At 42.8% G+C, this 119230-nt stretch overlaps 2 protein-coding genes and 1 non-coding gene across 8 annotated transcripts; 1 reads left to right on the top strand and 2 right to left on the bottom strand.

Moving 5' to 3' along the window:
• The first annotated feature begins 36953 nt into the window (after positions 1-36953).
• Positions 36954-96800, top strand: GNE (glucosamine (UDP-N-acetyl)-2-epimerase/N-acetylmannosamine kinase). Of its 4 annotated transcripts, none has more exons than XM_019966196.2 (12): positions 36955-37101; positions 62779-62981; positions 70221-70672; positions 77840-77992; positions 78401-78613; positions 80876-80963; positions 81696-81906; positions 86049-86178; positions 86512-86733; positions 88593-88775; positions 91372-91488; positions 93063-96800. In XM_019966196.2, exons 1-12 carry the CDS (start codon positions 37051-37053, stop codon positions 93296-93298), a joined length of 2259 nt encoding a protein of 752 aa, XP_019821755.1. In that variant the 5' UTR covers positions 36955-37050; the 3' UTR covers positions 93299-96800. The 4 variants fall into 4 exon arrangements, 3 of the variants coding, with proteins under 3 accessions (XP_019821755.1, XP_019821757.1, XP_070650851.1); XM_019966198.2 differs by lacking the exon at positions 36955-37101 and adding an exon at positions 54269-54425; XR_011568100.1 differs by lacking the exons at positions 91372-91488; positions 93063-96800 and adding an exon at positions 88281-88437 and having other exon boundaries at positions 36954-37101; positions 88593-88730.
• Positions 40595-40726, bottom strand: LOC139184699 (small nucleolar RNA SNORA70). Its single transcript, XR_011568266.1, has one exon. It is a non-coding gene; the product is annotated as a small nucleolar RNA SNORA70 (small nucleolar RNA).
• Positions 96801-99226: 2426 nt separating the features above from the next.
• On the bottom strand, positions 99227-117032 carry CLTA (clathrin light chain A). Of its 3 annotated transcripts, XM_070794753.1 has the most exons (7): positions 116694-117032; positions 111763-111800; positions 109336-109453; positions 104871-104982; positions 101829-101882; positions 100632-100667; positions 99227-99681 (listed from the first exon to the last, which is right to left on the bottom strand). In XM_070794753.1, exons 1-7 carry the CDS (start codon positions 116893-116895, stop codon positions 99510-99512), a joined length of 732 nt encoding a protein of 243 aa, XP_070650854.1. In that variant the 5' UTR covers positions 116896-117032; the 3' UTR covers positions 99227-99509. The 3 variants fall into 3 exon arrangements, with proteins under 3 accessions (XP_070650854.1, XP_019821758.2, XP_019821759.2); XM_019966199.2 differs by lacking the exon at positions 101829-101882; XM_019966200.2 differs by lacking the exons at positions 100632-100667; positions 101829-101882 and having other exon boundaries at positions 116694-117029.
• Positions 117033-119230: the final 2198 nt, after the last annotated feature.

Raw genomic sequence — 119230 nt, 5'->3', positions numbered from 1 at the left:
AGTTGAATGTAATTTATTTCTATATCAATACATAAATATGTAAAAAGCAGACTTAGTTTCTGTGAATATCATATATAGCTTCCCTGGCTAACATTTAAGAACAGAATTTCCTGTTTGTCAGTTTAATTCCCAAATTAAACATTTGTTTATAGCACCTTCCAGATTTGTACCTATTTAAAAGATTAACTTTCCAGTCAGAGAATTGGGCATTCTAAAAGAGCAACAAACTTTGAACCCATACAGAGTGTGTGGGGTAGACTCCTACAAAGATTGCTCTAAAGTGCACATGCTCTTAACCTTTTTCATGTGGTTCTTCTGCCTCCCAAACTGGCAGGAACTATAGGAATGAGAAAGATTGAAGGGGAAAAAAAGAACATAGTGACAGCCAGGGATACTGAATGTCACCTTGCAGTTTGGAAATGGGCTGTAGGGTCAGTATAGATGTTTCCTCACTACAAAGATGAGGAGAATTAACTCGGGATGAAGGAACCCACGTTCCCTTCAAACCTCTATTTCTTGGTCTACACGTGGAAACAAAGTTTAGTGGCTGGTCAACAAAAGGACCTACAGCCTACACCCAGCACCCTGCATTGTATACACTCGACAATGTCACCAGCTGCCTCCCTTTCAGTGTTAGAATCCCCTTCCCACAACTCTTCTGTGATAGTAAACTTAAGAGATCCTAAGGCAGGCTCCCTCTTCCCACTACCCTAGCACCTTCAGGTTTAGATGAGAGTAAGTTTTATATTGGACTTCCCTGGTGGCTCAGACGATAAAGCGTCTGTTGTGCGGGAGACCTGGGTTTGATCCCTGGGTTGGGACGATCCCCTCGAGAAGAAAAGTTATCCATCCATTTTGGTAGTAATAATAGACATTTCTGTAGTCAGTGTAAGCAATGTGGTATCCACATGTTTTAGTTGGTTCTTTTTCTCCCCTTTTATATATGTTCATACTGAACTTCAGCTAAATTAGAAGACTATAACCTTAACTTCATTACCAAAACAAGGCCAGTCTTGCCAAGAGAAAATGGATCACTGTCTATGGCTATTCAGGCTTAGAATGTTTTAATTTCAGTAAGGAAGAGCATAGATTGCGTTTACTCTAATTCCAGAATATATAAAGGAAACTTGGATCCTCTGTCTAATCCAAGTTGCTAAATTTTAGTCAGGGAAGCAAATCAGAATGGAAAATTGAATTCAAGTTCAGTAAATTTGTTTCCCATGAAATAAGGAGAGATCCAAGTCCTTCCTAAGGAATGTTCACAGCACAAATGTGTAGGCCAGGGAGCCTTCAGAATCAGGAGTTCAAGTACTATATGTATTTGTTTCCTCTGAGTGCCTCAACAGATTACCACAAATTCAGTGATTGAGAGCAATTTTAATCTCTCAACTTCTGAAACAGAATTTCAAAATCATTGTTGCTTTTCGTTGGAGACTCTGGGTGAGAACCGTCCATGCCTCTGTCTCTTTGGAGTTCTTTGGCTCAGAGAAGGCAATGGCACCCCACTCCAGTACTCTTGCCTGGAAAATCCCATGGACAGAGGAGCCTGGTAGGCTGCAGTCCATGGGGTCACGAAGAGTCGGGACACGACTGATCGACTTCACTTTCACTTTTCACTTTCCTACATTGGAGAAGGAAATGGCAACCCACTCCAGTGTTCTTGCCTGGAGAATCCCAGGGACGGCGGAGCCTGGTGGGCTGCCGTCTATGGGGTCGCACAGAGCTGGACACGACTGAAGCGACTTAGCAGCAGCAGCAGACACAGAACTTCTACACATGAGTCTTCACATCTCCCTTGCATCTCTTATGTGTCTTCAACTGAACGGAAGTCCCCATTCCTCTGCATAAAAGCCAGCTATGGAGGTGCTTTAAGGAAAGCCAGGTTTGTCCAGTCTCAGTAAATTGTTTGAATGTTTAAATGAATGAACTCAAGATTCCAGAATTTCTTATCAAAATGACAAAAACAAGTAAACTGTGAAATGTACCATCAGGTAAGTGAGCAAATTAGCAATTGTTTTTTTAAGGGTAATAGGAACAAGCCTGGCAACCTGCATCCCAGGTGTGTGGTTTGATCCAAGATGGCTCCTTTGTTGAATCAAAATCTGATGAATCTTGAAAACCTGGTAAATGAAAGAAGCTGGATAAAAGGCCACATATCAAGATACTCCATGTCCAAGGTCAGGAGTGGTGGCCGTGAGGAGATAACCCATGTCCAAGGTCAGGAGTGGTGGCAGTGAGGAGATACCCCATGTCCGAGGTAAGGAGCAGCGGCTGTGCTTTGCTGGAGCAGCCGTGAAGAGATACCCCACATCCAAGGTAAGAGAAACCCAAGTAAGACAGTAGGCACTGAGAAGGCATCAGAGGGCAGACACTGAAACCACAATCACAGAAAACTAGCCAATCTAATCACCTGGACCACAGCCTTGACAGACTCAATGAAAGTGAGCCATACCGTCACCCCATTCCCGTACTCTTGCCTGGAAAATTCCATGGACGGAGGAGCCTGGTAGGCTGCAGTCCATGGGGTCACAAAGAGTAGGACACGACTGAGCAACTTCACTTTCACTTTTCACTTTCATGCATTGGAGAAGGAAATGGCAACCCACTCGTGTTCTTGTCTGGAGAATACCAGGGACAAGGGAGCCTGGTGGGCTGCCGTCTATGGAGTTGCACAGAGTCAGACACGACTGAACTGACTTAGCAGCAGCAGCAGCATAGTGTTTTTAAAAACCCACATATAAATCGACCCATGCAGTTCAAATCCGTATTGTTCAAAGGTCAACTGTATACTGTAATAAAATTTATGTGAATGTGGTCTCTCCTGCTCTCTCTAAAACTGTAAAAACCTAGTGCTTTTTCTAATTTTACTAAGCATTTATCACACACTATGACCACAACTTTTGCAGTTTGAGGTGTGACAGCAAAACTAGCGTGAATTTCTTTTTCCTTCTTACCAATTTCATGGTTAGAAGATTCATCCTAACTATAGATCTTAGCCACCTCAGTGTATCATTTTTTCTTTCCTTATTTTAAATTTACTTTTTAAAAAACTTTTTCTTCTGTATTAGAGTACAGCCAATTAACACTGTTGTGATAGTTTCAGGTGATAAAACAGTGAAGGGACTCAGCCATACATATACAAGTATCCATTCTCCTCCAAACTCCCCTTCCATCCAGGCTGTCACAGAACATTGAGCAGAGCTCCATGTGCTGTACAGTAGGTCCTTGTTGATTATCCATTTTAAATATAGAAGTGTATATATGCCCATCCCAAACTCTTAACTATCCCTCCTGCCTTTTAAAAATCAAGAACTTTCAACCATTTCTCTTAAAGGAAGCACTTTACTGCTTTTCAGTGGTATATATGAATTGCCAGACATATGCACACACACTACTTTTATATAAGAATAACTAATAAGAACCTACTGTATAGCACAGAGAACTCTATTTGGTGCTCTGTAATGACCTGACGTGAGTCTGAGTGAACTCTGGGAGTTGGTGATGGACAGGGAGGCCTGGCGTGCTGCGATTCATGGGGTCGCAAAGAGTTGGACACGACTGAGCGACTTCACTTTCACTTTCCACTTTCATGCATTGGAGAAGGAAATGGCAACCCACTCCATTGTTCTTGCCTGGAGAATCCCATGGACAGAGAAGCCTGGTGGGCTGCAGTCCATGGGGTCGCACAGAGTCCACAACTGAAGCAACTTAGCAGCAGCAGCAGCAAGATGGTCAGGTCATGGTAGAGAGGTCTGACACAATGTGGTCCACTGGAGAAGGGAATGGGAAACCACTTCAATATTCTTGCCTTGAGAATCCCATGGACAGTATGAAAAGGCAAAAAGGACACAAAGATGAACTCCCCGGCTCGGTACGTGCCCAATATGCTACTGGAGATCAGTGGAGAAATAACTCCAGAAAGAATGAAGGGATGGAGCCAAAGTGAAAACAAAACCCAGTTGTTGATGGGACTGGTGATAAAAGCAAGGTCCAATGCTGTAAAAAGCAATATTGCACAAGAATCTGGAATGTTAGGTCCATGAATCAAGGCAAATTGGAAGTGGTCGAAGAGGAGATGGCAAGAGTTAATGTCAACATTCTAGGAATCAGTGAGCTAAAATGGACTGGAGTGGGTGACTTTAAGTCAGATGACCATTATATCTACTACTGTGGGCAAGAATCCCTTAGAAGAAATGGAGTAGCCATCATAGTCAACAAAAGAGTCCGAAATGCAGTACTTGGATGCAATCTCAAAAACGACAGAATGATCTCTGTTTGTTTCCAAGGCAAACATTCAATATCACGGTAATCCAAGTCTATGCCCTGACCAGTAACGCTGAAGAAGTTGAAGTTGAATGGCTGTATGAAGACCTACAAGACCTTTTAGAACTTACACCCAAAAAAGATGTCCTTTTCATTATAGGGGACTGGAATGCAAAAGTAGGAAGTCAAGAGACACCTGGAGTAACAGGCAAATTTGGCCTTGGAATACGGAATGAAGCAGGGCAAAAAGGCTAATAAAGTTTTGCCAAGAGAACACACTGGTCATAGCAAACACCCTCTTCCAACAACACAAGAGAAAACCCTACACCAGATGGCTAACACTGAAATCAAATTGATTATATTCTTTGTAGCCAAAGATGGAGAAACGCTATACAGTCTGCAAAAACAGGACCGGGAGTTGACTGTGGCTCAGATCATGAACTCCTTATTGCCAGATTCAGACTTAAATTGAAGAAAGTGGGGAAGACCACTAGACTATTCAGGTATGACCTAAATCAAATCCCTTATGATTATACAGTGGAAGTGACAAATAGATTTAAAGGACTAGATCTGATAGAGTGCCTGATGAACTATGGATGGAGGTTTGTGACATTGTACAGGAGACAGGGATCAAGACCATCCCATGGAAAAGAAATGCAAAAAAGCAAAATGGCTGTCTGGGGAGGCCTTACAAATAGCTGTGAAAAGAAGAGAAGCAAAAAGCAAAGGAGAGAAGGAAAGATACATCCACTTGAATGCAGGGTTCCAAAGAATAAGAAGGAGAAGAAAGCCACTTTGAGTCATCAGTGCAAAGAAATAGAGGAAAATAATAGAATGGGAAAGACTAGACATCTCTTCAAGATAATTAGAGATACCAAGGGAACATTTCATGCAAAGATGGACTCAGTAAAGGACAGAAATGGTATGGACCTAACAGAAGCAGAAGATATTAAGAAGAGGTGGCAAGAATACACAGAACTATACAAAAAAGATCTTCATGACCCAGATAATCACGACGGTGTGATCACTCACCTAGAGCCAGACATCCTGGAATGTGCAAGTGGGCCTTAGGAAGCAGCACTACAAAGCTAGTGGAGGTGATGGAATTCCAGTTGAGCTATTTCACATCCTAAAAGATGATGCTGTGAAAATGCTGCATTCAATACGCCAGCAAATTTGGAAAACTCAGCAGTGGCCACAGGACTGGAAAAGGTCAGTTTTCATTCCAATCCCAAAGAAAGGCAATGCCAAAGAATGCTCAAACTACCACACAATTGCACTCATCTCACACGTTAGCAAAGTAATGCTCAAAATTCTCCAAGCCAGACTTCAGCAATACATGAACTTCCAGATGTTCAAGTTGGTTTTAGAAAAGGCAGAGGAACCAGAGATCAAATTGCCAACATCCGCTGGATCCTCAAAAAAGCAAGAGAGTTCCAGAAAGACATCTATTTCTGCCTATTGACTATGTCAAAGCCTTTGACTGTGTGGATCACCACAAACTGTGGAAAATTCTGAAAGAGATGGGAATACCAGACCACCTGACCTGCCTCTTGAGAAATCAGTATGCAGGTCTGGAAGCAACAGTGAGAACTGGATGTAAAACAACAGACTGATTCCAAATCGGAAAGGAGTATGTCGAGGCTGTATATTGTCACCCTGCTTATTTAACTTCTATGCAGTGTACATCATGAGAAATGCTGGGCTGGATGAAGCACAAGCTGGAAACAAAATTGCCAGGAGAAATATCAATAACCTCAGATATGCAGATGACACCACTCTTATGGCAGAAAGTGAAGAACTAAAGAGCCTCTTGATGAAAGTGAGAGAGGAGAGTGAAAAAGTTGGCTTAAAGCTCAACATTCAGAAAACGAAGATCATGGCATCCAGTCCCATCACTTCCTGGCAAATAGATGGGGAAACAGTGGCTAACTTTATTTTTTATTTTTTGGCTCCATAATCACTGAAGATGGTGACTGCAGCCATGAAATTAAAAGATGCATACTCCTTGGAAGCAAAGTTATGACCAACCTAGACAGCATATTCAAAAGCAGAGACATTACTTTGCCAACAAAGGTCTGTCTAGTCAAGGCTGTGGTTTTTCCAGGAGTCGTATGGATGTGAGAGTTGGACTATAAAGAAGCTGAGTGCTGAAGAATTGATGCTTTTGAACTGTGGTGTTGGAGAAGACTCTTGAGAGTCCCTTGGATGGCAAGGAGGTCCAACCAGTGCATCCTAAAGGAGATCAGTCCTGAGTGTTCATTGGAAAGACTGATGTTGAAGCTGAAACTCCAGTACTTTGGCCACCTGATGCTGGGAAAGGTTGAAGGCAGGAGGATGAGATAGTTGGATGGCATCATCCACTCGATGGACATGAGTTCGGGTAAACTACAGGAGTTTGTGATAGACAGGCATGGTCCATGGGGCTGCAAAGAGTCGGACACGACTGAGCAACTGAACTGAACTGAATTGATCGTATGATTCCATCTATGTGAAATGTGAAAGGCAAATCTGTAGATAAGAGAAGCAGATTAGTGGTTGACTACAGCTGACTTAGGGTTGGGAGTGACCACCAAGGAGTGTGGGTTTCTTTTAGGGGTAATAAAAGTATTCTGAAATTGTGATGGATGCTGTGTATGTATTGGAAGCCATTGAATTGTACAGTTTCCATGGGTGACTTCTATGGTATGTGAATTACATCTCAATAAAGCTGTTTTTTTAAAAACACAACATAATACCTGTCAGAATGTCTATCATTAAAAAGATTAACAATACCATGTGTTAGTGAGGACATGAAACAAACAATTCTCATATACTTGTTTGGTTTTTTTAATTTATTGATTTTAATTGGAGGCTAATTACTTCACAATATTATGGTAGTTTTTGCCATACATTGACATGAATCAGTCATGGGTGTACATGTGTCCCCCATCCCGAACCCCCCTCCCCATCCCATCCCTCTGGGTTGTCCCAGTGCACCGACTTTGAGTGCGCTATTTCATACATCGAACTTGGACTGATCATCTGTTTCACATATGATAATACACATGTTTCAGTGCTATTCTTTCAAATCGTCCCACCCTCACCTTCTCCCACAGAGTCCAAAAGTCTGTTCTTTATATCTGTGTCTCTTTTGCTGTCTCGTGTATAGGGTTGTTGTTATCATCTTTCTAAATTTCATAAATATATGTTAATATACTGTATTGGTGTTTTTCTTTTTTACTTACTTCACTGTGTATAATAGGCTGCAGTTTCATCCACCTCATTAAAACGGATTCAAATGCATTCTTTTTAATAGCTGAGTAATATTCCATTGTGTATATGTACCACAGCTTTCTTATCCATTTGTCTGCCAATGGACATCTAGGTTGCTTCCATGTCCTAGCTACTGTAAACAGTGCTATGATGAACACTGGGGTACACGTGTCTCTTTCAATTCTGGTTTCCTCAGTGTCTATGCCCAGCAGTGGGATTGCTGGGTTGTATGGCAGTTCTATTTCCAGTTTTTAAAGTAATCTCCACACTGTTCTCCATAGTGGCTGTACTAGTTTGCATTCCCACCAACAGTGTAAGAGGGTTCCCTTTTCTCCACACCCTCTCCAGCATTTATTATTTGTAGACTTTTGATTGCAGCCATTCTGACCAGCATGAGACAGTACCTCATTGTGGTTTTGATTTGCATTTCTCTGATAATGAGTGATGTTGAGCATCTTTTCATATGTTTGTTAGCCATTTGTATGTCTTCTTTAGAGAAATATCTGTTTAGTTCTTTGGCCCATTTTTTGATTGGGTCATTTATTTTTCTGGTATTGAGCTGCAGGAGCTGCTTGTATATTTTTGATATTAATTTTTGTCAGTTGTTTAATTTCCTATTATTTTCTCCCATTCTGAAGGCTGTCTTTTCACCTTGTTTATAGTTTCCTTCATTATGAAAAAGCTTCTAAGTTTAATTAGGTCCCATTTGTTTATTTTTGCTTTTATTTCCATTAGTCTAGGAGGTGGGTCATAGAAGATCTTGCTATGATTTATATCAGAGAGTGTTTTGCCTATGTTTTCCTCTAGGAGTTTTATAGTTTCTGGCCTTACATTTAGATCTTTAACTCATTTTGAGTTTATTTTTGTGTATGGTGTTAGAAAGTGTTCTAGTTTCATTCTTTTACAAGTGGTTGACCAGTTTTCCCAGCACCACTTGTTAAAGAGATTGTCTTTTCACCATTGTATATTTTTGCCTCCTTTGTCAAAGGTAAGGTGTCCATAGGTGTGTGGATTTATCTCTAGGCTTTCTATTTTGTTCCATTGATTTATATTTCTGCCTTTGTGCCCGTACCATACTGTCTTGATGACTGTAGCTTTGTAGTATAGCCTGAAGTCAGGCAGATTGATTCCTCCATTTCCGTTCTTCTTTCTCAAGATTGCTTTGGCTATTCGAGGATATAACAATTATAAATATATATGCACCCAACATAGGAGCACCTCAATACATAAGGCAAATGCTAACAAGTATGAAAGGGGAAATTAATGGTAACACAATAATAGTGGGATACTTTAATATACCCCACTCACATCTATGGATAGATCAATCAAACAGAAAATTAGCAAGGAAACACAAACTTTAAATGATACAATGGACCAATTAGACCTAATTGATATCTATAGGACATTTCACCCAAAAATAATTAATTTCACCTTTTTCTCAAGTGCACACCAAAAATTCTCCAGGATGGTTCACATCATGGGCCATAAATCTAGCCTTGGTAAATTAAAAAATAATAATAATTTCAAGCATCTTTTCTGATCACAAAGTGGTAAGATTAGATGTCAACTACAGGAAAAAAAAAACTATTAAAAATACAAATATATGGAGGCTAAACAACACAGTTTTGAATAACCAAATCCCAGAAGAAATCAAAATATACAAAGAAAAAAATGAAAATACGACAACCCCAAACCTATGGGATTCAGTAAAAGCAGTGCCAAGGGGAAGGTTCATAGCAGTACAAGCTTACCTCAAGAAACAAGAGAAAAATCAAATAAATAACCTAACTTTACACCAAAAGCAACTAGAAAAAGAAGAAGAACCCCAGGGTGAGTAGAAGGAAAGAAATCATTAAAATTAGAGCATCAATAAATGAAAAAGAAACAAAGGCGACTATAGCAAAAATCAACAAGACTAAAAGCTGGTTCTTTGAGAAGATAAGTAAAATAGACAAACCATTAGCCAGACTCATCAAAAAAAAAAAGGGAGAAGAATCAAATCAACAAAATTAGAAATGAATATGGAGAAATCACAACAGACAATACAGAAATACAAAGGATCATAAGATACTACTATCAGCAACTATATGCCAATAAAACGGACAACTTGGAAGAAATGGATGAATTCTTAGAAAAGTATAACCTTTCAAAACTGAACCAGGAAGAAATAGAAAATCTTAAGAGACCCATCACAAGCATGGAAATCGAAACTGTAATAAACAATCTCATACACTGTTGATGAGAATATAATTGGGACAACCAAGTTAGAAACTGATAGCTATCTACTAAAGCTAAGCATACCCTGTAACCCAGGAATTTCTCTCCCAAGTATATACGCAACAGAATATATATGTACAAGGGGTGTTCATAGCAGAGTCTTAATAGCTCAAAACCTAAAGAACCCAAATTTTTACCAGCTACTGAATTGATAAATTATGGTTGATTTTTACAATGGTATTTTAAACAGCAGAGAGAATAAACTGAAAATACACAGAGCAACATGACTGAATCTCAACAAATACAGTGAATAAGACAGAAGAGAATATTTCTGATTGTTCCAATGATTGAAAGTTCAAAAATAAAATGTGAGCTGTCATTTTCATGGTTATTCTTGGCAGCCTTGGTAGAAACCAGAAGGAGCAGAGAGTATGAGGGACATCTGGGCTGTGAGCAATTTTCTATTTGTTAATCTATGTGCTTCATTACACAGTGGTTCAATCTGATAAATTCATTGTAATCTACACTTAGGATTTTTTTTGTGTGTGTTTTGTTCTAGACTTTTGCCTTTTGAAATAGTTTTTTTAAATTTATTTTTAATTGAAGGACAGTTGCTTTACAGTATAGTGTTGGTTTCTGCGAAACATCAACATATTTTCAATTTTCAACACTTAACTCAATTTTCTGTATATATAATTTTATGAACTTTATTTTTAAAATAAATGTAAGTCCCATTCTCACCCTTTGAGAGCAGCACAGCTATCCAGTGCACATGGGCAAATGAATTCTTTATTGGGAGTATAATTGCTTTACAATGTTGTGCTTCTGCTGTACAACAAAGTGAATCAGCTGTATATACATATATATACGTATATACATAAATCCCCTCCCTCTGGAGCCTCCCTCCCACTGCTCCTACCCACCATCCACCCATCTTTGTCTTCAGAGCACAGAGCTGAGCTCCCTGTGCTATACAGCAGCTTCCCACTATGAATTTTTATCATTGGGTTTTGTTTTTTTTTTTTTTTTTTTTGGCCACGCAGCTTGTAAGATTTTAGTTCCCCATCCAGAGATTGAATCTGGGCCTAGCTAACACCTGGACTGCCAGGGAACTCCCAATTTTTATCATCTTAAATGAGCCATACTAGCTACATCAATACTCCCAATGTTGCATCACATAAAACAAGCTCTCCAGATTGAACACTTTCCCCATGTAAAACTTCTGTATTTTAAACTTGTTTTCAAGTTAAAGTGTGACAGCAGCAACGATATTTCCAGAATATTGCCTCCATGCTAATAATGGGAAAGTGTTGAAGCATAACATCCACACCAGAGGGCACTGTTGTACAAAACCAGGTTCCAAACAAAAGCCATGTCAACATTGCTGTGCGTACAAGCATCCAAATGTACTTTAATAGTTGCTTCTATTTACAGAGAGCATAATTTAAAAAAAAAAAAGCCTGTTTCCCAGAATAATACAGGATCAGTACATCCCAGATACTCCTCTCTTCCTAAGCAGTGTTGTGTTTATTCCATGCAAAAACAGAGCTGAAAGTTTAAATGGTTTTTTAATATTAAACTTAAAGCTGTTTTAGTTTTTGTTTCTTTTTTTTTAAGCTGTATTCTAAAATGTAGCTTTGTTTAGCTTTCAAGTTAAGTGCTCTTGATGTTGATCAAGACTGATTTCTGTGTGTGATTTCTGTGAACTTGACTCCTGTCCTGCTTCCACAACCACGCAGGTACAGTGAGATAGGGGCTATACTATCTGCCAGAGCTGCCCTTACCAGTCACAAGCTTACCAGTGTTTCCTAAACCTCCAGTCGAATGAATACTTTCCAGTCTCACTGGGCTTCCCTGTGGTTCCTGACACCACTTGTGTATCCTCGCTTCTTAAAGTGCTGTTGTCTATTACTGTCCTCTTCTGGCTCCATCCTCCTGTTTCTCTCTGAGTTTCCTCTCTCCCCTGTCTCTCTGTTTTTTTTGGCCTGCTGCTTTAATATTGGGGCTCCCTAGAATGCGTTCCTCACTCTCTGGTTTTCTCATTCTGCATCCTTTCTCTGGAGTGACCATATCCTCCTACTGATCCAACTGTTTGCTCAGTCCTCCTGATCCAGAGGCTCACATTTCAGATCCCAACTTCGCCCCAGAGCTTCTGCCCCTACGCTTGGTTCCGGCCTCAGTGCTTGACCCCCTTGCCTTGTAGCTTACCCCTAACAGCAATAAAATTGCTTACAGTTTTCCAGACACACCATTTTCCCAGCTGCCTGCTGGACACTTCCTCCTGAACTCCCCTGCCCCAAACAGTCCATTGGCACTCCAGTTCAGTACATCCAAATATGATCTCATCCAATTTCCCTCAAACTTGTGTCTCCTCCTGCATCCTCTTTATTTCCACTGCTGACCTCACCACCAACCCAAACGGCACAGCCAGAAACAGGGACATTGTCCCTGACTCATCTGTCTTCCGCCTCCATGACATCTCATCAATTTCCCTTTGTCTCCTCCCCTTCCTCCATAGACCCTAGTTCAGGTTCCATCACCAGCCTGTTTAAGATCTCATTTCCAACTTTGCACCCCACGCCACTCATATTCAGACCTCTCCACAGCCTCCAAAATGACTCATTCAAAATATCAGTCTAACACCCTTCACCCCCATCCCCACCCATGGCCTCAGACCCTTAAACAGCTATCATTGACTACAGGTCAAAGTCCAAGCTTACAGCATGAGTCCCTCTCCAAGAAAAGCCCTATTTGGTCTGCTGCCGACTGTGATTCCAGCCTCAATGCTCCAGATCTCTTTCCCTTGTATTTTACCCTCTAACAGCATCAGTCTGCCAAAGGTTTCCCAGACACACCGTGTGCTTCCTTTCTCTACATTTTCTCAGGCAGACTCCTCTGCCTGGAAGGCACTTCCTCCCCTGCTCTCTCCTCTCATGACTCAGATCAGGTATCATCAGGAGATCTTTCCTTATCCTGTGAGTCAGATCAGATGCTCTAATTGCTTCTGTAATAGCCTGTGATGAACCATTTCCCTCCCCCGGGGTGTGTCAGCACTTGTCCATGTGGGGTTTCCACTGGCCTGTCGTATCTGGAGTCTGCACTGAGGTGTGTCTTTACCTCTGGAACCTTGCTCAGAACATGGCACAGAGTAGAGGTTCAAGGAATGTTTCCTGGGTGAAAGAATGGAGACTGGCTCCTGGCTTGAACAGCTGGGCGGCTGGTGGGAACAGTCACCCAAGGGAAGAACCAGCAGAAGGAGCAGATTTTGGCCAAGTGAGGATGGAGAGCAGAGTGTGTGTGTGAAGGATAAGGTCCTGGCCTTTAGATTCCTGGTGAGGTGCACACACAGGGGGAAATGTCCAGTGGGCAATGCAATGACCAGGTCTGGAGCTCCCGGGAGAAGCCTGGGACATTGGGTGTTGGAAGTGTTTAATTGTGTCCCCTAAGAAGACGGGGCTGACTTCAGGAGGGAGTCTGTTCGGGGCTGGCTGGGGGGCCCCCACACTAACACTCCTTTACTGAAATGTGTCAGGGAAAGGCTGCTCCAGCTGCCCAAGACTCTCCTAGTTCAGAGTGAGCTACCCTTCCTGCATCTGTGTGTGGAGTGAAGTGGCTCAGGTCACCATTAACTCAGCAGGGGGAGCCACACCTTCGTACTCGCCTCACTCGCTTGAAGACTGTGATCAGGAGCGCGCCCTGTCCTGGCACCAGACACAGAGGCCACAGCTCTTTGACCATGCAGGGTCCAACAAGGCTGACTCTCCAGAGAGGGCCTGGCTTGTGCCCTGGGGGCTGGAGTGTTATGATCCTTCCCAGGAGCCCGCCTACATAAACCTGGAACCAGAGGCCATGCTGGAGGAAAGGTCTCAGAATTTCTTCACAAGGCAATGTGGCAGGAAACTCTGAGGTCCCAAGTGACTGCTCACAGTCTCTCGGTCCACTTTGTGAACTGCACAATGAACAGCCGCAGGGCTGCTTGGACCAAATGCCCTCAGAGAGAAAGGAGGGAACCAGCAGAAGCTGTGAGCTCCAAGCCCCTTTCTCAGCAACTCACTAGCCAAAAGTTATGCTCCTAGTCGCTGGTCTGCAGAGAAAATTCTGCTTCCAGGTTATCCACTGGCCTCACCATGACCTTGCTTAGCGGACATCCATCCAGAAGGAGGCCAGGGGAGCGGCCCTTTCTTATAACGTCACTCACTCCCTGTGTCAGGGGGTGTGCCTTCTCCAGGATTTACAGAGGAAGGAAAGGACAGTAACTTAATGGCCACCTCTCCTACCTCAAGGCCTGGAGAAGCAGAGGACGTGTCTTCCAGAGGAGAGGAGAATGAAGCAGAAACACAGAAATGAGCAGAGATGGGAGAAGAGATTCCTGATGGCTCTTCAGCCCCTGGTTATTGTCCCAGCTGTGTCTCAGCCCTCTCCTTGAGATGCCTGTGGATCTTTACAACAAACTTTCAGGGATTTGACTCTGCTAAGTCCACTCCAACTCACTGAGAATCCTAAATAGTCCTGGGAATGTGCCAAATGAGCTCTGTGCCCATGGGTAATTAGCTTAACCTCTTCGGGCATCATTTTCTCATCTTTCAACTGAGGATAATAAGATTCTTCACAGAATGAAAGGAGCTAAATTTAAAAATGTAGCTCAAGGGAAAGTGCTCATGACAGTACCACCCACATGGCAGGCTCGTTCGTGACTGATGATTTCCCATTGACTCCTTCTCTAAGAGACCACAGGCCCTGTAAAGTTCTGGAGAAAAGATTCCAGATCATGCACATACTGGTGATGGTTGGTTGGAACACAGAATTGGATAAAAAGATCAATCCTTTCTCCCCCTAAAGTAGGACCAGAGCACTGAGTGTCTTCTGAACTGAAAAGGCAGCATCTTCTCTGGCTGTGTTCTTACAGTGGCAGATCTAGATGCTTGTCTAACAGATATTTGTCATTTCCTACCATTCCCTCTTCTTCCCTAAAGTCCCCACCACCCTCCCCACTCACCACACATTCTCAGGAGGAAATGGACTTGAGTCCTGGCTCTGGGTGACCACTGGGTTGTTAAAGCCAGTGAGAACATATATTTCCCTGGGCAGTTAGGGCTTTGAGGGGCAAGTTATGATGAACTTCCAGCTTATTTGAAATGTTGGTTCAGAAATGCCCTCTGTCCCCTGGATGTAAACACGGATGTATGTGTCCCTCCTAGCTAGCCAGAGTCATCCTATAGGAATTAGCCGCAGGATGAAGCTGACCCCATGAAGGCAAAGGAGATTTGGAAAGAAATGGGCCCAAAGTTCACGTTGGTCTGACTTCTGGCCATATAAGCCAGCAAAGCGCCTATTCAATTTGGCTTTTCTGTAACTGGCAAAATAGGATACTAACTGAAAGAACCACGCAGACATCTGGGGTTCGTGATTTCAAAAAGATGCTATGAACAGAGTCAGTGTTTAAACAGAAGCAGCAACAGTATTTGAGATGAAAGATGGTTTATTCAAATTTCTCCCCAAACACTGGAATTCTCCACCAAGACAATTCCTCTAATCACACAGATTTGGCTGTTGCTCATGTGTCAAATATCGCTGGTGGCTCAACAGTAAAAGAATCTGCCTGCAATGCAGGAGACCCAGGTTTGATCCCTGAGTCAGGAAGATCCCCTGGAGAAGTAAATGGCAACCTACTCCAGTATTCTTGCCTGGGAAATCCTACAGATAGAAGAGTCTGGAAGGCTACAGTCCATCGAGTCACAAAAGACAAACAGGACTTAGCGACTAAAAAACAACAACATATGTCAATAATGAATAGATCTGCATCGCTCCTAAATCTCAGACTGGATATCCCTCAGGCAACTCTGAGGAAAAAAAGAGGTGCTCACGTGTTAATAGGCTGGAGAGTTGATACCTTTGAAAGGCCTGGGCTATTGATCAGGTCATCCTTCCAGAAGTTAACCCTTTCAGGTTGTAGTTGTTAGCAACAGGAATCCTGAATTTCTGACCTTATGTTGAAACCACATAGAAATATTTGGATATTATGGAGGCCCACAGCTGCCACATTTACTTAAGTATAAAGTAGGAGAGATCAAGAGAGACAACCTATAGTCAAGCTCTTTTATATATATATAAAAAAAAAAAAAAACTGTGTTATATGGCAGGCCATTATTTTCCCCCTGCATAACAAATTATTCCAAAACTTAGAAGCGTAAAATAGTGTACATGTATTGGGTTGACCAAAAAGTTTGTTCAGTTCTTTCCATACGGAGACCTCCTCCTTACGGAAAAACCCAAACGAGTTTTTGGGCGAACCCAATATTATATCACAGGGTTTCTGAGGGTCAGGAATCCTGGAGTGGCTTAACTGGTTCTGCTCTGACTGGAACCAGGTCTCTAATGAAGACATGATCGAGCTGTTGGCTAGGTCTGCAGTCTCTGGAGACTTGACTGAGACAGGAGGGTCTGCCTCCAAGCTCATTTTTGTGGTTGATGGAAGCCCTCAGTTCCTTACTTAGAGCCTCTCCACAGGGCCACTTAACATGGTAGCTTGCTTCCCCTAAAGCAAGTGATGCAAGAAAGAGAGTTCAAACAGTTCATGACCTGGTAACCTCATAACCTAATCATAGAAATAGCATGCCATCTCTTTTGCCATATGCTATTGGTTACACAGAGCAGCCCTGGCACGGTGTGGGAGAGGACTACTTAAAGGTGTGCATACTGGGAGGCAGGGATTAGAGGGGGCCTGCTTGGAGGCGGCACATTTCAAGACGTCCCTTGAGGCACAGGAGAACACCTCTAGGGGCACAGGAGGATAACTGCATCCCCTCAGGTCTGGCATCAAAGTCCTAAGCAGCTCACTGCAAAGTAGGAATGTTTTTGATGTCTCCTGATTTATCCCTTTTGTATTAAATCCTGAATAATTATGTTATATCACCTCTTCCACCAAAACTTTTACATATATGAGGTGCTCTCAAAAACCCCATGGCATACATGGGGAATGTCCAGTGCTAAGCTTCTCCCAGGGTGAGAAGCAGGGCAGGGGGACCTGTTTCAGGACTGGCAAGATGGCCTGGGGAGGCTAAAATGACAATCATTTAGATGAGTCAGCAGCTAAATTAAAAGCCTGTCTGCAGTAGCTCGTAAGCATATATACACATACATACACGTACCCTGGCAACAACCCAATGCCCACCAGTGAAAACTGGTTAAATAAATGATGGTATATATGGCTGGACATTAACAGGAGATTCTTTCTTTGTTTCAGCTGAGACCCCAAAGGCTGAGAATACATGATAGAGGCTTAATTTCCTTGTATCCCAAGAGAGGAGCCAGACCACACATACAGGATATGCCAAGGTAGCGTAAAACCATCCTTGCTGGCATTAATGCTCTCCCCATCCATCCCACAAAGGGACAAAGGGCTGGAGAGTTACTGGAGTGCTGAGGCCTCTCCTCTCTGCACCCCCCTCACACCTTCTGCTTCCTTCTCACCTAAAGGTATGTGAGGAAGTGTAGGGGTTGCGTAAAGAGGCTGAGAGCTGACTCATTTGAAAAGACTCTGATGCTGGGAAGGATTGAGGGCAGGAGGAGAAGGGGATGACAGAGGGTGAGATGGTTGGATGGCATCACTGACACAATGGATATGGGTTTGAGTGGACTCCAGGAGTTGGCGATGGACAGGGAGGCCTGGCGTGTTGTGGTTCACACATTCGCAAAGAGTGGGACATGACTGAGCAACTGAACTGAACTGAACTGAAGAGGCTGGGCAGGGCTGCAGACCTGAAAAGCTGCCTTCCCACTGATGGTGCTGAACAGCAAGCCTGGGAGCAGACTCCCTACATTTGAAGGTCTAGAAGGACAGACACCAGAACTTCAGCAGTGACTCTCTCTGTAGTCAAGACTGGAATTAAGGATCAAGGAATGGAAAGAAACTGATGTTTCAATTCAAATTCTTCTATAATGTTCCAAATACACATGTTAGTATATTACCAAAAAAAGGAGACGATTAGGGCTTACTTGACAGTCCAGTGGTTAGTGCTCCACACTTCCACTGCAGAGGGGCACAGGTTTGATCCCTGGTCAAGGAACTAAGATCCTGCATGCCAAGAGGTGCTGCCAAAATAAAATATAAAAATACAATAAATTTTTTTAAAAGGAGAAAATAAAGAAATTTTAAAAAAAGGACATGCAATGAACACATAATAATAAATTGCTTGCTCTTGGGGGTAGTACTGGGAAACATTATTTCTAGTGATTTCAGATTTTCGTTATATTGAATTATTTTATAATAAGTGCATTTTATTTTTAGAAGCAGAAAACATATCCAGAGACAGCATTGAATGATTGGATGAATGAAAGCTTGGACCAGAAAGAACAGCTTGGCATCCCTCTTCTCTCTCGTTGAATGCAGGACTCTGACTACTTGGTAGTCAGCCGCTGGTCAGTCCAGTCTCTGCCTTGGGAGAGCTGCTAGCCGCAGAGAACTCCTCTTTTCTCTGGCTGCCCACACGGAGGAGGGGACTTCCAGCCAGCCCTGGGAACAGGTGTTCAGGACCAGTCACCATAGGGACACAAGTACCTTGAGAGTCCCGTCTGTCTCTGGCTGGGACTCTACCACCTGCCCAGACCTCAATGCTCCCTCGGTTCTCCTTGTGTGAGCCTGGCCCCCCAGACCCCCACCCACCTGCCTGCTTGCCCATCTTCCCTCTTTCTTGTGCACTTATCTTCAACTTTGGTTAACTTTCTGACAGGGAAACCGAGGAACCCTGGGACAAGGGAGTCACCCAGGGTCAAGCAAGGGGTGATAGGCAGGGTGGGGCTAGGATCCAGGCCTCCTTGTGGCTGCTAGCATGTTCATTCCATGAGTGGCTGTCACATAGGTGGTGGGAGCAAGGGAACTTTTTCTTCCTTCCCTCTCCTTCAACCAGTAGTACACTTATTTTTTCTTCAACAAGTAAATGGGTTCGGCAGGGTTTGGGGGTTTTGGTTTTATTTTAAACACTGGATTCCTGGGGGAAATGAGGAGAACGCTCTTTACTTAATCTGCCCTGTGTAAACCTCAGCTTCATCAGACGAGAAGCCCAGAGCTCTGTCACACAGCAATTATCTTCCTACACCCCTGCTCCTCCTTTATCCACACATTAGCTGGGGTGACTGGGGAAATATTCCTGGTGCAGTAAACCCAAGGAAAGAGCTCTGCAACCCAGAGCTTGGCATCCCCCAAGAGTCGCCCCCTGACCCCCAGAGCCGTACACACCAGCTCCAGGACTACTAACTGCCAGCAGAGCCTCTCCCCTCTGCTCCACATCCCTCCCTGTTGCCTCGTGGCCACACTCTTCCATCCCCCATTCGAGGACCAACTCAGAAAAATACAGTGGCCCCAGAGTCAATGTGTCCCTGACACATGGCCAGACAACAGCCTTCTTAACGAAATGGGGAAACTGTAAAGTTCATGTGGGTGTTTACTACTGAGCTCTGGCTCATACACTCAGTGATCAAACAGCAGTAGTCTCATCAAACAAAGACTGTAAATACATCTCAGCCTTCTTGAGGAAAAGATGGTTGCGATCTGGGGGTTTTCAGGAGGCAGGGCAGGTGTTAGGAGCAGCCCAGGAGTTTTGAGCAGACAGCTGCTGTGTGGTGAGAGGTGCCCAAGGCTGTAGGCTCAGAGCCTCTGCTGCCTCAGCCCTGACTTACAAGCTTGGATTTGGCTGTGCGGTGTGCTGGGGGGTGGCGGTGGGGAGTGTCAGCCGTGACCTTCGCTTTCTGTGTGTCTCCTGGGCCTACCACCCACTCTGCTCCCACCATCTCCATCCTGTTCTCATTTGGCCCTTGATCAACTTTGGAGGCAAAAGACATGAGCAACAAAGGGCTTTATGTTTTCTGAAAAGGATGTTGATACGGAACTCAACAAACCAAATATCATGTGTTTTCACAACCTCCCCTTTTCTGCCTGCTGTTCTCGGCTCTAAATCTTTCTGTGTGCCCTGACTCACCCCCTCTGGCAGCAGTGAGTCTATGGACTGAGTCTCACAATGCTGATTCTAGTGCAGAATAAGCACAATACGGGGAACCAAGCATATTAGAATATAGTTATTAAAATATAAACAAATGTGTGATATGGAAAAAATGCTAGTTTACTAATGCATTAAATGACAAGATCTAGCAATAAGTCTAATTATGGCTGAGGTTTTGAAGAAGTGATGGATGTAAGTGATATTTGAGGGTCTCTGTGATGACCAGAGTGTGATGGTTAGTTGTGACAAGGTCATAGGTTCTCTGAAGCATGTGGTTTGTTGCCTACATGCTCAACTGAAGGGAAATGTAAACTGCAATTAGAGGTTAATGAAAGTCAGAGTGTAATTTTTTCCCTTAATGGTCAATACCGAAATCAGATTGATTATATTCTTCCCAGCCAAAGATGGAGAAGCTCTATACAGTGAGCAAAAAAAGACCTGGAGCTGACTGTGGCTCACATCATCAGCTCCTTATTGCAAAATTCAGGCTTAAATTGAAGAAAGTAGGGAAAACCACTAGGCTATTCAAGTATGACCTAAATCAAGTCCCTTATGACTGATTATACAGTGGAGGTAACGCATAGATTCAAGAGATTAGATCTGGTAGACAGAGTACCTGAAGAATAATGGACAGAGGTTCATAAAATGGTACAGGAGGCAGTGACCAAAACCATCCCAAAGCAAAGAAATGCAAGAAGGCAAACCGGTTGTCTGGGGAGGCTTTACAAGTAGCTGAGAAAAGAAGAGAAGCAAAAAGCAAGGGAGAAAAGGGAAAGATATGAATGCAGAGTTCCAGAGAATAGCAAGTAGAAAAAAGAAGATTCTTAATAAACAGTCCAAATAAATAGAGGAAAATAATAGAATAGGAAAGAGTAGAGATTTCTTCAAGAAAATTGGAGATATCAAGGGAATATTTCATGAAAGGATGGGCATGATAAAGGACAGAAACAGTATGGACCTAACAGAAGCAGAAGATATTAAGAAGAGGTGACAAGAATATACAGAACTGTACAAAAAAGGTCTTAATGATGCGGATAACCACAAAGGTGTGATCACTCACCTAGAGCCAGACGTCCTGGAGTATGAAGTCAAGTGGACCTTAGGAAGCATTACTACAAACAAAGCTAGTGGAGGTGATGGAATTCCAGTTAGCCAATTCAAACCCTAAAAGATGCTGCTATTAAAGTGCTGCACGCAATATGCCAGCAAATTTGGAAAACTCAGCAGTGGCCACAGGACTGGAAAATGTCAGCTTTCATCCCAATCCCAAAGAAAGGGCAGTGCTAAAGAATGTTCAGACTACTAGACAATTGCATTCATTTCCCATGCTAGTAAGGTTATGCTCAAAATCCTTTGAGATAGACTTTTAGCTGTACTTGAATTGAGAATTTCCAGATGTATAAGCTGAGTTTAGAAAATGCAGAGGAACCAGAAATCAAATTGCCAATATTTGTTGGATTATAGAGAAAGCAAGGGAATTCTAGAAAAACGTCTACTTCTGCTTTATTGACTATGCCAAAGCCTTTGACTATGTGGATCACAACAAAGTGTGGAAAATTCTTAAAGAGATGGGAATACCAGACCATCTTACCTGTCTCCTGAGAAACCCATACATGAGTCAAGTAGCAACAGTTGGAACCAGACATGGAACAACATACTGGTTCCAAATCAGGGAAGGAGTACATCAAAGCTATATATTGTCACCCTGCTTATTTAACTTATATGCAGAGTACATCATACGAAATGCCAGGCTGGATGAGTTACAAGCTGGTATCAAGATTGCCAGGAGAAATATCAACAACTTCAGATATGCAGATGATACCACTCTAATGGCAGAAAGTGAAGAGGAACTAAAGACTAAAGAGCCTCTTAATAAGGGTGAAAGAGGAGAATGAAAAATCTAGCTTAAAACTCAACATTCAAAAAACTAAAATCATGGCATCCGGTTCCATCATTTCATGGGAAATAGAAGAGAGAAAAGTGGAAACAGTGACAGATTTTCTCTTCTTGGGCTTCAAAATCACTGCAGATGGTGACTGCAGCCATGAAATTAGAAGACGTTTGCTTCTTGGAAGGAATGCTATTTATGACCAACCTAGACAGCATGTTAAAAAGCAAAGACATCACTTTGCTGACAAAGGTCTGTATAGTCAAAGCTATGGTTTTTCCAGTAATCATGTATGGATGTGAGAGTTGGACTATAAAAAAAGCTGAGCACCCAAGAATTGATGCTTTTGAACTGTGGTGTTGGAGAAGACTCTTGAGAGTCTCTTGGACTGCAAGGTGATCCAAAGAGTCCATTCTAAAGGTAATCAGTCCTGAATATTCATTGGAAGGACTGATGGTCAAGCTAAAACTCCATTACTTTGGCCACCTGATGTGAAGAACTGCCTCATTAGAAAAGACCCTGATGCTGGGAAAGATTGAGGGCAAGAGGAGAAGGGGATGACAGAGGATGAGACGGTTGGATGGCATCACTGACTCGATGGACATGAGTTTGAGAAAGCTCTGGGAGTTGGTGATGGACAGGGAATCCTGGCATGCTGCAGTCCATGGGGGTCGAAAAAGTGACTGAACTGAACTGATGGTCTTTCTAGTAGTCATGTATAGATGTGAGTGTTAGACAATAAAGAAGGTTGAGTGCAGAAGAATTGATGATTTTGAACTGTGGTGTTGGAGAAGACTCTTGAGAGTCCCTTGAACAGCAAGGAGATCAAACCAGTCAATCCTAAAGGAAAATCAATACTCATTGGAAGAACTGATGCTGAAGCTGAAACTCCAATATTTTGGCCACCTGATGCAAAGAGACAACTCATTGGAAAAGACACTGATGCTGGGAAAGATTGAAGGCAGAAGGAGAAGAGGACGGCAGAGGATGAGATGGTTGGATAGCATCAATGACTCAATTAACAAGAACTTGGACAAATTCTGGGAGATAGTGAGGGACAGGGAGGCCTGGTGTGCCACAGTCCATGGGGTCACAAAGAGTCAGACATGACTTAGTGACTGAACAACAAGGAAAAACAGACCCTCTCAGTTCTCTCTGTGGGTCTCTGTGAGTAGCCAGGTCAAGGCTTTTGCCTGTAGCGGTTCCTTGCCTGGCTGTGCTGGCCTGGGTCTCACAGCCTGGCCCCCACTTTGTTCTTATTTCCCACTCTCTCTCTCCCCTCCTTTGGCCTCTCTTGGGTGCTATTCACACAGGGCTGAGGGTTAACATTTTCAGATTAAGATTTACTTGGCAAGAGGCAGGAGTTGTATATATAATAACTCACCTGATGACCCCTGTAACATGGACAGGTAGTGAGTGTCGGACAGTATTTTGTCAGTGTCCAAAATAATGTTCTTCCCACTAGGCCTGGGCTCTTTCCTCCAGGAGAGCAATGATGTCCCTGCCTCCCTCTGGCTCTAGAAAGTGTTTATCTAAACCAAGAGCTGGGCCTACGATCGTGGGATTTTCAAGGCTGCCAGTGCACTTCGGGCAGCAGGACCCTCCCTTGGCCTTGCCTGTCTTTTCAAGGGCTCTGGCCTGGCGCACCCCAACAAGTGGGGGCTTCCAAATGTCACTTAGCAAAGATTTAAAAGTGCCTTCCCCTTCAAGGTCACTACCAAAACTGAAAAAAAGGATCCAACCCCAAACCTCCCACTCCCAAAGCCAGACTTGCTTGTGTTTATCGTCTCTGTGTCCTGTAAGCATTCATCAGAAAGCCTCTTTGGCTGGACACAGAGGAAATAAAGGTCTCTGTCTCCCACACAGAACTCTGAGGCTGAACAAAGGCAGAACCACAAAGGCACACATCTGCTTCTGTTCTCTTTGCCTGGAATTTAAAAACCTGTTCATTAGACCTTTTTCTGGATGGCTCACCAACCCCTATGCATTTTATTTGAAGATGGTCACATGAGTTTTATGATATTTTTGCCTTGCATGCATTTAACATTGCTAAGTTATTTAATTCAGCCATGCCTAGGTCTTCTCTCCAAGTTCTGAAGGTGCTTCTTTGTAATATTTCTTACATCTGAACCTGTTTTTCAGGTAGCTCACACCTTCTCTCTTCCTCCCTGAGTATAACCATTTATTTAGCATCAAGTGCCTAAATAAACTGAGTGCCAAGGGACCCATAAGTTTTTTCCTTTGCCATAGTCTTGGGAGTCTTGTGGACACTCGCCCCATTGGCTTTCAGATCTGGGTGTTCTGGGGGCCTGTCCCTCAGGTGGGAGTCTTAAAAGTTGTGGGACTGGATACCTTGTTTCTAACCCAGTGGGACCCATTTTGGACTTCCAGCCTCCAGAACCCTGAGATGATAAGTTTGTGTTATTTTAAGCTACTAAATTGGTGGTAATTCCTTGCAGCAGCAATTGGAGAATGATACAAAGAAGTGAAGGGGCATCATGGAAACAGTTTGGAGGGGGCACCATGGCAGTCTGGAGAGGGCCCATCTGGCTCACAGCTTCTGTTCAGCCTCAGCCAGTATTTCTTAGAGGGAATAGAGGGACAGAATCATCAGATTCTTCAATTTTCCAAATAAGGTGAAAATACAATTTCCATGTAAAAAAAAGTTGTAGAGGGGGGCCTAGATGTGTGGTCCAAATAATTCACTCCTCAAAAACAGTGAAATCACCCCCCTTTTAAAACTGAAGAACTAGAACGTCAGCTTGTGGAAGCGAATCGCTCAAGGTCACATAACTTGCCAGCAGTAATATTCCTTCCTTCCAACCTGACTTGCATTAGGAAAAAATTAACTATATATGTGAACTTCAGAAGGCAAGACAAATTAACTATCAAGTTACTACTCTCAATTACACCCAGAAAACAAATATGCCCAAGATAGTCTATGCCGGAAAGATCCTGGTGCCCTAGAAGGTGTCAGGGCCATGCAAACATCGCACTTGAGCGAACTGAGCAAACAGAGGCCCGGAATTACAAAAGACGCTCAAAAGGTCTGGTGGTTAAAAAAAAAGTTCCACATACCATAACCAGAAAGTCTGCTTTTTGAGTAAGAGTTATTTACTCAAAGTCAGGACAGCCTCTACCCATTCATTTATTCTTTAATTTGTTCATTCATTCAGCAGAGTTCCATAAACATCCCTTAAGGAGCTTACGTCAGCCATAGAGACAGGGGAGTAACCAGTAAATAAAAGCTATTTGAGATGGAATGAATTGGAAGAGGCCCCAGTAAAGAATTGGGAGAGTATCCAAAATGAATAATAACAAATAATCTTCCTGGGCACTCATTAGGTTCCAGGCATTTTCTAAGTGCTTTACACGTATTCATTTATTTAATCTTCACAAAACCTTTGAGGAGAGCAGTAGCCTTCTCCCTACGTTTACCTTAGAAAATTCAGGCGCAGAATGGTTTCATCACTCACCGAAGATCACAGAACTAATAAATGGGTTTAGACCGTCTGGCTCCAGGGCTATGGAGCTGGATGAGATCTTTCATCATCTCACTCCAGCTGTTGGGAAGATGAGGCAAGTGTTGAGGTCGCTTCTAACCAGAGGAATTGGGGACGGCTTTGTGGAAGAGGTGGTATTTGGGTTAAGCCCTGAAGGTGAAGGGAAAGAGCATTCCAGGTTGAGAGGGGAGACACAGAGATGCAAAAAAAAAACTGTAATGGGGGTAAGCAGTTGCTAGCAGGATTAGGCGGACAGAGTGTGTGGGGAGGGTGAGATCTAAGTTTCATATTATTCTGAAGGTGTTAGGAAGTCAGAGTTTTTCTGAGCAGGGAAGGGCTCCATTCTAACACTTTCTATGTATCCCTTCAATCAATACTAACATCTAATTAAACACCTGTTTGAACAGTTAATTTAACACCTAATATTGAGTGCTGGTAGAGGGGAATTGTTTCTGCTATCAAAGAAGTACATCTTAATTGAAGGCGCAGGAAATAATACTTCAAAAAACTGTACCACATTAAAAAATATGACAGGAGGTGTTCCAAGGCAGTACATGAGGAATTGGTCAACAAACCATTTTGTGAAATTTGGCAAATTTCAGGGTCTGTTAGTTCTCTCTCTGGCTTGGGTTGAGGGTTTGCAAGGGCAAAGTAGGGGAGCAGTCTGGGGAGCCAGTTGGAGAAGTTCATGGTGCCACATAAGCGGCTAGCCCTTGAGCTACCAAACAGGAACAAAATGGTTAATGTTGGATCTGGCTCCCTAGCACCTTCTTCCTAATCCACATCATGGCCTAGGGAGAGGAGAGCTCCCTGTAATCAGAGGCTAGGAGGAAAGCACTGGCTGGAAATAGGAGCCTATTGATTCCCTTGATTCAGAGTGAGAAAATTCCAAAGCCTCTCTTCCAGACGGCAGTCTAATGATCCACATATCACTGGGGAAAACTGTCCAAGATTTGGAAATGGACAGGGGAGATTACTAGGTTTCCTTTCAGTGGAACGCTTATTACTGCCTGCTGTAATCGCTGTGATTTTCTGATTCTATAGGTTTATGCAATTTGATTTCTTATTGGCCAAGCTATTTTTCTGTCTCTGGAGGAGTTGAAGTAAATTTGTAGAAAAAATTATAATAATGCAAAAGTTTCTTGTTTATAGCAATGCAAGTGAATTTTGTCTGGTGAAGATACAACTGATTTCTCTCCTGTAGAAAAGGTAACCCCACACATTACATTTTATTGCATGAAGATATTAACCAGTTTTACATGTATTAGCAGAACCATTTTATCTTTCCTCATTGCCTCATCCTCAAATTCTCCTTTGAAACAGTCTTAACATCTTTCTGGTGCCTTCATTCATTTCTGGGTACCAGTAAGATGCCCCCTAATTAATCTTTACTGTGGGACCATTGTATTTTTACATTAAAAAAATGATTAAAAATCATGCTTTAACACTGCTAATTCCTGCAGGTTTTCCAGCATCTAAGATAATCAGAAGAAAGGAAATGCCACAGTTTCCATTAGTGAGCCAAAAGTTGTTTCCAGAAATTCTGAGATGCTTGTTGGCAATTTTTTGAGAATTCTAAATGGAGTTTTAAAACAAATGCTTTATGAGAATTTAGAAAGAAAAAGGAAAAAACATTTACTATTATATTGCCAATTACTGCACTAGGTGATTTACATATATTATCGTAACCCTTGGGAAATCTTTGAACTAGGTATTATTGTCCTAATTTTGTAGGTGAATAAACAGGAAATATTTGATTAAGTATTGTAGCGCCTATCTGCAGATCAAATCACGTAAGTGGAAAATTACAGTGATGGTTCATAAACCACGGTGGTTAAAAGGGTACATGGTAAATAAGGGTATAAAATTCAATGAAGATGTGAGTGAAAGGACAACCAGCAAGACTGAAGTCCTGAACAAGAAAGACTGGTGGCAGTGCTTGGGCGGGAGCTCTTAAATACATGGGTACGGCTTGGAAGCTTCTTTAGATATCCTGTTTCTTTAGACCTCACCTCACGACAGACCTGCCCACACATCCACCCTCTGCTGTCTGCTGGCCTTCCTGAGCAAGAGAGAGGGAACTTAGGACCACGTCAATGCCTGCCTTCCTACATCACTCTCAAAGGGATTGTGTGGTCCACTCCCGCAAGGCAGCCCCGCTGACCATGTGGCTGATGGAGATGAAGCAGCTTCTTAGAAAGACTGGATCCACAGATCCACTGCATCTGCGATATTTCCTCTCTCAACTGCAAGATCTGATGCAAAATGGCATAATGCTAAAATTGTAAACCTGGGTTGTTGCATTCTTCTATACTTGCCTCATATCTCATACAAAATAAGTTTATCATTAAGTAAAAAAGGAAAATCTGGACGGAAAAAGGTTTAATTTATTAGTTTTGATTTTGAAGTGAAAGTTGCTCAGTTGTGTCTGACTCTTTTTGACCCCATGGACTATACAGTCCATGGAATTCTCCAGGCCAGAATACTGGAGTTGGTAGCCTTTCCCTTCTCCAGGAGATCTTCCCAACCAAAGGATCGAACCCAGGTCTCCCACATTGCAGGTGGATTCTTTACCAGCTGAGCCACCAGGAAAGTCCAGTTTTGATTTTGAGCCACCCCTTAAGAGCAGAGACAGAGGCAGAGGGAAAGCAGGGACGGGTCCAGGTGTGCCTAATTAGCTGAACCATATCACTGCCCTGCTGCTGCCAGACCCCAGGCTCTTCTCATCTGCGTGGCTTCCTGATCAACAGTGCTTTTTACTTCTACTTTATCAACACTCCTGTTTTTGGACACCATCTCCTCAAAACGCAGGACAACTTTCGGGAGACCTTTCAAGCATAAGATCTGGGATGGCCCCAGGAGTCTCTTCAGGCCTCATGTCCTCCTCTGACTCTCGAGTCCTGCCTACAGGTGTCACCCACCCTACCGTCCGTGTCTTCTATGCCTCCTCTCTGTGCCTGCGTGCTTTATTTTATATTCTCATGAACGTTCCCCCATCAAAGACACGTACACATACATACAGCCCAGACTAGTGTGTTAGGGGTTCTGCAACTTACTGACATATATTTCTTGATAGAAACAGAGCCTGGGGCGGGAATTTTGCCTGACGCTGACACACCTCCTCTGCCTCTGGAAGCTGCCACCGTAATCAGGTAGATGGGAGCCACCTGTTCCTACTCCCTCATTACATTCTAGGGCGTCTGCTCAGGTGTTTGAGGAATTTGGGCCTCCTGTTCCAGTGGCACTGGGACACAGCTCTGGGAAAGCACCCTTTGTTCCTCCCCAAGATGCCTGTTTCCTGAAGAGTGGAGAAACTTCTACTGGTTGCATTCAGAACCCGCTGCTGTTTAAAGCAGGTATTGCCACTGTTTGATAAAAGGAGCATGTGTGTAAAGGCCTCCAAGCTGGTACAGTGTGGGTGGTTGGGGGAGCCTGAAGCAGCGGCGGGGAGAAGGCCCTGCCCACGGGCTGTTCCTGGGACACTTTCCGGGGCCTCTGTCTCCCTGTCACTGTTACTGGGGGAGCCTCACTCAGGTCGTCCTGACACAGTCTGGTGCCTCAGGAGCCCTGTCTTCTCCCTGTGTTCCCTCCATGGGTGCTTAAGCTGAAGGCTTGACTTCACTCTCACCTGGCACCCAGGTTGCCTTCCCGTCCATAGTCTATGATGATAAGCTGGGACTGTCACCTCCCCCAGTCCCGACCTAGGCACCCAAGTCTGCACTTGGCCCTGGCAGCTCCCCAGCTGGCTCCCTGTCAACAGAGGCAGTGCGGCCGGTCTGCCGCACCCTGTTCTTTATGAATCTCCTCATTCTTCGGGCCACCTGCTCCCAGGCTCACATTTATTTTCTGAAACCCTGAGCTGTTCCCGCCAGCCTTCCCAGAGGCCTGGTCATGAGGCTTTGGGCATTTCTGTTTTTAGTTCTGGGCTCTGAGAAAGGAGGAGAGGGCAGCCTTTCTCTCTCACTGAGGCTGAGGGCCAATGCCAGGCAGAAAGGGGGACACAGAGGGGCTGCTGCAGGAGAATATGAGTGCGGGCAACGGGAGGGCCAGACGGCCCTGGACTCTGGGTGCCCTGGACCTGCGGGCAGGGGTAGATGGGTCGGGAAACCTTGAGATGGGGCAGCTTGCGGCCGTCTGGTGCTGGTGGCTGGGGAGGATCCACACGTCCTAGGCTACCGGGGTCAATGAGGGGCCTGGGAAGATCACTGATGGCTCTTAGGAGAGCCGTTTCAGGAGTGTGGCAGGGCCTGAAGACAGAAGGGGAAAGTCAGGAACGAGTGGGCGGTTGGCAGGTGGAGACCCTAAGTGTACCCCATTCTCCCAATATGCTTTCACGAGGAGGGAGAGGCGGGGCGCTGACATGCAGGGGACATTAACAGGGAGAACTGGTTTGCACTGGTTGTGTTTGTTTTTACCCTAGAGACACAAGCAGATACTCAGAGAGGAAGCCCTTGGAGAAAGGGACAGGCTGAAAAGGTGTTACAAAGGACATATTGACAAAGCCCAGTCCCCAGATCACACTGCAGGTGGGAGGGAGGCAGCCTGTGGAAGCACAGGTGTGACTGACGGGCTCAGGTAAGGCCCGCTAAGGCCCTTGGCTTAGAGTCTCAAGGTGGCACCTCCTATGCTCTCCCCAAAGCTGAGTCTCCCCCAAAGTTGAGTCTCGCCATTTTAACAGGGCCTCGCCTGAACCGCAGGGCAGCCTTGTGAGAAGAATGTGGGCCCTTCAGGGGAAGGAAGAGGGTGAGTCACACACACACACACAGACACACACACACAGACACACACACACACACGACAGCCAAACCCACAGAGCAGGCATGAGTCATGAATTTTTCTTTCAGTCACCTATAAAGAAGAATTAGATGGAAAGCAAGAAAACACCCAGGGTTAAAATAGACCCCTGTCCTTTCTAACCTGCCTCCCATTGCACAGGGGCAAAGGCAGAGCAGAAGAAAGCCTCCAGTCTGGACTTTAGTGCACCCTGACTAGGTGTCTTGGTAAACACACGACAGAGCTTCCTAACCAGTGCAGCAGGTCATCCACTGATCCTCTCAGCCCTGGGAATGAGTGGGGTCTGGGATCCACGGCCTTGCCTGGTGCTCAGAGCTTAGAGCTCTGCCAGCCTGTTTGTACATATTGGATTGGCCCAAAAGTTTGTTCAGGTTTTTCCATTAGATGTTATGGAAAAACTGAACGAAATTTTGGGTCAACCCAATAAAAAGACACTCTTATACCTGCTGAATGAATGACTGCCTGAATGTATTCATTTTGATGCATATTAGAAAAAAGATCTATAATTAGCATGTTAATCCTATTAAGATCATAAAAGGCACCGTTGAATGAGTGAAAAAGTGTATTTACTGTGCACTGGAAAATATATATAATTAGCAAGTTAAACCTATGGTTTCACAAAGAATTGATTTAAAGTGGATTTCAGGAGAAACAAAACAGCATAATTACAAGCAGATCGGACAGGCAGTCATCAGACAACATACACTGTCTCCACCACTGTGGTCACCACTCATGAGGGCCTTGTCATCATTCTGTCTGGGTCTGGAGAGAGCAAGGAAACTCACTGAGCGTCAGGGGCTGCGTGTACATTTTGCGTTGGTGTCTCCTTCCACTTGGTACCAGCCTTCTGAATGTTACCTCTTCAGAGGTACTGTCAGCCTTAGAAAAGTTAAATAACTTGTCCAAGATCAGTCAACTGTAAATGACAGAGGCAGAATTCAAGCTTGGCTCCAGCTGACTTCACAGCCCCACTCCTGTCACTATCTTCCAGGCACGAAGAAGAGTGAGTCAGTCTACAGCAAATGTTCAGCCTAGGGTAGGAAGAAGGAGGGAGTTTCCTTGGAAGGTTCTCTCTCTCCATGAAGTCAGTGATGGGTCCATCTGCTGAGCCGTGTGGGGGATTTGAAAAGAAAACACCCTAACTGCTAGAAAATGAAAAGAAATAAAAGAACTGGGAAAGGAAGAGCCTTAGAAAGGGTGGAACACCCATGGCATCCCGTGTCAGGAACTAATACTTGTGGATTTGCTCTCTGCAAGATACCTTTACACTTATCCCCACATTCAGGGGGAAGTCTCAAGTTTTCACAAGTCCCCTCCTTTCCTGGAGTAGGTACTCGTATAGCAGGTTGAATGGTGGTCCCCTGTGTTGGTCAGGGTTCTCCAGAGAAACAGAGCCAATAGGATGTATTGATTTACAAAGAGAGAAAGAGGTTTATTTTAAGGAATTGGAAAATGTGATTGTGGGGGCTTGGCAAGTCTAGAATCTGATGGGGGAAGTGCCAGGCAGAGACTCAGGGAAGAATTGCAGTTGAGTCCAAAGGCAGTTAGGCTGGAGACTCAGGAAGAGCAAATACTGCAGATGAAGTCCAAAGGCTGTCTGCTGGCAGAAGTGTCCCTCCTGCTCTGGGGAGGTCAGCCTTTGTTTTATTCAGGCGTTCAACTGATTGCGTGAGGCCCAATCATGGAGCATGGAGGACAATCCCCGAATAATGTTTGAGCACATATCTAGGCACCGTGGACCAGAGAAACTGACACATAAAATTCACCCCCATCACATCCCCCAAAAGGTATATCCACGTCAAACCCTTGGAACCAGTGGGTATTACCCTATCTGAAAAAAGTTTTGGGAACTAGGTATTTGATCCTGGACCATCCAGGCAAGCCTTTAATCCAGTGACAAGGGTCCTTACAGGAGACACACAGAGGAGAAATGCACAGGAGGGAAAGAGGCCACACGGAGACAGGAGACGGGAGTGACAAAACCACAGTCCAGTCAGCCCCTAGAAGTAAGAAGAGACTAAAAATGTTTACTCCCCTGGAGCCTGCGGAGGGGGTGCAACCCTGCCAGCCCCCAGATTTTGGACTTACAGCCTCTAGACTGAGGGGTACACTTATGTAGTTGGAAACCACCCAGTCTGCAGTGATTCCTTACAACTGCCTCGGAAAACAAATTCAGCAGGGCAGTGGCGAGTGCCCCTCTCCCTTGCTTGTGTGCTGTGGTTCCTCAGCCTCAAACTTGCACACACAGAAGGAAGGCGAGAGGCAGTCTTCCCCTACTCCTTGTTCTTTTTGGGTACTTCAACTCCAGGCCCCCAGTCCTGTAACAGGACCCTTAGCCTCTCTTCTCCATCTCCTGCCCAGGCCCCACTATGCCAAAACAGCTCAGTTCTGCTTCCCCACTGCTAGCTGGCATCTCTTACCTACTCAGCACCCCAATCCCCTGTGCCTGCTTCCTCCCAGACTGCCTGTCCCCAAGGACATGGTTCTGATTGTCTCACTGGAGTACTTTATCCTTCTACTCAGCCTTGGCCCCACCTGCTGGTACCGTCACTCAGGTCAGCAGCATTTGTCGTGTGTAATCTAGGAATCAGACCTCCTTCAAATTTCTAGAGGCACCTAAAAGTCTCTGCCGTCTGTAATTTACCCTCTGCTCAGTAATTTCCCATCTCCTCCTCTCCTGGAACACATGGCCTCTGGCCACCCTTTCTAGCAATCTGCTTTGTACCTGCTCCTCCTCTGACTTTTTGGGGGCAAGGGTCCCACTGTGCAGAATATTAGGACCAGCATCTAATCGTGGGCCCTCTTTGAAGTGTTATTTGTTGATCTTTCCTATGGAAGAAGCCATAGGCCAAACTGAAGTAAGGCAGGGGCTAAATTTAACACAAAGAGTTACAAATTGTTATTTCATCAAAGCTGTGTGTTATTTCATCAACACAATGCTTAGCTATGTTTGTATAAGAAAAGATAAGAAACAATGATGTAATGTTTCCCAACCTAGAGTAGTTAAAATTTACATAAGTGTTAACAGGGTCACCAGAAAAACAGGAGGAGAGGCCTGATTTTAAATCTTACATCTTAAAAAACAAATCACATTGCAAAAGCCACTTTAATAATCAAGATATTTCATCAGTATAGATTTGTATTTATTTGTCAATGTATCATATTCTTTGAGTACGAGTATGCTTTCTCTACATCTGAATTTCTTTTAAAAAATCCTCTTTCATATCTTTGGTATAGTTGTTTTCACTTTCAGTAGTCTAAAACATGTTGAATCACTTTTAATAGTTCAAATAATCTACCCTAGACATAAATCATGAAGATTAAGACTGAACTGGGAAATTCCCTAGCGGCCAGTAGTTAGGACACGGTGCTTTCACTGCAAAGTGCCTGGGTTCAACCCCTGATCAGGGAATTAAATTAAGATCCCTGATCTAAGAGAGCTAAGCCACCCAGTGCAGCCAAAAACACAAAAACAAATAAAAAGACTGAACTGAACTTCAGCTCCAAAAAGGCCATTCTGTCTGTCTCAGCTTTCTTTCGCCATCTCATGAATACTTTATCCTAGCCCATTTTAATTTAATTCACAATTCATTGAATGCTACTATATTTATTGAGTGCTACTATGTACTTGGGGCTCCCCTTGTGGCTCAGCTGATAAAGAATCCACCTGCAATGCAAGAGACCTGGGTTTGATCCTTGGGCTGGGAAGATCCCCTGAAGGGAAAGGCTACCCACTCCAGTATTCTGGCCTGGAGAATTCCATGGACTATATAGTCCATGGGGTCGCAAAGAGTTGGACATGACTGAGCGACTTCATTTTCACTTTCACTTTCATGTGCTTGGCACTGTGCAGATTCTGGAAATACAAAGATGAACAAAATAGCTGTGGTGCTCCTAATGGAGTCTACTCCCAGTGTCAGCCTGTTGAACTGCTGGGTACTGGGGCAGCAGTTCTCAAAGTGGTCTCAGGACCCTTGGTAAGGGAGGAGGAGTCCCTGAAAACAGCTGTGTGTGAAGCCCAAATGTATTTCTGTGTTCATCATAATACAGATTATTCTCATTTTTTTTTTGCAGTACTTAGGGTCTATACGGTTGCTGTGAAGGCCAAGGTAGTGAATAACAAACTGTTTATTGCATCTAAGAGAAGCAAAAGATTAGGTTCCTGCAAGCCTCTGGTCACAACATTTTTGTCAACTGATTGATATATAACCTTGTTTGGTGTGTGTTTCTGTTTAAAAGACAACTTACTGCGAGAGAATGGGAAACTTTGAGGACATCTCCCATCTACTTCCCTACCTTCCCTGGGAGATTATCATGGTATGATTTCTCAGGCCTTCCAGGTTCTGAGGAGGAAGGGGCTTCTGCCCCAGTCCCCTCAAAATAGGTCTTCAGAGTGTGAAACTCCTTGCTGCAGCCTAGAGCAGGCTTCAGCAGTAAGATGTCCCACATCCCACATTGCAGTCTCCGGGCCCTTTTTGTCTCTGTGTTGTCATTTTTGGTGTCTGTACAGGGACCAAGGGAGTTGGCACCCTAAAAGTAACTTGTTGTATATTTACTCTTCAACCAGCCAGGCCCATCTTTGGCCTGATGCGTGCTTAACAAATATGAGCAACCGAAGGGCAGCTGTTGCATGAATTGCCTGCCCAGGGACACTGCTCACAGCTGAGCCATGGGGCCCCCAGAGCCACAGCCTGAAAACCAGCCATGAAACTATTTCCCAGGTCAGCTCTCAGTGCTGGGCTTTACTGATAGAGACTAGAAAAGAAGGGAGAGGACTTTTTAAAACAGAGTTTTTATGTGAGAAAAAGCAAACTGGATGTGAAGAGATGAATGGGAATGAAGAGTGGACATTAATCAGAAAATGCTGCTGAGGGTTATGAATACCCTTCATCGTATTTGGGAAATGTAAGAAAATTTTTGAGTTATTTTAGAATTACTCTTTGGTGGTCCAGCTGGTTTCTCCGGTTGCAGCACTGCTTCAGGACCAGACCATGGTTTGCTTCAGAGTCCATAAATACTGATATGTAATGATTAACTAGGAATTTCTGTGCCTGGAGGGGAATCCATGATGCCTAACACTCCTGAACTTCCCAACCAAATTGCAGGAGACAATTCTATTATTTTTTATGTAATTATAAATTCCATAAGCTTTCTACATGTAAATATTTCACTGGAATTTCTTAGTAGGAATATTCCCATCATTTGCTATTGTGCTCAGTCGCGTCTGACTCTTTGCAACCCTAGTCCGCCAGGCTCTTCTGTCCATGGGATTTTCCAGGCAAGAATACTGGAGTGGGTTGCCATTTTCTCCTCCAGGGGTTCTTCCTGACCCAGGAGTCGAACCTGCAACTCTTGCATCTCCTGCATTGAAGGCAGATTCTTTACCTGCTGAGCCATCAAGGAATCCCATCATTTGGGGCAGAAGAAATTTTTATCGTGCAGGACAATTTCTGACATTGCAAAAAAGTTATTATCCAGTAAAACTAAAAGCATCTGTTGCTCATTGTGACAAATAAAGATTATCCCCCCCATACACATTTTGTAATACATCCCTTTGGGGTATGGAACTGCCTCCCTTGAGAATGATTGCCACCCAGAGGTAGACGGAGAATACCTGGGAATTTCAGCTCCAGCCTCCCTCAGCCTAACCCTGTCATAATGTTTATTTCACTCCTGCAGTCATCTTGATGGTCTGAGTAAAGGGGCCCCATCGTGAGAGGCATTGTTATGAACTAAACATTTGTGCCCCCCAAACTGACATGTTGAACTCCCCCCAAATATGATGTCTTGGGAAGTGGGACCTTCACTGGGAAGTGGCAGGAGCATAAGAGGTTTTGTGTTTCACCGTCACATGTGATGCTTGCTCTGGATTTTGGTTGTTGTACTTTAATGAGTTAAGGAAGTTTCCAGATATCCTACATGACAAAAAGAGCTTTTCTCTTGGTTTCCATTTTTTTAAATTGGAAACAGGTGGAGCAAACACTTTTTCAAAATCTAATTTTTGTAATTTTTCTCTTTTGTTAATGTAACAGATCATATCAAAAGACCTCTAAAGCTGGATCACCCTCACAGTCCAGAGATCAACATTTGGTCGTTTGGTATCATTCTTTTCATACATAGTTAGATTTTATGTACTATTCTTTAAGTCAACTTCACTTCTCAGTTTGTGCCCGCCTGTGATAGTTCAGTAAATGTGCTAGCCTGTGCTCAGCCATATGCTCCCCCACTCCATTCATTCATTTTTAAAAACAGCAGTATAGACTGTTCTCTTCTTAAAAACTGATTATTTTTTTTTGGCTGTGCAGCTTGCAGGATCTTACCTTCTCAACCAGGGATAGAACCCCAAGCCCCCACAGTGAAAGCTCCAGACCACCAGGAAATTCCCCCAAATAGATTACTTCTAATCTTAGCTTTCCTTAAGTAGAATGTACAGTTATGTGGTAGATAAGGCTAGGACGGTGATGTGTTCAAATGAACATACACCAGTGAAATCAAAATAAATCATCAGCTTATATCCCTTGCCACCAATCTGGCTATGGGGGGGTCCCTGAGCCCCCAAAATATAAGATTCCTCCCTTATAAAATGTATCAACAGTTTTCAGTCCTGATGCAGCTTAGATAAAGTGCAGTGGTACTGATTTTCCTTCAGTCTCAGGAGACTAAGGGTTTTAAGTATCTTGAGGCCTGTGACTGTGAAGGAACCTTAAATTCTCTTGTTTAATCTCTTTATTTTCCTTCTTTGCTCTAAACAATACATCAGTAAATGTTTTGCCTGTGTGTGAACCAATATGAAGAACACTATTGAGATTTTGATCGTAGATTTTTGTTTCCACCTTTAAGAAACTCAGAGGAAGAAAATTTTTCTAGTGGAAAATAAAATCATCAGATAGAATAGTGCATCCAAAACAGGAAACTAACACTCAGACACTGACTGTCCTACTTCTAAGCTACTGTCCAGGCAGACAGGAAGAGTTGAGAGTCACATTTTTTTTTTTTTCTTCCTTTTCAGAGAGGCGGAGCTCAAGATTTAGTTTGAAATTCAGACGGCTATTTATGACTGCTCTGTGGTAGTTAAACCAAGAGAACAAACGGCTGCTCTGCTCACTGATTCAGACACCAGATACAGAGCTCCGGGATGGAAATTAACGTGTATCCTCACCATGCCTTGGGCTTTCCAGGCCCCCATGTAAGTAACTTAGCGATTTGATAGAATTTTATCATTGAAAATGCAATCAGGGAAAAAAAGGAGAAAATGGTCAGGAGGAAGAGGAAAAGCTTTGGTTTTAAATCTATCACACCTAGAAGTTTTTCTAATGTCATTTTTTTTTTTTTTTAACTGCTGACTCCTGGTAGCAGTAATTCTTTGGTTGCTAGATGTCTCTAAGTTCCTGTGTTGAAACTCACAGCCTCTTAACAATTCTAAACAAAAAACCGAAAATGAAATATTTCCATAAGATTCCTGATGCTTTCCTCACATAAAGAGGGTAAGCTTTTACTTTTTGAAACATCTGCTTCATAAATGTAGTTTTTTCCCATAAGTGCAGTGTTTACTGCAATTACTTTTATTTTTTCCTTTGCTTTTGAAACATGGTATATAGAGCTGCCTGACTTGTAGTACTTTTTCTCCCAGCTATTTACCTATTGACTGACTATACTGGTGAGGGAAGTACATTTTTTAATTTAATTAGTATCTGAGCCAAATTAAATGGAAATTACTTATGTTTATCTATATATAATATATATCATATCATATGCTATATTATAACATAGCTTATTTAGCCTCAAATTTTTACTGAGAAATATGGAAATGCAGATGTTTCAGAAAATCATCATCACAATTCAGTTTGGTGATTTATTAAAAAATATGTCTATATATATTCAATTTAAAGATCATTTATAGCTAAGGAATTGATTTATAAGCACCTTTCAATCAAATTATGTCATTCTTACAATTATTTTCAACACAGTCTACTAGTTATATCACTAATGCCTAATTTCAATTTATCTTCTTCAATGAGAATTTATTATTTTTTAATAGCACTTCCATTTAAATTCAGGGTCAGATTTTCTGATCTTCTAGTTGGAACTTTGTAGGTTTTTTTTTTTCCTCATGTCATCAATGAAATGTGAGAAATGGTTGTCTCTGGTTACAAAGTTACTCCTATTTTTCAAGTGACTGCTTTTTTAAAATTCACTTTGAAATGACCATTTCATCTATCTGCCTAATGTTTGGTTGTTCTACCACCACATCAGCTGTGAAATTTCACATGGAGTATGGCCGCTTTCAAGTCACTCTCCCACTTGATAGTCCAACCATGTTTTCCAATACTTCTCAACAGAACTTCTCCTGTCAGGGCTAGTCTCAATCCCTCCTTATTATCTTCAACCACACTGTATTCTCATCTAGGAAAATGCTCATGTAAACTGTAAAATGGGTAGGATTTCATGGCAGACTGAGTTTGAGAAAGAAAAGAGAAGTCAGGAGCAGCTCCCAGGTTACTGGGAGGGTGACTACCACCACTGAAAATTAGAATGGAGAAAGGCCAGGTGTGGGGGAAGAGGAAAACTTCACTGCGGCAAACTGAATTGAAATGCCCATGGAACACATGCGGAAAAAGGTATCCTAAAAGGAGTTGGATATTTGGATTTGGACTGAGAAGGCTGGGCCACAAGTTCAGATTTAGAAATAATGTTAATGGTTGTTTTTTAAGCCCCGCAAGTAGATGAGATCACATCGTGCACTAAAATGAGATGAAAGGAAGGCTAAATAGGGAAGCCTAGGAACCTTTAAGTAGGGGTTTGGTGACATATAGCAGACAGAGAAATTGGAGGTGGGTGGCAAATCAGGAGATATCATGAAGCTCAGGAAGAAGAAAGCTTTGAGAATAAAGCAGTGGGGACTTCCCTTGTGTTTCAATGGCTAAAACTCTGAGTTCCCAATGCAGGGGGCATGGGTTCCATCTCTGGTCAGGGAAGTAGATCCCGCATCCCACAAATACAGATCCCGCATGCTGCAACGAGGGCTGAAGAGCCCGTGTGCCGCAACTAATGCTCAGCACAGTCAAATAAACTGATTAACAACCACAACAAAAAAAGATAGAGCTGTGACCATAAGTGTAAAGAAGGGGTTAAGAGAATAGAAGGTGGAGGGCAGAGAAGATTTTGTGCAATGGGCAGTTGGATGAAGTGAGCTGGAAAAGAGGGAACCTGGCCAGGAAACACCACCGTTTATTGTAACATAAGGTGCAATAAACTGGGTTTCCACGGAACTTTACTCCTCATGCAATTAAACAATGTCGAAGAGTCTATTTAAGACTTATGTAACTACTCTATATAAAATATTACAGAAAGAGTTCTGAACTGGCCAAGAGTAAAAGTATAACAAACTGGGAGCCAGGAACATAATAAAAATCTGGTGAAACAGGTAGGGCAAGAAATGTAGTTGGCTGCATTAGGCTAAGAGTGAACAGTGTATTTCAAGACAGATACACATTTTATTGGGTGAGTTATGCCTATCACAGGTCTGTCTCTCCAACCCATCTCTTGCTTCAGGTCCTCAATCACAAATTCAACATATCCAGATCAGATCTCATTGTCTTCTCACTTACTCCAGTCCATCCCCAACCTGCTTCTCTACTTCAGGGACAAGCACTGCCAGCTACCCCATTGCTAAAAGTGGAAACCTGTGTCATTCATTCTTTTCCATTGGCATCTTTTCCATCTCATCTCTGCCATCAAGTTACATTCATTTTTTCCTCACATTCTTTTTTTTGGACAGGAAAGTATGATTTATTGGTGGGCGTGAGTAAGGAGGGAATAGTGTCAAAGTTCTCATGAGTGCAGGCCCGCTATTTGTCCAGAGGGTCACGATTAGGAATGTATTTGACCCCACAGTCATCCAAGACGAGCCGCTTTTCTGCCACCATGTTTTCAAATTCATCCACATTAAACTAAGTAAATCCCTACTTCTTGGAGATGCAAGTCTCCTGGCAGCCCAGGAACTTGAATTTGGCCCTGTGTAGGGCCTCAGTTGGGCTTCCCTGGTGGATCAGACAGTAAAGAATCTACCTGCAATGTGGAAGACCTGGGTTTGATCCCTGGATTGGAAAGATCCCCTGGAGGAGGGCATAGCAACCCCCTCCGGTATTCTTGCCTGGAGAATCCCCATGGACAGAGGAGCCTGGAGGGCTACAGTCCATGGGGTTGCAAAGAGTTGAACATGCTGCTGCTAAGTCACGTCAGTCATGTCTGACTCTGTGTGATACCATAGACGGCAGCCCACCAGGCTCCTCTGTCCCTGGGATTCTCCAGGCAAGAATACTGGAGTGGGTTGCCATTTCCTTCTCCAATGCATGAAAATGAAAAGTTAAAGTGCTCAGTTGTGTATGGCTCTTCGCAACCCCATGGACTATAGCCTACCAGGCCCCTCTGTCCATGAGATTTTCCAGGCAAGAGTACTGGAGTGGGTTGCCATTGCCTTCTCCCAGTTGGACATGACTATGTGACTAAGCACAGCACAGGGCCTTGATCATGTACACCTTGTTCTGCAACTTGGACATTATGATTTGGCCAATGTGGACCCTGGCCACTCTGCCCTGGGGCTTTCCAAAGGCACTACACACACGTGTCTGGAACCTAGATTGGGGACAGCATGTCAATCATAAATGTCTACTGGAAAGGGCTGTCTCCAAAATACCTTAGGGCAACCTGCACAGGCTACAGGCTTCCAACACTAAGGAGGCTGCTGTTTGCAGCCCTTGCACACTAGGCCCCCATGGGGAAAAGAGAACAGTTGGCTCAATGGGCTGAAAATCTCTACATTCTTTTGACTCCATTCTCTTGCTTTTCAGTCCCACCACCACCACTACCGTACTAAAATAGTGTTCTTAACTGGCCTACCCTCTCCTAGTTCTTCCTCCTCTTCCCTATCCATCTCCCACAATTCTAATGAAGTAAATCTGATCAGGTCCCTCCGTGACATAGCTGGCTAATTAAAAAAACCTCCCAGTTCCACTGATGAGAAAGAAGGTCTGACCTGCTTGGCATGACATCATGCTAACAAGCCCTGCCCTACATCTTGGCTGACCCAGCCTAACCTGCTGACTCAGCCTTGCCCCACATCTTAGCTGCATCTCAAGACTTTCTGCCTCCTCACATCCACCTTCTAACACTGCTAAGTTTCTCCTTGTTCTTTAACTCACCATGTTCCTTTACATTTGATTTACACTAAAGCCTGAGCAATAGTATTGTTCTACTAAGATCATTAGCTTGGGTGCTGGAAGAGGGCAGAATGGGAGAAGTTGAATATAAGTGATTAGGACCAGCCATAGAGAAAAGAATAGAGGTGGCCATGACCTTCGTTAAGAGATGTGATCCTGCATTGAACTCAGTGCTTATTAGACTGTATTTCTTAAATAAATCACAATTCAAGGGAAACAAGTATATCTAATAGAAATAATGTCAAAGAATTTGTAATTTGATGAGAGAAATAAGACATAGAATGAGGCAACTAATGTGACTGATTTTTCCTAGGTTCATTATAAAATGTCAAATTAATTGCTTTACACTCATAAATATACCACTGACTCAATGGACATGAGTTTGAGCAAACTCCAGGAGATAGTGAAGGACAAGTAAGCCTGGCATGCTTGGGGTTGCAAAGAGTTGGACATGACTTAGCAACTGAACAGCAACAACATACATATATACAGACATTCAAAGATACTAGATAACTAATAATATATTAGTATAATATTAGTATAATTAACTGATCGATGTACTAATTAATTAGTATAACTAATTATAATTAGTATAATGCTAATATAATATTAGCATAATATTAGTATTAGTATAATAATAATATATGTGAAACATGGTGGCAGGAAAGTGGATCATCCTGGATGGCTGTGGGATCAAGACAAGTCCTACAGAATTTGGAGGAAGACAAGAGTATTTGGGGATAGAGTGTTCAGGTTACATTTACAACAGAGATAGAACTTGCAGTCTGAGTAGGGCATACGTAGCAGGAGGAATAACCTTCTAATTATGGGAAATGACACAAACAGAGGCAGAAGAGGATGTGTTCAGGGCAGAAGAATCTGGGTAGGGGAATTATATTGATAAGGACAGGAAGAGGTCAGGGTGTGATTGTGGGGTCCCTTCAATGTGTACTCGACCCCTCGGCATACCTACATACTTTACCTAGCAGAGAATGGGTACCACTGAAGTTGTTGGTTTTTTTTTTGGTCACACCTAATTCCCTGGCAATGGATGAATCTGTGCCTGCAGTGGAAGCACAGAGTCTTAACCACCGGACATAGTGAATGCAGTCTTTTAAGCAGATTAATCAGGCAGTAGTGTGCAGGACAGATTAGAAAAGAAAGGGAATTCAGGCTGAAAGAGCAGTAGCACAGTAATCTAGGTCTGAGATGTCATAGTTTTTTATTCTAAGACACTATTGAATAATGGGTTTTTGTAATAAAAAGCTCTACATTAAATGTCTACACTGATTATACAATTTTAGGTATATAAAATTATAAAAATGCTGGCATCTCAGAATTAAGAACATAAGATAACGATCTGAACTAAGGTGATAATGAAAGGAATGAGAAGAGTAGATGCAAAAAAGAAAAAATCTTGAAGAATTTGGATATTAAAAGTCAGAGGAGGTTAAAATAAGATTCCATTGTTTTGAGTCTGAATGAAAGTGACAAATTGTTACCATTAAAAGAAGTGGCAAAGTCAAGAAGTAAAAAACCAAACTAAATTTTATGTAGAGTTGGAGGTGAGGAAATATCTAGCAGACAGTTGAAGATATTGGCTTAGAACTAGGAAGAAAGATCAGGCCAGAGTATTATCCAAGGAATTACCTACATACAAGTCATAGTTGGGATGGAAAGCTGAGAGTGAATGACATTCTGAAAGACCAAGTGTGTAGAAGACCAGTGAGAAAAGGTGTCATTGCAAGGGAGTGCCCACATTTCAGGACAGAAAGGAGGGTAGGAGAAAAAAAACAGAAATCATTTGAAAGTTTGACTTAGATCCAGAGTAGGAGCATGGAAAACATGAGGAGAGATTGAGGTCTTCTTTTCACGCTTAGAATTTATTGTCGTTCACCATGTATATTTGAGTGTGTCTTAAGTATTCACAGTCTGGGCTTCCCTGGTGACACAGTGGTAAAGAATCTGCCTGCCAATGTAGGAGATGCAGGAGACATTGGTTCGATCCCTGGGTCAGGAAGATCCCCTGGAGGAGGAAATGGCAACCCACTCCAGTATTCCTGCCTGGAGAATTCCATGGACAGAGGAGCATGGCGGGCTACAGTCTATGAGGGTCACAAACAGTTGGACATGACTGAGCATGCACACCTCTAAGTATTCACACAGGTATGAAGAAGCCCACAGTGGCATCCAAAGGAACGTCCATGTGGGCCTGCACCTTCATCCTTAGCTGGATGCCAAGTACTAACTGTGGGCTGTTCGTCAGCTCCAGAGGTTCTGGACATATACCTGGGCTGGTTCCTCAGCTGTTGTGAAGAAATCATGAGATTTTTCTGAAGGTTTATTCCTTAGGAGATCCTTTAAAGTCCAAAAGAACATACTTCCCACATTACTCTTTGATGAGCAGTTATTTAGGAATGTAATTTTGTTAATCCAACTTTTTATAACAGGATCAAAGTTAAAAACCAACTAGTTTCTAACACTTTTCCAGTTCAGCTGGAATAACTGTGCCAGTTCAGCTTTCTGGATCCTGCTGGTCAGGGATGACTGAGCTCTCTCTGGCTTAGCTCATTGCCCTAGCAAGACAGATAAGAAACAAAAGTATTTATTAGTGCAAAATATGATACTTTCATAGCCCACAAAAATACATTATGAAATTGTCCAATGAAGGGCAATATTTCACAAAAACACACACATGGTCATTGTATTTATTTGTACTTTTCTTCTATAATTGGGAAAACTAGCACAGGCATGGCTCACCATGGCAGGCACTCTAAAAAGCTAATTGGCTGACATGATTAGTAACTGGGGATGTGAACAGTGATGATATTATCCCCAAATATGAACCTGAAAAAGGCTCCTCTTCTTGTCACAAATATTTTAATCAGGATGTTTGTAAGCATATCTTATAGTCTCATGCTCTTACAAACCTGAAGTTGACCCATACAGTTCGTTCACATTGTTACTGAATTATTTTCAGCCAGTATAAACAACCCTCACATGACTTTCCCAAGAGGAAAAGAAGTGCTTTCTCCTCTATATAGTGAAGCCTCATCAGTGTCACAGAAGTAATTCTCTCTTGTGAGGAGGTACCCACCTGACTTGGTTAGGCTGTAAGCAATCTGGCTTATGCAGTGATACTTCTTTGTAAGGTGTGCTTTATCTCTTTATATACTCAGGAGACTCTGACAATTAAAAGGTCATGGCTGAAATACAGAGTGGGGTAGAGGGAACAGCTAAGGCAAGGATATTTATTAAACAGAAACATCCAGATAATATGGTGATTAATTGCTCAGCTTTTCCCATCTGAGGTCGATTTCTTCATGATACGGGCCAAGAGCAGGAATGGCAAGTTCATGTCACCATTTCCACCTCTTTTCCACACACATCCCACCCACCCTCCCCCCTCCCCCCAAAAAACCCACGTGGAAGACACCACAGTTTTTTTTTCCATTGGACTAAGTCTTGGAGTTTGGTGTTAGTATCTTCTGACTCCAAGGAATAGGGAACCTTAAGAAAAAGAGGATTTATTTTAAGGATACACATAGTTTGAAGTCAGAGAGTTATTTAGGATCCAAGGCAAGTCAGAGACTGTATTCTTGCCCTATGGCCCCCCTGTTCAACCTCTCGTAATGTATCTGTGCTCCCATTCCTTGACTGACCAATCTTCTTTATATTCCACAGTCTAAATGCTTCAGAGAGTCAGTTTAACATGCTTCCTTAATTACCATTGTATCTATTACTAAGCACAGCTTTGGTTCCAGGTTCTGTCATGGGTCATGGATAGGCAGCTCTTGGTTAGGCAGCCCATGGATACTGGTACTTTTTGTCTTTATCTTAGTGGTAGTTATCCAAGTGTGTTCAGTTCATGAAAACCCAAAATTCAACACATGCTTGTTATGTGCAACTTTCTTTGTTGTATTTTAATAAGTTTATTTTTTTAATTATGCCAAACTGATCTCATTCTCCTTTTTGAAGCACATCAGAAGAATGTCCAGGCATATATGTTGATTTTAAAGATATCTTTAAAAATTTTCTAAGACCATTATGTGTAATTCAGAGAGATATGGGCTGTATAGTAGTTATGTGAATTCTTAACAACTTACCCAAAAATTGACAATTAAGATCACCCTGAAGACAGTTTTCTGTCATGATGTATGTGGGTTCTCCAGTACAGAGAGGAAATGTAGGTCGAGTATGTGGGATCAAGGGCTGGGCTTTTCTGCTTAATAGCTGTTTGACCTTAAGGAATTTTTCCTTCTGTGCTTCAGTCTTTCTATCTATGAAATAGAGGTGATAGAGTCTACATCTTAAGATGGTTAGGGGTACTGAGTGAACATAAAGTGTTCAGAATAGCAGGCTACTAACATGTGGGCAGAGAGGCTTTATCATTAAGGTAGAGTAGAGGTAGAGGTGGGTAGAGGTAGAGCACTGTATCATTAAGTCACCAAGTTAAAGAGCAATACAAGTCCCTGTTAGGATAAATGTGCCCAAAGTGCCAGATGAACATCTGTCAGGGATGCTGTAGAGAGATCTCTTCTGTTAATGAGAAGGCTGAATTAGATGATCTCTCAAGGATTCTTTGGTGATCTAATTGTGCCCTGAATACTAAATTCTGTTTATGGAGTAATTCTATAGTTTCTCACTAAGAAGGGCTGGAGTCACCCATAACAAAATGGGTGTGCTTTGGAAACATCTGAGAACCCGGAGAACCAGTAGCTCATCCATCTAACGTTAGGTGAAAACATGAGAAAGTTCAATAGCCCCAAGCTTGTGAAAAACAACTACCTGTAAAACTGAAGAATCAAGAAAGAAACAGAGAGGTTTGTCTGCTTCATTTCTTCTTTAAAATGACCACCTGGCTTTAGCCATCATCTGGAATGTACTTTAGGCTCAAAAGGAACAAACATACACCTTCAGTGATTTGCCAAGAGTATCAAGGTAACTGCCTTGCTTTGTTTGCAAGAAATGTTTGCTAAATTTTTAAAACTCTGATTTTATTACATTACAAAGCCATCAGTACTTTTTTTGCAGTTTGTAGAGCCCTCAGATTAAAACCAAAGGAAATCAAACCAAACAAAACATAATGACTTGAGGAGTGGCCAAGAAGATGGAGCAGGAAGACCTGGTGTTCACCTCCTCCCAGAGGCACACCAAAATTGCAATTATTTACAGACAAAGTAATGCTCAAAATTCTCCAAGCCAGGCTTCAGCAATATGTGAACCGTAAACTTCCAGATGTTCAAGCTGGTTTTAGAAAAGGCAGAGGAACCAGAGATCAAATTGCCAACATCTGCTGGATCATCAAAAAAGCAAGAGAGTTCCAGAAAAACATCTATTTCTGCTTTATTGACTATGTCAAAGCCTTTGACTGTGTGGATCACAATAAACTGTGGAAAATTCTGAAAGAGATGGGAATAACAGACCACCTGACCTGCCTCTTGAGAAATCTGTATGCAGGTCAGGATGCAACAGTTAGAACTGGACATGGAACAACAGACTGTTTCCAAATAGGAAAAGGAGTACGTCAAGGCTGTATATTGTCACCCTGCTTGTTTAACTTATATGCAGAGTTCATCATGAGAAACGCTGGACTGGAAGAAACACAAGCTGGAATCAAGATTGCCGGGAGAAATATCAATAACCTCAGATATGCAGATGACACCACCCTTATGGCAGAAAGTGAAGAGGAACTAAAAAGCCTCTTGATGAAAGTGAAAGAGGAGAGTGAAAAAGTTGGCTTAAAGCTCAACATACAGAAAATGAAGATCATGGCATCCGGTCCCATCACTTCATGGGAAATAGATGGGGAAACAGTGGAAACAGTGTCAGACTTTATTTTTTTGGGCTCCAAAATCACTGCAGATGGTGACTGCAGCCATGAAATTAAGACGCTTACTCCTTGGAAGGAAGGTTATGACCAACCTAGATAGCATATTCAAAAGCAGAGACATTACTTTGCCAACAAAGGTCCATCTAGTCAAGGCTATGGTTTTTCCTGTGGTCATGTATGGATGTGAGAGTTGGACTGTGAAGAAGGCTGAGTGCTGAAGAATTGATGCTTTTGAACTGTGGTGTTGGAGAAGACTCTTGAGAGTCCCTTGGACTGCAGGGAGATCCAACCCGTCCATTCTGAAGGAGGTCAGCCCTGGGATTTCTTTGGAAGGAATGATGCTGAAGCTGAAACTCCAGTATTTTGGCCACCTGATGTAAAGAGCTGACTCATTGGAAAAGACTCTGATGCTGGGAGGGATTGGGGGCAGGAGGAGAAGGGGACGCCAGAGGATCAGATGGCTGGATGGCATCACTGACTCGATGGACTTGAGTCTGAGTAAACTCTGGGAGTTGGTGATGGACAGGGAGGCCTGGTGTGCTGTGATTCATGGGGTCGCAAAGAGTTGGACACGACTGAGCGACTGAACTGAACTGAACAGACAAAGTATCCATAAGAGCACCCTGCTGCTGCTGCTGAATCACTTCATTCATGTACGACTCTGTGCGACCCCATAGACGGAAGCCCACCAGGCTCCCCCATCCCTGGGATTCTCCAGGCAAGAACACTGGAGTGGGTTGCCATTTCCCTCTCCAATGCATGAAAGTGAAAAGTGAAAAGGAAGTCGCTCAGTCGTGTCCGACTCTTAGCGACCCCATGGACTGCAGCCTTCCAGGCTCCTCCGTCCATGGGATTTTCTAGGTAAGAGTACTGGAGTGGGGTGCCATTGCCTTCTCCGAAGAGCACCCTGAGGACTAACAAAAAAGGTCTTCTAAAAGCTAAAGTTACAAAGAAGGAACCACAGTGAGGAGGGGAGGAGGGGAGGAGAGGCGGTTAGTCAAGACTCATGTCACCCAGGTAAGTGATGCACAACTGGGAGGATAATTACAGTTGCAGAGGTTCTCCCCCAAAATCAGGGGGTCCAAGCCCTGCATTGGGCTTCCCACCCCAGGGATCCTGTAATGGGGAGACCAGCCCCCAGAACATTTTACTTTGAAGGCCAGTGGCACTTTCTTTAGGGAGACCCAGAGAGTTATGGGAAATAGAGACTCCACTCTTAAAGGGCACACACAAAATCTCACACACTCCAAGATGCATGGCAGAAGCAGTCATTGGAAAAGAGCCTGGAGCAAACCCACTTGCTGATCTTGGAGAGCCTCTTGTAGAGGCAGGAGGCAACTGAAACTCACCCCAGGGACATAGATGCAGCCATTTCAGGGAGGTCAACCTACCAGGAGGGCACTGGCGCTGGCAAGAACCACTTTAGAGTCTTCCCTGTAGCTTATTAGTGCTGGAAACTACTTGCCCACCAGCCAGTCAGCAGCAGTCCAGGGATGCCTGAGGCCAGGTGCCCCAGATGGGCAGGGTCTTGACCTCACCCCCTAGCAGAAAGGACTCCTTGAGGCTCCAGCCTTGCGCCAGGACACACCCTCACCTACCAGATGGCCCAGGACGCAGCCCCACCCACCTAGTGTGTCTACATCAGCTACAGAACCTTCAGCCCCTCAGTCAGGGATCCCAGGACACAGCTCCACCTGTGGGTTGACACTAGTCTTGGAAAGAGGCCTCACCCACCTCTGGTAGACACCAGCTCCATGAACACCAAGACCCCGCAGCCAGCTGTGTCAGGACCTGGTGCACAGACCAGCAGGCTAACACCAACTCCAGGAGCAGCAGGACCTGGCCTCATCCACTAGTGGATGGGCGCCAGCCCTGGGAGCCCTGGGCCCAAGCCCCACACACCGATGGGCTGACCCACGCTGGGGTCACACGGACCACTGCCAGCCATGTCAAGACCAGGCCCATCTGTTAGCAGGCCAGCGCCACTTCAGGGTAGATTAAAGACTTAAACGTAAGACCTGAAACCATAAACTCTGGAAAGAAAATAGGCACTACACTCTTTGACACTGACTTTAGCGATTTTTTTTTGGATGTATCTCCTCACAACAGAGGATGAGATGGCTGGATGGCATCACTGACTCGATGGACGTGAGTCTCAGTGAACTCTGGGAGTTGGTGATGGACAGGGAGGCCTGGCGTGCTGCGATTCATGGGGTCGCAAAGAGTCGGACACGACTGAGCGACTGATCTGATCTGATCTGATCTGATCTCCTCAGGCAAGAGCAACAAAAGCCAAAATAAACAAGTGGCACTACATCAAACTATAAAGTTTCGCACAGTGAAGGAAACTATCAACAAAATTAAAAGGCCGCCTCCTGAAAGGGAGAACATATTTTCAAGTGATACATGCAATAAGCAATTAATGCCCCAAACACATAACGAACTCATACAACTCAACATCAAAAGACAATTTTTAAATGGCAAGAGATCCTAAATGGACATTTTTCCAAAGAAGACATACAGATGGCCAACAAGCATGTGAAAAGATGCTGAATGTCACCAATCATCAAGGAAATTAAAATCAAAACCACAATAAAATATCACCTCACATCTGTCAAAATGGTTAGCATGTGCTGTCAAAAAGATAACAAATAACAGCTGTTGGTGAGGACTTGGAGAAAAAAGAAACTTTGTGTATTGTTGGTGAGAATATAAACTGACATAGCCACTATAGAAAACGGTAAGGAGGTTTCTCAAAAAATTAAAACTACCATACCATCCAGAAATTCCACTTCTGGGTATTTATCCGCAGAAAATGAAAATACTAAGTATTAGAAAAGATAATGCTCCCCTATAGCAGAGACCCAGAAATCCAGAATGGTCATCTTTACCCATAGAAAAGTGATCTTAAAAACCCAAGAGAAAATGCTTCCTACAGCTTCTTGCTGCAACTTCATCTCAAGAGAACATAGAAGAAAATCCTAAAAAGGGATAATTTAGGGTTAAATGATTCTATGAACACAGAACTATTCAACTATATATGAAACTATAAAATTCTCAATATTGGTCAAAAAACCACAAAATCTATGAGTGGCTTAATAAGTGTATAAATTGTCAAAATTATATTTCCTATTACTACAAGTATTTATATTTCTAGTTACATTTTCCCCAGCTATCATCTTAAGCATTATTTCAGAAACATATTGTACTTACAATATAAACACAAAAAGTGCACATATTTTAAGTGTACAATATGAAATTTTACAAACTAAACACATCCATGTAATAAGCCGCCAGATAAAAACTGAACATTAACACTGTTTTGATATTATTTTTTATTCAAGAAAAGAAAACTGTTCTGGATAGGGTCTTCTCCAGCACAATTCAAAAGCATCAGTTCTTCAGTGCTCAGCCTTCTTTATGGTCCCACTCTCATATCCATACATGACTACTGGAAAAAACACAGCTTTGACTATGCAGACCTTTCTTGGCAAAGTGATATCTCTGCTTTTTAATATGCTGTCTAGGTTTGTCATATCTTTCTTTCCAAGGAGCAAGCATCTTTTCCTTTCAAGGCTGCAGTCACCATCCACAGTGATTTTGGAGCCCAGGAAAGTCAGGTCTGTCACTGTTTCCATTTTTCCCCCATCTTTTTGCCATGAAGTGATAGGACTGGATGCAACAATGATCTTAGTTTTTGAACGCTGAGTTTTAAGCATCAAGAGGCCCTTCAGTTCCTCTTCCGCTTTCTGCCATTAGGATGGTACTACCTGCTTATTATCTACTACTATCTGCATATCTGAGGTTCTTGATATTTCTCCCAGCAATCTTAATTCCAGCTTGAGCTTCATCCAGCCCATCATTTCTCATGATGTACTCTGCATATGTTAAATAAACAGGGTGACAATATACAACCCTGATGTACTCCTTTCCCAACTTTGAACCAGTCCGTTTTTCCATGTCTGGTTCTAACTTGCTTCTTGATCTGCATACGGGTTTCTCAGGAGACAGATAAGGTGGTCTGGTATTCCCATCTCTTGAAGAATTTTCCACAGTTTGTTGTGATCCACACAGTCAAGGGCTTTAGCGTAGTCAATGAAGCAGAAGTAGATGTTTTTCTGGAATTCCTTTATTTCTTTAATGATCCAACAAATGTTGGCAATTTGACCTCTGGTTCCTCTGCCTTTTCTAAATCCAGCTTGTACAACTGGAAGTTCTCAGTTCATGTGCTGTCAAAGCCTAGCTTGAAGGATTTAAGCATTACCTTGCTAGCATGTGAAATAAGCGCAGTTGTGCAGTGGTTTGAACATTCTTTGGCACTGCCCTTATTTGGGACTGGAATAAAAACTGACCTTTTCCAATCCTGTGCCCATTGCTGAGTTTTCCAAATTTGCTGGCATATTGACTGCAGCACTTTAATAACATCATCTTTTAGGATCTGAAATAGCTCAGCTGGAATTCCATCTCCTCCACTAGCTTTGTTCGTATTAATGCCTCCTAAGGCGGAGCCTGGTGGGCTGCCGTCTATGGGGTCGCACAGAGTCAGACACGACTGAAGTGACTTAGCAGCAACAGCAGCAAGGCCCACTTGATTTCATACTCCAGGATATCTGGCTCTCGGTGAGTGATCACACTATCATGGTTATCCTGGTCATTAAGACCTTTTCGTACAGCTCTTCTGTGTATTTTTGCCACCTCTTCTTAATCTCTTCTGCTTCTGTTAGGTCTTTGCCTTCTGTTAGGCTGTTGTTGTTTATTCGCTAAGTTCTGTTCAACTCTTTTTCGACCCCCATGGATTGTAGCCCGCCAGGGTCCTCTGTCCATGGAATTTCCCAGGCAAGAATAATGGAGAGGGTTGCCTTTTCCTTCTCCAGTGGATCTTCCCAACCCAGGGATTGAACCCATGTCTTGTGCATTGGCAGGCGAATTCTTTACCACTGAGCCCCACCAGGGAAGTCTGAAGGAAGCCTCTAGAAATTGGAAAAGGCAAAGATACAGATTCTTCCCTGCAGCCTAAGGAAGACAAAGCTACTGATACCCTTTTTTTTTTAAATTGAGGTATATTTGACATATAACTTTACATTAGGTTCAGGTGTAAAACACAAGAATCTTGTGAAATGATCACCATGATAAATCTAGTTAACACTGATCATGACACATAGTTATAAATTTTTTTCTTGTGATGATGATATCTATCCTGCTTCTTTTATTTTAGCCCCTCAAAAACCCATTTCAGACTTCTAACCTCCAGATTGGAAGATAATATATTTTTAAGCTACTAAGTTTTGTGTAATTTGTTATAGCAGCAGTAGAGTTCATCTAGAGTCCAGTGAATCTGTGTGTTCAGATTCATATATCTTTTGTATATGTAATTTATTTTTGGCTGTGCTAGGTATTCGTTGCTGTGCAGGCTTTTTTCCAGTTGCAGAGAGTGGGGGCTTCTCATTGTGGTGGTTTCTCTCGTGGAGCATGGGATCTAGGTGCACATGAGTTTCAGTATTTGCAACTCCCGGGCTCTAGAGCACAAGCTCAATAATTGTGATACTTGGGCTTAGCTGCTCCTTGGCATGTGAGATCTTCTTGGACCAGGGATCGAACTTGTGTATCCTGCATTGGCAGGCAGATTCTTTACCACTGAGCCACCAGGGAAGCCCTAGATTCATACATCTTATTGCCTTTATAATAGTTTCATGTGGCTGTCTCGTAGGCATCTCAAATCTAACACATCACAAATTACACCTTTACTTTTAAATCCCTAAACCTGACTACTCCCCCAGCTTTTCATCTTGGTAAATGGCACCAATCACCCAATTACCAATACCAGACATCTGGAAGTCAACCTTCGTTTTCTCTGTCATCCTTGCATGTGTACTAAGTCACTTCAGTCATGTCCAACTCTTTGTAACCCTATGGACTGTTGCTCGCCAGGCTCCTCTGTCCATGGAATTTTTCAGGCAAGAATACTGGAGTGGGTTGCCACGCCCTTCTTCAGGGGATCTTCCCAGGGATCGAACCATGTCTCTTACGTCTCCTACATTGGCAGGCGGGTTCTTTACCACTGAGCCACCTGGGAAGCCCCGTCCTTTCATACCTAATTCATAATTAAGTTTCATCAATTCTACTTCCAAACTAAATATCATATCCAACCACTTCAATCGAGTTTCACTGCCACCATTTTTTTTTACCATCAATTTTCTTTTCTTTAATATGGAATGCGTGTATATACTACACAATACAAAAGATATTATAAAAATAAATTCAGTGAAAAGTTTATCTCTTCCCAGCTCTGCCAAATGCAATTAGTGGTATGGGTTTTGTGTGTATATGTGTGTGTGTGTATCCTTTCAGAGATTTTTTTTTTCACTACCACAATTCTCAACTTTCAACCAGTCCATTTTCCACAGAATAGCAAAAGTGATATTTAAAAAAGAAATCTGCTGGTACTTCCTTGCAGGAAGGAAATCCCCTAATATCTGTCCTTTTGTGGCTGATGTGACCTCTTGGTGACATCAAGCTAGCTGCAGGGGAACTAACGGTTCACATATATTCTGTAAATTAGAGCATCATTAACTGAAATAAATTAAGTGCAAAAGTTTATTGGGCTTGAAATTCACTTTAGCAAGAACTGACAATGAATCATTAAGCTGTTTAGTTTCACTTGTGGTAAATTATTTACTAGCTGTAAAAATATTTTAATATACTGTATCACCAACTCAAAGCTTGTCAGTGGTGACTAAGGAGTTTGAAACAATCATTAGAAAGTGTTCATCAGGAGCTGTGTGAGCCCTTTCCCGCCACTTTCTCTGCCACCTCTATGTTCCTCTCTGTAAGTCTCTGGGGCAGGACGGCCTGGGGGTTCCGCGCATCATAAGGATCAGCAGGTCTCCTCTTTGCCCTGGTCATCAGCATCCACAGATCCTTCTAGTAGACGCGGTTCTGGAGGGGCACAGCTTCACTCGGGAGACGGCTCTGGGTGGACCGCCACACGACCGTATTGTTTTGGTCCTGCCTGTGAAATGACTGCGTGAGAAGGCCTGAGACATTGCCTCTAGGGCTCAAGGCCAAAACAACTACCCGTGAGGCGCTCGGGTTCCGAACTTTCACTTAACAGGCGGAGAAGCTGTCCAGGGGCGGGAACACCGACTGAGAACAAGAGCTGTCGCCTGGGGGCTACGCCACGTCCACGGAAGGCGCCGCCCCGGCCCGTCCTCCTCGCTCAGCCAATCGCAGAATTCCTCGCCGCTGACGTAGGGCGCGTCGGCCGATTTGGCGCTCGGGTGGGCGTGCAGGGCGCGCGGGGTGCGCCAGGAGCGGGTAGAGGCGAGTCATCGCTCTCGGTGCAGAGTGGCGGAAGCCGAAGGGGCTGTCTCGCGCCGGCCTGCGTTCCAGCTCGGCCCTCAGTTCTCACCCGCGAGGTCTGGCGGCGGCGACGCGGGAGAAACAGCGGACCCGCTACTGGTGAGACCTGCGTGCCGCCAGGGACTCGGGGGAGGGGTCGCGGGCTCGGGGAACGCCACCTGTCGGGCCCCAGGGCCTTCCTCTTTCGGCCACCACCCGGAGGCCTCAGATCCCCGGCCGGCGGCTCCGCACCTCATCACGCCGTAGGTCCGCCCCAGGCCCGGGCCTCGCTATCTCCCGTGGGCCTGCACGCCAGGTCCGCTCCTTAGTCCAGTTGTGGGCTCAGCTGTTGGCTGGTGCAGCAGTTTTGAGTGCGGACCCCGGGTGAGTAACCCCGGAGTGGGGCTCGGGGTCTCAGAGGAAGGCCGGCTGCACTCTGTTCCTCCGGCTATCCTGAAAGACAGCGAGCAGCTGCTCACGGAGATGTGCAGGAGAAGGCAGGGAGCTCCGTAAAGATGAGTGGCCCTGGGATGTAAAGTGTCGGACGAAAGATGATCTTGAAGGTCTGTGCCTAACCCTGACTGTACTCTGAGTCTGAGCTTCCTTGGAAGCTTGATATGCATTTATTTCACTATCCCCACCCCCCACCCCCCACCGCGCGCCCCAGCACACTTGTAAAATTGTTAGAGCACGAAAGTTTTTTTTTTTTTTTTAATCCTGATGGAGAAGAGGCGTAGGGTACAGCTTGGCATTTAGAGATAACTGTTCGAGTCGACTGTGGAAGCTCTGGAAGGAGTCACACCCTAGCATAGCTCAAGATAGTTCTGAATTTCAGACCACTTCAAGATAGACCTCTCCTGATTCTTGTGAGCCTCATCCGGTCTGCACTGAGCGAAGAGAGGGACTCATCATATGTGCCCTTGACTCACGCGCTGCCTGGCAGGAAGGTTCGCACTCATGAGTGCTTATGAAATGGACAGGCAAACACTGGATATGAGGACTATCTTGAGCGCTGATTTGGTGTTTGGTTTTGGCAGTTATTAGCTATGATTTGGGGCAGGTAAATTGGTTTTCACTGAGGTATGTCCATTTGTAAAACAGGACATAATAAGATAGGGCTGTGAGGATGAAGTGAGTTAATGCTTGTAAAGTTCTTAACATGTGCTTGGCAATTGTTTACTTTGATGGTTTCCTCTGCTCAGAAGGGCTTCCCTTGTGGCTCAGCTGGTAAAGAATCTGCCTGCAATATGGGAGATCTGGGTTCGATCCCTGGGTTGGGAAGATCCCCTGGAGAAGGGAAAGGCTACCCACTCCAGGATTACTGGCCTGGAGAATTCCATGGACTATAGTTGCAAAGTTACTCAACTGAGCAACTTTCATTTCGCTTCTGCTCAGAAACTGCTTGAGCCAAGTGTCTTTTTCGATAGTTAAACGGGACCACAGTATTTATTTTCCTGGAAAGGGTCGCTCACCTTTTTGTCAGTATTTATAATAGTCTTGAGAGAATGTAGGTTTCTCAGATTGCCAGTGAGTTTGAGGTGAAGTCTTATTTTCATACCAGTATCTATGTTTTAGTAGCTCTGGTTACTCTCATGGAATTGAGTGAAATGAATGTAAATATCCAGTCTATCTGCTTTCTGAGCTTTAGGCTTTAAGGACTGTGGACAGTGCATCTTCATTGTTCATTTAAAAGATTTCTCGTTTTCCATACAATATTTTATATATGCTGAAAAGGACAGAAGACAACATGACACCCTGCACCAATCCTCAAGATTTAATACATATTAATATGTTACCATGTTTGTTTCAGATCTCTACTTAAACAATTTTTAAAAAAATGTTTACATAGACAACAGAAACCCTCTAAGCCCTCTTTTCCTTTCCCTTCCCTCCTCCTTCAGAGGTAACTACTTTCTTGAGTTGCTGTATAATTTTACTATAGATCAGTAAACAACATATAGTAATGTTTTACATATTTTTAGATGGTGCCCTATTGTATCTTTTTAGAATATACTGTTGTCATCTAACATTATATTTTAGATGTTTATTAATATTGACACATTTCAATGTAGTCCATTTGTTTTCATTACTCTCTGAGAGTCCACTGTGTAAATAAAAAGTTTTATCTTGTTTTACATTGCACTTTATGCAACTTAAAAACTCCTGGTATAGTTTAAGTCCATTATGTCACATTTATTCATTTCATACTGGTCGTGGAGACTCTGATCACAGTTCTTGGTGTAAAAATGGATCCTTAGACATTCCATTTTATCCAGAACAAATAATAATTATACTGGGCAGTGAAAGAAAATTTGTTACTTTTGTTCCTAGTGCTTCTGTTGGGAAGGTGATCTATTAATGTGGCTTGGTGGCATGTACTAGATTCTAAGTTCCTAAAAACCAGAGGTGAGATCTTCCTCAGCTCCACATCTCTGCTTTCCGTTGCTCTGCACAGAGGCAGTTCTCAATAAACGTTTGTGACACTTTTACTTTCAGGGCTCTCATAACCCTACATATATTTGAAAAGTTGATGGCCAGCAATTTTCAAAATTTCACTATAAAAAATATAATTTTATTTATTTATTTTGGCTGTGCTGGATCTCCATTGCTGTGCAGGCTTTTCTCTAGGTGTGGAGAGTGGGGGCTACTGTCCACTTGGGGTGTGCAGGCTTCTCATTGTGGTGGCTTCTCTTCTTGTGGAGCACTGGCTCTGTGGGATGTGGGCTTCAGTGTTTGTGGCATGTGGGCTCCGTAGTTGCAGTTCCCAGGTTCTAGAGCACAGGTTCCACAGTTGTGGTCCACAGGCTTAGTTGCTCTGCAGCATGTGGGATCTTCCCAGACCAGGGATCAAACACTCATCTCCTGCATGATCAGGCAGATCCTTTATGATTGAGCCACAGGGAAGCCCAGACTTGCACTTTTAGATTTTATCTCTCTGATCTGCCTCTTGAGAAACCTATATGCAGGTCAGGAAGCAACAGTTAGAATTGGACATGGAACAACAGACTGGGTCCAAATAGGAAAAGGAGTATGTCAAGGCTGTATATTGTCACCCTGCTTATTTAACTTATGCAGAGTACATCACGAGAAACGCTGGGCTGGAAGAAGCACAAGCTGGAATCAAGATTGATGGGAGAAATATCAATAACCTCAGATATGCATATGACACCACCTTTATGGCAGAAAGTAAAGGGGAACTAAATAGCCTCTTGATCAAAGTGAAAGAAGAGACTGAAAAAGTAGGCTTAAAGCTCAACATTCAGAAAACTAAGATCATGGCATCTGGTCCCATCACTTCATGGGAAATAGATGAGGAAACAGTGGAAACAGTGTCAGACTTTATTTTTGGGGGCTCCAAAATCACTGCAGATGGTAATTGCAGCCATGAAATTAAAAGATGCTTACTCCTTGGAAGGAAAGTTATGACCAACCTAGATAGCATATTCAAAAGCAGAGACATTGCTTTGCCAACAAAGGTCCGTCTAGTCAAGGCTATGGTTTTTCCAGTAGTCATGTATGGATGTGAGAGTTGGACTGTGAAGAAAGCTGAGCACCGAAGAATTGATGCTTTTGAATTGTGGTGTTGGAGAAGACTGTTGAGAGTCCCTTGGACTGCAAGGAGATTCAACCAGTCCATTCTAAAGGAGATCAGTCCTGGGTGTTCTTTGGAAGGACCGATGATAAAGCTGAAATTCCAATACTTTGGCCACCTGATGTGAAGAGTTGACTCATTGGAAAAGACTCTGATGCTGGGAGGGGTTGGGGGCAGGAGGAGAAGGGGATGACAGAGGATGAGATGGCTGGATGGCATCACCGACTCGATGGACGTGAGTTTGGGTGAACTCCGGGAGTTGGTGGTGGACAGGGAGGCTTGGCGTGCTGCGGTTCATGGGGTGGCAAAGAGTTGGACACGACTGAGCAACTGAATTGAACTGGACTGAATGCCTTTAAGGGCTTCCCTGGTGGCTCAGTGGTTAAAGAATCCCTTTGCCGATACAGGAGATGTGACTTTGATCCCTGGGTCAGGAAGATTCCTTGGAGAAGGAAATGGCAACCCACTCCAGTGTTCTTGCCTGGGAAATCCTGTGGACAGAGGAGCCTGGCGGCTACAGTCCATAGGAGTCACCAAAGAGTTGGACATGACTTAGTGACTAAAAAACTACAACAACAATGTCTTTAAAGTTTCCCATTTTACCACTTGATTCAGAAATGTAATTAAGAACAATTAAAAAGCAAGGTATGTGACAACAATTTGTAGAATATATTGCTAATTGCCTAATACACTCTCTGTATATTTATAAAATATATTTGTATTTATATATGTGAAGAAATATATGTGTATTTTTTGTATATATAGTTTATCTGTAGGAGGATGGATAAGTAACTAGCAACTCTAAGCACCCAGGGAGAACTCTACGTCTGAGGACACAGATGAGAAGACTTTTAGAGCCTCTTGTGCCTTTTCAGTTTTAAACTGTGTGAATGTACTATCTAATCAAAAGTTAGTTAAATTAAAATTATTTTTTAAAAATAATTCTCCCCTTAAAAAAAGGATTTTTACCATTATTACACTTCAAAAAAAAAAAAAAGATTTAGCTTTTTTCTTTAAAAAACTTTTGGTCTTAGTAACATTATTGTATTTTTTTCATAGTTTGTGTAATATGGCTACTTTCACTTTTGGTAGAATAACCTTTGAATTATCTGATAAGCACTAAGCATTTTAGAATTGCCAGATAGAAAGTTTACTATTCTAAAATAAATACAGATTTACCAACCATTTGGTTGGTAAAAAAATCCATTTGCTTTGCCTCATCTAGCAAATTAAATATCATCAGCAATTTATTCAGCTCAAATTTAATGAGTGGAAGAAGATTTACGTACAAGAACACTTAGGCCAGCTGGTTTTGGAAAAATATCTTTGTCTCTTTGGTTAGGTAGTGCTTGTGGGAAAAGAAAATGTGAAAGTGTTAGTCGCTCAGTTGTGTCTGACTCTTTGTGACCCCATGGACTGTAGCCCACCAGGCTCCTCTGTCCATGGGATTCTTCAGGCAAGAAAACTGGAGTGGGTAGCCATTCCCTTCTCCAGAGGATCTTCCCTGCTCAGGCATTGAAGCCTGGTCTCCTTCATTGTAGGCAGATTCTTTACCTTCTGAGCCATAGCTAGTGCTTAGACCTTACAAATACAACTCTCTTGACAGAATGTTCATTACACTATCTTATAAATGCTTTCCATTGGGTGGAATTAGTTCTTACTGGAGATTATAAATTCTGAGTGGGCCTAATGATGGGCAGTTTGTGTGATTATAGAAGTTCCAGCATAAGAGAGATGAGGTATCAACAGCAGAAGGTTACTGGCAGTATTTCCACTGAGTTTGGGTCTACCTTGATTGAAAAGGCAGCTCCCCTTTTATTGGCACCCTTACTCAAGCTTCTCTGGATTCCTGATCACAAATTCTAAATGTTGATACACTTCCTGAGACCTAAGCATTGAGATTAGTCCATGAAGTTAAACTTTACATTGATATAAGGAAGTTTTAAAAACTCCATGAAACATAACTCTTACACCTTGTCCCTGGTTTTTACTTTTTGAACTGAGAGTACAGGATGGTGGGGGATAGGGGGGCAGAGGAGTTGAGCAGTAGTAGGTGGCTCAGTGGTAAAGAATCCACCTGCCAAGCAGGAGTCTCGGGTTTGATCCCTGGGTTGAGGTGATTGCCTGGAAAAGGAAATGGCAGCCCACTCCAATATTCTTGCAGGGGAAATCCCATGGACAGAGGAGCCTGGAGGGCTATAGTCCATGTGGTCACAAAGAGTTGCACATGACTTAGCAACTAAACAACAACAATATATGTGTATGGTAGGCCACAGTGCTCAGAGGGAGGCAGTGATGAAAAGGGGTGGAGCAGGGAGGAATTGAGGTTTATGTGAAGGCTTTCCAGAAGAGGTGATGCTCAGACTGATTTTAAAGGTTGCGGAAGAATCCAGGCAAGAGGGAAAGGAAGTTTTAGGCAGAGGAACGTGCATCTAAAAAGGCACAGAAATATGAAGACCCACTGGTTGAACTACATGCACTTCAGCATGGCTTTGGCTCAGAGTAAGGGTAATTATAATGGTTGGAAGAGTGGACTAGGTCCAGATCTGCAATTTGGAATTTATCCATAGGTGATATATGTTTAGCAATGTAATCAGGTTTACAAACTTGGAGAGATCACCCTGAAAGTTTGTGGGAGTCAGGGCAAGACCAGAGACAGGTAATCCACTTTGAGGGGCTTCCCAGATGGCCCTAGTGGTAAAGAACTCACCTGCCAATGCAGAAGACACGAGAGACACGGGTTTGATTCCCTGGGTCTGGAAGATGCCCTGAAGGAGGACATGGCAACCCACTCCAGTATTCTTGCCTGGAGAATCCCAGGGGCAGAGGAGCCTGGCAGACTACAGTCCATGGGGTCACAAAAGAGTCGGACACAACTTAGACTAAACAACAATCCACTTTGACAGCTATTAGAATTGTTCTGACCCGAGGTCAGGTATTGGACTAGGAGATGTCCTGGTGGGTGGGGATGGAGAGGAGATAGATTTGAAAGATATTCAGAAGGTAGAATTGACAGGGCTGAGGAAGTACTGGGTGAGGAACAGAGAAGACAAGCATGTCAAGGCATTTGGATGAATGGGATTTCATAACGGAGTTAGAGAATAAGGAAGGAGGAACAGGTTTGGAAAAGAAAATGAGTTCCATCTGGGACAGTGACTTTGAGGTGCCTATGGGGAAGGAGATAGATGGTAGGCATTTGGAGTTGTCAACTCTGTAGGCACTGGCTAGGGATGTGAATGAGGCCTTGAAGATAGGGGGTTTTGTTTCGTCTTACTCATCTTTTCCTCAGCACTAATCACAGTGCTTTGTGTGTAGTGTGAGAGTGAGTAACTCATTTGTTATAGGATGTGCTCTTGAATCTTGGGGAAGTAATTTCCTCCCCCAAGGCTTGTCTTTTTCTGCAAGTGGGGAAGTTGAACTAAATCAGTGGCTCTCAACCAAACTTTTGCTTTAGTCTGGTATGTTGGGATTGATTGTGAGGAATGGCAAGTGATTTTTAATTAATAATAAAGAGCTGATGTTTGCTTGCCTTTTAAATGAGAGATGATTTGTACTCTTTCCAGACAAACCATACAAAATGGTCACAAGCTTTTGCTTAAAGGGAGAATTCTACACTTGACAGCTAAGTCACAGTGTTATTAGTGAGTTTGTTTAATGTTCCCATTTTGGTTCAATCAAGCTTGTCCAGCTATAGCGTCTAAATAAAGTTAGACTTGATTACAGACCATATTCTAAAGAACTGATTAGTTGCTTTTAACCAGTGCAATTAGATTACCATAAAAGGGGGGAAAGGAGCCCATAAAATTAAAACAAAACTATCTTTCCCTCACCAAAAAAAAAAAAAAGAGAGAGAAACAGTCACACCCTGCAACTAATCCTGACAACTACCTTCATTCACAGTGGTGGTGGTTCAGTCACCAAGTTGTGTTTGACTCTTCCTACCCCGTGGACTGTAGTCCACCAGGCTCCTGTGTCCGTGGGACTTCCAGGCAGGAATGCTAGAGTGGGTTGCCATTTCCTTCTCCAGGAGCTTTATACTTAAACCATGATGGGGAAAATGAATAAAAGCAGAAAGAGGCTATTGCTTTTAAACGTTTCACCACAATCCAGATGATACTTCTAGCCTCTGCTCATGCTAATTTACAACAGTGAATGAGGACAAGACATAGATTTGCTAATGTGCAAATCAGCAAAGGACTGGCAGTGTCTGGGCTTTTATTCTGTAATATTTCTAAGACTGTGTCCATTAAATGCAAACAAAAAAGGAAGAAGTCTTGGCAGAACAGCGGAAGTGATGCATACTTGATGATCAATGGATTTAAATATTATCTGTGGCATACAGCCTAGTCCATGCTTCAGCTGTTTCTATGGCTTGGGCTTCGTTGGTCTTCCACTGCTCCGCTACATCATTTGTTAATGGATCATCTGGACTGGGAGCACTTAACAAAGACTGGATTGATAGCAGAACTATGCACATCTGCAATGCTGGGGACTACTTGTCTTTCAAAATATCTAAACATTCTTCCCAACTTTTCTACATTCGGATGATAGATTCTGGTCATGAAACACACTTTGGGGGCTGCCACTGGGTATTCTTTTGAAGGAATGGTTCAGGTTTAAAAGTCCCTCCCTTTATCACTATACTTAATGATGGTTAAAGATTTAAGACTGCAAAATTTTATGTTTATATCTTGGATCTATCATTCTGATTATAAATAAACTTTTTGTCTCTGTAATGTCTTATTATTGAAGTACAGTTGAACAATATGTTAATTACTGTTGTACAGCAAAGTGATTCAGTTATACATACATATGTTCTTTTCATATTCTCTTCCATTATGGTTTATCACAGGATATTAATTTTTATTTTTGCAACTTCAGGAACTCTATTTTCAGAACCTCTCAAAAAGAAAACAAATCATGGAGAAGAAAGAGAATAACCGGAAGCTTCGGGTTTGTGTTGCTACTTGCAACCGTGCTGATTATTCTAAACTTGCCCCCATCATGTTTGGCATTAAAATGGAACCTGAGTTCTTTGAACTTGACGTGGTGGTACTTGGCTCTCACCTGATAGATGACTATGGGTAAGATGAAAGCATTTTCTTATGGTATTCTTCATCGCAACATGGTGTACTACTGAGAACTTGGGTCCTGGAGCCATGTGGACCCAGCTTCAAACGCCAGTTCTACCACTTAGTTTTTAGGTGGCCTTGGAGGAGTTGCCTAGCACTTCTGAGCTTCAGGTTCCTCAGTTATAAAACAGTAGGAACTTGTATTGCAGGTTACTGTGAAGAATGGAGATAGTGACATAAAATGTCTATACAGGGATGCTGCCTATTAGATGCTAGTAAATTATAGCCATTATTATTACTATTATTTGCTACTACATTCAGAAATGCCATTTATAAATGTATATTGTGTGACTATAATGTGATTTTATATAATCTGTTTTGTGAGTTCTAATGCTAATCCTACATGAAAAAACTGTATAAAGTAGTAGATACTGAATAGGATTTTAAAAATCTAAGATAAAGTAGAATTACCATTACCATTGATACTTATTTTGATGACATTAGGTTTGTTATTGATCACAGTCTAAATATGAAAGATGAAACTTGGGAAATCTTTCAGGGAGCAGAAAGAATGTATATACCAAAGATGAACATTGATTTTGTTATGTGTTAATAATAAAGTGGCTTTAGTGCACCCTTGTGGCATGAAAACATTAATGCAGCCTCTGAAGAAGGTAAAAAATACAATATGAAAGAAGCTTGTGTTAAGGTAAAATTGTCTTTTTCAGACTGTCCTTTAACAATAAGATAATGACAGCAAAAACAAAAACCTGCTTCCAAAAACAAATTTGGCAATTTTCTATAAGAAAACACTTTTAAAGACTAGAGAAGAAACTTATGGATAGCTTAAAAGTTCATAGATTTTTAAAATGTGAAATGAATTTTGGCTATCTAAGAAAATCCGCTTGAGTGTTCTTACATTGTTGAACAGAAATTGGACAAAGTAGAAGAGAAATTTTAGTTACAAACTGAGGTAAAAATCTAAGTGTGTTCTTTTACTTCTTTGAGAAAAGTTTGGCAGAAGACTGGTAGGGGAGAGGCTTTCAAAGAGATGGCGGTAGGTCTCTTACCTGCCTGCCACAGTAATTAAGGGGGAAGGTAGTGTTTGTCAGGTGAGACTGTCAAAATGGAAACTTGACTGGTACTGGAAATACTTGTCTGTAGTGCATTCTCGCACAAGAAACTGGTTGCTCATGGGGAGAAGCACTGGATAACTGGAAAACAAAAGTGAGAAGTAGCCTTTTCACTTATAACCCTTTGTATACTGAGTTTTAAACCATGTGATTATACTATTTAAGAAGACATTAGGGCTTCCCTGGTGGCTAAGTGGTAAAGGATTCACCTGCCACTGCAGGAGATGTGGGTTTGATCCCTGGTCAGGGAAGATCCCACATGCCATGGAGCAGCTAAGCCTTCGTGCCACAACTCTTGAGCCTGTGCTTAGAGCCAGGGAACTGCAACTACTGAAGCCCAAGTGCCCTAGAGCCCACGCTCCACAACAGGAGAAGCCACCACAGTGAGAGAAGCCTGAGCGCTGCAGCTAGAGGAAAGCCCACGCAGCAACGAAGACCCAGCACACCAAAAAATAATACGTAAATAAAAACTATAGGGAAAAAAGAAGACTTTAAATCAACAGAAGCAGTTAGCTACCTTTCTACCTCAGCTAGTTGAATTTTTTTAAAAAAACATCATTTTTATACTCTTAAGAATTGGGCAAAAAAATTCAAATGAATAACAGACTCCTTAGGAATTCATTGGTTCATTTATTCAGCACATTTTTTTTTTCAGATTGGTGTTATAGGTTTTTTTTTTGTTTTTTGAAGTATAGTTGATTACAATGTTGTGCTAATTTCTGCTATATAGCAAAGTGACTCAGTTATATGCACATATACATTCTTTTTTGTATTCGTTTCCATTATCCCAGGAAATTGGATATTGTTCCCTGTGCTATATATACAGTAGGATCTTGTTGTTTATCCATTCTAAATGTAATAGTTTGCATTTACTAACCCCAGCCTTCCAGTCCATCCCTCTGCCTTCCCTGATCGCCCTGGCAACCACAAGTCTATTCTGTTTGTCTGTGAGTCTGGTTTTTGTAGATAGGTTCATCTGTGCCATATTTCATTTCATTTATTAATTTGACCACACCATGTGGGCTTATGGGATCTTAGTTCCCTGACTAGGGATTGAATCCTGACCCTCAGCAGTGAAAGCACCAAGTTCTAACCACTGGACTGCCCAGAAATTCCCTGAATTACCTATTTCTTCTTGATTCAATTTTGGTGGGCTCTATGTTTTGTATGTTTCTAGAAATTTGCCCATTTCTTCTGAGTGTCAAATTTGTTGGCGTATAATTGTTCATAGTATTCTCTTAGGGGTTTTTGTATTTTGTGGTATTAGTTGAGATTTCTCCTTTTATATTTCTAATTTTTCAAAAATTTGAGTTCTGTCTTTCTTTTTGGTGAGCCTGGCTAAAGATTTGTCAGTTTTGTTTGCCCTTTCAAAGAATCAGCTCTTGGTTTTACTGATTTTTTTTTTCAATTGTTTTTTTAAATCTCTATTTTATTTCCTCTCTGATAAATTTATATTTTATTTCCTTCATTCTGCTGACTTTAGGTTTTGTTTGTTCTTTTTCTAATTATTTTAGGTGGTAGGTTAGGTTGTTTATTTGAGCTTTTTCTTGTTTTTTTGAGGAAGACCTGTATTGCTATGAACTTTCCTCTAAGAACTACTTTTGCTGCATCCCATAGATTTTTGTATAGTTGTGTTTTCATTGTCATTTGTCTCAAGGTATTTTTTAATTGTTTTGATTTTCTCACTTACCCCCCCCACCTTTTTGTAGTAGCATGTCGTTTAGTATCCATGAAATCATTTTTTCTCCTCTTTTCTTGTAATTGATTTCTAGTTTTGTGCTTTATTTCAAAGGGATTTTGATTATGGTTCCTGATTCAGATGGTTAGGTATGAACATTCTGTAGGTAGGACAGTCTCAGAATTAAAGCTGTGTTGCAATCTTAGAAGACATACCTGCCAGAGCTTTCCAAATTTGGTAAAAAAAACAACCCCAGAAAAACCCAACATTGATGTACATATACAGAAAGGTCAACAACCCTTAACAGATAAATACAAAGAAAACTACATGTAGACATAGCTTAGTCAGTTTGCCGAAGACAAGAAAATCTTGAAAGCAACAAGACCAAAGATTACATTTCTTACAGGGGAACTAATGATAAGAATAATTAACTCACTGACAGTGGAGGCCAGAAGACAATGGAACATCTTTAATGTGCTCAGAAAAGGGGAAAAAACCTCTGCTAACACAGAGTTTTTTCATCCAGTGAAAGTACCTTTTAAAAATAAAGTTGAAGTAAAGATATTTTCAAGAAAAGCTAAGCAAATTATCACCAGCAGGTATGTGCTGCTAAAAATGCTAAGGCAGATGCTTGAAACTGAAGAGAAATGATACCTGTTGGGAACTTAGATCTACAGGAAGGAGTAACTACAAATGGTAAAATACATGCGTATATATAAAAGAAAGAATGCCTTTAAAAAATAGATTTTAGTTTTTAGAATAGAGTTAAGTCCTGCGGCAAAACTGAGCAGGAGGTACAGAAGTTACCCATATACCTGTCTTCCTCTATACATGCATAACACCCCCCACTGTTGGCATCCCCTACCATACCTCATTGGTATATATTGTTCAAACGATGCACCTCCACTGACACATCATTATTACTCAAAGTCATAGTTTAATTGGTTCAACTTGGTGGTGTAAGTTCTATGGGTTTGGACAAATGTATATTGATATGTATCTACCGTTATAGTATCACAGAGTCATTTCACTGTTCAGTTCAGTCAACCAGTTGTGTCCAACTCTTTGTGACCCCATGGACTATAGCATGCCAGGCCTCCTTGTCCATCACCAGTTTCCAGAGTTTACTCAAACTCATATCCATTGAGTCGGTGATACTATCCAACCATCTCATCCTCTGTCATCCCCTTCTCCCGCCTTCAATCTTTCCCAGCATCAGGGTCTTTTCAAATGAGTCAGTTCTTTGCATCACCTAGCCAAAGTATTGGAGTTTCAGCTTCAGCATCCGTCCTTCCAGTGAATATTCAGGACTGATTTCCTTTAGGGTGGACTGGTTGGATCTCCTTGCAGTCCAAGGGACTCTCAAGAGTCTTCTCCAACACCACAGTTCAAAAGCATCAATTCTTCAGTGCTCATTTCACTGTTCACTGCCTCCCAAATCATCTCCTCTACCCATTCATCCCTTCCTCTCCCCCAACCTGTTTCCTGGCAGTAACTGATCTTTTTACCATTTCCATAGATTTTTTGCCTTTTCCAGAATGTCATATTGTTTGAATATCCTATATTATGTAGCCTCTTCTTTCGTTTAGTAATATGCTTTTGAGTTTCTTTTATGTATTTTCATAGCTTGATAGTCATTTCTTTTCAGTGCTGAATAATATTGCATTGTGTGGATGTATGATAGTTTATTTCTGCATTTTCTTACTGAAGGATATTTTGATTGCTTCCAAGTATTGGCAATTAAGAATAAAGCATATTTTTGTAGATTTTTGTGTAATGTAAGTTTTCAGCTCCTTTAGGTAGATCAAGGAGCATGATTGCTCCTTGTAAAAATGTATGTTTAGTTTTGCAAGAAACTGTCAAACTATCTTCCAAAATGGCTGTATCATTTTGTATTCCCCCAACAGTAAATGAGAATTCCTGTTGATCCATATCATTGCCAGAATTTAGTGTTGTCAGTGTTCTGGATTTTGTCCATTCTAATAGGTGTGTAGCAGCATCTCTTTTTAATTTGCATTTCCTTGATGACACATAATGTGGAGCATCTTTTCATATGCTTATTTGCCATCTTTGTATCATCTTTGGTTTAACCCATTTTTAAATTGGGTTGTTTATTGTTGAGTTTTAAGCTCAGGGGCCAAACAAGAAATCCTAAGGGAAATTAGAAAATATTTTGACCTAAATAAATATTACATTGTATCAAAATTTGTGGGTATAGGTTAATCAGGGCTTATGGGGAAATTTATCATTTTAAATATTAATACTTATGTGAAAAAAGAGGTAAGAGTCAAGGATCCATTTCCACTTTAATAAACAAGAAAGAAAATGAAGCCCAAAGTAAGTAGAAGGGAGGACCAAGGGCCAATAGAGTCAAAATCAATGAAATGTAAAAGTAGACTAAACAATAAAGAAAGTTAATTGAGCTAAAAGTTATTTGTTTAAAATAATAAAATCAACAAGCTTCTGCAGAACAAGGAAGGGGTAACACAGAAATTACCAACATAGGATAACAAAGAGGATGTCACTACTGATCTCAGCCATTAAAAGAATAAAAGGAGGATATTAGGCCAGTAAATTGACAATCAATTTAGACGAAATGGACAAGCTTTTGAAAAATACAGCTTACAGTATTTTTTTCTACAGAAAAGATAGAAAATCTCAATAGCTTTATATTAAAGAAATTTGGTTCATTATCAAACCCTATAAAAATAACTTCCTACAGAGAGACCTTCACTTTTGAATCCTATCAAACATTTAAGATCCCATTAAATTCCTATGGGAATTCTCACAGGATTTTCTTTATTTACAATGTCATAGCTTTTGTAGGAAAATCAAAGAAATCTATAATGACTGCTAAGCCATCTATATGATGTATGTAAAAAATCCTTCATAATCTGAGAAAATATCATAGTATTATATGGGTTAAATAGATTACAAAATTGTACTATGATGTATTCTCAATCATTTTAAAATATTATGGGAAAAATTATGTATAAAGTGGTTAGAAAGAGGGACTTCCCTGGTGGTGCAGTGGTTAAGACTCCATGCTCCCATGTAGAGGGTGCAGTTTGATTCCTGGTTAGGGAACCAAGATCCCACATGCCACATGGTGTGGCAACAAAAAAAAGACATCATGGTAATACTGATGGTGCTGAGTGGTAGGTTTATGCATGATAATTTGCTGTATTTTTCTAATTTTTAAGTAATGTTTTATATATTTCCAGAAAAAATCAGATCTTTTAAAATCTAGTCATAACAAACAGGAAACTTTAAAGCATTGAGAATTGCTATTGCTGTTAAGCATGAAACAGACTTGAAACTGCATTTTACAGCCAATTTAAGCCTACATTTTCACCCCAGTCAGAATTATGCTGCATGAGTGGTACCATATGAAAAGAATTCAGGAGATAATTTTCATCATTCAGAAATTTATAATATAGTACTGTATCAGGTATCCCAGTTCCATACTACTTTTTTAGGAGCATTTATAAGTAACATTTTTTTCTATTAAGTAGCATGATTTCTTTTAAAAAATTTATATATATTTTTCAGTTCAGTTCAGTCGCTCAGTCGTGTCCGACTCTTTGCGACACCGTGGACTGCAGCATGCCAGGCCTCCCTGTCCATCGCCAACTCCTGGAGTTTACTCAAATGAGTAAACTCATGTCTCCTGAGTAGACTCATGAGTTTACTCATGTCCATTGAGTCGGTGATGCCATCCAACCATCTCGTCCTCTGTTGTCCCCTTCTCCTCCTGCCCCCAATCTTTCCCAGCATCAGGGTCTTTTCTAATGAGTCTGCTCTTCGCATCAGGTGGCCAAAGTATTGGAGCTTTAGCTTTAGCATCAGTCCTTCCAATGAATATTCAGGACTGATTTCCTTTAGGATTGACTGGTTTGATCTGCTTGCAGTCCAAGGGACTCTCAAGAGTCTTTTCCAACACCACAGTTCAAAAGCATCAATTCTTGGGTGCTCAGCTTTCTTTACAGTCCAACTCACATCCATACATGACTACTGGAAGAACCCATAGCCTTGACTAGACAGACCTTTGTTGGCATATAATATTTTTAAAAGGAAAGAAAAAGTCGTGATCACTGTAAAATTTAGTCTCTTTTTTCCTAATAAAAACATTCTCCCCCCAGGTGCTCACTGAAGCGGGGCACAGGTGAGACCTGCAAGGTGTGGGAGGTATTGGTCTAGGTGGTGACTATAGGGGTGTTTGTGTAGAAAAAGTAATCAAGTGATCTGTATATTTATGGCCTATGCTTTTAATTTTTGTGTGTAAGTTATACTTCAGTTTATTTTAACAAGGAAATTTCGTGAAATATTTCTCCCTTCAGAGTTAATGTTTTATTAAAATAAATAGTTAAAATAGGGCTATGTTTTTATAGCCCTATATTTAAGAACATGCTCTCACATTTTTATTTCTCCCTGCTTTAGAAACACGTATCGCATGATTGAACAAGATGACTTTGACATTAACACCAGGTTACACACGATTGTCAGAGGGGAAGATGAGGCAGCCATGGTGGAGTCAGTAGGCCTGGCCCTTGTGAAGCTACCAGATGTCCTTAATCGCCTGAAACCTGATATCATGATTGTTCATGGAGACAGGTTTGATGCCCTGGCTCTGGCTACATCTGCTGCCTTGATGAACATCCGAATCCTTCACATTGAAGGCGGGGAAGTCAGTGGGACCATTGATGACTCTATCAGACACGCCATAACAAAACTGGCTCATTATCACGTGTGCTGCACCCGAAGTGCAGAGCAACACCTGATATCCATGTGTGAGGACCATGACCGCATCCTGCTGGCAGGCTGCCCTTCCTACGACAAGCTGCTCTCCGCCAAGAACAAAGACTACATGAGCATCATTCGGATGTGGTTAGGTATGTGTCAGACTGTATTCAGTCTAATGGTGCTTTTGTCCCACAGTTTGGTTATGTTTCAGTCCTTTTGGTAACTGTTGTACATTAGCAGTCGGAAGGCTAAAATTTTATTCATAAATCTTGCCCTGTAGTATGACTTCACCTCTCTGAGACTCATCTTTTCTAAAAGATAGGCTTAATGGACTGAATTTTTGAAATCTATGCTATTTTTATATAACAGAATGCTTTTCATCTGTTAAATACAACATTACAGGTGAATATTTAGTTGCAGGGACAGATCCTGACATATCAAAAAGGGAAAAAAAGGAAGCTACAAATTGTATAATGTGATGCTATTTTTATAAAAAATAATAGCATAATAGAAAAGTTGGTAAGTACACCAAATCATTTATAATATTTACTTCTGGTTAGTAGAATTATGGGTATCTTTTTTCCTTTGTTTTTTTAGCACAATGAAAAAAATTAATTTTAATGCCTTTCTTACAGGCTTGTTGAAATACTCAGATAATGTTGAAAGCAGTAAGCCATAAGTACTTATAAGGGATTATGATTATTGTTAAAAAGCAGAAGTCATAGTTCTACGATTAGGGTTTGTTAGCCCTGTAAATAAGCCTTAAGGAAGGTTGTTCATTTATCTTCAGATCAATGATCTAGATTCCTGGAAGTTACTTTTTGCTAATCAGAGGCAAAGAAAAAAGGTTTGCAAACAATGTCAGTTGGTTAATTTATAATGAGTGTACTATCTTGAGGCTAAATCAGAACTAATTGTCTGTTTAGGTATTTAGGACTCTGTGAAAAGGTAGATCAGTTGAATAATGATAATAAATTGATCTAGTGGTTGTATAATTTAAGATTTTAAATCCAGATCACATTAGAACAGGAATGAAATTGGATTTTTTTTTACTCTGTAGTTTAGCCCATTCTGTGTATTTCTTACCCCTGGACAGATTCATAGCTGTAAGGGAACCTGTTGAGATAATGCTGATGTAACAGACTTCCATCTCTCAGTCTCCCCTTTCTTTTTTAATTTTTTAAATATAAATTTATTTATTTTATTGGAGGCTAATTACTTTACAGTATTGTATTGGTTTTGTCATGTATCAACATGAATCCGCCACGAGTGTACACATGTTTCCCATCCTGAACCCCCCCTCCCACCTCCCTCCCAATACCATCCCTCTGGGTCATCCCAGTGCACCAGCCCTGAGCATCCTGTATCATGCATCGAGCCTGGACTGGAGATTCGTTTCACATGTGATAATATACATGTTTCAATGCCATTCTCCCAAATCTTCCCACCCTCTCCCTCTCCCACAGAGTCCAAAAGACTATTCTATACATCTGTGTTTCTTTTGCTATCTCTCATACAGGGTTATCGTTACCATCTTTCTAAATTCCATATATATGCGTTAGTATACTGTATTGGTGTTTTTGTTTCTGGCTTACTTCACTCTGTATAATAGGCTCCAGTTTCATCCACCTCATTAGAACTGATTCAAATGTATTCTTTTTAATGGCTGAGTAATACTCCATTGTGTATATGTACCACAGCTTTCTTATCCATTTGTCTGCTGATGGACATCTAGGTCCTTGCTATTATATACAGTGCTGCAGTGAACATTGGGGTACATGTGTCTCTTTCCCTTCTGGTTTCCTCAGTGTGTATGCCCAGCAGTGGGATTGCTGGGTCGTATGGTAGTTCTATTTCCAGTTTTTTAAGGAATCTCCACACTGTTCTCCATAGTAGCTGTACTAGTTTGCATTCCCACCAAGAGTGTAAGAGGGTTCCCTTTTCTCTACACCCTCTCCAGCATTTATTGCTTGTAGACTTTTGGATCGCAGCCATTCTGACTGGCGTGAAATGGTATCTCATTGTGGTTTTGATGTGCATTTCTCTGATAATGAGTTCATGGATCAGAAGAATCACTATAGTGAAAATGAGTATACTACCCAAAGCAATCTATAGATTCAATCCAATCCCTATCAAGCTACCAGTGGTATTTTTCACAGAGCTAGAACAAATAATTTCACAATTTGTAAGGAAATACAAAAAACCTCAAATAGCCAAAGCAATCTTGAGAAAGAAGAATGGAACTGGAGGAATTAACTTGCCTGCCTTCAGGCTCTACTACAAAGCCACAGTCATCAAGACAGTATGGTACTGGCACAAAGACAGAAATATAGATCAATGGAACAAAATATAAAGCCCAGAGATAAATCCACGCACCTACGGACACCTTATCGTTGACAAAGGAGGCAAGAATATACAATGGAGAAAAGACAATCTCTTTAACAAGTGGTGCTGGGAAAACTGGTCAACCACTTGTAAAAGAATGAAACTAGAACACTTTCTAACACCATACACAAAAATAAACTCAAAATGGATTAAAGATCTAAACATAAGATGAGAAACTATAAAACTCCTAGAGGAGAACATAGGCAAAACACTCTCTGACATAAATCATAGCAGGATCCTCTGTGACCCACCTCCCAGAATATTGGGGAAAAAAGCAAAAATAAACAAATGGGACCTGGTTAAAATTAAAAGCTTCTGCACAACAAAGGAAACTATAAGCAAGGTGAAAAGACAGCCTTCAGAATGGGATAAAATGATAGCAAATGAAGCAACTGACAAAGAATTAATCTCAAGAATATACAAACAACTCCTGCAGCTCAATTCCAGAAAAATAAACGACCCAATCAAAAAATGGGCCAAAGACCTAAACAGACATTTCTCCAAAGAAGAAATACAGATGGCTAACAAACACATGAAAAGATGTTCAACATCACTCATTATCAGTCTCCCCTTTCTGCATGCTTCTAAGCAAGCATTCTTGCACTGTGTTCTGGTTATTCTGTTAGCTTTCTATGTTTTCTGAAAAACTTGTTAATGAAAGAAAATAACCCTTATAAAGCAGAATACAACAAATTTGTAATTGCAGGGCTTCAGGTTCTATTTGGAACCATTTAAGCAGTTTCTTCTACAGAAGCAGAAGATTTTAAGAAGAGGTGGCAAGAAAACACAGAAGAACTGTACAAAAAAGATCTTCATGACCCAGATAATCACACCCAGAGGGTGTGATCACTCATGTAGAGCCAGACATCCTGGAATGTGAAGTCAAGTGGGCCTTAGGAAACATCACTACAAACAAAGCTAATGGAGGTGATGGAATTCCAGTTGAGCTATTTCAAATCCTAAAAGATGATGCTGTGAAAGTGCTGCACTCAATATGCCAGCAAATTTGGAAAACTCCACAGTGGCCACAGGACTGGAAAAGGTCAGTTTTCATTCCAATGCCAAAGAAAGGCAGTGCCAAAGAATGCTCAAACTACCGCACAATTGCACTCATCTCACACGCTAGTAAAGTAATGCTCAAAATTCTCCAAGCCAGGCTTCAGGAATACGTGAACCATGAGCTTCCAGATGTTCAAGCTAGTTTTAGAAAAGGCAGAAGAACAGAGATCAAATTGCCAACATCTGCTGGATCATTGAAAAAGCAAGAGAGTTCCAGAAAAACATCTATTTCTGCTTTATTGACTATCCCAAAGCCTTTGACTGTGTGGATCACAATAAACTGTGGAAAATTCTGAAAGAGATGGGAATACCAGAGTACCTGACCTGCTTCCTGAGAAACCTGTATGCAGGTCAGGAAGCAACAGTTAGAACTGGACATGGAACAACAGATTGGTTCCAAATAGGAAAAGGAGTGTCAAGGCTGTATATTGTCACCCTGCTTATTTAACTTATATGCAGAGTACATCATGAGAAATGCTGGACTGGAAGAAACTCAAGCTGGAATCAAGATCGCTGGGAGAAATATCAATAACCTCAGATATGCCGATGACACCACCCTTATGGCAGAAAGTGAAGAAGAACTAAGGAGCTTCTTGATGAAAGTGAAAGAGAAGAGTGAAAAAGTTGGCTTAAAGTGCAACATTCAGAAAACTAAGATCATGGCATCTGGTCTCATCACTTCCTGGCAAATAGATGGGGAAACAGTGGAAACAGTGGCTGACTTTATTTTTTGGAGCTCCAAAATAACTGTGGGTAGTGATTGTAGCCATGAAATTAAAAGAGGCTTACTCCTTGGAAGGAAAGTTATGACCAACCTAGACAGCATATTAAAAAGAAGAGACATTACTTTGTCAACAAAGGTCCGCCTGTGGTTTTTCCAGTAGTCATGTTTGGATGTGAGAGTTGGAGTATAAAGAAAGCTGAGCGTAGAAGAATTGATGCTTTTGAATTGTGGTGTTGGAGAAGACTCTTGAGAGTCTTTTGGAGTGCAAGGAGATCAGTCCTGACTGTTCATTGGAAGAACTGATGTTGAAGCTGAAACTCCAATACTTTGGCTACCTGATGTGAAGAGCTGACTCTTTTGAAAAGACCCTGATGCTGGGAAGGATTGAGGGCAGGAGGAGAAGGGGACGACAGAGGATGAGATGGTTGGATAGCATCACCGACTCAATGGACATGAGTTTGGGTAGACTCCAGGAGCTGGTGATGGACAGGGAGGCCTGGCATGCTGCAGTTCATGGGGTCACAAAGAGTCGGACACGACTGAGTGACTGAACTAAAGCAGTTTCTCTGTGAAAAGAAGAATGACAAAATAGCCAAAACCGGATTTTTTTTTTTTTTTTTTTTAAGCCAGTGGGGGAAAAGAAGACATTTTCTGCAAAGCTTTTACCTGCTTCTTGACCTACAATTTCTGATGTCATCCTTCTCCTTATAGGAAAAATAGCATTGGGTAAGCCACTCAAACATGCAGCTTTGTAACCAGAATATTAATAAATAACAGCCCTAATAAAAATATTAGAAAAGTTAAAAAGACATGTTAACATTTCTAATAATGAAAGAAATACCATAGTAAATGTAGAACTTTGACACAAAACCAAGTAATGGTACCATAATAGAAAGGCTTTAAATAAATGCTTTAAATGTGTGGAAGGACTGAAGCTGCTGAGTTCTGGAGACAAAGGCAGATAATGTCAAAGTCCTACATCACATTAAGGAACCAGTGTGGGATTTGCACAGAATATGTTATTGCTAGGGATGGGTAGCCGCAGCTCATTGTCCTGTGTTTCCTTTTTCCTTTTTTTTTTTAAGATGTCTAGTTTTTGCTCTTCTGTTTTCCTTTTTTAATAAAGAAACTGCTTAAATGTTTCCATATAGAGCCTTAAGTTACAAAGTGCAGTCCTGCTTCATTCTGCATTATAGGGTTATTTTCTGTATACTACAAATATTTCTCAATCACACTTAAAGTAGAAGATAAAGAAAAGCTCTCATGGGGTAAACTGCTGGAATTTTTCTTCCTCTTCACCTTCCACTTGCTCCTTAGCAGTAAGTTGTGTAGAATGATCCTCTGCGTGGGACCACAAAAGCTCCATTCATCCCCACTCTCAAAGAACAACTGCTACCAAAAAAGGCACAAAGATCAAAGAGACTCATCCAGTAAGTGTTCTCAAGACAGAGTAAATCGGCAGACTGAACTCCAAGAAAAACCATGGGCTGAGGGGGGCTTGTGACAAACACACTATTTCACTACAGCTTGTTGTATACATTTCCTTTAAGGTTCTTAGCAGTCAGCCTTGGGGAATCATGAATGAATAACTCAACTACTGCATTAAAGGTTGACATCATTCTTCTGTTTGCCAGTCACAGATGAGCTAATTCACATTGTAGAAGCAACACATCATAGTGGGACTAACTTGTACCTGCGGCCAGATTGCAGCATACACATGATGTTTCCATATCTGTTACAGCAGACACCTCTTTAGTTGGTTTTCTTCTCCCCAAGTTTTTAATTCTCTTTGCACTAGTTTCTTTCTAATGGCCCTGATCTATATCTAACAGATGGCCTGAGTTTGTGTTGACGGCATCTTTATGTTTTTGATAGAGTCTCTTAGGCCTTTAGACCTTTTTTCTGCTTTGTACCCAAATGTAATGATGATATCCCCATGCCACCCCCAGTTTAGAACATGATGGGTCCAATAATTTTTTTAAATAAAATTTTGGAGCCTGTAGTCTTTTGAATAATACTGAAGATTCTTAGTAACAACTCTGTGTTACTATTACATCATAAAAAATAACTGCTACTGGTTGAATTTGGATTAATGATAATCATAGTTCATGATAAAGTTGTTCATTAAAATTAATATCACAAAGAAATATTTTCTTTCATTAAAACTTAGTGAGTAGGAGCTTCCCTGGCGGCTTAATGGTAAAGAATCGGCCTGCCAATGCAGGAGAAACAGGTTTGATCCCAGGTCTGGGAAGAGCCCACATCCCACGGACCACCTCTGCACCGCAGCTACTGAGCCTGTGCTGTAGAGCCCAGGAGCTGCAACGATTGAAACCCGGGTGCCCTAGAGCCTGTGCTCTGCAACAGGAGAAGCCTGAGCACCACAATGAAGAGTAGTCCCCGCTGACTGCAACAAGAGAAAGCCTGCATGAAGCAATAGCAGTTGCTGCCCAGCACAGCCAAAAATAAATAATTTTTAAAAATTAGCAAGTAGAACTAATTTCCAGTTCTATGGGATAATATAGGCACTGTTGCAAAATGGTTTGTATTATTTGACATAGCACTCTTCATCCAAATTTTTACAGTTCACATTTTTGCTGAGGAACTGTCCTTGAGATCCCTGGGGATGAGTGAAGCCTTTCTAGTCTTTTGAACAGAGTTAGAAACACTGGCATTCTATTGAATCTGGTGAGTGAGAGTGGGGAAGCTCCTGTGCATTATATGAAATTTATTTAATGTTCAGTCAGTCTCTGAACCCTCTGATTTGCAACACATTATTACTCATTGACGATAAGTCATTAGAAACACCAGTTAGAAACTGGAAAGAATCGCATTTTTCTAACACTTTGAAATATTTTGGATTTTAAAACAATGAAGTCTAGTGTCTGCTATTTAAAGTTTTATATTTTGTTTGTGGTAGCAAGCACCTTTGTAAAATGTTAAGTTTGCTGAAGAATGCTTGGACTTGTTGCTAAAAGTTCTTATTGTTAGATCCTAATTTGGATGCCCTGCTTAGATTGTGACAAACTGTTTTTTCCTTAGAATTTTTAAAAGCATAGACCTGGGGGTCTTGCTCTTCAGAAATTGCTTCTTCCTCCTGTAAGATTCTTAATTAATGAAGCCATGTGATTTGATTTTCTTTAAACAGGTGATGATGTAAAACCTAAAGATTACATTGTCGCACTTCAGCACCCTGTGACCACTGACATTAAGCATTCTATAAAAATGTTTGAATTAACATTGGATGCACTTATCTCATTTAACAAGCGGACCCTAGTTCTGTTTCCAAATATTGATGCAGGTAATTGAACTTGAAAATATTCCACCTACCTTTCCAGTTTTTTGCTTCTATCATGTCTTCTTTTGACTGACATTCCTGTCCTGCTCATCTTATCATTGAAGGCCATTCTATTCTGAAATGTATTCTGATTTTCAAAGGGTCATGACCAATTTTTCAGTAGGTTGAAGAGTTTGCAATATTATTGTCAAATCTAGTAGAAACTTAGTAGGAAAGAAATACTTCTAAATCTCCACTCTATATTTTCATGTTTAGTCTCTTCCCTCCAGTTTCCATTCATGAGAAAATGCAGTAGCCAAGAGATATAAACCTTAGAAGTTGAGTTGACCACAGTAGAATAGCCATTAGGTATTTCTTGTGAAAATTTTTCCTTTATCTTGTAAACCATTTAACAGTTGGTTCTTTCCATAGGAAGCAAAGAGATGGTTCGAGTGATGCGGAAGAAGGGCATTGAGCATCATCCCAATTTTCGTGCAGTTAAACATGTCCCATTTGACCAGTTTATACAGCTGGTTGCCCATGCTGGTTGTATGATTGGGAACAGCAGCTGTGGGGTACGAGAAGTTGGAGCTTTTGGAACACCTGTGATCAACTTAGGAACACGTCAGATTGGAAGAGAAACAGGTATTTACCTTTATCTTTCAACTGACTAGGCTTACTACATTTGTTTGCATTATTACAGGTATGCATGTATCAGTGCTGTCATATGTGTTTATGAATAAATGAGTAAATGAGGTTAATGACCAACTGTAGCCTGAAACCTGTAGATAGCACACATATTACCAAAGTTTTTAGGGCCCTTCTTGTATTTTTATTGTCTTTGTAATAGCAGAGCTAAAAGTTTCTTAGTTAATTATGGTCTTTAATAGTTGTGTTTGAGAATGTGATTGAATTGTTTAAGTATATGAATGCTAGCCTTTCATCTTCCTGGGTCCAGTAAAATGAAGGGAATCAACAATACCCTCACACTCCTGGTTTGAGCAGTGGGGGGTTCTCTTTCCTGATACGGAGGACCCTGAGGAAGGACAGTTTGGGAGGGGGTAGAATTAAGAGTTCTCTGCGCTGTGCTTAGTTGTGTCCGACTCTTTGTGACCCCATGGCCTGCAGCCCTCCAGGCTCCTCTGTCCATGGGGACTCTCCAAGAATACTGGAGTGGGTTGCTTTTTCCTTCTCCAGGGCAACTCCCTGACCCAGGAATTGAACCAGGGTCTCCTGCATTACAGGAGGATTCTTTACCAGCTAAACCACCAGGCAAGCCCAAGAGTTCTCTGATGGCCATGTTAAGTCTGAAATGCCTTTTAGATATTAGAGTGGAGATGGTGGGTTAGCACCTTTATTGTTCCAGGAAGAGCTGAAATTGAAGATAAAAATTTGAGAGTGACTGGCAAATGGGTGGTGTTAGTTAGGATATCAGTTCAGCTGCTGTAACAGACACAAGAAAATAGTGCCTCAAATAGATTTTCTTTGTTTCTCACTGGTAAGTCATCAGAGACTTAGCTTCCATCTATCTTTTTTTTTTTCTGTCTTCTTGATGGTTGCTCCAGCTCTTGCTGTCACTTGACACATTGGCACATTTTAGCCATTGGGAAAGGAGGAGAGGGGAAGATACCCTTCCCTCTAAAAGCACAACTTGGAAGTTGCAAGTATTTCTTCCTACATCCTATAGAATGTTGTCACGTGGCCACATCCAAGGGAAGCTGAAATTTATGTATAATCTTTAACTGGGTGATCAGATGTCAAACTAAAAATTCTGCTACTGATACAAAGGATATTGAGGATAATGCCACACTCTGCCAGGAATGATACTGACATTTAAAACCAAGGGTGAAATGAGATTACCCAGAGGGGATCATGTAAATAGGGAAAAGAATGGAGCCCAAGACCAACCTCTGGAGTCTTTCTGATGAGGAGGGAAGAGCCAGGAAGAAAGACTGAAAAGGAACTACCAGAAAATCTGGAGTGTGATATTAAAGCCCAGAAAAGAAAGGGTTTCAAGGAGATGGTGTTGAATGATGCTGAGAGTTCAAGTAAGACATGAACAGAGAATTGAACACTGGATTTGGCACCAGGGTTGTCTAGCAAAAGCAGTGTGTCCTTTCTGCTACCACACTTAAAAACACATGCCCTCCATCCTTTCCTTCTTGCCTTCTTTACATGGGAGGGTGTGGGGTATGGGGTCACCCCTGCGTGTCCATTGCTCAGCCTTCTGTGTTCTAGATCCCCACCCTCCTGCTTCTCAAGGACTATCAGTCATCCTTTTTCTTCCATGTTGCTTCCTTAGCATTTAAACATGCCTGGGCCTCTGGTATGTTAAAACTATAAAACAACCCCTTCTCTCACCCAACAACTCTCCCCAGCCACCACCCTTCTGCTCTGCTCTTCTTCATAGCCAAGTCTGTTAAAAACATGTCATTGTCACTGTATTTACTCCCTCAAATTGGTCAGAAAATGTATGGAGAGAATGTGACTGTATCAACAGCTGACTGGCTTATCTGACTGATACCCTGGCCTGACCAGCTGATCCAGCAACTGGCTGAGTAGATGGAAGTCAGGGCAGATGAAGAGAGTGGATGTGCTGGATGACTTTATGAATGACAAGTGGATACTGGATTAATTACTTTATTTATTTCAATAAAGAAACCAAAGTTTGATTTATTGTCTTTGGGAATAAAGGAATCTATGGCCCTCAAGTATTTGATATATGGACATATTTCTGCGAGTGCTTGCAAAGGTATAAAGTAGAAAAGTGCATTTCTCTAATAGAAGACGACTTGTTTGAAGCCTTCTGGGTTTCAGGACTAATTATGAGCACGACACACTGCTCATTTCTGTCTTCTCTGGTTTCTCCCACTTCTGAATCACCATGACGTCACTGGACTTACCTAGGGGAGAATGTCCTTCATGTCCGGGATGCTGATACCCAAGACAAAATATTGCAAGCGTTGCACCTTCAGTTTGGTAAACAGTACCCTTGGTGAGTGTATACTTTTAAAGTGATTTAAAAGGGGAGTTGCCTTGGGCACCATGTTCAAGCTGTTTATCCTAACAGCATTCTCACTCTGCATTCTGAGGGGTCCCTGTCTGCTGGTGAGATAGGGCTTGTTAATACCCGCTATGACTCTACCAAGGGTTCCAGTGGAGAATAATTTATTTGTCTTAGTTAATTAATGTAGCACTTCTACCAGGAAATATTGCTTTAGCCTATTTTGAATTTCTGTAAGTATTAGAAAATAATGTAACTGATTTTCTTTAAAAATAATACACTTCAGCATTTTAATTTAGACTATCCTTTCTGTTTCAAATTAAAGATGTTTTCCTTTACTTGAACCTTTTTTTCTGAAAATAACTTTTTCCCCATAAAAGTAAAGATAAAAAGCAAAAAAAAAACTTTTTTATTATCCCAAACTATGATATATTGGCTTAAAAGAGGTAATTTTCCTTTGATCTTACTGGGATTTTGTTAATGATATCTCAGGCTGGAAGTAGCTGTATTTCAATCAACAGCAGTTTTAGATATTCCATTGATAATATGAAGGTCCTTAATTAAGTGTTGCTGAAGAGATCCAGGTGTTGTTTTATAGTTTAAAGGGAAAAAGCCCAAACTATTAATTACCTGAAGTTTCAGATTCCAATAATACCGTGTCCTCCATATAATTTAATATGTGCAAGGAAACACTTAATTTAGTTGACTTTTTGGACATTGCAGTTCAAAGATATATGGGGATGGAAATGCTGTTCCAAGGATTTTGAAGTTTCTCAAATCTATTGATCTTCAAGAGCCACTACAAAAGAAATTTTGTTTTCCTCCTGTGAAGGATAACATCTCTCAAGATATTGACCATATTCTTGAAACTCTAAGTGCCTTGGCTGTTGATCTTGGCGGGACGAACCTCCGAGTTGCAATAGTCAGCATGAAGGTAAAATAACCCCTAAGGTTATAACTTTACATCCCACATGAGTAGTTGATTTTCTTAAAATATGGTTGGAAGGTAGGACTATAAACATACATAAGAGCTTGGACTCATTTGCCAATAGTATTGACTTATAGGTCCATTACAATGCTTGTCTTACTATTTACTAATCACTAACATTTTAAAGAGGTAAAATTCTCAAGGAATTCAAGTTTGTAGATTTGAGCTGACAATGGGAGACCCATTAGACACCAGAGAGGGCACCTACCATGCAGGAGACCTGAAATTCTATATTCAGTAACAGCTTGGAGCATGAAGCATGTTGATTACTCTCACTGCCCTGGGGAGGGTATCTTCAGATGGTGAGGGGAATTGCTTCTCCTCTGAATCACGATTTTAGTTGAGTTCAGCATACCTTCAATCTCTTAAGCAAACCAGCACCATAACGTTGACAGTGCCTTTATAAAACACCAAAACGTCCATGATAAAATAATCTTTGATGATGTAACAAGGAAGAATAAAGTTACCAGAAAAATCTTTGAAACATTATAGGTGTATGACGTTTCAGGAGTCCATGAGAAATATAAAGGACTTTAAACACAAAGTTGTTTAGATCAATTAAAAAAAAAAGCAAAACAAAACATGATTTTATCTAGTGAAGCCAAAGGGCCTCCTTTATAAAATTTTTTGCGGGGGGCCACACTGCGTGGCTTGTGGGATCCCAGTTCCCTGACCAGGAATTGAACCCAGGACCTTGGCAGTAAGAGTGTGGAATCCTAATCACTGAACTGCCAGGGAACTCCCTATAAAAGTATTATTAGGGAACTTCCTTGGTGATTCCTTCCAAGAATATGCCTGCCAATGCAGGGGACATGGGTTCAGTCCCTGCTCGAGGAAAATTCCACATGCCTTAGGAGCAGCTAAGCCTGTGCACCACAACTGCTGAGCCCAAGTGCCACAGCAACAAAGACCCAGAGCAGCCAAAAACTAAATAAACTAATTTTAAAAATATTACTAGAAAAATGTTTTCTTTAACATATGATGATGATGATGTGAAGTCGCTCAAGTCGTGTCTGACTCTTTGTGACCCCATGGACTATAGCCTACCAGGTTCCTCCGTCCGTGGGATTTTCCAGGCAAGAGTACTGGAGTGGGTTGCCATTTCCTTCTCCAGGGTTCTTAACATATATTCCATATCAATGACCAACACCCTCAATAGTGGCAGGTCCAAAGATACACTTATTAAAATCAAGTGGAAAAGAAGGATATTTTCTGCAATGTTATTTAACATAATTCTCAGAGTTAGGAAGGGAGTAAAGCAAGGAATGAACAGCAAAAATGGCAATTGTGCACAGGATAAAAAAAAAAATTTACTTATAGATAATATGAATAAACCAACAAGCTTGTAGAATAACACAATTGAGTAAAATGGTTAGATATTATGATAAATATGTAAGTATCAATAACTTATATGAAATTGCAGATAAAGATTTGAGTTTTTCTGTAGGTGAGTATTTGTCAACCCTGATTGCACATTATTAGTGTTACATGGAAGCTTTAAAAAATTATATGGATGCCTGGCCCCCACACTAGACTAGACAGATGCCAGTCTCTGGGGGTAGGAACCAGGCATCAATATTTGTTCAAAGCTGTCCAGGTGATTCTGATGCACAGTGAAGGTCAAGAAGCACAATGAGGTTTACTTTTAATGACAATCGTTAGTGACAGTTTTAACCCTTGTAAATGGATAAAAAGCCATTAATGGGTTTCCCTGGTTGCTCAGTGGATAAGAATCCACCTGGCGATGCAGGAGACATGGGTTTGATCCCTGATCTGGGAAGATCCCATATGCCAGACCAGCTAAGCCTGTGCACCACAACTATTGAGACTGTGCTCTAGAGCCCGGGAGCTGCAACTACCGAAGCCCTAGAGCCTGTGTTCCGCAACGAGCCACCGCAATGAGAAGCCCATGCCCCACAACTAGAGAGTAGCTCAGATCACAACTAGAGAAAAAGCCCACACAGCAATGAAGACCCAGCACAGCTAAAAATAAAAAAAAGAAATTTTTTAAGTCATTAGTAACAGAAGAATGGAAAAAGAGATCATATTTAGAACAACATAACTTCTAAGAAAAATCTAAACCAGAAAACTATGTGACCTATATAAAGAACATCTAAAAACTATAAAATAGAAAGCCTTAAAAATCTCCTGGATGGGAGTGCTGAGTATTTTTTAAATGCCAGGAGTTCCCAAATTGAATTGAGTTTAACATAATTTTAGTCAACATTTCAGTGAGGCTTTTTAAAGTTTAACAACATCATTCTGAAATTTCCTTAGAATACACAAGTGGGAAGAGCACAGAAAAAAAAATTAAAAACAAGACTAATTAGGAGGGACTGCTGAGGTCCAGCCCCGGCTGATCCAGGGTATTCGAAGGAGAGACGGCTTCTGCGACCTATTTATTTATTTATTTATCAAAGATATAAAGAGTAATAGAATGAGGATAGCTCAGTAGGAAAATTCAGTGGAGGAAAGAGGCTGAGTAGCTTGGTTTACGCAGAAAATCAATATAACCTGTGACACCAGGTTAGCTCTGACCACGGAGGCCGCAGGTGCCCTCTCGAATAGCGGAAGGTGCCCCACCTTAGATACCTTCTCGAGTGGGTCTTAGAAGCCCAGGCAAATAAATGGTCGCAGAGGATTTCCGCGCTCCAGATGGAGACTCAGCTGGAAGTTAAGGAGAAAAATGACATGGGGAGACCAAGCTTTGGTGAGCAAGGCCCGTAGCTTTATTTTCAACAGGGGCTTTTATACCCTAAGTTACACATAGAGGATAATAGGGGATGCAAAGTCAGCAGTCTTTGATCCTTATCAAAAACCAGGGTTTCTTTCCTGCAAATTTATTGTATACAAATGGTTTAGGTGATTTACATCATCTTCTGGCCAGAAGGCCTATTAACATTTTATGACTCTTGACAAAGACTTATTTTCTCTAAGAGTAATTATTTTAAGGTTTGGCGCCATCTTCCGAAGGTGTTAGATAAAATTTCATTCCTATAGGGCGGACGTGTAATGGGTTTACAACAAAGGAAAGAATTTATTACCTTAAGGGTCTAAAGTTGCTAACACTAAGGCCACTACTTATTTATTCTACATACCAACTATATTAATTAATACACATTCAAGGATACAATACAGGGGATGTGAAAACTTGGCAGCAAGCATTGGCTCATCAATGAAATCTTTTACTAGTTTTATTCTGACAGTTTCTAACTCTCTGAGAGGCTCTAAGCTATTTGAATATCTTAAGCTTCCCATGCCTCTCGAGGCTGGGAGACTGTAAACAATCGTATGCATAGCTGTAGGAGTCGGGGTAAACTTGTCAGGCGAGTTAGAGAGCTATCTGAGGGGTTTGGATTTAAACACTCCTAATTGCCCAGGAACTTTATTAATTGGAGCTGTAAGTTAACTCTTTGACAGAGAGAGTGAGATGGTGGTGGGGGACAGCCCCCAGTAAAATCAGAGGTAAGAGCACAAAGCAATAAAGTAGGCAGACTCCGGTTTTTTGGGGGTAGATGCTCGAGAATATCCAGGGGGACTCCTGAGGCTCGATCCCGCCTTTGCGTATGCCGAGCCTCCTTCCTCATGACCTTTGTCACAAGTGGAATGCCTCACCGGCTCCCGGCAAGGGACTATGCCTGATTGGTACTGAAACATGTCACCAAGCACAGTAATTTAATAAACATCACAGTTTGATACCATTATTGGCTTCAGTTATAGAAGATGATTAAAGTTTACTTAGCATTTTTATTTAGTTGCCTCAGTATTTAAACAAGGGAATTTTGTCAACCTGAAAGAGTAAAATATGACCTTTTAGTGAAGAGGCAGATTAGCCAGAAGTGAGGGCCCCTCTGGTTGGCTGTGGAGTTGTCATTGCTGCAGTGGCCATATGCCAGGTTGGCTTTCTGGAAACTAGTTGGGTGTAACCAAGGGCTGGCCCAAGCCAGCAGGGGCTCTCTTCCCAGGCAGTCATCTGAGTCTGCAGTACTGTGCTAAAGCAATGTCTGATTTATCATGAGAAAGGTCAGAGATTCACTGTATACTCCTCGGCTAAGACCAGTGAGACAGATCTGGTTTTTCTCTTTCAGGGTGAAATAGTTAAGAAGTATACTCAGTTCAATCCTAAAACGTATGAAGAGAGGATTAATTTAATCCTACAGATGTGTGTAGAAGCCGCAGCAGAAGCTGTAAAACTGAACTGCAGAATTTTGGGAGTAGGTGAGATTGTGAATTACATATCCAAGCATGTTCACTCCCATATACAAATTTTGCCAAGTTCTGATGCACGACGCGGAGCATCAGCTCACTGTCGTATGTGTAGATGGCTCCAGTCCTGTCTATGGGCCCTCAGCAAACATTGTGAAAAGCACTGATGGAACTCGCTGTCTATGGGGAGGCACAGGTTTAGCCTTACATTACCTTGCAGTCCTTGGTAATGTTTGTTTTAGGAGATCTTGGGTGAATAATTTGTGTTCTAAGCCCAGAAAGCCAGCATAGTCTTCTGAGATTGCTCAACAAAATTATTTTCCTTGTGTTTGTTGTGGAGCTCAGGCATTTCTACAGGTGGCCGTGTAAATCCTCGGGAAGGAATTGTGCTGCATTCAACCAAACTGATTCAAGAATGGAACTCCGTGGACCTCAGAAGCCCCCTGTCTGACACTTTGCATCTCCCCGTGTGGGTAGACAATGATGGCAACTGTGCTGCCCTGGCAGAAAGGAAATTTGGCCAAGGAAAAGGCCTTGAAAACTTTGTGACACTTATCACAGGCACAGGTAAGAGTAGAGAAGGCTGCTTCGGTTCAGGCAATTTTCACCTTCCCTTCCTGTAAAGCCTGAAGGTGAGAGCTGAGAATACCCAGGTCTTTCCTGAGCATGTGCCAGGCCCTGGGCACGAATGTGACCTTCTAAATTGCCAGGAACTGTCAGAGCTCTTCTAAGCCCTTATTCCGCAGAGCTTCTCATTGCTAGTTCCCCAGCCTTTCTTCCCACTCTTTGGTTAGTGTATTGTTTGTCACAACTACCATCTATTGCCCTCAGCAGTAGAAACTAGTAAGTATGTCTTCCTTTACATGTCTTTGACAAGTGCCCCCTGGGTAGCCTCTCAGCCCTGGGAGAGTTCTGAGGAGGGTGAGATAAAGACCAGCCCTTTGAGCTAGTCCACCAGGAGCCACCAAGCAGGTCTAAACAAAGCACCACAGTGTCTTGAGAATAGTTCATTCTCCTCCCTCCAGTATTGCCATCCTGGGCAATACTACATACTGGGAATATAGGCTGTTACTCATGGCCATCGCCAAGCTGGGAAGTAAAGGGTGGGGGTGATGGGACCAGAAAATGCCAGAAATCTCTAAGATTCAGCTTGTTTTCTCTCAATTCCCCTGTTTGCTGTAAACGTTTGGTTAGTTTCCAGAGTTCCAAAAAAAGTTGATTCTGACAGTTTTTACTAGTTTATCATTGCTTTAGTGGAGGGGTGGACTTTTGGAGTTCCTACTTCTTCACTTCTGCTGATGTTCCAATTCGTTTTTTACACGAGGAAACAGATTCAGCTAGTCAGTGTTGGAGGCAACACTTGGTCTCACATGTTTCTCCCTTCAAACCCTGTGTGCTCTTCAGCTCCATGTCAGACTCCCTCCCTAAATGGAGCATGCACTTAGTCTCGGACACAGTTTTAACAGCTTGGATATCATTTCCTAGTTCAGAGGAGTACATGCTTAAGTCACTTCAGTCATGTCCAATTCTGCGACCCTATGGGCCATGGCCTGCCAGGCTCCTCTGTCCATGGGATTCTCCAGGCAAGAATACTGGAGTGGGTTGCCATTCCCTTCTCCAGTAATAACCTGCAAATTAGAGGAGTGCGGATTGAGGAGTAGGTGCCACAGAAAGTAAGAGAGGGCAGTTCTAAAATGCAACACCTATTAAGGCAAAATGCCCTTTCTAACTCCTTAGCTCCATGACAAAATTCACTGATATTCATAATTATTGAATCATACATTTTTAGACAAGGTGGCATTAAGAAGAGCCAAAACTATTTAATATTCTGTTTAAGAAAGCAGGTGTTTAAAAAAAAAACAGGTGGTGTATGAAACCTTTTAAAAAGATTATCTTATCTTGGATTTTCCCCAAAGCAGAGCCTGAGGCAAGGAGTTTGGTGTGGGTATTTTATTTTGGAGGTGATTCTGAGACACAGGAATGAGGCGGTGGAAAGAGTAGAGCAGAGCAGGAGAACCGTTAGAAGATGCATTATCAAAGCTACCTTGGAAGCCTGTAGAATCCACCCAGAGCTGTCCACTACATCTGCTGGCTCCTGTCTCTCCTTGTTGAAGGTTGCCTCTGGGCAATGTGCTTCCATGGCTGCTGGCTCTTACTTGAGTGCTAGAGAAGACCTTGGTGAGAACCAAGTTGAAATCACAGTGATTCCAAGCAGATGCAACAGAGGGCATCAGAGGACCAGCTAAACATTTCCATCCAAAAGGATTCCAGGTGAAGTTTTGATACTTAGTAAAGTTTTAGCTATTTAAGGAAGTAGGCACCATACAGGACCTCACATTCCGAAGTCTGCTAACAGAGGAGGCATCGCCATTAGCTCAGGTTTCTGTTTTCAGAGCCACTTCAGTGATTGTCATCTCTCACTATAGGGATCGGCGGGGGGATCGTCCACCAGCATGAACTGATCCACGGCAGCTCCTTCTGTGCTGCAGAGCTTGGCCACATTGTGGTGTCCCTGGATGGGCCTGATTGTTCCTGTGGAAGCCACGGGTGCATTGAAGCATATGCCTCTGGAATGGCCTTGCAGAGGGAAGCAAAAAAGCTACATGATGGTGGGTTTCTTTCATCTGAGGGATAAATAGCCAAGTGGTAGTATTTTCAAAATAGATATTCCAGAAAGAGCTAAATGCTGGAAGCCAGAACTTTCAAGCTTTTTACTCTCTAGAGGAAAATCAGGACTCCGCATACTGAAGCGCAAAGCCCCCCTGGTCCTGACCCCTATTAACACTCTTCCTCTCCAGCAGTGGACAGGGACTAGGGTCTTGAGCTCCAGGAGAGCAGGGGAGATTTCTGTCATTTTTGTCTTCTCAACCCCTAGCACAGGTTGGGTATCTTATTACAGATGTAATGGAGAAGTAAATGGATAAACACACAATTTTTCAAGTCTGAGCGGTCATTTGAATTACAGCTGTTTCTGGACATGTTATAAAAATCAAGATGGTTTCCAGTCTAATATAAGAGGGAATCATTTAATATCATTATAATATGGTGTGTCAAGTGCAATGAGAATGATGGCCAAGGAACATAGACGCATATAGGAAGGACACCAGTGTCCCTTCCCTTCCCTCTCCAAACAGTGAAGGGAGCATTAGGCTGTCTAGTTGAGTCAGAGGGTAAACAGAATTACTGAGGCAAGTTTGGATGAGCCAGGCAGCACTTCCAAGCATAGGAAACAGAGGTGTTGGTGCATAAGGGCAAGGCAGGGTATAGTGTAGCCAGAGGTTTGCCAGGACCAGCAGCTAATGGAGAAGCCACTAAAAAAGTTTAGGGAAAAGACAGATCTGAATTTTAGGTTGTTCACAAAACTTGTTTTCTAGGAAGACAATGATAGTTGAATGGAGGATGGCTTTAAGGGGGACAGTGTTCTGTATGACTTGCAGTTTTCTGGTTGGGTAACTGTGGTTGGGAATGTAGGGAAGGAATAGAGTCTGGCAGATGATGATGGTTGGGAACCAGTGGGATGTGCAGGAGCAATGCGCAGAAGGCAGCTGGCCACAGGGATCCGATGCTCAGGATAGGTGACGGGGCTGGACTTGGAATCCCTGGCACTGAGGTGGGTATTACGCCTGTGAATGAGACTTGGAGTGAGATGAACTGAGGGTGGAATCCTGTGAAACACGAGTACTTGTAGGCAGAGAGGAAAACCAGGAAAGGGTAAAGCCACAGGAACCAAAGAGGGAGTGTTTCAGGGAGAGAGTGGTGGGTAGTGTCAAGTGCTGAGCAGAAGGAAACCGGAAAGTTCATTGGTTTGACCCTGAGGAAGGACACCATCTGAAGCCCTGAAAACAGTGTTGATTTTCTACCTCATTTTTATCATCACCCCCACTAAGAAGTCTAAATGCTTAGACACTTTTTCCTAGTCATTCCACCCCATGAAACTTGAATACCACAGATACGTTGTTTGTTTATGTACTCTCTGTATAAAAAGAAAATTTTTTTGCCCCTAAGAATCAGTTTTTGCCCCCATGGGGATAAATGCTTATCTTAAAGAAAGAAGTTTGGTCAGGTAGTGAGAGCAGAAAACTAACTACCCTGAGTAGGAGGGAAGAAGAATGCCTTGAGCACGAGCCATCTGGGTGCCCACACGGGCGGAGAGGAGCCAGCGAGGGTGTAAGGAGACAGTGGGAGCGGAAGTGGGGGTTGAGAACACAGGAGAGGATCTGGGGAGGAGCCCATACAGGCCCTGGGGAGGCAGGGAGGAGTGGGCTGCGAAGCCCAGGTGGGGGTGCGAGAAGGAGAGGAGCCAGGTCGTGAGAACACAGCCCTGTTTATAGGCAGGGGCAGAAGAGTAAAGGGAGTTCCTGCCTGGAGGTGTCCTCTCCCTAAGAGGCCAGAGATACTGACAGTGGGGGCAGGGATAGACAGTCTGAGGAGATGAAGGCTGAGAAGGGCCCTGAAGGGGACTGGCAGAGTGGACAGGGCAGCTGTGAGGGCCCCTGAAGACAGGAAGCCCCCAGCTTTTGTCTAGATAACCGTCTTCTTGGTTGGGATTTTCTCCCATCAGAGATGGAGTAATAGCAGATGAGGAGGGAGAGTGATCTAGGTTGGTGACTTGGCAGCGTCGGGGCAGAGGACAGGGACTGTAGATAACAACAGAAATATATACATTTAGCATTTCCTCTGGCCAGCACCTGGAATCCTGCTAGGGTAGGTACTGTTACCCTAGCCTTAGAAGAGAAACGCGTGGAGGTGACGCATGTGGGCAGGGTAGCGTGCGGCCAGTGGGAGTGGAGCTGACAGCTGAACCCAGGTCCGTCAGCTTCGGAGGCGCTGGGCCTTCCTGCTGCTGTGGGGCACTGGCAGCAGCCTTGCATCTCAGCTAGACAAGGAAGGAGATGAATGCAGAGAAGTGCTGGTAATTTGCAGGAAAAAACACTTCATGACTGTTTAATACGGAATGGAGAAGCAAGGGAGGATTTCTAGTTAGAGAAGTTTTGGATGATGTATAACCAGGCTGCAAAGGCCTCTTTGGCAGATGTAGTATATGGATATTTATGATGATTGCAAAGCTTTTCAAGTGCAAAAAAAGATGATCAACTTCCCACTTGGGGGCCTGCTGCCCACAGATACAGTTCTAAGTGTGGCCTTCCCACGGGGCTGCTGCAGCTTGTGAATGACTGCTGCTCCTTCTCGCCTCTGCCCAAACAGAAGACCAGCTCTTGGTGGAAGGGATGTCAGTGCCAAAAGATGAAGCTGTGGGCGCACTCCATCTCATCCAGGCTGCAAAACTTGGCAACGCAAAGGCCCAGAGCATCTTGAGAACAGGTGAGCACACAGCTCTGGGCAGCTCTGCCTGGGGGGAGCCTGGAGCTCCCGCAGGCGCCCAGCTGGCCGCAGGATCAGTGCTCTGTCATGTCTGTGAAGAGGTAGTTTTTCTGCTCACTGAGACAAGGAATTGCATTCAAGGTATTTGGTAGCATTGCCTTTTTTTAATTGGAGTATAAATGCTTTACAGTGTTGCATTATTTCCTGCTGTACACCAGTGTAAATCAGCTCTGTGTGTGTGTGAGTGTATCCCCTCCCTCCCACTTCCCCTGTGCTTCCCCTCTAGGTCGTCACAGAGCACCGAGCTGAGCGTCCCACCAGCTGTCTATTTTACACGTGGTAGTGTATACATGTCAATTCGTCCCACCCTCTCCCCTCCCCCACCCCTTGTGGCCACAGATCCATACTCTGTCTGCACTTCTATTCTTGCCCTGCAAATAGGTTCATCACCACCATTCTTCTAGATTCCATATGTATGCGTTAATACATGATGTTTTTCTCTTTCTGACCTCACTCTGTATGACAGACTCTAGGTTCATCCACATCACTACAACTGACTCAATTTAGTTCCTTTTTATGGCTGAGTAATATTCCATTATATTTATGTGCCACAATTTCTCTATCCATTCATCCGCTGATGGACATCTAGGTTGCTTCCATGTCCTGGCTGTTGTAAACAGTGCTGCAGTGAACAGTGGGGTGCATGTGTCTTTTCGATTATGGTTTTCTCAGGGTATGTGCCCAGTAGTGGGACTGCTGGGTCATGTGGTAGTTTTATTTTCAGTTTTTTAAGGAACTGCTCTGTTCTCCATATTTAATTTTTTAAAGACCTTCCTTACTGTCCTGATTGTACTGTACTGTAATGGTTGTATCAATTTATATTCCCATCAACAGTGCAAGAAGATTTCCTTTTCTCCACACCCTCTCCAGCATTTATTTTTTGTAGACTTTTCGATGATGGCCATTCTGACTGGTGTGAGGTGATACCTCATTGTAGTTTTGATTTGCATTCTGTAATAATGAGTGATGCTGAGCATTTTTTCGTGTGCTCATTGTCCATATGTATGTTTTCTTTGGAGAAATGTCTGTCTAGGTCTCCTGCCCTTTTTCTGATTGGGTCATTTGTAGTATCGTCTCCCGCTTCCTTTTGTCTGTGTCGGGTCTCCATTGCTGCTCAGGCTCTCTATAGCTGCAGGCTTTTTGCTGCAGTGGCTTCTCTTGGGGCACAGTGCGGGCTCTAGGGCACACAGGCTTCAGTAGTCGCAGTGCATGTCTTAGGAGTTGCGGCTTATGGGCTCTAGAGCACAGGTTCAGTAGTTGGGGCGCATGGGCCTAGCTGCCCCGTGGCATGTGGAATTTTCCCAGATCAGGGATCGAACTTGTGTCCCCTGCACTGGCAGGCGGATTCTTAACCACCAGATCACCGGGAAAGTCCATAAACAGCTTTAAAAGCACTACTTCCCATGAGGCCGTATAGGTGAACTATTCCTGGCTAGTGCCCTTTTTCACATTCCTCTTTGACTTTGGATAGAGCTCTCTCCCCAAAACTTATTTTAATTTTTGTTTTCCTGTAGCTGGAACAGCTTTAGGTCTTGGGGTTGTGAACATCCTCCACACTATGAATCCTTCCCTTGTGATCCTCTCTGGAATCCTAGCCAGTCACTACATCCACACTGTCAAAGACGTCATCCGCCAGCAAGCCTTGTCCTCGGTTCAGGATGTGGACGTGGTGGTTTCCGATTTGGTGGAACCTGCTCTGCTCGGCGCCGCCAGCATGGTCCTGGACTACACGACTCGCAGGATCTACTAGGCCTCCCAGGAATGCACGAGGACAGAGACTCGAGAGCTCCTTGGTGGAATCAGGTTGTCTTCTAGATGAGCATTTATTAGGCAATCTGGCAGGTGACTATGGCAGAGAAGTTTTTGCTTTTAGTCTCCTCTTCCAAAGTCAGTTTTCCCAACCTGATTTTGTAGATGCTGTTCCTCCTGGGGTTATTTCAGCTCAAACCTTGTCATACTCTTCTGTGCCAAAAGGAGCTACAACAGTAGCCAAGGACGCCTTAGGACTCCGTTTACTAGATGTACCACTCAGACCTGCAGGCCTTGCTTGGGGTGGGACCTTGATACTGGAGTTTTGGTTATTAATCCTTCCTCCTCTGACCCTAAATTCAGAACACAGAAAGGGATCCAGTCAGGGAATGGAAGGAAATCTCACCACGAAAGGCTTAAGTAAACTCTTAAAAAGCAGTTTTATTGAGGTATTTTTTTAAGTGCACAATTTGATAAGTTTTGACATCTATATGAAATCATGGCCACAATCAAGACATCAGGTGTATCTCTCACTGCCGTACGTTACTTGCTGAAAGACGTCGTTTGCTATTACTCTCTCAGAATCTTGAGCAACTGTAGATCAGAGGTCTGAGTTACAGTGGCCTTAGTGACCTTGTCCTTATCTTCTTAAGGACCGCTGAGAAGCCACTAGGACTTACAGTCTCTGAAAGGAGATTAACCGTCCCAGAAGGATCTTTGCTACTGAGAACAGACATGTCTCTCTTCAGTAGCTTTTCATATTGTGTTGAATATGACTGGAGTACTGATAAAGGCAGTGTTTATTGTGTGTTATATACCTAGAGCCCTGGTGGCTCAGACTTACCATCTGCCTACAATGCGTCTGCCTACAAAGCAGTAGACCCAGATTCAATCCCTGGGTCGGGGAGATCTCCTGGAGAAAGAAATGGCAACCCACTCCAGTATTCTTGCCTAGAAAATCCCATGGACGGAGGAGCCTGGGAGGCTACGGTCCATGGGGTCGTGAAGAGTCAGACACGACTCAGCGACTTCACTTTTGCCTAGAGCCCACATCCGTGAATCTGGATTCTGGCTAAGTAAGATTCTATGTTTGTATTAGTGTCAAGATGCAGAGGCCAAGGTTCTTGCTATCAATTTCAACCTGGAAGAAATACTAATAGCCACCACTTATTAAGTGCCTACTGTGTGCCAGGCTCTGAACTTGGTGCTTCATATACATTATTCTAAATTCTCACAACCAGTAAGGTAGGTGTTTTAATTTCCATTTTATAGAACCCCAAACTAAGTCTTAAGTGGTGTGCCTAGAACCACATGGCTAATAAGTCTTAAAGATAAGGTTTGAGGCGGGTCCCTCTGTGCTTTTTCTGCTAAGCTACACAACCTCTAGTCATATCAAAATCTTCCAAAGTGCAAATATATTCTGATTTACTCCAGGCTACCGAAAGCTTTCACAAGAATATCTCAGTAGCAAATGAATTGATTTATCCTTGACACTATCTCTCAGTGGTGAATTTAATAAAATATTCTTGTATGCTATGGAAATTTTGCCAATATAGTATTTCATCTAGTGACAGGTTTTTATGGGTACTTTTAGACAATCTAAAAATTAGCATATGTTTTTCAGATTTATTATTTTAGGGAAACCTAAAGGTTTCTACAACATATTATTTCACTTGTTCCCATGTAAAAGAATCAAGATTGTATTTGAATTCCTTCCTTCCTTGTGGGTTAATGTGAAACCCACATTAAGCAAATGTGGGTTGGCTGATTCCTAGAAGTCTGTCAGCTCTGAAATAATCTCCAGGTCCTGGTTGAAACATTCCATGTTGACTCCTGGGAAGGAAGCTTGTTGGCTTGGCCATCAGTGTCTGGGGCCAGTCAGTGTACTGTGAAGGGGCATCCATTGTTCCTTGGTGAAATCTGCAACCACTGTATATACCAGACAGTTGCATTGCTATCAAGTTTCATACCAAATATTTGGAAGAATGGTACTGAATCTATAAAATCAGAACTCAGTTTTTATTAAATTCATGGAAAGGCTAATATATTCCAACATAATTATTACAACTAGCTAAAATCACATAACTTATTTTAATGTAAATATTTTTATGTTACTGTTCTGAGCCAAATTCTAAAGAAAAAAATAAATTATTTCCTTGTGGAAATCCTGACATTTTTCTATTTTGTTTTGTTCTTAATTAGCTCATTAGCTAAAAACATTTCCCTCCCCAAGAGATTTGTTATACTGCTTACTATTTGAAGGTCTTTAAGGTATTTAATATTGACTTAACAATCCCCCCAAAAAAAACCTTAATAGAAAGCATTGTTATGTAACTTTAAAAATACATATATTGCAAAATGATTACCACACTGTTTACCTAACATCATCACAATCCATAGTTAAAAGTTTTTTTCCTTGTGATGAGGACTTTTAAGATTGATTTTAGTAGCAACTTTCAAATATGCCTTATGGTGTTATCAACTATAGTCGCCATGCTGTATATTACATCCCTGTGACTTTTGTAACTGAAAGTTTGTACCTGACCCTCTACACCCATTCCCCACTTCCCAACCCCGTCTGTGGCAACCACTAATCTGTTCTCTGTGAGCTGGGTTTTGTTTTTTTAAGATTCCACATAACACTTAGATCATAATGGTATTTGTCTTTCTTGGTCTGCTATTTACTTATTTAGTATAATGCCCTCAAGGTCTATCCATCGTTCACAAATGGGAGGATTTCATTTTTTTTAATGGCTGAATACTATTCTGTCATATATATTCACACCACATTTTATCCACTCATCTGTCAATGGACACTTAGGTTGTTTCCGTTATCTTGACTGTGTGTGTAAGGCTGCATGTACCTCTTGGAGTTGAGTGCTTTTGTTTTCTTTAGATAAATACCCAGAATTGGAATTGCTGCATCATATGGGAGTTCCACTTTCAGTTTTTGAGGTCCCCCCATACTGCTTTCCATGGTGGCTGCACCAGTTTGCAGTCTCGCCAACAGTGCACAAGGGTTCCCTTTCTCCTCCTCCTCTCCAGCACTTGTTATTTCTTGTCTTTTTGATAACAGCCATCCTAAGAAATGTGAGGTGGTATCTCACCGTGGTTTTCACTTTCATGATTAGTGATACTGAGCACCTTTTTCATTTCCCCAGTGGCCAGCTGTATCTCTTCTTTGGATAAATGTCTATTCAAATCGTCTGCTCATTTTTAAATTGTTTTTATGCTATTGAGTGTATGAGTTCATATATTCTGGATACGAACCCCTTATTGTATGTATGATTTGTAAATATTTTCACCCTTTCCGTAAGTTGTCTTTTTGTTGCTAGCTTTCATTTTGCAGAAGCTTGTTTGTTTGCTGTGGTCCTGCTAACTGACCATATACGTGAGTTTATTTCTGGACTTTTTACTCTGTTCCGTTGACCCATGTGTCTGTTTTTATGCCAATTATTGTTTTGATTACTAAAGCTGTGTAATACAATTTGAAATCAGGGAGAGTAATGCTATCAGCTTTGTTCTTTCTCAAGATTGCTTTGGTTACTGAGGTCTTTTCTATTTCCACACAAATTTTAGGACTTTCATTTTTGTGAACAAAATGCCATTGGAATTTTGATAGGCTACACTGAATCTGTAGATTGCTTTTGGTGGTACGGACATTTTAACAGTATTAATTCTTCCAGTCTATGAGCATGAAGTCTGTTTAAATTTCTTTCATTGGTGTCTGATAGTTTTTAGTGTTGGTTATATTCTTAGGTATTTTATTTTTTGATGCAGTTGTAAATGGGACTGTTTTAATTTCTCTTCCTGACAATGTTATTAGTATACAGAAATGCAACAAATTTCTATAATTGTTTTTATACCCTACAACTTAATTATTAGTTGTTATTGGTAACAGTTTTTAGAGTTTTTTGTATATAAAGTCATGTCATCTGCAAATAGTGACAGTTTTATTTCTTCCTTTCCAATGTGGGCATTTTTTTTTTTTTTTTTCTTGCTTAAGTGCAGACACTAAATGCTGAGCACTCACTGAGTTCTTGGACCAACCCCTTCCTTTTTATGAAGCCCCACGTGGGTAATGTAGGCATTGGAGACAATTCAGAGTTACCACTGCTGTGTAACAAACCACCTCAAAGCTTAAGAGGCTTAAACAGTAATCATTTTCGCTCATGGTTCTGTGGGTCAGGAATTTTGGAAAGGCTCTACCTGGCAATTCTGACTCAGGGCATCTGATGTGCTTGCAGTTAGGCAGTGGCTGGGGCTGGAACAGGGCTGGCCATGCATCTCTTTGCTTGTAGTTTCAGGGTCTCTCCAGGTAGGCTGGTCTGGGCTTCCTCATAGCATGGTGGCCTCAGGGTGGTAGAGATTTTTACATGGTGGCACAAGGACTACCAGCTTGTTTGTTTCAACAAACCAGCCGTAAGCTATGTCGCCCTTTACAACCTAGCCTCGAAAGCATATAGCATTACTTCTGTCATATGATGCAGTCACCCTTAATTTGGAGAAAAGTCAGACTTTACGGACCTAACTGCCACATCTACCTTCAAGACACCCATCCTATGTGAGACGCAAAACCAGGCCAGATGACACCATCAAGACATTATCAAAAGGTAAGCTGTCCCACGTAGAGAGGGTCATGGGAGCTCAGGGGAAAGGAAAGGCATCACGTTAAGTGGCCTTTGAGCTAGTTCTTAAACTGGACTGTGATCTTTTCAATGACATTAACAAGGCCTAGAAGCAACAAATGGTTGGTGAACAGCAGCAAGCAATTGCTTGACTGAAATCTCGGGTGGCTAAAGGGGAGGAAGAGCAGTAAGACCAGCAATGCAGCCCAGATCAAGGAATGCCCAACTAAGTAGCTTGGCGAGGGGAAGATAGGCCAAAAAAGTAAACATTCCTGTCCCTCCCAGACATAATTACCAAAGAAGAGACGGTGGACTTTCCTTCTTGGCAATGGCAAGACCTAACCCTGCTCACCCACCTCCTGAGTGTGGCACTACAGGTGTTTACACCAGTCTGTATCCTGGAACTAGTATCAGGTAACTCTAGCACATTTCTGAAATACGGTTTTATCCATCCATCACCTATAATGTGACAGGTTCTGAGAGCAAGTAGTGAATGTGTTGATGCCTGAAATGGGAGTACGTCTCCTACAGGTACCTGTTATGTGGATCCGTGTGGTCCAGAATGTTATGTGATGATGTAAATGTTCCATAGTCTGCCCTGTGCAATCCAAATGCATCCTAACTACATGTGGCCACAGCACATATGAAAAGGAGCTAGGGCTAGAATTGTGTTTTTCATTCTGACTGATTTAAATAGCCACTGTAGCTACTGTACTGGCCAGCAAGGTCTAGATGAAGGATTTGACAACAGGAATATGAGCAAAGTGCTAGGAATGGCACAGATCTCAGTGTGTACTACAGGGATTCAGAGAAACAGGGCCAGGCATGCTCATGCCATCCTGACTCAGGTTTACCTGGCTGAATCCTAAGGAGCAAGTGTCTCACTAGGTTCTATTGCCCAGGGAGAACCCTGCTGAAATACACTACCCAGGCTCCTACAGTCAGGGACAGTGACAAACGAGCCACCTGGGAGAAAATGTCCAGGGTGAAGAGGGGATTCATAGCTCTATCTTCAGTGGGCAGTGAGAGGTTAATTTTTAGCCAACCTTAGTGGGCTGCCGTCTATGGGGTCGCACAGAGTTGGACACGACTGAAGTGACTTAGCAGTAGCAGTCCTCTTTCAAATGGAAACATCCACAGACTCCTACTACAGACAGCAGAAACTCAGAGCTGTTTTAGTTCAAGGCAGGGTGGGCACCCAATGGCTGTGCCTCCTTAGCCCTAGAAAGGATAAAAGGAAATTCCTCACTGACCTCACTCCCAACTGCAGCACACCTTGAGATCAATAATGAAGCTTCATGTTTATTTCTTGGAACAGAAATTTATTCTCAGAATAATGCACAAAAGCATAGGTTGAGGCTGCCGTTGGGAGGCCTCCCTCCCTTCCTCTGCCGCCACCTCCCCTCCTCTTTGAATGCCAGGGAGAACACAGTTGAAGGAAACATGCAATCACAAACAATGATCAACTCTAAAGACAAAAGGTTTGGTCCAAAAGAACTCAACATAATTAATCCAATTACCGTGAAGAGCTTCACTGAGTAGGATTAAGATATTGCAGATGTAGTGTTTCCACAGGGCGGCTCTTCAGTGCACCAGGGGGGCCTGCTTGAGGGAGATGAGGACAGAACGCATGCGGGAGACATCTTTGGCCTGCTTGCTGGACTTGGGGTTAAAGTCACACAGCCGGGCCACCCGTTCCCACTCAGTGCCTGGGGACGACTCCTCAATGTCATTTACAAAGGCTTCTTCTGCTGCCCTGGAAGCAACAACAAAAGATGCTGATTTAACGCAGACTCCCCACGTGAGCTACCTAGTTATGGAAACAACTGCCTCTGAATGCCTAACCTAAAAGCATTCTGATTTTCCGAAGACTAACAGCCCTGGCCCAGGTCAAACTCAGGAGTAGACACATGGCCAGCTTTCCTAGGCACAGGGTGCCCGGACTGCTGTGTAAAATGTTGGAATACAGGTGTTTGGTTCAGGGCTCTCTCCCTCTCTGTTGATACAGAGAATTAAAGCAAGTCCTTAGCCAGCTACCCACTGCCTTCATTAGCAAGGGCAAAGCAGCAGGCTGGCCAAGAACTTGAACAGCAGTTTATGCTGGCCTGTACTGAATCTCAAGTAAATTTAGAGACTTCGAAAGAAGCCCCCAGGTCACTCTGCACAACAGCCTCTGGATTTATTCCAAAGGCTGGAGAGAAACAGGGCAGATCAAAAAGAATTCAAGACAAAGCGCCCATGCCAGCAGGCACTAGAGACTAAAGCCATTCTAGGAGGCTTGCTAGGACATTTTCCAGTTCAGCCAAAAGTTTTGCCATTTTCCCTCCAGCCAGGTGCTGTGGGCCTCTCGGGACACTCTGGCAGGGGTGGGCACCCAGCGGCTGAGAGCCGATCAGTGTGAGTTGCTTTTTGGTGGGATGCTCTTCCAACATTCGTTCACACCAAAGTCAGCCCACCCCAGCTGGGCACTAATTGGTGGGAGCTACAGCCTAAAAGGACAGTGGTTAAGAGGAGGGAAGACACACTATTTCATCTACTCCAACAGGCATCACGGGCAAAGCAAAAGCAATGGAGATGACTGGTCTGTGGCAACAGAGGGGTGGCACTCTCACAGGGATGGCCGTGGCAAACACCGCTGAAGCCCAGAGCCACTACAACACTCGACTTCATGGCACACACAGGGGCAGTGAGGAAGGTTTACTTAACTGTTCTAGGCTGTAGCAAGGATGGTTTATGTTTGTGCTTAAAGGTGAAGAGAAGAAAAACGAGAAAAACTTTAGGTCAGATACAGAAAATGAGAATGAGCTCAATGCAGATGGTCAGTAAGCTAGACATGCCCTTGCCACTCTGTACTCTGAGGGACGTGCAGCTGGCTTTGCTGGGCCACCTTGCTGCCCAGCAAACCCAGACTCGACCTTTCTAGTCTCCATCTCTACTCCAGAGAGACTGTGCAAAAAGCAAACCCAACACCACCTGTAAGTCCAGCATTTCACAAGTCTCATTGCAAACGCACCCAGGGGCCCAGGAAACTCAGCTCTACCTCCTAGCTGGTTGACGAGCTCAAGGTCAAGGCCCTAAGAGGGTCTACCAGACCTCAGCCTGTGGTCTGCCCTTCCCACAAGTTCTTCTCTTCCTCCATCCCACCCTCACCTCCCTTATGTCAAAAGGCTAGTAAGCTAGTCGTAAAAGGAGGAAACACACAGCTGAGCAATACTGCTTTGACAACAGGAATTCTTAAAAACAAACTCTCCCAGAGAAGATGCAGTTTTCTTCGGGGGTAAAAGCCACCATGGCCTGTATCAGACAGCTTTGGCTATCTTGACCTCAAAGTTGGGGGTCTCTCTATGTCAGTGTGGGGGACAGGACATCAGAAGCTGACAACTAAACAACTATTTCTGATATGAGGCCACAGAGAAACAACTGCAGACCCCCAGAGGAGACAGCCCCCTCTGCTCTGACTCTTCTGCCTGGAGGGAGAAGCAACCAACCCCATGTTCTTCAAAGGAATCAAGTGTGGAAAATGCTGCCCACACTGGTTCCTAACCCAGGACTTTCCCCTCCCCGCCCCTTCCCACCTGGGGCAGGGTGGCAGCAACAAGAGGTCAGAGTCTCCAACCCCCAATTCCAAAACCTTCCCAGATGAGATCACAAATGACCCACATTTTTAAAGTGTTAGCTTCCTTCCCTCCAAAACCCCAAAATGAAAAATGGCAACCAGAGTTGCAGAGAGCGGTGATTCTGTGATCATGGAACATACCCCCAGCCTACCAACTCTTAGGCAGCCCCCACAGTGCCAATCTGAAATAATTTAAAAAGCAAAGCAACTTGTGACATAAAAGGAGCATTAACTCTAAACAAAAAGTAGGAATTAAAACAAGAAAAGGAATTAGTTTTGCAACATACACATAACCAATCACGTCAGCGAAGGGTTGTTTGTAGAAAGCTTCATCTGCCACCCTAGACAGCAAGAGGTCCAAAAGGCAGGCAAGCAGGCAGGAAAAAAGAGAGAACATTGAGAAGCAGAAACATCTCAAATCCACAGTAGGGGCACAAGTACTCTGGGGAGCTGCTCCCAAGGCTCCATCCTAACCCAGCGAAGGTTCTAGCACTGACACTCTGCAGGTAAGGCTCCCTGCTGGCCTTCCCCACAGGCTTCTCCAGACAGTGCCGTCAACTTCACCCCCAGGCCTTACCCCAGCAACGACGAGCATCTCCTAAGTATCCACTGACGGGCTGAGCCTTTTGACAAGACATTGTGTCCGTTCTATCCTCAACACCAAGCAACCTAGGGCCACTGAATGTTACTTTAGAGATGATGTGATAGGATGAAGCAAACCCGTTAGGCAATAAGTGGCAACAGGGGCAGCAGAGCTCACAACCAAGGCTGCCTGATTTCTTCCTTGTAGTTACTGCTGCTCCCCAACTGGTCCACACTTGGGAAGCCATGCCCCTTCCTGCCAGCCTCAGTAAACATCCCTGGGTACCAATGCTGCCAGACACTAGGCATGCTAGGGCCCAAAGCCAGCTTAATCTTGGATTATCCAACTACTGCTTCCCCACATTGACTGGCTGGGACCAATTTTCTGTACTCTGGGACCACACAGTCATCTCAAAATGGCACCTTAAAGAAAAATGCAGCTGGAGGCAAGCAGTGAGAGACCTGCAGACAAGGGTCCTGGCTCCAGCACCAGTGAACTGTGGGTCCCTGAACACAACTGTCTGTCCACTCAGTTCCTGCCGGACTTGACTGCTGACGATGTACAGCCCAGAAACCAGCACCTCATCCTGAACTCTCACATTGGAATGGGTCAAAATGGGAACTCTGGGACAAGGAGGAAGGGGGGTGAGCTGGGTGGAGGAGTTCACAAAGCAGGGGAGAGGCTCAGTCCCTGGGCTGGCCGGCCCCCCTCGCCCAGCACAGGTGGACAGGGAACCTCCCGCAAGGAGTCTTACCCTGTCCTTTGCCTGGTGAGTTTGGGGCATAGGAGTGGGAGGGAGGTTTTTAAAGACAGTCATGACTGGTCATTAACCTAAGCTCACATATTTATTTGAAGAGAAATTCTAGTAATTTATTTTTAAACTCAGACCCTTGCTTTGCTCCCATTTTGGTTTATACATAGGAGGTGTTTTGTGGACATTTAAAGAAAGCCTGATTGTAACTCCCAAGTGAGTCAGGAGAAAAACAGAGTAGTTTGTGGGCACACAGAGTGGGAGGGAAAGGGAAGGCAGGCCAGCTTGTAAAGCCCCAATCCTTTCAGTTTACACAAAGGCTGAAACCTAATCAATTTCAACTTGTGTCTGCCTCTACTGGGAGAGAATAAAGGTTTAATGACTCCTGTTCAAGGCGTGTCTAAGACAAAAGTTTGTGTCAGGCTTTTACTCCTTTGCAGCTAGCTTGAGACGAAGGAGCTGTTGGTAACAGGACAGCACAGCACCAGAACAAAAGGAAAACCACACACGTCAGCTCAGGCGCCCTTCTACCTGTTTTGTTCTTTACCCACCAGACAGAGGGCCTGAAAGCAGCAATCCTTAGGCAAGGCAGAAAGGGACCCTGAACACGGAGGGTCAGCCGGGTTTTACCAAGTACTCAGAGCAGACCCAGCCTGAGACAACTCACTAGGGTAAACGGGGCCTCTCACGGTGTCTGTGCAAAGCACCCACCCTTCCTTCTTCAGAAATCTGAACTTGCACCTGGGGGAAGTAATCTTGAATGAGTACATTATAAAGGAACCGGGGCCCATCAGCTTCAAACTAACCACAATCTCTCAGCAGAAGCCCCGGTAGCTAATGCTGCTCTTAGCAACTCAACTCCAACCAGAGAGCAGCCCCACCATATCTGCAACAGAACTTCAGGGGAAACCGGACAGCACGCCTGCAGAGTCCATGCCCCACAGGAAGGTGGCCAGGACAGAGGCTCAAGCCTGGCGCCCGAGGGAGTGACAGAACTGAGAATGGCCAACGGGAGACAGGCGGTGAAGGCTGCTGCACACACAGGCCACCCATTCTGCCGTGGCTGCCCCACAATGGCAAAGAGGTCAGCTCCCTCTTGTCTGGAAGATTTCCAGCTAAGAACTACCAGAGACAAGGGCACAAAGGTTCTTTCCCACGCAAAGTACAAACAGCTGCAGGCCGAATCTGATCTATCTTTACACTGAAGTGAGTGGAATGACAGTGCAGTGACAGCCAGTTCCAGGTCTGGCAGGGGAAGCCAGCCCACTGCCTGCACCCAGGTAGACGGTGCTGCCCCCGTTTCTCTTTCTGAGCTGCTTCCAAGTGGACTCCGAGCTCAGAGCTTTTAAAGACCACAGTTTCTGGTCGGTGGTCATAGGAGAGTGACCATGTTTACTCCCTGCAACTACTCAACCTTCAATGAGCATGGAAATTCGGAAAAGAGCATTTTTAAAAAGTCACCTCAAGATTTTCTTAGACACAGATGATAAACACCCAGAGAACCTTTAATCCTGAAGTCACTGTGTGGGAACATCTTGGCCACCTGCTGACAGCACACATCCCCACTACTGGACCCTGTGGGGAGCAGCCCTCAGAGATCTAAGCTGGATTTAGGGGCAGGGACATGACGGAGTCTATAATCATCTCTGAAGTACTGAGATCCTGGAATAGTGATGAACGCGGCCTTTCATTTCAGGGTTAGGTTTTTAGACACGGACTTATCCATGAGATGATACTGCCTTCTGTGGAATCATACCATTACAGGCGGTGCAGACTAACCAAACTCTCAGCTGCAGAGCCAGATTCACTGCAACTAGGGTGGTGAAAAAACAGGCTGAGTTATTCTTGTAAAGACCCGAGAGACTTGCAACTTTCATGTTTCACATATATTTTTTAAAACCTGCAAAGACATTTCACACTAAAAGAGGCGGCAGCTGAAAACCTACAACGGCTGTGGAGACGGACCTGACCGTACAAGAAGCAGCGCAGACTGACCTGTTGTTGGCTTTTGTCTTCTGTAGCTGCTCATCCTGCCTCGCATACCACTCGTCCAGCTCCTTTATTGCTTTTTCTTTCCACTCCGCTTCCTGCTTCCGAGAATTGGCATCTTTAAGGGAAGGAAAAGAAAGACAATACAAATGAGGCAAAATGCAAACTGAAGTTCATTTATTTGGGGCTTATTAACCTCATGCTGTGTGTGGGTGCATGTTAGAAGGCGAACAGTAGGGAAGAAAGATAAAATTCTGTTTTCCTCATTTGTGTGTCCAGCTCTCTCTATCAGCAATTCTACTCAAGGTGTTTCAGCACAATTTATCCCAGTCCACCTACACCTTAGTGGATCACTAGTCTGGGGGTTTGAGTAGAGACAAGTGGAAATACTGACTTAATTTTTAAAAAGGCTTTTGAGACACCAACTGGGTAAGAAGCAACTACAGATGATTCTTTAATAATGCTGCCAGGTCAGGGTGGACTATTCATATTAGGTCATCTTCTAATAAAATCTCCTCACAAACTATATTCCACACCCCAAGTTGGATAATTAATGGTTTTGTGAACAGAAGGCAGCACTCTCTTCACCAGATGCACATTTACAGAGCAGTGTGATATCAGAAAACCTATTAGAGGTAGAGATGATTCCAGAACCAGGCAAGAGCAGAATACAGATGGAATTGAGGGGACCACAAAATATCTACTCCTGCTTAGACAGCAGAGTGAGTTTGTGGCCGAGCTAGGAAAGAAGAGAAAAATTCCAATGGGGAGAACTGTAGGGTGAGGTGAGGGATCGTTATTAATGGCTTTCCACAAGGTTCTAGACGAGAGCGCAAAAGCACAACCAGGCCTGCTACACTGGATTCTCAGCCATCAAGTTTCTCAGAACTAAATATGAGCTCCCCTAAGATACTGAGCTAAAGACACGTCAGTAAACGGTAGAGAGAAAGAAATACAGATCGTACTACTGCCACAGCTGAGCCCTGAAGTCACCCTGCGACTCCACTTTAAGCACATTCTCAAGAATGTCCTCGCTGGCAGGTTACTTCACACACATCTCATTTAATTTTACAACAATCCCAAGAAAGCAAACTAGTTCCATCTTCAGCAGTGAGAAAAACTACAGCTCAGCAAGTCTGAGTAACTTTCCCAAAAGTTCTAAGTGGCCAAACCAAGATTCACACGAAGATTTGACTCTAAAGCTCACACGTTCTTACTTCACTGTGCTGTCTCCACAGGGAGGGACGGAAAGGGAGGCAGAGCCAACAGTAATCACAACGGGCACCAGTGATCCCGGGCTAGAGTCTGGACAATGCAGAGCCAGAGCCCAAAATATAACGGGTGTCCTTGAGGAGGAGAATAGAAAGCAAACAACTTCTTGAAGGAAGAAATGACGCTTTCAGGGGCAATTTTAGGGCCTTTGCAAGAAAGGTCTCACTGTCTGTAACTACTAGAAATAGCCTGGTAGCAGCTAAAAGATCCCCCAAAGTTTCCTCTTATAAAGAACTTTTACCCGGTTTCCTAACTTATCAGAAGGTGACCAACCTAACGCTCAAGAGAATTATTTCACTCAAAATTTTCCACTGATAAGTATACCAGTAAACTTCTGATGTATGTTTGTCCATGGCATTAAGTGTATGTGGAGTGGAGGGCACTGTGATGCAGGGAAAGATGCTGTGGGCCAATGGTACCCTGTGGACATGAAAAAAATTTAAAACATAAGGTCTCCTTTTCAGGAGTTGTGAAATTACTTCCAAAAAATTAGTTTTGGATTGGGGAGTATTTTCCTTTTGTGTCATCTAATGATTTTTTAAATAAAGGTTATATATTAGAATCAAAATATGGAAATTTATCTCTGAAAAAGTAGTCAAAAACTGTGTCCATTTGCACAGATTATAGTTAATGCATAAAATAGTGTCTGTAAACCATCTTCTTGCTTTTATAGATTTAAGAAGTGACACTGGCAATAAGAATTTAGAATTCTTAAATGCTTAGCTTGATGCAGCAAAGATCTAAGCTGTAATATCCTTTTTTATCTGGGAGGGAGAAGGTAGAGCAGGGTTCACGGACAGCTGTCTTCTCTGGTCATGCTCATTACTGTTCACAGCAAATTATTGGAAAACACTTCCCATAGCTAAGCTGAAAACCAGGGATACTGCTTCTCTATTTTTAGCATCTCACACTTTCTCATAGTTCTTGCAAGGAAAAAGGTGAAACTGCAGGAACACCTAATTCATGGACCAACTTAATTCGATTCCATTGGAACATGAGGCCAAATATTTGACTTCCCTCAGGAAGGCATCTTCAGAAAACGACACTTTGTGGAATATTCCCAAAGAGCCCAAATTGTTAACTGAAAAAGAAAATGAAATTTTTCCACACACCAAAGTGTACACTTCTCCATGTAGAAGTCAACTTTGCTAAACTTTGGGGAAAGAGAAAAGATATACCTGAGTTCTGCAACACGAAGAAGATTCCAGTAGCAATAATAGTTGCTACGTAAGTCTTGCCTCAAAGTCTACTCAGAAGAGATACTTGAAGAATAGGAAGGAGCAAGGCTGCTAGCACCACGAAGACCAACCTTCACCTTTTAAAAACTACACTATCCAGTACAGTGACCACTAGCTTCATGTGGCTATTTAAATTTATTAAAATTAAATAAAATTTAAAATTCAGTTTCTCAGTCATACTAGCCACAAGCAGCTAGTGGTTACAGACAGATCAGCACTGACACGGAACGTTTACATCATCAAAGAAACTGCTCTTGAATAATGCCTAGAGATTAAGTGTGCCCGCTGTTTGGAAAGCCACATAAATTACACTGGAGAGACACTAATTGGCTGTATTATCTGGGTCAAGTCCTTTCCTATTTCTAGGTGTCAGTTACACCGTCTGAGTCATGTTTTTACTAGTTCAGTCATTCTCAAGAAGGAATAATAATGCTGTCACTGTGGTTACAGATGCATATTGCTATTTCTAGATGTACAATAAAATATTTATGCGTAAAGTATCTGGTGTCTATATCTGAATGGATCAGAGAAAAAATTATGTGTATATTCACAATACACATATAAATGTGTGGGCATGTGAGTGGGCTTCCCTTGTGGCTCAGCTGGTAAAGAATCTGCCTGCAATGCAGGAGACCTGGGTTTGATCCCTGGGTTGGGCAGATCCCCTGGAGAAGGGAAAGGCTACCCACTCCAGTATTCTGGCCTGGAGAATTCCATGGACTGTATAGTCCACAGGGTCGCCAAGAGTCGGACACGACTGAGCAACTGTCACTTCACTCTCACATTAGTGTATAAAACCTATACAGGATTTCCCTGGTGGTCCAGTGGTTAAGAATACACCTTTCGATGCAGGAGACATGAGTTCCATCCCTGGTTGGGGAACGAAGATTCCACGTGCTGGGGGGTAACTAAGCCTGCGTGCCACAACTAAAACCTGCCACAGACAAATATTTAAATACTAAAAATAAAAACATATACACACACCTCATTTATACAAAGACAGCCAAATATGGCAAAATGTTCACTACTGAACCTGAAGGAAGGGGCACGTTTTACTCTCCCTCTTTCTGTGTTTGAAATTTTAATAAGAAGTTGAGAACAGTACTGTATGGTTAACATCCCCTGCCCCATTACACCTTTTCAACACGCATGGACAGATACCAAGTCTCTCCTAATCTTGACCAACAGCTGACACTCCATGGCGAAGGCTCTTCACCAAAGGCCGGGCTGACTGGCACTGACCTCAGGCTCGGCCTGCCCCCAAAATGCTGTGAGCTAAGTGCAACGCTGCTGAGAGATGGGTATGGATTCTGAAGCAGGGCAGACTTAAGGTGAAATTCTGACTCTACCACTTTTAGCCGTGTGATTCAAAAACTTACTCTTCCTATGATCCTCCTTTTCCTCACCCATAAAAATGTAAGAACTCACAGGATGTTAGGGTAAGAAGACCCAATTGTATGTACTTCCTAACATTCCTCACATTTTCCTCTTAAGCATTACCTTAAATTCAGCCTTCAAATTGTCAATGGACTGTGCAGTCCCTCGCATGGATATAACATCTTCAGGTTTATGAAGCACTTTCATATATACCATCTCAGACTACCCTTGGGGTTGGAAACACTGATCTTACTTCACAGATGAAGAAACAGGCTCTAAGGTTTGAGCAACCAAGTGCCTGCAACTAGTAGAGTTACGGTTTGGCCTGGAACCCAGCCTTTCACTCGAAGACTCCACAGCACCACTCTGCCCTTCCCGAGAAGAGAGGATGCACTTGTGACTCTGGGCTTGTGATGAAGCATCTCCACGCAGGTGGTGGTGTGATTTTCTCATTGTTAAAGATACCCTCCCCAAAACTGGACATGGACATTATGGCTAATTCAAGTTAAAAATGGATAACAGTAGAGTCAAGGTCAACTATTCCACTGAAAACAAACACCCAAAGACAGAAAGGGATTCCTTACCAAGGGCTTCCAAGCGTTCCGTTTGCTCTTCTCTCCATTTACGGATACTTTCAGGCTCTGACTGCAATCGATCCACTTGTGAAATAGCTGCATAACTGTCTGTCGGCCCATTACTCTCCTTAACAGAAAACACAGGTGTGCTCTATCAGTACCAAAGCCTCCTCCCAGACATGCTCTTCACCCAAGTTAGAACCCCTGGTTGCGCGCCACACTGATGGCTGCTCTAAATGTAAAGGAGCAACAACAGCGGCCTTACATGCTGGTAGGAAGCTTTCAACGTGATGCGCTCAAGCCTTACAACCCACAAGGGAGGCAGAGTAGTTGTTATCCGGCTACTAAATGAGACATGAGTGGGAGAAAGCAAAGTTGGGGAAGTGGGTAATGGACTTACTAGGAAAACAGTATTATGAATTTTGCTTTCCTTACTTGACAAAGAGACTGTAATATCTTCAAAGTAACAAAGATGAATACACAGTACAGTAAGGACCAGAACCTGACACTTCCAAATGCTTATTATACAATACAGGGAAAAGTTCACTTAATACCACCTCGGCAAAATACAGTGGATTCTAAGGAAAAGAGAGTCCAAAAGAAAACGCATAGTTAGTACAGTCATACCAAGAAAAAGAAAAAAAGGCAGGCAAATGTGAATCACAGTGTATGTGGCAGGGGGGTAGGAGGGAGCGGGTGGGTAGGGGGCTGACTCTTCTTTATAGTGGTTAAGATTGGGGAGCTAGTAAACAAGTTGATGAAGATTCAAATGGAATCTAATCTTTAGAGAATTATTGCACCTACTGAACTAGGAACATGACCAGCTTAACCTCAGCAGACTATAAACAAAGATGGAAACAAACTATTTACAGTAGTATTTACTTATTATTAGCACCGTCCATGTTTCAGCCACATAAAACCTTTATCTCCCAAACACCGTGCAAGGCAAATTTTTATTCCCATGGCACAGCTGGAGGATTAAACTGAGACCCAAGGAAATGACATGTCCAAATACATAGCTAGTAAGAGACAGAGTCAGGACTGAACCCCATTCCATCTCCCTCCAAAGGCCAAGCTCTAAACCAGGGTTTGGAAACTACAGCCAGCTCAGCCACCTGTTTCTAGAATTAAATTTTATTGAAATAGAGCCATGCCCATTTATTTACATACTGTCCATGGATTTTTTCATGTTATAACAACATAGTAGTCTGACAGAGAACTTACACTCTATCAAAGCTTAAAATGTTTACTATTAATATCGGTCCTTTACAGAAAAAGTCAGTCCACCCTTGGGGTAAACCAATTAAGACTAATCTCATCCTTCTTGACAGTTAACTGGTTAAGGCTGCGCAGAAACCCAGGCAGAGGCAAAGCACCAAGCTGTTTCCCTGGACTACAGTGGAAAGGGAAACATCTAGTCAAAAGGGATCAGAGGACTTTTGTTGAGTGGTTGGGAGAAACCTTCATGCTGTTCTAGATGGTGTGACATGCACATGTTGCGACCTGGAAGTGCTTGTAGTCATTCTGCCACAGTGAAAGAGTATAAAACTGCACAGTCAGCCAGCGGAACCAGAATCCTAGAGGAACTGAGTCAGAATCCTGGTCCGAGGACCCCTGGCCTATCAGAGTTCTTTCAATTATAAGAAATAGTAAATTCTCTGTATTTAAGCCCATGTCAAGTTGGGCTGGTGAGCTTCCCTGGTGGCTCAGTGGTAAAGAACCTGCCTGCCAATGCAGGAGACACAGGTTCAGTCCCTGGGTCGGTAAGATCCCCTGGAGAAGGAAATGGCAACCTGCTTCAGTATTCTTGCCCAGAGAATCCCATGGACAGAGGAGCCTGGCAGGGTACAGTCCATGGTTTTGCAAGAGTTGGACATAGTAACTAAACAAGTTGGGCTGGTAACCAAAAGCTCAACAACACAGAGGGAAAATAATGGTAGTCATCACAAACACCAGCCACCCCCAGCATCACTATAATCTAAAAGCTAAATGGTTCGAATGCTGGTCCTACCACAGACTACCTTTGTACTTTCAAACTCCTGATTTCACCTCTGTATGCCTTATGTGTAAATGGGAATAACAACAGCATAGACCCCTCAGGTTGCTGTGAGAATTAAAAGAAAATTCAGTACAGTGTTTGACACCGCACGGCACACTGGCAGCCACTGTCGCCACTGCCACCATCATGACGAAGGGTCATTTCTTGAGAATAAAGTTGCTAACGCTGGAGCCAGGCCAATCACGTTTTAAAAGAATGCTCTATCAATGTCTCTCTTCAAATCCTTCCACTTTGGCAGGTAACATATCAGTTACTGATACACCCAGGAAAGTCAAAGGAGTGGCATCCTTTCTAGGTCAGTCAATTCAAACCACAGAGAAGGAAGACTCTCAACACTATCATTCAACATCATCAGAGCTGTTGTACAAAGTCTGTACCTGGTAGTAGTCTCCATTCGTCACTCCATCAACAGCATCTGCAAGACATAAGATTTCAATCTGTCAGTGAGTGCTGGGCAAATGCTGGGCCAAAGGGTTATAAGGTATGACATAATATCATGTGTTATAAGTACTCTAAGTTACTAAACACTATCCCCGTGCGAGATATCAGAGAGAACAATGCACAACTTTCTAGTCAATGAAACCAAGATGTGCATACACAAATGACTTCACTAAAATGTGGACAAATCTGTCTAAAAGCTTTTCATGAATATCTTCTGGCTTACAGAGATAATACTTAGAAGCCTGGCAGAAGAGCCTCACAGAGCAAGTTTCTCTATGAAGGTTCTAGAGAAGGCAAAGGTATGAAAGGGTGGCCTAGAATCCTTTACAGCAAGCAGAGATACGCAGCTTCATGTTTCAACCAAGTTGCTTTCTTGGAGGTCAGGACTCTCCATCCTTTGGCTGGAGCAGGTTTGGCACCTGAGGGAGGGTCTATAGTTGAGACTTCTTGCTAATTCCTCTAGTTCCCTTGCAATTAGTCCAGAACAGTAAGATTTGGGCATATCAAAATAAAATCAGTGTTTTCAAGGATGCAAGTTACAAAAACTTAAAGTATATACAATCTGATCTTATTAGCACAATTAATTACTCATGAGCTAAATGAGAAAGTCGATCTCAGAAATATGAAAAATGTCTAAGACCTCGACATTTTCAATCCATACAGTATAAAATGAAGGTCCACAGGCTGAACATATTTTCTTTAAAATACAAAGTACTTAATCAGGAAATTCCACAAAATCAGGATTTCTTGTGTGTGTGTGTGTGTGTGTTTGCACGCGCATATGTGTGTATGTGTGGAGCGAGGGAGGGTGTACAGACAAGATCTGGTGATACTGGGCCTACGTTCCTTAAATGAAGGCAGCCTTTATGTGCAGCATGCTCTGGACAGCCTGCCAGTCCCCACTGGCCCCATTTTATGTTTTTAACCCATTCTGTGTGTCACTAATTCAAGTTACCTGTACAGGGCCGCACAGCAGCCCTTCAGAGTGGCCGCTCTGCCTTCCCTTGAAAGCTTCAATACAGGCACCATAAAATGCAGTGGCCACCTACATATTCTACGTGTTCTTTATCTGTTGGCTGACTTATCTTTACTGCCTACCATGCAGGACTTCTAGTATTTTGTCCAACTGTTTTCAAACTACCATGACTGTGTTACTGTGTAAGAGAGAAGAGATGAACCTAAAAGATACAAGAACCCAAGGAGGAAAAGGAATGCGGAGGAGCTGGTGTGAGCCACCATCACAAGGCCCTCAGAAGCATCAGAGCTTTTCCGAGCAGCCAGAGGCAAGGTGCCCTCAGCCACATTCTTTCCTTTGAACAGGTTACAAACCACTCCTCCAGTCTTCTTGGTTTCTAACTACGATAATTAAATCCAACTTAACTGCCTATTTTCCAAATCAACTTCATTGTCTTGCTTCTCCCAATTACCCTCCACTTGGCTTTGGGAGCACTGAAAACTTTCATTTCCTCACTTTTAAAAAAAAAGAAGGAAAATGGAGACAAAAGAAAAGGCCACATAATTTCATTACTCGGCCTATTGGTTTCTATTTTTTTTAGTTTATCTAATGCATATACATAAAATTTCTTTGAGCAAAATTAGACTCCTATAACAGGTGCTTTTAGTAATCCATTTATCTATATCATTAAATTCTCAACTTTTTAAGAATGAAACACCCACTACTTATTGCTTCCAATGTGCCAGGCACAATGTTAATTAAACACTTTCTATACATTAAGTTTTAATCCTCACAACAAATATCTATGTATCAGCAATTCACAAATGACCTTAAAATATGTGTATAGTTGATTCCTTGAGAGGTAAGTAAAGTGTTCTTTGAAGGAGCAGGTAATTGGTGACTGTTTTCCCTCTTAAATTTACTTTTGAATTTGAGCATGTTTTAAAATTTTTACTAAGGTGACAGCAGGAAAACAACTTTAAGGTCCCCTTGTGGTGCCAAACTTCTATCCTGAGGTAACTACCTGATATTTGAATTTCTTCTTTACTAAACTGCCTGCATTTTGCCCGTTTTTCTGCTATCTTTTGATCTCTAAGTATTCTTTCTGTATTAACTATTTGCTCTCTCACATTACAAATATTTTCCCCATTATCTTTTTGTATGATTTATAATAGTTAATACCTAGAACTACTTAACTTGTATGAGACATTATCAGGCTTTTTTTCCTTTATGAGTTCTCTATCTGTTCTTATGATGAAGGCCTTTGCTACTCTTAGGAAAACAAAAAGGTATTTACTTTTCTTCTGGTACTTTAAAAAAAAGCCTCTTCCATCCACTTGGAGTTTATTTTTGTATAAAATTAATAAAGTGAAGTAACTGTAAATCTTTGAGCCTCAATGGTTAGTCCAGCCAGGCCTACTTTCTGGTTAGTATATTATAGTTAACAATTATCCAGTTAATATATTCCAACCCAGGGCCACGCAGTAGGAGAGACTTTGATCACTACTCCAGACACAACAATTCTCATCCCATAGCTCCAAGTCGCATGTTGCTTGTCCTGTAGGTCTGAAGACTCACCCAGCGTTGGCAAGTCCTTTGAGCTTTCATTAGTTACTCTTCTACTGTACTTACTGACATTCAACTGGCTCAAATGAAAGGCCTGTCTGTTGCTATAGAAACATGCAGAAGAAAGGCCACCCCAGGGCCTTGATTCATTAGGACAGCTAAGCTAGGCAACTTAATGCTCCAGAAGGAAACTTTCTAGGCACCTCAGACAGAAACAAGGGCCAGAATAAATTTCCAGAGATGAAAGACTATCCCAAGCCCACTTCAACTTCATTTTCCCCAACCACTGCAAGTCAGGAAGACCTGGGTCTGAATTCCTATGGAGTCATGTATTAGCTTGCCACTTTCTGAACACTGCTTAATTTCCACAATGATCAGTTCTCCCCTGAAACAGAATGACACCACCACCAGAGTTACTGCATGGATCTCAAAGTACAGGGCACCTGGGCACAGCAAATGTGAGTATCACTAAGTATCATGCCTGCAATTTCCCCGAACTTTCCTCCACCACTGCTACCAAGAAAATCACTCTCCTTAAATTCACATGCCTCTCTTACTGTGAGTACCTCACTGCCTTACTCTCTCAGCAGCTCCTTGATCGCTTCTCTTCTCCTCCTCCATCCTTAGCGCTCAGGATTGAAGGCTTTTCCTCAGCTCTGCTGCTGCTGCTGCTGCTGCTAAGTCACTTCAGTTGTGTCCGACTCCATGCGACCCCACAGACTGCAGCCCACCAGGCCCTGCCGTCCCTGGGATTCTCCAGGCAAGAACACTGGAGTGGGCTGCATTTCCTTCTCCAGTGCATGAAAGTGAAAAGTGAAAGTTAAGTCGCTCAGTCGTGTCCTACTCTTAGCAATCCCATGGACTGCAGCCTACCAGGCTCCTCCGTCCATGGGATTTTCCAGGCAAGAGTACTGGAGTGGGGGTGCTATTGCCTTCTCCCTTCCTCAGCTCTAGACTCTGCCTTCTCCTGACCATTTGCTCTTCCTCAGTATCCAGGAGCCACTTCACTCAGCTGGTTACCTCCCACCTCTAAACTTATGTTTTTCTCATCTCCTAACGACTGAGGGCATCCAAGGCTCAGGCTTAGCCCCTCCTTCATGGACGTTTTCCCCAAGTCTGGGGGAGTTCAGATATGTTCCTCTTTCCTCAGTCTCTGTTACTGCCTCCTGTCTGTATAGCTCTGTACAGTAACACATCAGATACAGAGTTCCCTCTTAAAATCTGTTTCTTCAGTGCACCCCAAAGCCTATCAGCTTTGTAACACCCTTCTCACCTCACTCCCAAAGAATAATGTGTATACACATAATAACAACGTGTACAGTAATTACTGTACAGCAGGAACTGTGTATAGTAATAACATACCAGGTTCTGTGTGTAAGCACTTTACAGATGCTCTCCAATATAATCCAACCCTGTGTGGTGTTTATCTGCACCTTTAACAAAGAAGAACATTGAGGCAGGGCAGTAGGAGGTTATGTGAGTTGTATGAGACCACAGAGCTAAACCCGCCCTCAAGCAGTCCAGGCCAGCACAGGATCTTCACCACTAGAGACAGAGGGAGAAAGAGGAGAGAGAGGAGCAAAGCGAGAGAAAAAGAAAACATGTCCAGCTAGTGCTCTAATCCCTAAGGGAAGTGCTGACCACTGCACGTTGTTTTTTTTTTTTTTTCTGACCACTACACTGTTACCAATCTCAACTACACTGTCAAGAGATCTGGCTTTAAGTCTCTAAATGCTTAGTTCACTAAGAAAGCCCTTCCTAGGAACTAAGTCAGCAATCATCCCTTCCTTCCCTTTGCTAAAAGCTTGATGACCAAGGGATCCGTGTGTCCAATTATACTCTTTCCATTTTACCTCTCCAAACTGCCGTCGCCAAGATCTGCCATTCTATCCAGGACCTCTGCAGCTGGATGTGCAATTTTTGCACATTTCTGTGTACATACTGTGTGCCTGCCCTCCTTCCTACTAACTGGTCTGTGTAGGCTCAGATTTGCCTTAAGTCTGGCCCAACTGCGCCAATGCGGTTGCGCCTCTGAGGCCAGGCTCAGGGCACAGCAATTGCTCAAGGAAAAGTTCCTGAACTGAATGGGCTTCCTCTGGCTCCTAAGCTTGTCATCCCGTTTTCTTGGCTTCTTTAGCCCGTCCGTGCCCAAGAGCGCTCAAACACACTCTTTGGACGGACTAAGCCTGCCGAGCCTGGGTTTCCGGATGACTGGGCCCGGGGCTCGTTTCCTCTTCGCACTCAACCTCCCGGACGGAGAGGCACAAGAGTTACATAGAGCTCTCAGACCCACTGTGGGCCGAGTTTCCGGAGCAGCGCTTCCGCCCCGAAAGCACCCACACTTACCTGGAATCCCCGGCGGCTCGCCGTGAGGCTGGGATCCGGGGGCGCCGCCGTCCAGGATGGCGAAGGCCTCGTCGTTCTCTATGCCCGCAATCTCGCTCTCCTGCTGCGCCAAGAAGGCCGCGGCAGGATCCTCTTCGCCGGCCACTCCGTTCCCCAGGGCGGAACCGCCAGCGGGGACGCCGAACGGATCTAACTCAGCCATGGCGGGAAGTTCGACGGCACCGACTTTCAGAGAAACACCAACCGACCAGCAAACACCAACTCCAGCAGCGGCCGCTGTGCTTGCGCCTGCTATCAGAGGCAAGTTGGAGGAGGGAGAAGGCGGAAGCGGAAACCCGGCCCCAATATCCGGTCGGTCCAGGCAGTGTTGGAGAGCCGAAAAGGTAATACCCAATCAGAGGGCAGAAGTAGCTCCAGAGTTAGCAAATCAGCAAGAGGAGAGGCGGACCCCCGAGTAAAACTCGTGACTCGGGAAGCACCTGCGTGGAGGGCGCTGCGCCGAGCCAGCACTGGGCAGGCGGAAGTAGTAAGTGATTTAAGGTAGCCTTGCTTGATCCGGCTTTGGGGCTGTACTGACCCGGGACCGCCATCTCGGACGGGACTCGCTTGTTGAACTGGGAAGTGAGGTAAAGTTAGGGCGGCGATGATTGGCCGACTGCAGAAGAGTCAAGCCACGTAGGCTTTCTGAATCTCAGTTTCCTCATTTGAAAAATAGGAACAAGAATCCGGCACTACCTCCCTCATAGGATTACTGGAAAAACTGAATCCTTTTATGGCTATGTACTGGCTTTCTTAAAAAAAAAAAAAAAAGTGTTTGTTAACCCGTTCACTCCTTCTGGGTGGTTTTCTCCCTTAGTGCCGCCTGACTTAAATGTAATCAATTCAAATCCACTCTGACTTTTCTCCCCCATGGTATTATTATAGGGCTTCCCTGGTGGCTCAGATGGTAAAGAATCTGCGTGCAGTGCAGGAGACCCACGTTCAATGTCCGGGTCAGGAAGATCCCCTGGTAAAGGAAATGGCAACCCACTGCAGGATTCTTGCCTAGAAAATTCTGTGGACAGAGGAGCCTGGCGGCCTGCAGTCTATGGGTTATAAAGAGTCGGACACGACTGAGCAAGTAACAGAACAGTATTATTATAAAAACACGAATATATCCCCTTTTACAAACTCCTTTTGCAGCCGTTAGTCTTTTCAGAACTAGACTGAAGTTTCTAAAACTGAAAAATTCCTTAAGGATCTTCTGGTTCCTAGGAAAACTGAGTTCCCCCTCCGCCGCCCCACCCCGTGTAGGAAGGAGTCAGTCCCAGAGGAAACCTAGGTCTCCTAGGCAATTCCAAATGGTGCTAGCCACAACATCTTGAATATATACACACCTTTCCCAACTAAGGACTGCAGGAATTTTGTTTAAAAACAGAGTTCTGTCAGTATGTTAACATGGATAGTTAATTTTGCCTATACTGTAGAGAGGAGGGAGAAGGCAATGGCACCTCACTCCAGTGTTCTTGCCTGGAGAATCCCAGGGACGGCGGAGCCTAGTGGGCTGCAGTCTATGGGGTCGCACAGAGTCAGACACGACTGAAGTGACTTAGCAGCATAGAGAGGATAACGTAGTGATTTCCAGTTACTCATATTCATGTGGAGGCGGGGTCTTAGGCACTGGTGAAAAGAAGGACCTTTCTGTTTCACCACCATCACGCCAAAAAATAAAATGTTAAAAACAGAAACAAACCAAGAAACCCGCCAGAGGTCTAAGTTGCCTCTAGTCAGCAAGGGACAACAAAGTGGTTTCTAAAATATATACACTAATACTTATTGACACAAAAGGGTAATTGTTTCCTTAATGCACGTATTACCTTTAAAATCATTTAAAGTATGGAGTGTAGAAAAGTTTTGAAGAAAAACATTAAAGAACATAAAATTGTAGGGCCTGAAATTTACTCAATTCCCTCCCCGCTTTTTGTTTTAATGCTCATCCCTGAACATGAATTGGCTCATCTCTAACATAAATTTGCAACAATGCATGAAGCAGTTTCATATTCATCTTCTCTTTGAAACAATATATCCTGCCCCTGTTACGGGGATAAGGAAGAGGGACTACCCTGAGAGGGTCCAAGGAAGATAACCTTTGGCTGCTTACAGCAGTAGTACCTGAGGGACAGACAGCATTCTTTTGGAGGCAAGGGCATAACTCTGGGAAAGCCATCCGGAGAGTCACTCGCTAAAGGAGGAAGCACTTTTCATCATGCAAAGTCAATAGGTGTTTATACAATCAACATTGGGGAAATCGGCTGAGGGCTTTAGGGATGACAGAGGTGGCTTGGAGCTCGGATATGGAATTTGGTTAAGATTTAGAAGAGATTTAGAAGATTTAGAAGAGTTTTCCCAAAGAGAGGCAATGCCAAAGAATGCTCAAGCTACTGCACAGTTGCACTCATCTCAGTTCAGTTCAGTTGCTCAGTCGTGTCCGACTCTTTGCGACCCCATGAATCGCAGCACGCCAGGCCTCCCTGTCCATCACCAACTCCAGGAGTTCA

The sequence above is a fragment of the Bos indicus genome, chromosome 8, assembly GCF_029378745.1.
Source record: "Bos indicus isolate NIAB-ARS_2022 breed Sahiwal x Tharparkar chromosome 8, NIAB-ARS_B.indTharparkar_mat_pri_1.0, whole genome shotgun sequence".
Classification (NCBI taxonomy): domain Eukaryota; kingdom Metazoa; phylum Chordata; class Mammalia; order Artiodactyla; family Bovidae; genus Bos; species Bos indicus.
The sequence above is the reverse complement of the archived record's forward strand: the minus strand, read 5'-3'. Positions and strand labels throughout refer to the sequence as shown.

What these genes read in the sequence shown, in the direction of transcription:
- GNE (XM_019966196.2), top strand. Translation starts at nt 37,051, where the DNA reads ATGGAAATTAACGTGTATCCTCACCATGCCTTGGGCTTTCCAGGCCCC. An exon ending in CACCTGATAGATGACTATGG is followed by an intron (nt 62,982 to 70,220) that starts GTAAGATGAAAG and finishes TCCCTGCTTTAG; the next exon opens with AAACACGTATCGCATGATTG. An exon ending in CTGCAGAATTTTGGGAGTAG is followed by an intron (nt 86,179 to 86,511) that starts GTGAGATTGTGA and finishes TGTGGAGCTCAG; the next exon opens with GCATTTCTACAGGTGGCCGT.
- CLTA (XM_070794753.1), bottom strand. Translation starts at nt 116,895, where the DNA reads ATGGCTGAGTTAGATCCGTTCGGCGTCCCCGCTGGCGGTTCCGCCCTG. An exon ending in AAGACAAAAGCCAACAACAG is followed by an intron (nt 101,883 to 104,870) that starts GTCAGTCTGCGC and finishes CTTGCTGTCTAG; the next exon opens with GGTGGCAGATGAAGCTTTCT. An exon ending in GCTGACGTGATTGGTTATGT is followed by an intron (nt 100,668 to 101,828) that starts GTATGTTGCAAA and finishes TTCACCTTTAAG; the next exon opens with CACAAACATAAACCATCCTT.